This window comes from Eleginops maclovinus, chromosome 1 (genome assembly GCF_036324505.1).
Source record: "Eleginops maclovinus isolate JMC-PN-2008 ecotype Puerto Natales chromosome 1, JC_Emac_rtc_rv5, whole genome shotgun sequence".
Taxonomy (NCBI): domain Eukaryota; kingdom Metazoa; phylum Chordata; class Actinopteri; order Perciformes; family Eleginopidae; genus Eleginops; species Eleginops maclovinus.
Window position 1 is genome coordinate 8,731,335 of NC_086349.1, and position 144,179 is coordinate 8,875,513.

The window sequence follows — 144,179 nt, forward strand, 5'->3', positions numbered from 1 at the left end:
TCAAGTAGGTTAAAACAACAAGCTTTCCACACCCTAGTCCTTGTTTATGCCAGTGGTTCTGATACTGAGGCTTACAAAGCTCTACAATAACTTTGGGTTGACTTTCGTTATCATTTGCTAAAAACTGTTTTAATATGTATGAATGCCTTTTGTAAAAAAAAACCTGTGATTTGTTATATGTTTTGGACCTAAAGTAAGTGTGCATTGAATGTCAGAAAAACAACCACTACATTAAGCCAGCAACAGTGTAATTTGCAAACCAAAGCAGACTGTGCCACACATTTGACTATGGAAGTGTTCTTCCTTGTAGTTTGCTTAATTCAAAACACATCTACTACAAGTATATTCAACATTAACGAGAGTTTAGAGTGTACTATTGATTCTTTTTTTATATCAAGAAATAATTGCTAATTTATTAAAGATATTTCAAAAAAGATAAAAGGTATCCACAACATTTCCTCTATACTGATAGTTTGATGATAAATCCTTTCAAAACCTTTACACTCACCAGTCAGTTTGGTCAAAATTGGCTGGCAATGGAAGTTTTTGTTGACAATAAATGTGTCATACTTTATGGTGTATAAACTGATGTCCCTGTGCTCTATGCTTAGAAATCAATGGGGATTTTCCTCTGGTGCTTCGTGTTTATGGGTGGGCCATCACTGCAGCACAGAGATGACTTGATCATTATTATCACCAGTAGTCTAGGTAGAGTGCTCTGAGGAGGGGTTAATGCTCAGTGGGTTAAGTCGTTACTTGGAGACGTGGAACACTTTAGGGTCCACTGGGACAACAAAGTGTGTATGGGCTTGGTCCGATGGGGGAAAACACAAGCATCATCAGCTATGGTTGGGATGAAGGACGCTCCTGAGAGAGAGACAATGTTCTGTGTACTGTAGCCCTATAGCATTAAAGGATGTGTACTGTTTGTGCCAGATCTGTTTTGCTTTTGTCTCTCGACATCCACATTTTGCAGATAAAATAATGGATATATCCACTCTATAAAATCATGCATCATTACAATTGTTAGGGGATCATGGGGAATTCTGTAGGCCTAAAAATTGTAGGATGAAACCAATTGCTTTCCAATAGTTATCTTCTTTGAGATGGTTAGCTCTGTATCCCATGATAATGTACCTAAGATATACTTTTCACAGTTTGAATATAAGTCTAAATCACTCCCATTTTTAGGCATTCATTGAGTTATAGTTGATATTGATACTTCTAAATAATTGCTGCTGATTGTCTGTAACTGAAACGCTAAATATGTGATTTTATGCCACTAGGAGTCTGTAAATCAAAGCAAAAACCAAATGGAGTCAGGTGGCGCCATGAAGTAGCCATGAAGTAGCAACTGATGCACAAGAGTGGTGCACCAGTCAGTCATAGAGGGCAAGAGTACTTCATTCTGACTTATTAATTAGTGGAACCAAGAATATGTTGATTTGAAATTCAGCATTACTCCAATGCAGTTCAGGTGTCGCTAACGTTTGCTAAGCTAGTTCCTCTGATAAGACCCAGAAGTCCGATGATTTAAATCCTTCGTTCAGTTTAAATAGTTAAAAACAAACAACATTTAAGGAAAGTTTAATGTGAAAAGATGGCATAAAACTGGATAAAATGTCAATGTATTACAGCTTCTGGCAGACAACCACAACACGTGTAAAAGGAATATGACGCCATTACAGGTTACCAAAAGTGACTGAGCCAATTTGATGAAATGATCTATAATTTTGAAAAGTGTTAAAAATATTTAAGATCATATAAGGACACAACTCAAGGTCTAGTTTTTTTTTAGAAAGTCAATGCGGGAATATTACAAAAATGACCTTAAAAAGAACAACCACTTGTAGACACACTCAGGCTGAGTTGGAAACACTGCCCCTCTGCGAGTGCTTGTGTTCTGGGTGTGAGTTTCCACCGGGACTCATCGGCCCGGGTTAATGCTGCTGAGATTTAGTTGCCCCTGGATACACTCCTGCCTGTCTGCTGCATACATGTGTTGTGAAGCTTCTTCAGCGGAGCTTCAGACCACCCGGGGGAGAAAGATTAATTTCGGCGTTCAGCCTTGTGATAAGAAGGGTGGAAAAAGAGCGGTCCACACCTCAATGCACTTTTAATATCAATGATCACCAAAAAGTGGAATAAGGACAGTTTAACATTTGCTTATACTCTTCTGTAAGTTTTTTATCACAAAATTAACTCATTATATGACGATGACAAACATAGTAACATTTTATGTTTTAATATAGTAACTGTTTAAAATAATGGAATTACTTACTCTAGGGCTACACATACAAGTTGAATAATTGATGAATCGATCAACAGAAAATGAATCTGCAACTATTTTAATAATCTTTAAAATAAATGTAATGGAAACATTGTAGAAAATGCAGCTTTTAGTCTCTGAAATGTGGACATTTCTTTATTTTATATATTTAAAATCAATATATTTTGGTTTTGACTAACACAACAAGACACTTAAATGGATTTGAGAAACTGGGGTTGACATTTTTCCCTTTTTCTGACATTTATTGAGCGAAAAAGTATTAAAAAGATATTCACAAGATTTATTTACATTGGAAATAATTGCTTGCTGCAGCCCTGTTTAAAATGGGCATAGAAAGTCAACTTTTTCTCCTCTAATACATTATAATGTTGCATTGGCTTACTGAATGCTTTGCGCTCACATGCAGACAGATACACAGTAAGTAGCACTATCTCACAGCATTAGCGAGAGCTCAGAGTAGAAATCAGATTAGAAAAAGAGGCAAAATGGCAACGCAAATATTGCCTAATATGATCTCATACAGTTCATAAAACGAGTGACATTACACAAGGCTAAGCCCATAATGACCTTGCTTTTTATAGGCAGGTTGGGGTGCAGTAATCTGATTTAGTGTAATCTCCTACAATCTCTGATAAATGCTTACAGCATGTATCTCTGAGAGGTCAGATCCTATTGGTCCGCTTTGAGCCATTACTGACATCTGCTGTTCACATGGACAGGGCCTGGTTCACATGGAGATGACTCGAGTTAGCACTCATCTTTAGAAGATGTTAAATATTTAAATGTGACTGAGCAATGCGATAAAATAAGCAAAAGGAGAAAGATTTTCCGTTGGTGCTGTGGTCAGTTCTGGGTTATTCCTCATATCAGATATTCAATGTTTTGTGAATGTCCAATGTGACATGTTTCACTGCATGTGTGTGGCAAGCCCCTTCTTCATGTTTTATCTTTAGAAAGGCTTAAATACACACGAAGGAGCAGACTATTCATTTCAAATCCATATCTAATGTATTCATTTTTCAATTTCTGATCTTTTCACACGATTTGTTGTCGCACCATGAAGTCAAATTTGAATAAAAAAAGATATAGATAATATACAGTGCATAGAAAACCCGCCATGGAAATAAGAGACATTAAATGCTTTCCCTGAATATCTTTTCAACATAAAATACAAACTATAAAACGATTCGTTTCAGTATTTTCAAATTGTGCAGAGGGTCAAATACTCAGCACCACCTTGTATGTTTTGTTTTTGAGGGCCCCATATATTTAGATGTATATTTCTTTTAACCCTTAAATAGTTTCTGCATCCTCATACGTCATTTGACAGGCTGTGTCCATGTGCTATGTGGGTGTAATATTTGTTTAAAAAGGGTGTAAATGTTGTAACATAAGTGTAATGGGGTTTAATAACAGTGTAATATGGGTGTAATAAAGGAGTAATATGGGTGTAGTTTGGGTGTAATAACGGAGTAATAGTAATATTAGTGTAGTATGGGTGTAAAATGGGTCTAATATGGGTGTATTAATGTGTAATATGGTTATAAAATAGCAATCAAATATTTTTCCGAAATATTTATATGTGCTTGCCCATTTAAGGGTTAAGAATTGTCAATGTATTCCACAGTTGAAACATCATTTTCCACAGGATTAGGAATGAGCAGTGTGCAGATATTTGCACCTTTTTTGTGTTTCTAGTTATTCTTCAGTCCTAGCATAGACTCCTGTTCATAAACTCTAATAGTGGTGGACTATGCCCTGAGTGGTAAGTAATCCGCCCCTAACTTTCTTTCAGTATTTCAAATAGGCCTACACTACAGCACTTCCAATGCCATAACATTCCTGGAATTCCAAAAACGGCTGGAGGGGGCCAGTGGGGACGGCAAGGATTTCTCAGTGGCCAGTAATGGTTAGTGCAACATTCTAGTGCAGTGCTGGGCCCGGTCCACAGGCGTCAGGATGGGAGTGACAGGCTGAAGTGATGCAGTGTTAGTTAAACCCTTAAATACTGCTGCTAAGACACCTTTTTCACTGGGAACTGTAATGGTTTAAAACCCTGTTCACTACCTGTTTCACCGTGCAAGATTCTGGGGCAAAATACCAAATATTTAATTGAATTTATTCATTTTTAAAGCATGAAATGATCTTATTCTTATTGTGAAATTATAATAACATGCTCATTGGTTGGAATATACATGGTAACCACTGCTATTATTGATATTGTTGTTATTGGCACAGCATTACAGTTTCCAGCTCCAACTCCTGCTATTATACCAATACGTATGTTCATAGGTGATAAATAAAATGTCATATTATGCATGGTTTTTTATACAAAATCACTGTTTTATATTATTTATCTATATAATCCTGGGTCATATTATGCAGACTGCGCCACGTTTTGGCCTCAGTGTGAACCCTGCCTGCTGAATTTGATGGCTCTAGTACCAGCAGTGCTACAGTATGTACTGTATACAACTGCTGGCTTACATCAGCTGACACGCCCTGAACCATGATATAACACAGCTGCCCAGCCGGCAGCGACGTGCCTGCACCCCCTGGTGGTGGGATTAGATATTGCAGCCAGGTGCTTCAGTAAATCATGAAAGCTTTATAAAGTCAAATTACAGAGTCAAATTTTTATTAACTCTATTCAAGTAATGAATACTCTATTCATTTTTTAATGCTGGCAACATTAATATACAGTATATCAAATCACTGTGTGTGTGTTGTGTCAGTGTGTTTGTGTGTACGTGTAGATTTAGCTCTGGCCAGCATCCAGGTACTTTAAAGGTCAGTCAGCAGCGGAGGAGAGCATCGCCATCAAGGTGACTCTATAAACATTCGTCTCGTCCCCCTTCAAGGTAAGAGTCACACATGTCTGCACCACCTCGTAGGGCTGAAACACACACACACACACCACACACACACACACACACACACACACACACACACACACACACACACACACACACACACACACACACACACACACACACACACACACACACACACACACACACACACACACACACACACACGAAGTTAGATGAAGGTGCTTATACAACTTTATAGAATTATTTCTATATTTAAAATTGTATTCATTGTTTTTCACCAGGATTCTAAATCCAAAGCCTAAACCATTCATGCTGAGTAATTCAGCATTCAATTCATATTGATACTAACACACCGCTGTACATACACAGTTTTACTTTAACTTCTTATCTTGATAAAACATTTAAAAAAATCTTTAACTGGACAGTTTACCTATTTTATTAAAAACTGATTTTAATCATTTTTATGAAGATTATTATTTATTTATTGAAATAACCTTTTTATTTTATTTTGGAGTAAAATGGAGCAACTCATATATAATGTAATTTCCCCACAGGGATAGTGAAAGTATTCTGGTTAAATCCTTTCAAGAGTGCAAATAGCTGAGATAAGCCGAAACACACAAGCTTTATTTCAGGAACGTCCTTTCTAAAGTCTTAATTTAAGATAGGAAGAGTCCGAGATGGGATTCTTTTCCAATTTAGTTTTAAAACTTACTTTGGGAATCCTATCTTATCTCAGTTAATAAATCCTAAACACCCAAACAATCTTCTCTTAACTTTGATATGCTACGTAGCAACCAAACGTTCTTTTTGTGTGTCTCGCAGAGCTAAAAAACCTTGTAACTGTTATTGTCAACATAAAACATACTGAAACACAAATATATACAAAAAACTGAGACAACAACTGTTCTTAAAGTTTGTATCTGTTATGACTTTTATCCTCAGGTCCTTACCCTCATTTCAATAGTTACCAAAATGATAGGATCTGCAACTTAGATTTGTAATAAAGCCCTAGAATAATAAAACTCTGACATGGATAGTGACTTTCTTACCCACGTTACTGTCATGTAAATTTGGCACTCGGTAATTAACAGTAAACAGAATAACAGGACATTTTGTGTTTGCTGTAAATAAAGACTTCTAAGACACATCTCCAAATGAATACTGATTCATGCAAACATTTTGTCGAGCACCCTTCTCTGTAAAGTTGTTTTCCCCTATGAAAATGGTAATATCGTCCTCACCTTGTATCCGCTGAGGGGACTCCATGAGATGGTGACGGTGCGTTTGTGGCCCGTCTCCACGGTGCCTTTGCTGGGCTCCACAGTGAAGCCGAGCTGCTGCAGGGACGCCACGTTCTCCCAGTGAAACTCACCACTCTGGAGGGAAACAGAGAAGAGTAAGTCATCCAAACACACACACACACACACACACACACACACACACACACACACACACACACACACACACACACACACACACACACACACACACACACACACACACACACACACACACACACACACACACACAAAGCTTCTGGATATTTCTTGGATCTTCACGCGACAACACTTTATGAATAAAAGTGTCTGTCTTATTATGCCAATAAACTTTTTAAACATGACAGAAGTTATATATATGTTTTTATTTTACTCTTTGGTTTTGAAAGTCCTGTGAGCGTAATACAATACCACAAAGGGATTGAAATGCTTTACAGGGTAGCTTTTTAATTAAAGTATTAACTAACATTATAACAAGCATAGTGACACCCTTATGATGCGCCGCAGCACACATGGAGAAAGGTTTGGTAGCATCAGTACCTTCTTGCTGGGTTGGGCAGAGCGGATGCAGCCCACCTGCAGCTCCCTCACAGCGGGGGTGATGGCTCCCCTGCTGTAGCCGGCCTTCAGGGTCACCAGAACAGGGATGGGGGGCTTCTCCATCACCTCTGACTCTGCTACAAGGACAGGACCACAGGAGCAGTTTGAACATCGTTGACCTATTTACAAACAGTCATTCACTTCTACCACTGTGGGCTGAAGTTGTGTACAGATATTCTACATCCCCCGGAGCATAGACTTTCCATATTGTGCCATTATTAAGTGCCTCAGTTCTACTATTTAAATTTTGTTATTCCACAAATCTGTTTACTTCCATTCATTTATTTATTTAATTCATAATTTCTTGCATCCCTAAGTATACAGCATTTGTACAGAAAGCTGTTTTCAAATGCATGCTACTTAAATTCAGATTTTTGGGCTACAGTCCTCAACAAATCTCTATTTTAAAAAGGGAGGACATCCTCTCTCGAATCCCACTATGATGGTTCCTCTGCAGTTTGATTGAGAAACAGTGGAAATCAAAATGCAAATCATTACTGTTTTTTGAAGTTGCCGCTTAATTACAGTTTTTGGAGAGAGATACAAGGCCATGTTCTTTCATACACGTACCTCAGGAATGGCTGAAAGTAGATACATTTTTAAATATATCAAATGAAATGATGGAAAGTACATTGTACAAAATGAAGCAGACGCTGAATTATTAAGTGTCAAGCTGGGAAAACTGGCTTGACTCTTTAAAGCCTCATAGCTCAGAGTGTATGATTACACATCTATGATTATATAGGATAAAATAAAACCTAGTTGTTAATATTTGTTAATGTTTTTATTTTTCCTCTCAAATCTTAGAATAGGGCCTTTCATATTTCCAATATATAAATGTATACACACTGTAAAACTCTAAATATTGCCAAGTATTTTGTCTAATATCAAGTCAGAATGTCTTAACACTTGATATTAGACATAATAACTCAAGAAGTAACAATGCAGTAAGATATAGGGTGTCTTTAATTCAAAGACAGCCTTAGGTATTTCCAAGAAATGGATCTTCTTTTTTCAAGAGATAAATCGTACTTGATTTTAGAAAACACATTTCTATTGGAAAATCCACAACGAACATCATGAAACAGAACACTTTTGAGCATTTCTGGCTTATTTTGTAACACAATATTTCCTGGTTCTGGTAAATTATAGTTCCAAATAAGTTTTCCTAGCTAATTACAAGATCTCATCTATCTAAATATGCCATCTTATCTCAAGAAATCTTACAGAGCTAATGTTCACTTGTTGTATTGGCAGAATTTTGTACTTTTAACAGGCAAAAAACCCTTGTTTTTATTATTATTTTACTTGATTTTGGACCAATTTATCCATTTATTTAATGTTGTAGAAGAGATGAAGGTGGAGGATACCTGTGAGCGGAGGGTGGCAGGCGATCAGTGGAGGGAGGAGGGATTCAATAGGCACCGTCAGAGGGTCTCCTCCACACAGATACATGTTGTGTGAAGAGGCTGCCCCCCTCAGATCCAACACACACACTACACTCTGAGAGACAGAAACAATACAGGATTAAGGTTGTTATATCCTGAAGCGATTAAAGAGGAGATTCTGCGTAAGAACATCATTTTATTAGTTTCTTTACATGGCATATTTAAATAACAAAGCAATTTAAAGTCATTTACAAAAAAACATTAAAGGCATTAAGAAACAAATGATAAAATGACATTTAAATACTTTAATAACAGTCAAAAAAAGAATTAAAAATCAGATAATACTTTATTTATGAAAACTGAATAAGATTAAATTGAAAACACAGTATTAAAGTAAAAATGTGCACATTGTACTATAAAATAAATGTGTATAAACAATAAATATGTAAAAATATGTAAATTACAACATATTCAATAGTTTAATAATAATAGTAATAATAATGAAAATAATGCTGGAACTAAAATATTGCTCAAATGTGCAATGTTATACAATAATAAATCTGGAATAAAAATATATAATAATATAACGATAATAAGTGGTGTGAGTATTGCACATGTTAAACTGCTTAAGTATTAACTGTCAGCATAGTTAAAGTTAAAATCAAGCTCGTATAGAATATGACAGGTATAAAAACATGAATGAAAGTTTAAATGCAGTGTAAGATACTTATGGTTATTTGATTTAATAAAAGGCAGCCGCAAACAGAAAAGCCAGGATCTCTTTTAGAAGAAGTGGCAGTTTTTTGCTAGTTTATGGGAGCATAAAAACTATTTAACTGACAAGTGCTTAAGGTCAAGTATTGAGTTCTGTAGGTGGGAGTCTTTATGCACGTGGTGTTCTGCTCACCTTATTCCTGAGCTCTATGATCATCTGGTCAGAGTAGCAGACTGATGGATGGTCCGGCTGGAAGCTGACGGTGATGTCCTGACTCTGTCCTGGAGCAATGCTGCCCTTTGCTGGCAGAACGCTAAACACACTCAGCCCGCTGTGGTTCTGAGTCCCTGCACAGGAGTAATAGTAATACGCCTTATAAAGTTACGACTGCTACTAGTGCTGCTTTTAAAATAAACCCTCATGTTTTTTGTATTGTTTCACCAAAGCAGAAAGCACATTTTGCTGCGAGAACGCCAAATGCTGGAGTTGGTTTCATGAAGTCAATCACTGCCACTACTTTGGAGCTGTCCAGTGATAGATCAACAATTATTTATGAGTGCAGTATTCTATCCATTCTACGGAAATATTGATTTTCAGGAAAGTGTACTGACAAAGTGGAATAGCCTAGTGGATGTTAACATTTTAAAATAAGAAATATCTGTTGAGGATCAAATGTGTCTGTCAGTGAGACAACGTGTTCTAAATGTTGGCATTCGATGTTTCCTTTCTCATTTGTTCAGGTTTTTCATACCTACCTTTTATTTTACAGCTCTATCAGTCAAAGTTGAATGTCTGCAGTGTTAAGGACATCTTACCCACAGTTGGCTGCAACTGAGAGCATATGTAGCCCACCAGCAGAGAGGCTACATCATCAGCTCCACCCGGAGGCCTGGAGGGACAGAGGCTGGCCAGCTGCACCCTGAAACCCACTGCCAATGCCGAGCTGTTCTCCATCTACGGGATAAACAGGAATTAAGGTCAGTTCCAAAGCTACAGCCATTTCACATATCTCCATTATGTTTTATAAAAAAGCTGTTTTTAAAAAATGTTTGTGAATAAAATGAATTAATTGATTTTTTTTCTCCTGCTCCGCCTATCTAAAAAGGTGAAAAAATGTATCAGATTATCAGTTCTCTAAGACGTTAAGTATGATTTTTTCGGTTAAGGCGAACATTAGCCACACATTGAGTTAGGTAACCATCCGCCCACCTGGAACTCCTCTCCTTTGCGGCCATTGTGGTTCTTTGACTAATGGTTAGCCCCAAATTGTCAAAGGGAGACTAACACTGTGCTTTTGTTGGCTGGGTGGGTCCTAAAACCCTGCAATGAGTCAGCATTTGAGAACTTATCTGGAAGTCAATGGGTTTAATAAACCATTGACTGTGATTGGATGTGGACAGCCTTAATTATTTGTTGAACTGTGCCAAAACCCGTACAAAATGTCTGTTGTTTGATCAAAACAGTGATACGTTTAGCCACTTCCAGGCGGTTTTACATTTGATTGTATTTGACTGTTACATATTCAAAAGCAATGAGGTGTTAATTATATTTTTCTTTTTGCCGTTAGCACTGTGTTGGCTGACCTTCAGGACGTGCGAGGTGCTCTCCTTCTCTAGCACATAGCCAAGGTCCAGGAGGCCTCCAGGGTGTGAGCAGGTGACAGCGGGGAGCACCCCCTCCCCACGAAGAGTCATCTCCAAGACCATCTTCTGGCAACGCACCTCCAGCGTCTCACAGAACTGCAGAAGGGAGGAAGGTTTTACTCAAAATGTATGATGTTGTTGTTAAATAGTCTTGGAAAATGGAACATTACAACAGATAAAACTAATGAGGAAAAACAAGTTATGTGGGAACAAGTTTGGGAAACAGCCAGCAGCCTTTGGTCAATTCAAATCCATGGTCAAGGGAGAGCATATCAAACCAGTTTAAGCTAACCAGTTCTGGCTTCCTGCCTCCTTTGGGATTCATTTAAAAAGTTATTTTCATTGGTTTTAAAGGCTCTTGAAAGTTTAGGAAAGGCCTACATTGCTAAATCTTTGTTGTTTCATAATCATTACGGCCACTTAGATCCCCTGCTGCTAGATTTAAAAGAAACAAACAAATAAGGAAAAAGGCACTTTAGCATTTTTTAACGATGGATTTTCAGACGAGATAGAATATCTGTGAACATTTTGAACATTTGTAAAACGTTTTTCTATTATTGCTTTAACTTTCATTCTTCCTTTGTATTTTAGCAAAACATTTTAAATGTTCTTTTGCCATTTTTTGTTTAATTTCTATGTTTAAAATATTCCTTTTGCTTGGTTTTATTGCAACATTTTTTTTCCCCTTCACTTTATTGTAAAGTATTTTGAACTACACATCCGGTATAAATAATGTTCTTTTGAAATATGAATTCTAAACACTTAACAAACCTTTTTGTCCAGAGATGGACTAAAGGCCAGCAACAGAGTGTGTTTTGCCCCAGGTCTGATGCCTCTGAGAGCATTCACAATGGAAAAAGGGCCGTGCACATCCAGCACTGACGACTTCAGCTTGGAAACAGTCAAAGAAAACAGTGGAAAACCGTTTGCATTATTTATAGCACAATTTGAGTATCTCGTTTAACAAAAATAGTATAATGCCAGTTTAGGCTTAAGAAATACCAGCTCCATTGGAATATTTAGTCTAGAAATACAAAGAGATGCCTTATCTATAGTAAATATATTTAGGATTTTGACTTTTTACCTCTATTTATTGTAATATTTAGGTGAAGGCAGCTTTGGCAATGAGTAATTATGTATTAGGGTAGTTCACCAGAAAGGGCATGTGTTTTTTTTTACCAGGGAATCCAAGGAAAGTTAGCAGGGTAAAACTGGTTAAACGGTTTTCATTTTACTTTTGGATTTTTGAAATAAAATGCACAAAGGACATTCTTGCCTGGACGTTGGACAATTCCCTGCATAATATTCTATCTAGCTATCTGGGGCCTTAGCATAAATGTGAATATTGAGTTGTGTTATTCTGACACTACAGTTTACATCAAGTGGGATTTTTTCACTATCGGATCTTTGCATTAGCGATTTCAAACATGACTCCTCCTTCTGTAGTAACGTGTAAAATGTTTTGTTTGATCAGGATACATCCAAAGTTTCATTCGAAGTGTTCAGGACTGTAAACCACTTGAACACCTTTTCCCCTAAAGACAGAAGACACAAATAAAACACAAGGATAAGTATGAAAACAGAAAAAGTTTTGAATGGTAAATGTGTGCACATTTTAAATCCCTCACCCACTGCCACCTGATGGCAGTCTATGATTTTGTTTCCATTGTCTGATATGACCACCAGAGGGGGCTTTACAGTGGCACACCGCAGCTGCAGGAACAGCGTGTTGAAGGGGCTGTGGAGTAGAAGACATGACAAGCTGTGAAATAAAGAAGATGTGTAACAGACCCCACACTCTGTTTTTTGTTTCAGTCAGGAGAATGACGTATGAGGGGCCGTTAGGGACATTATTCAGAAATACCGTTCACATACACATGTGAAACACACACACACACACACACACACACACACACACACACACACACACACACACACACACACACACACACACACACACACACACACTCGAAATGGGATTTCAGTATGTTGTGTGAGAGCGATTTGCTCAGCCGCCTGCACAAAGCTTAACGGAGGCAGCAGCGTTGTTAAATAATACAGCTTCCCTAAGGAGAGAGAGAGACTGTGCACCCCGATATCATCCACAACACTGCTTTGGCACATGGACAGTAGTGGGCCGTCGCGTGACGGGAAGAGGGACGATATCTCACCGTCCTAGGTGTCCCCACTTGCAGTTCCAACAGTTGGTTGCGGCCCGGTTGTGGCCACGTTTGATAGTGTTCTAATATTCTCCACTGAGGCCAGGATATTATTTAACAACGCTGCTGTCTCTGTTAAGCTTTGTGCCGGCCGCTGAGCAGACATGATGGAACAAGCAAACGGACAGACAAAAATATTGTTTTCGCGGTTCTTCGCTGTTTTTTTAAAAAGCCTTCCATTTCAACTGAAACCCCTCTCACACAACATACAACATACTGAAACCCCTCTCACACAACATACAACATACTGAAACCCCTCTCACACAACATACAACATACTGAAACCCCTCTCACACAACATACTGAAACCCCTCACACAACATACTGAAACCCCTCTCACACAATATACTGAAATCGTATTTCATGTGTGTGTGTGAGTGCGTTTCATATTTGTATATGAAAGCGTTACACATGTAAATGTGAATCACTTTGGATTTCTTATGTGTTTATGAGAGAATTTGACATATGTTTGTAAATGATTTTGGTTTCAGTTGTGTGTGTGAGAGTGTTTCACATGTGTATGTGAAAGGTATTTCTGAATAATGTCTCTAACGGCCCCTCATAATGACGGACAATTATGCTAATAATTCAATCTGTGCTCATACGGGGCAGGGTGTACTTTTATTAGTCTTTTTATTAGAGATGTGTCTGTTGTCTGTGTTTGTTTTCAGAGTGTGTCAGGATGGATCCCTTGTCTGTGTATCTGCAAACTAAATCTACCTATGGGTACAAATAAAGAACCTGAACCTGAACCATGTTAAAACACTCTAAATTTCACCACTAAATCCAATATAAATAGTTTTTCCTGTTGTGTTTATGACTTGGAAATTAACATTTTTATATACCAGGGTAATATTTCTGTAAAAAAAAGTATATTTTCCTCCTTTATATGTTAACAAACATACATAGGAACAACACTAGCACAAAAAAACACAAAAAAATCATGACAGTAGGGGTATTTATCTCTTGCTCGCAGGCAAGAGCTCTTTGACAGTTATACAGCAATCCTTCTATTATCATAGGGTGCTTTTTCTTTCTTTCCCCTTTTTTTAAGCCTGTGTCTTTTTGTCCCATTTCTTATTCATTTAGCTGGTTTTATGCGTTCTTATGTTGGTTGCCGTATAGTATGTTACTTTGGACTAGGTTGAGATAAGTTACTTAAGTCAAACAGCAGACCTTATTTGCTGCATGAATCAAATCTAAGGCATATAACTGTAGTGCAAGTAAAGAAAAGGAGTTGGTGGATTAAGTGAGAAGTCTCACATTTAGGATCTGAACTGTACTCAATGAAAAACACTCGGTACTCTATTTGTTCCTCAAATGGAAAAAAGGTATATAAAGATATTGCGAAAGGACAGTTTTTGCACACAACACGACTACATTCTGACATGACAGGGTCCACAGTGCATAGCCGTGTAGAAGCTGACTCAGCATTACCTCCACCCCGGCATGGCCTGTGGATCTTCCTCTGGAGGATCTCCGTCCGACACAAAGCAGGGGACGGTGTGCTCGCTGTTGCGCTGAGTGACAGAGAACAGCAGAGACGCCCTGGCCTCCTCATAACGCTCTGACCTGGGAGGAACAAACTCTTTATTTCATCAAAGTCTGTCAGTTCTGTGGAGATAATAATATATATGGTGTGAGCACTGCGAATCAAAAGAGAATGGAATACTGATGAAAGCGGTGGAAGAAGAAGGAACGATTTGTGCTCAGTGTTGTTTTGAATTGGGTTCAGCCTTCTTTCCTCCAAAGAGGCTTTCAAGGAGATGTATCCCAAATAATGTATTCTCTTTTGGTAGTACAACTCTTTGACATTTGATTTATAAATATTTAATAATGAAGATTTGCTTTGTTGGTGTTGGGGAGATATTTTCCTCTGCCAATAACTTTGACCCAGTTTCTTCTACCCTCGCTGAGCACAGGCCTGCAACCTTGGGCTGCTGCGCTCTCAGTGTTTTGTCTCCTTATTTCCTGCCCGTTTGCATCAGCTGATAGAGGTTATAGTGCTTTCATGTTTTATCTGTTATGCAGTATGTTGATTATTCTGTCAGGACCAGCTAAATACATGGGACCGGGTGAGAAATCTTCAGAATTGGTCGGGCAACCGCTGTGTCAACTTGTGGCTGCAGCACATGTCTTGTAAATTCTCCAGGCGTAACTTCATAATAAACCTTTGAGTTCCCACTCTCCCCGTGTCTCACTGAGTTTCATCTCCATCGCTCCCGAAGTTTCCATCACAGCTGGCATTTATGTCCAGAAAATGGGGGTTTTCAAAATAATATGTTCGGTCACCAACCCGTGCTAATACGCTACAGCGGTCCAAACAATTTCATTAGGAGAAACACAATGTAAATATAAGAACACAAATGTGGCAAATCGCAAGCCATAAAAAAAACACCTTCACTGACTTCACGAAATATGTGGAGCATTTACTAAAAGCGCTGCATAAAATAAACACTGTAAGAAGCTCAAAACACAAAGGAAAAGGGGACACTAAAACGTGATGCATACATTTGGGATTGGAGCGCTTGTTGACATTAGGGCATTATAAATGTGGCCAACAATCACTGTCAATGTTGGCACACTTAGTTTGTATCATTATTGTAAATGTTTTGTAAGTTTATTTGAAACGACTAGGTTAGCGAGCTAGCTTACAGCAGAAATGCTATAAAAGCGTAAGGAATCGTGCACTCCTAATATTGAAACAAGCCAATTGAAGGGACATTTTAGTTCAGTATCCGGGGACAGTTGGACAACTTTATAATCCCCAAACGTCAACAAGCACTCCGGTCCCATCTTTGTGCACCACTTTCTTTTGTTTCTGTGCTTTGTTTTTTAAACTGCAACGCGTTTCTCCTGATGGAAGTGTTTTGGGACGTTGTAACGCGTTTGCCTGTCAGCCACCATACATCTGTGATACAAAGCAAGCAAGATTGATGACATTAAGGGAATAAAAACATGTCTTTGTAGAAATGAAAAACCATACCCAGGCTGTAGGTCGGCAGGTTCTGGTGATTCAGTCAGTAGTTCTGTCTTTGGCGTGTCTGACACCTTACTGTTCTTTGGAATCACCTGGGCCTTCTTCCCTTTACCGGTCTCTACTGGGAGCTCCTTTTTAGCCTTGAAACACACAAACACCAAGTAATTCATGGGTTCACACTGAGGACAGCTTCTACATTCGGTGTAAACACCAGCTTGTTCAGGAAAGTGAAAAATTGAGTAAGCTGGGTGAGAAGTGCTCACATGTAAAGCCCCTGACCCCACACCAGCAGAAGGTGACTGGAGCAGGTGTGTGTGTGTGTGTGTGTGTGTGTGTGTGTGTGTGTGTGTGTGTGTGTGTGTGTGTGTGTGTGTGTGTGTGATTGTACCTCCTGTTCAGCATGTCTGCTCCTCTCCAGCTCCTTCTCACGGAGCAGCTTGGCTCGGTTGAGGAGACGCAGTGCCTCCTCCCTGATGTCTTCGTCTAACAGGCTGGGTCTGAACGTCACCTGGATCAGGCATCTCTATGAGAGGAGAGATACTAATACAATAAGAATGTCTCACATTTAGAATACAGCTTCTGGATAGAGCTTTAAAATGTGATTCAGAGACCAGTTTTTATTTTTATTTCAAGCCTGTTCTTCTTATAACTAAATTGAGATTTAAATTAGTTTTGGGGAGTCTCCTGTTGTGAGATTTCTCTAGCGTGAAACGAGAAAGATAATCCCTGTTTTCCAATTGCAGACTATTTACTGGATTTCTCCCACTGTGCCTGTTATTAGGTTGAAAAAAATGGAAAGAAAAAACAAAATAGAATTCAATTATTTCAAACACCACATTCTCCCACTCTACTGATGGAAACTTCTGAACTGTCACAACCCAAAACAATAAACTGAAATCTTAAAGGGGCCATGTTACGCTCATTTTCCAGTTCATATTTTTTTTTCTGCCTCTACTGTGACATGCTTTAATGTTCAAAAAGCTCTTTATTTTTCTCTCGCCTGTGCTGCAGCTCCTCTTTTCACCCTCTGTCTGAAACCAGAGCCCAGTCTGCTCTGATTGGTTAGCTGGCCCGCTCTGTTGTGATTAGTCAACTACTTAGAGATGTCCCGCCTCTTATCCTATCACGTGTTGGAGCACTGGCCAATAGAAGTGTTACATAATGGTGTCATCATCTTACTGAGGTAAACAAAGGACTTTTATAGAGGCGTTTTAGGCACAGGGGGAGTTTGACGGAGAGAAACTCCCTCTAGAGGGACATTTTAGCCTTTGCAGACCATTTACATGCACAAAAACCCTACACAACACACTACTGGGAAGGGAATATCCCAAAAAGCATAACAGGGCAACTTTAAAAAGCGGTTGTGTAGATTTGCTCAGTGTTTTCCAACACCTCTTCACTGGGACTGACATCAAACTTCTTGAGAAAGAGTTTCAAACAAAGAGGTCAAAATGAAACATTAAAGTATAGTTTACATTTCGTGTTAATTTTAAAACAAATATTCTTTATTTTCCAAAACCCCTACACTGAAATGGCTCCAGGTAATAGGAAAGTCATTGATATTGCAGCACAAATAAAACCACTTCCATCTGATGTCCACTAGAGTGCAACATCACACTATACAGGAATCTGTGGGGAGACAATGGCAGCGGTTTGTCTCCCTGTAGTTCTGTAAGCTGAACTGAATATGTTCCTCTAATATCCTGTGTGTTGAAAAATCTCATAACATAAAGTGAAATGTTTTTGATAGTCCCAGGTTCTGTGTCTTTACATAGTATAATTAGACATTACATTCAAAAGCTCAACTCCAACCATTTACTACGACATCTAGATTACATTTAGAGTTCAAACTAGTTATGAGATAAGCATCTTATATAGACTAAACTTTGATTGTGGTTTTGTGACACGGTTACATTAAGGTTTTGGAAGCTAAGATCTTCTTGATCTAAGGATATCAGGAATTCAAATTAATAATAGTGCTATAATATTTTTCAGCTGTCCCTAAAAGTGCTAAAAACATGATAGTTTGAAGATGTTTTCATGGTCCATATTAAAGAGTCATTTCAGCAATTTAGTATTGCTCTTCCATGAAGTCAGAGGAATGACAAGACATGTTAAAAGACTTGCAATTTAACAATTATTTATAAAATATAAATATTTAAATGTATTTCATATTGGAGATTTTATTTTTTGTTTTAAAAAATGTATTTATTTATTTTGTATTGGACATTTTACTTTAACTTCTTATCTTTATATAATATAAATATCTTTATTTTATTTTGGACATTTTGATTTAACTTCTCATGCTCATATAAATAAATGGATTTTACCTTACCTTTTATAGCACATTCAAACTATAACCGATTGTGTTTATATATTCTTTTATTTTATGTTTTAATCTTTAATCTGTTATTCTAAAATGACCAAATTCAATGAAACCCAATTTCCCCCGGATTAAATAAAGTATTTAAATTGCATGTAAATTGGTGGAGTGCCCCTTTAATATCAATGTAAACAATGAAGGTGTGTTACCCCACCTCTCCAGGTAGCAGGCGGCCCGCAATGGGAATGATGCTGATGTCTGAATGCTCGGGCAGGCAGAAGGAGAACAGTCTCGGTGGACCAGTCTTGGTTACACCTGGCTGTTTGTGCTGGTGATTGGCGGTTTGACGGTAGGTCAGGTACAGCACGGCAGTGGAGTGGTCACCTACTGCCGTGGCCCGAAACAGCACCAGAGAGTGGGAGAGCTTCAACGGAGGGCGGACTCCAACGGCCCGGCAAGACAGAGGGAAATCACTGGTGATAGAAAAAATAAAAGATATAGTTAAATAAATACTGAATAAGGTGAACTGAATCACATCCATCAACCAATGCCGTCATTACAATCATTGGTCTATAAAGCATCGGATCCATATATGAGATGAAATCAATCAGAATACTTTATTTATCCCAATAAAATATGAAATAAACAAAAGATGAATAAACCATCTTTTTGTAACATATATTATTATATAGACAGAAGAAGGTAAAGTAAAATGTCCAATAAAAGATCCAATAAAATAAAAATATTCTTACAAACAAAAGTTGAATCTAAAATTGTGCAATAAAAGTTCAAATAAAATCAATTCTATAAACATGAGAAGTTATGATAAAGATCAAATGTCCAATAAAATATAAAATACAAATAAATAGAATACACATATTTCTTGTAACATAAGAAGTTAAAATAAAATGTCAAAAAAAGATCAAATAAAAATAAATATAGTACAAATATTTCTATAAAGATAAGCATTGTAAGTACAAATCTGCACATTGTACTAACATATAACATGCATATTAAAATTTACTCAGTGGAGCATAACACAATGTTAGATTTAAATGTAACCTGTTTATTCCTGATTTGCAGTGCAGCTGGAAGTTGTACACCTTGGCCTTGTTGGCACTGAAAATCAGATCGACCTCCAGAGTCTCTTGTGGGAAAACAGTGCCGAAGCCATCGTTAGGCTGGACCTCCATAAACTGCAGTGCAAGGAAGAGCAAACAACAGACATTTACTGTAAGGATCTTCACTTTCTTTTGTAAATTAAACCCCAATTTGTATCCTATTTAGGTAGGCCATCATTTTGCAATATCCTTTCAATGTGTTTACATTTTTAGTGCACCGATTAATTTTGTCTTTTAACTTCCTGTTTGCATTGGAAGCAGAAATGTGTCCAGTTGTGTTGTGTGTACTTCTTCTGCCTACACTTTAGCAAATATCTGGGCAGTTTATACTACAGCATAGAGTTGTAATAACTGCCAGAGCTGGATTAAATTAAAAACAAAAACAGGCAGCTATTTTTTATTGCATCTCTAGTTAGATCAGTGCCATTAACACAGCAATAAAAGCAGAAGTCTAGGGAAAAAAAGAAAATTAACTTCCTAAAAATGGGTCGGTAGCATAACGATTGTTATTATTTTTTGGTAGTTGCTGAGTATTTAATGCCCAGGAAATCCGGTGTAATTGAATCCCATTAATAACAACCTACTGTTTACTATTCACTCGTTTAAATGAATCAAACTGTACTCGGTTATAGTTCAATGGAGCTGCTGCTTCACATTAAAAATATCCAACTGGTGTATTTCTTTTATTTGTGCATCTACCAAAGCAGCTTTTCATCAAGCGCTTGCTGTAGTGCTGAACTGCATTAGCTGTTTCCACGGTAACCACAGAGGTTGCCAAATCAACCAGGACGGAAAGGATTGCTAAAGGATTGCAACTTTAAGGGTTGAACAAAAAGAGCAAATCTAAAAAATAATAAATAAATAGGAGAGCTGTGAAAGCAAGAGCAAAGCTGACAGCAACTATTTATTGAATAACTAAATCAAAAATTAAAAGATTCAGCTAAACACCTCACATCCTCAAGTAATCAGTGGGAGTCTCAATCAGTTCACAGCTAAAAATGGTTGGTTGATTGGTTAATGCTTTATCGGTTTTTAACACAATCAGTTGTGTCAGCACTGTCAGATCAAGTCTTTTGTCTTTTAGTGTATGAAGTCACTTTGTAATGTTTTAGAAACATGTTATTCTTATTAGACTTCATTGTGTTTATATATTAAAACACAACCTGAACTACATGGAATATTTGTGTTTGACTAAGAATACTGATTATATATACTTCATACTAAAAATAAATGTAGTACATTAAGGAATTTCAAAATTGGGTTTTTCAAAATGGTGTGAATTCACACTTATCTGTGAAATAACTGTATTTCTTATGAATTTATTTCTTATAAAGACCAATATGACATACTTGATTAAATTAAACCTTTAGCTGTCAATATATATATTTAAATGAGCAATAAATATAACAACATATGACCCAATGCTCGTTCTGTCCCTCATCTCAAGAATCAGTGAATAAAGTAAAAATGAGATTCACTGAGTTTCTTATGGTATGGATCCAAGTGTCTGTACATCACAATGAAAGGCATAATAAACACAAGCCTATCACAGTACTACAAACTGAAATGAGAGAAGCGCTTGTGCCCTGTGCCGTACCTCTGGAATGCCCAAAAAGCCAAAGTCCTGGGGCAGCAGGGATGTGTTGGTGAGGCGGACGGTGCTCTTTACCGACTGGTAAATGGTGCAGAAGCCAAAGTCCACCTCGGAGCGATCAAAGTGCAGCTCTGAGGAGGTGACCACGGCCTGCACTGTGAAATGGACCGGCTTCACCTGAACACACACACATAAAGCAACTTTATAGATCTTGGTGTATTTTTGTATATAGAGGACTCAGTGTCCTCTATACACGTTACAACACTGCATTACATTCTCTAAACTGCATTCTAATATCATAATAATGTTAATATGTTAATATTTGTAATGATGGTTTGGATTATGTAACTCAAATGGTTTCTAGTTGCTGTTCGGAAAAACTGCTCTGCACTGGTATCACATTTTAAATCTTAATTACATGCGTTAATATCGGATTGAAGAAAAAAGCAGTGACGAGAACAAAGACTGCAACAACATGAACTTGGGACGAGCATGGCAACATAGCCACAATCCTCTTTAGCTCCATGCCGCGCTACATCCTAAGCCCACCCACTTTGAACAGTGGAGTATGATTTGCGCATGATTTGATTCAAATCCCACTTGTCACTGTACACTGCTCAAATATCTGTTACACTGGGACTGGGAAAAATGTCTCCCAGTGCAACAGGATGGCCAATCCCCAAGGAAGTAAGTCCGGCATTTAAGCAAATCTTTGTAGTGGATAAACGGTGGTACTTAAACTTCCACGTCAGTCGCCTGATGTCATTGGCTCCTAAAAGTTAACTAATGCGCTAAAGGCTGAATCCACAGTTATTTGACTGAGCTGAGACCAATTGGACGGAGTAGATGGGAGGCGAGGCTCGAGGGGAAACAATTTTGTATCTTCATTCAGACCATTTTTTGCTTAATACATCCACAATTCTGGCTCAGTCTGTGCTTGTACAATAGCTCCTCGAAACAAAATAAGACTAATCCCCCAGATTCATTAAGTTAAATCAATATCTGGATGGACTGACAGTGCAGGTACGAAGGATCCAATCATTTGTTTGTTTCGGTCTTTTTATGGGACTTCTTGGCAATATGAAAAAATATTGTATTATCAGCCTTTCCTTTAACAATTCTTTGTTATGTATGAGTAGTACTTCTAGTACGAGCTGTGTTTTTTTTTCTCAAGATTACGTCTTCCTGGATCATGTCAACAGATGAACTTGTTCATAGGTTTTTGCATCATTGCTGCCCTGGCTGCTCTGGTGTCTGGTGACCATACGACAGCGAGTGTGTTTGTGTTGGTCTAAATCCAGGGGCTCAGGGTCTAGGGGCGAGGGCAACAGCTTTGGTGCTCTACAGGAGCATCCTGGCCTAGTCTTTGGCTCTGCTTCCCCCCCACAATCCTCTCCTATCAGGAAGACTTGGAATATGGGCTGGATTGGGGGGGGGGGGGGCTGGCAATTTGGCATGAAGACCAGCCAGATTTAGATGAACTGAGAAAGAGTACTGGCATTGATGCAACACGAATGTTTAAGCAGCTGCTCCGTGTTTTGGAATAAAAGCTGCTGACGAGCTGAAGGAATTCAGTCGCAAGGAGATATTTCTTTTATGCTTCAAGGGCTTCTGAGTTTTCATATTTCAAAATGCAAGTTGGTTTTGAAAAAAGGATGTGTGAAGAAATGTTTGCCTCTTGAGGGAAATTATTTATGTAGTTTGACAGTCTTGAAAACGGTCTCCTTGATAATGTTTGGTGCAGAACAATGCTATATTTAACAACCAATTTATGATGTGGACCCCACTAAAAATATATTGCAATAAGTTTATAGCATTAAGACACACCTACTATAAGTGATTATTGAAAACCAATTCGGAATAAACTGTTTTCATATTGAGCATCTAAATGTCTTAGTTCTCACTGAGTGCTTAAAAAAAAAAATCCTCATTGATTTTCAGAAATCCTATTAAAGAAAATTAGAGGAAAATAGCAGAAACGAAGAGCAGTCTGTACTTCACGTATAAAAACCCAGGCCTTGATCAAATATTATCAAGCCCTAGGAAAGTGAATGTCTTAAGGTTTCAAAAAATGATGTTATGTGCGTAGCTAACAGCCATTGGCAGCTGCAAGGAAGCATTTAAGGGGCCCTATACTCTCCCTCTGTCTGAATCCAAAGTCTGCTCTGATTGGTTAGCTGACCAGCTTTTTTTGTGATTTCTCGGCAATAAAGTTGATATAATTTAAATTGATGACCAAGACAGATGCCTATATCAGTCTGACATTCGTCCATCTGCTGCCTCCTGTGCCTCAGTGTGTTGAGGAACAAGATATCGTCAAGAAAAATCATTTGCATGTTTTTCTGAGAAGTGTTTTTCCTGTTTACTTTAGCATGATGGATGGCGCTGAATTATACAACAGCCTCAGGTGCTGTTGATTAGGGGGAAAAAGCCAGAGCAGAGATGTGAATCACAGCTTTTTAGTTTCATTTGGCATTAAGACACGGTGCAATAGTTTTGACAAAATGTGCCACATTTTTGGGGGGGAATTTATTGAAAAGAATGCAATAAGTAGTAATTTGCCATAATCTTATTGTATTTCCTTTTTTATAGATAAAAACAAAACGTTTTACAATAGTTTTTTAATTGAGTCACAAACACCAATTTTCCTCGAAATAAATAAAGCAATATTTAGCTGTTCTTACTTTTTTGTAAATGCTTTGATTTCCTCTAAATATGATTTATTCAGATGTTATAACAGTTTTTAAAAAAGTCTTTATAATAGTTTTACAATTACTCCTATTTTACAACTTATTTCCTCTTACTGTGATTATGTATGAACCAACATACACCAAAATAAATAAATTCCTTGCATATGTAAACCTACTTAGCAATAAACTGATTTCTGATTCTATACTGTTATTCTATCAAAACACTGTATGTCGTACTTAATATATGAAGTCACTTTGTAATGTTTTTGTTTATTCTGTAAGCAACTGTAAGCGTTACTAAAAGGCATGAAATTGAACAAAAGTCACCCCACCACAAATTGCCAGATAATATGTACGCCATGGAATAAGAAGGAAAGACACACTGTTCCTTTTTGAGCTTTTAGAGACACTTTCAGTGAAACCATACGGGGTAACCTTTATGCTCGGCTTATTAGCACCCATGGAGTAACTGGGCCTTGGGGGTATGAGATAATTTTAGCTTGTTACCAGCAAAATGGGTTGCAACCTTCAGCCGCTTTGCCTCTTTCAGAAAAAAAGTAGGACACAAGCCTTTATTTTTGCACAATAAGAAAGCTGCTTTAGATAAAAGAGAGGTTAACTGCTGTGTGTTTTATGGGACAAACCTGGCCAGCTACTTGCACTGTTAGCGGAACCTCCAAGACTCCTGTATCTTCGTCAAAAAGCTCCTTGGCATCTTTGGCTAAGGAGATCCTGTGAGAGAGTGATACAACAAGCAAGTACACCGTGAGATGCATGCTGTTATGCACAAAATGTCATCATGAACAGAATAAAGCAAAGACACCAGTAGAGCGGTGCAGTGACGATGTATTTTTGTAGGCCGACCCAGAAGTTAGCATTGCAAGGGTTCCCTCAACAAAAGCAATTTTCTGTTGGCTTTTTGAACATTGACAGTTTTGTTCATCAGGATAATCTTGACATATTTACACCACTTTAGTCATTTTTTATACGAAATGCAATTACCCAAGTAAACTGCGTAAAACTGACTACATGACGGCCGCATGACTTCACGTCAAGATCTCTAAGCTGAAGTCGGACTTGTGTTTGGTTTTAACGTAAGAGGGCCTATGGACTAACGGAATGGATGAGCTAATTGGGTTAGCTAGGAGTCAGACGGAATATCTGGAACGTAGTTTATTGGTATTTACGAAAACATGGCTGCATTCGGATATATCTGACGGCATTATTTCCATCAATGGCTTCCAGACAGTTTCGACAGCCTTTCCATCAACAGGGTTCCCATCGACAACATTTCCATCAATGATGTTTCTAACATTTGCTTTGATGGCTTCCAGACTATTTGTGAAGACAAGGATTGCACTGAGAGCTTCACCGTGTCTTCCTCAGATGATCTCTGTGCTGTTGAGGACGTCCTGCCTTGATCCTGTGCCTAAGACGCTGCGTCCCAGTAGCTAGATGGAATTTTATCGCACATTTTTACTCCAACTTATGATTGTTTACATATCTAATTATTGTATTCTAATATGGTGCAACCCAACTTAATTTCCCCCTTGGATTATTAAAGTATGTTATGTTGTAGAACAAACACGAGAATCTAACATGAGCTTTTATTAACCGCAGACTTTATTTCAGGCATCTAACTAAAAACCCGTAAAAGAAAACCTGCTGACCTGGAGACAAGGGAACGGGAAGTGGTATTATGCTAACTAATTTTTGGATTGAAGGACTCATTCCTGCACCACCCCCTTAAGGGTTTAATAATAAACACACAATTGGGATTTTAAAAGGTTCTCCTTATTCATCAGTACATCTGTGAAAAGCCACGAGCCGCTGTGAAGCTTCTCAAAGAAAGACAAAGATTCAGACCCTGAAGACCCATTACTTTACTTAAACCCACGACTGTGGGATCGGCTCGCCAGGGAAAGCAGGGAAGAGATGCAGAGCGTGCCTCCACACTACTGTAGGTTGTAGCCATGGTGATGGGAGATGTAAGTATGATTCAAAGAGGCCCAGCAGTCAGGCTTATGTTAAACTCCAGTCCTTCTACATAACATATTCTATATATACACTGTGTATATGTAAGTGTGTAGAGTTCATTAGCATGTAAACAGTGGTCGAATGTCAAATGCAGTTGGTGGTTCAGATCCTCCCCCGCCTCTCGCTTCCTCTATTCTATTTTTTTTCCCATTTCCCGCTTTCCCTTTTCTGTTTTTCTCCTATTAACTGTCTTCCCTGTCTCTGGCTTTTTAATGCTGGAGAGCTAATGCCGTAAATGTCAGTGGTTTTAAGGCTCTCCAGATGTCAGCTTGTTTTTTTTTCTTTTCCAAGTAATACAACCGAGCCTCGCCTCCGACAAATGTGTGTGCTTCAGGTTCGAGGACAGGCTTTTATTTATTTTTTCCAGATTTCCTCCTATCTCAGCTGCAGCTGCTGTAAACGTTCCCTACTACACCCTTCATGACTGAACGCTAGGAAGAGGTCGCTTCCTTGCAGAATTGAATCCCCTTCATTTACAAAGGGGACTAATGAAAATAAGTATTTCTCCTCCCCTTCATTGACCAACAGGGGGTGTATTTAAGGAAGCACTCTTGTTCTGCCCGTAAATAGACTCACTGCTGGAGAGTCACTCTTGAATTAGCTTGGCAGGGCAGAGTGGAAAAGTGCAGCGGGAAGTCGCCAGGTCCATATGCCCGGGAGTATTTTGCGGACGGAGGGGGTTTTAGATTTGACACTGTTCTGTACAGATTTACTTTTCCTATTTGTTGCCAGATTATCCCCCCAGCCTCATCCACAAGTAATTATCCTCCATAGTCTTTAATGATACTACTGATATCAGATGAGAACACGGTTAAGTGGAAATAGTTTGTGGGTACTGGGTACTATTAAGAACGCTAGAGTGGGAATTTCCGAAGGATTTGACCTAATATTAAAATATCTGGTTAGAACTTTATCTACGTGTCCATTACAAAAAAACGAGAACAAACAAATTATAATTATCACCTAGAATCCATAAAGCTGAACATTTGAACATTTCACTTAAGGAAACTGGGTACTTTTTCCTGATGGTGATGCATACAACATAGTTGAAATATAAATTCCCCTTCAATGTAGACGCCTGCTCTGATTCCACTTCACCATTTCAAAAAAAGTGATGATGAACGGATTACAAAACAGATTAAGAGGGTTTAGGGATTGTCCACTATGCAGAAATGCATGGGTAAAACATACAATAAATGACTGTAAAATCATTCAAAAGTCCTAACCAAACAGGTTATTATGTTATTTGTTTCCTGGAACTCATGGATTAATTAAAGTTTCTATTTGTTGGTGTGATGATGAACTATTAGTGAAACCATAGACGGAGCTGTTTGTTGTAATCTGTAGTAAATCATCCATGTAATCTCCCTTTTATCAGACGGGATAGGACACATTGCCATAGCTCTTAAGGGATTACACCTAAAACCCGTTCAATCCATCGTATTCAAAAGATGTTGTCATCAGTTTTAAATTTACTTTACAATAAATTCTCTACGTGCAGAGAAAACTCTTTCCCTCGACCTACTTGGATCATTTTAGAAAACGTTTTTAATAACTAAAGCATGTCTTTTTCTTTATTTTTTGGCCACAGATTCAGGTTTAAGTAAGCCAGGTCACATGGCAATACAGGTTTAACTCAACAACATAAACGTGGTGATGTGACGTGGTGTCTGTTTGGAATTCTGCTTTTCCCAGTTGGAGAGACAACTAATCAATCGGAGCATTGTAGCCGGGATTAAGAATAGGAACATCATATTTCTATATAGCTCTCAGCCCAGCTCCAGCCATGAAAAAAATGGCAGAAAAACCATCGATATAACCGTAAAGGCTGTTGTAAGTTGTTTGAAGTAGGGTTTTTGAAGTAGTAGTTAGTGTATGTATATAGTAATTGGCGATGGGCAAGCCCCCAGTTTGGATGAACAGACAGGAAATACCGTCACGGAAGCGAAGCAGTGTACGGCTGAGGACAAGGGGCAGTAAATAATTAAGCTAACCTAAAAAAATATCTAAGAAAACTAAATATCTGTGTCAAGAACACTATATTTAGAATAGTTGCCCTGTTTTACCATGCAGTCAGCCAACCCTATCATATAGGTGACTAAAGCCACCAGACTTGACAAAAGAAATGATTGAAGGAAATATGTATTTTTACCTTTCAGAACACAGGAGATAGTGGAAACAGCAGCAACCAGAAATTATTTTGGCTTTCGGAGCTAAAATAACAGTGGTTGTTAAATTTAAAGTGATGAAAATATTTGAAGAAAAATAGCTTTCACTGACATCAACTTTTCAAGGTTGGCCATGTTATCAATGATGAAAATATGGTTTGCTTCTGCCCCCATTAAATGTAGTGCAGTGGTTTTCTTTGGGGTTGTAACTCCTGTCGGTTTATCCCAAATAGGGGCGTAACTACTTTGTAATGTAACTATGGAGAAGTATGTCATACAACCCCACCTGAAACTCTTCAAAATATCCCTTTAAAACTCCATATTTTGTCAGTTATGCTGAAAAACACTGGGACAACCAATGCAACTTCTATATCGTATGTGAATGACCAAGTAACAAAATAACCCCTTCTCCCAAACAGTAAATGGTTACTTGAACACAAGTTAATGTTTTCTGTGTCCATCTGAATTCCTCTTGGCTGAACAGGATCACAAACAGTGTATGGAACAATGCTTTGGATATGTGAGAGGAACATGTGGGTTGCATGGTGACAAATAAAAGTGGAGGAAGACAGGCAGAGAGAGATGAAGCAAAGGAAAGACGTTGACGTATGTGGGCAGATTGAGCACAATCCTCCAGAGCAGGAAGCGAGAATGTGCTGCTCACCCTCTCCCTTAAGCCCGAGGAGGGGAGGCAAGAAGCAAGCACCTGAGTAAAGAATGAAAGCTATGAGTCATTTGGAATCCAGATTTAACTGTGTATGAGTATGTGTGGAGGAGACAGTGAGTGAAGGCAATGCTGCTAATGAGGATTTGGAAATCCAATCAGGCTCTGGGTAGGAAAACATTGGCAGTGCCATTTTTAATGACACACCACCACTGAATAAAACAAAGGCCAACCTGCCAAAAATCTGACAGATTAGAAGGCGAGATCCATCCATGACGGAGGCAAAATAACAACCACCAACAAAAAATTCACAAATAGGAACACAATGTCAGACTGAATTACAGGAGTGGAAGAATAATACAAACATTTTACTTCACTAAAAGTTGTAAAACCACATCGTTAAAATACTGCAAATGTCCTGCATTTAAAATGCTACTTAAAATAAAGTAAGTAAGTATAATCAGCTAAATCTACTTCAAATATTAAACATAGGAGTAAGCAAACAAACAAATCACAAAAAACACCCTAAAATCTTAAAGGGGCCCTGTTATGGTTTTTGAGGTTTTCCCTTTCCTGTAGTGTGTTATATAGGTGCATGTAAATGGTCTGCAAAGGCTCAAATCCAAAAACTCCCTCCAGAGGGAGTTTCTTGCACACACACTCCCCCCCTTGCCTCTATTGGACTACTTTGTTTACTTCGGGAACATAAAGACATCATTATGTAACACTCGCGCTTCTATTGTCAGAGGTCAGTTGACAAATCACAACAGAGCTGGTCAGCTAACCAATCAGAGCAGACTGGGCTCTGGTTTCAGACAGAGGGTGAAAAGAGATTCTGCAGGCACAGGCAGTATGAGAAAAATAAAGAGCTTTTTGAACATTAAAGCATGGAGACATGTCACAGTAGAGACACACAATATAAATATGAACCTGAAAAGATCATAAAAGTTCATAAAAGTTTTAAACACTTTCAAAAACAAATTAGAAATGTTTTTAGGTGCCAATTAACTATCTCTTTAAGTATTAAATCAACTTTATCACACATTTGAAAAAACATCATTTTTTGTTTAAACTTTTGTGTTTCTTTTGCAAAAATATTCACATAAAATACCAAGTAACTACAGAGGTAAGAAAAATGTAGAGAAGTAAAAAGTAAAATGTTTCTCTTGGAATTGTAGTTGAGCAGAAATAGCATGAAAAGAAAATACTCCCATACTCAAGTAGAAGTACCTTTAATTATTAGTATTATTGAAGTACAGTACTTGTAGTAAATGTACTTGGTTTTCACCACTGCTAAACAATAATGTGAAATTCAGGCTTCTGTCAATCCTACTTGTTCGCAATATCAATCTGTTCCACAATCTCAGCAATTAACTCAGTAATTGCTGAGATAAAAACTCGGATAAACTGGATTTATCCTTTGAAGCTGGCTCTGGTGTCCCAGGTTACGTAATCAGAATCAGGTTCCAGCATATAAGCAGCGGTGGATGCACAGAGGGACGAGAGGAAGAGTTTGAGAGTAACTGAGAGAGGCAGAATGGATGCAGAGTGAGAGGGGAAGTTATAGGAGGAGTGCAGAGAAAGGCAATGAGAGTGAAGAATAGTCAAGCAGGGAGGTGAGAGGCCAAGAAAAAGAGAGTGGGAGAAGACAGCGCAGGAGCAGAGAGATAGAGACACAGTAGAGAGTGTGATACAGCACAAGTAGGGAGGGGGTGGTAGCTGTGGTTGCAGCGTTAGTGCTTGTGAACGCTCAGCAGCAGAGTAAAGCTGTACTCTAAGCCGAGCATTAAAACCTCTGCTGATTCACTAAAGCAGATTACTGACATATTCCCACTTTTCCCTCCTGCTCCCTTGCTGAACGATGACCGCTGCACAGCCTTCATTTATTTTCTTATTGAGGAAAACCCTCCTCCTGTTAATATCTATTTTTTAGCATCAACTATCAATACACAAAGAACTGCGAAGGAAAAAAGAAAAGGAGGGTGGGCAGAAGAGTGCCCACGCTGAGTTTTTACATACTGCACGCCTCTCATATTTGCCCTGGGGGTCTCCTGTCCGCTCTCCTGGCATTTAAACTGCAGTTCAACTCCTGCGTCTCCAGCTAAATATAGAGCTGGTATTGTTGTAGGAAGAATTACCATGTCCTCCAAAGTCATTACAAACCATTACGCTCAGAGTGAAGGTGTGTGGAAGCAAGTCTTTCAAACCTGCTGGCTGTTGACGGGCTATAGATTGTACCTCCGTTAGACACCAAAGCTCGTTTCTATCAAAAAGGGAAGCTATCATATAAGGTTTCTAGTAACATATGCTACCAGGCAATACTGTCAAAATTAGACGTTTATTTGGACCAGAAATATTTAAGGCTAATTGGTGTAAAGAGGTATTTGCTAAATGTGGTCAACAAACACCTCTATGACTTTTCTACAGTATGTACTGAATGCACAATCGATCAGAGGAGGGAGAAGTACTCAGATCTTGCACTAAAGTAAAAGTAGAAGTACCACAGTGAAACAGATTGCACTTTCACAGAAGGGTGATAGAATCTTAACATGCTTAAGGTCTAAAATAAGATTATGAATGCTCCAATGGTTCCATTATCATATCATCCTCTGCGTGTCCTTCCTTACCTCGGCAGGAACTTGAGTTGGGCGTTGAACCTCGATTGAGCTTGGATGAAACCCGTCTTTGGAAGGATCTCCATGTGTTTCCTCATATCCGGGCACACCTCAAAGGTCAGCTTCAAGGCAGTGCTGGCTCTGTAATGCAATAGATATGGCTTCATTAGCTTAGTGCTAACACAGCAAGTGCATACCTGTAAGAAAGAGGGGTTATCGTGGGCCGTTTGTACTGTTACTGAATAATAATGCAGTAGTAACGCTCAGGCAATAACGCACAGGATATATTGCACAGGAACTGCTGTTGACTGTTGTTTATTGTGGCATAAAAGACAACATAACAGCAGCGTTGACGTAAGCCATCCATTTTATGAGACAGCAACAAAGACAAAAGAACAACTGCCAGGTGCAATGCCCTGTGGATCTTTACCTTTTACCCCCCAGGGACTGAAGAACGGACCGAGAAACTAGTTTTTGTTTGAGTGACAGACAAATTGCCTTTTATGGATTGATGTACCCCCCAGTCCAAATCATTTAGGTCACCCAATTTTCCAGGAGCACCAACAGATGTTTGTGCCTGTGGCTACAAGCCTCAGTTATAGCTGAAGCTAGTTTTATAAATGGCTCTTCACCTTGGGAATTCTCCAACACATCCAACCACAGCCCACACGTTTACACCTTCTGAAAACGATGACAGTACAAACACACGGGAAAAAATCTGTTTGCTGGAGGTGAAATGCGTTTAACATTTTGTTATGTCTGCTTTCATCCTCAGAGATACAAAGGTGAGCGAAGAGTGAGCTGTGGCGAAATCGACTAAAGGGACCCCTGATTATTCGATTCCCCCTCTCAAACGAAATGCCCCACTTTGAGCAGAGAGGTCAACCAGATGGTTGTGTCCCCGAGGCAAGGACTCTCAGGGACACTTGGGGGGTATTAAGTCGATATCTTTATTCAGGCCAAATGATAACCTTCAAGTCACTCTCGGAAGAGTATTCATGGGAACATAATCATTTAGGGCAATTATAATTTTAATTAACAGGGGCATTTAGCTGATCCTATCTTTTTTTTACTGGCTGCCTGTGACCATCTTATTTCTGAAGCAATGTTTAACGATTTAAAGGTCACTAAACAGAATTTCACTGCCTTGGGGTTAAACTCGTGATGATTATATAATCAGCACATTATACAAATACAGAACATTTGTTTTGTTTGGTTGTTGCTTTAAATATTAAAATAGAAACTGTTTTCAAGGAAAGCATTTCTTAAATGTAAAAGGTGAGATTCACCTCCAAGAGGATTTCCTTAATACTTTATCTTTCTCACTCACTCGTTCAACAGAGAAACAAAGCCTCTCGACTTCCTTCTGTTTTTGGCCAATGTCTCTATGGTTTCCCCACTCTGATGTTGGTGTTGGAATTCTTTCACTATCGTCCTGAGCCATGTTATTTTGGGCCTCCCTTTCCTTTGCTTGCCGCCTGGGGTGCAGTGTAAAGCGCCTCTTGGAATTACTTTGAAGTGGATTTTGAGCACCTGTCCAATCCAGACCCACCTGCGTCTTTCAGTATAGAGCGTATGTCACCTTTATGGGTTATTTTGAGACGGTTATTATTGGAGATTGCCTTTGGCCAGAACATATGCAAGATCCTACATTGGCATGATGGTTGAAAGGTGGATATACAGTACTGTGTTGATGGAAAAAAGTTTTGGGTAGATTCATAGTTTGGTTTTGGTGGTGTATTGCTTGGATTTCCAAATGGGTAAAACTTAAGACTGTTGTCCATGCTTCATTGATTTGGTTTAGAATATAAAGGATCCATGTCTTTGTTTTATTTCCATTTTAATGAGAGTTCATTTTTGGGTTTTAAGCTGTCACAATTGGGTGTTATTCTCTGTGTGTGCCATAGGGAGTCACTGTCCGATTTCCTAAGGCACAGTTATTCAAGGTGTGTGTCACAGGATTGGGTGTGTCTGACCCCGGAAGGGAAAATCTATAAACACAGTAAAGCGTGTCAGCCAAGTCATCCCCAGGAGTTAAACCACCACATGGAAGCTTTAGTATTGGGCAAAAGCTCCTACAGTCTTTCATATCTATTTTAGTTGGTTGTTTCATATGTAGTGCTGCGTACTGGTACGCCGAACCGGTACTGGACTTGTAAAAAGTTTTGGTTCAAGTCCGGTTAAAACCGGAACGTCGGGAACCGGTACTTGGAGTCGCAAAAAAACTAGCACTTACGTATATTCTCCTTTTTATTCTAAACCATCTAAAACCTTCCATAGATCGAGAAATTTGCGCTGAGAAAAGACGAAAAGTGAAGGGTTAGAATAAAATAAGTTCACTTTAGTTACTCACACAAGCCATGGGTTCAGGTCCGGACTTATAAGTCTGAACCTCTGGACTAGAGTCCGGACCTGAACCTGAATGTGAGTCCAGGTACGCAGCACTATTCATATGGAATCCCAGGTCTTCTGCAGATTTTTGTGTTTCTATTGGACGACAGGTAGATCTCTGTAGATAAATATCTCTGAAATGCTTTGTATGTTTTTCTCCTGTTTCTTTTCGGCTCTTATTAGTGTCCCTGCTTGTCATGGATTTGTTAATTGGTTCTAAATTGTGTTCCGCATATCACATTGGTGATTTTGTAGGATGTTCCTTGATAATATAACAAAGCTGCTTTTTCAGTTGCGTATCATGAAGGTAGGCTAACTCCTTACCGTCCTTTTTACCAGTTTGTTGTTGTATTGGTATTAAGCCTGTAGGTCTTGTTTGAACCTGGATGTTTTGGTTCTGTAATTTCGGTTTCTTATATAGTCTCCAATGTTTCATTTCTGATCCATTCCATGCATTGTTTATTTGTTTGCGCCCAACAGCTTTCTCGATAGTTTTGTCCTAGATTGCAACTATGTTTGCTCAATGTTTGATGATCCCGGTCTCATGCTCTTCATCATTTCCCCTCGCATTATTCGAGGGGGTTTGATATCCATTCTGGGCTTGTATTGTGATTTTTCTTCTTGGTAGATGGGTCTTTCAGCATGCATCAAATCTTGGAGGTCTTCCTGTTGGTTGCCTCAGCTTTAGTTTGATGCTGTGTCAGAGTGGTAGTGACTGGAGACTCCTCTTTAAACTTTGGCATCTCGTAAGAAGCATCTCCACTTGCCGTTGATCATCAAATGGTCTTATGTTCTTGTCTACTCATTTGGTGAGAACCATGTCACCCATGTGAGTTTGTGGAGGATCTTGTGGGGAAACAGAGTGCCTCCAATAATCGTGTTGTTACATAGACAGAACGCAGATAATCTCCTGCTCACTCTACGTGTACTCACTCTCAGCTTCATTGCAAACCAAGCCTTCACGGAAACACTTATATGGAACCATCCCAATAATGCAACACTGTCTGCTTATTAAAGTATCATGTTTTCCAAAGTAAACAGTTGGAACAGAAAGATATATATCTATTATCCATAAAATAAAAATAAAAACAACAACTCTGACATCAAATACTAACACACATTCTTCTTGCCAAACAACACACTGTAGGAGACTGGTTTGACGAAGGCACAGTAGGCATATAAGAAATACAGAGAGAAATCAAGGACAGAAGGCTTTGTGAAGAAAAAAAAAGCAGCTTGTTTTTTTTGTGTGTGTGTCCTGAGTTTGGGCAGGAATGCTGAACTCCCAGCAGGTACCAAGGGAAGAGTGTTTGAAAATCGAGCATACAAAAAATAAAAGCCTTACTGTTCCCAAATATGAAAAACTCTGCCAAATGTGTGCACTATATTCCAATGATTTGCTGGCAAACCATACTCCAACACAAGACTCCAAAAACTATTTTCATTTGCAGGAGTAATCTTTAAATCCCTGGCTTTAAAGGTTCCCTATTACGCTATATTTTAAGAACATGTCTGTGAAGAAAGATCACCCATTGTAGCATGCCTCATACCCCTCTATGTCAGCCCTGTTCCTGAAGTGCTGATTCTATGACTGTCGCTTTAAATTTGAGCTGACCTGAAGCTGGCCACGCCCCTTTGGTGCGCATGCAGCTCTCTGTCTGAAGCAAGAAGTTTCTAACAGAGAAACTCAGCTAAATGCTGCCGTGATTAAACCCCATATTATGTTCAAAACCACGTCAAGCATTATTTCTGAAACACTTATTTTCTCAGTGATTACCATTAGAACCGTGGGATTATAAGTATTATATAGTCCCTCCTGCAGACATCCTGCTGAATACACAGACACAAAGCTGCCTACTCGAGGGGATTCAGCTCACGACTGTATATGGGGCACGATAGGTTGGGACGTGTCACGTGGGTGGGACGTTGCCAGGAGTTCCATGTAAAGCCAGCCCACATTACGGTTATAATGTCATATCGGCAGCAACTCTGGATCAGCTCGTTTGTACCCCCGTTTTTAGAGATGTGTGTAAGGAGGAAAGAGAGAGGGTTGTAATTTCTGACACTTTGTGAGTCTACTTACACACTGGGGACACATATTTATGTATAAAAGACAGAAAAAAGTGCATTTTGCATAATAGGGGACCTTTAAGAAAACAAAAATATTTCAAAGACTCTTTGTGCTGTTAAAAAATATAAATCTGTCATAAAAAAAGGAGGACTTGCGCTATCTCATCATCTACTCGAAGTGACAAATTGTACGATAAAAGCAACCGCTGTTTTATTGTTTCCCGAAAAAGGCTGCCAAGCTATTTTGTGTTCAAATTACAGTGTTGGAGGCAGAGTGGCATGTTGCATGGTTTGCTGGAGCAAGCGTCAGCATTTTTTTATTTAAAGGCTGTCTGCCGTTCACACTGATGCCGTCTTCGTCATCTTGTCACATTTGCTGTTGTGCCAGCGCACCAGATGGCAGTTGTCACAAATCCTCCACCCTCACACATGCACTCCCTCCCCCCATGTGACGTGACACAATGACAGGCTAGGTGGTGGACGACACATCTGCAAATGTCTCTGCCCCCGCTGAATGTTTAACCTCGTGGGAGAATTATACTGTATCGCGCCCATAATCACGAAGGGATTCCTGTTATCCCGTGCTATTTTGTGGACCAAAGAGGATTGTGGGGATGTGAGATTACCGCTCGGTCCATTGCGTCATCCTTTGCTGTGAAAAGAATATTTATAAGCTAATGCATCGGTATTTTATTGAGGCCGAATATCTCAAAACTTGGCTCTGAGCGTGGCTAAGAGAGTTTTATGTTGGAACATCTAAAAAGTAAGCTGGACCCTTCTGTTTCAAGGGATTTCCATGAGCCGGTTTTCTCTGAAAATGATTGCTTTGGCAAAGAATGAGGGAGTTTTTAGTATTGCATTCAGCACATAAGCCAACATGCTACATCAGCAGTCCATGCCACTTTCCAAACCCTAATAATTCAGCATGACAACAAACAAAATGAGAATATGACATGCAACACTCAGTTCTGCAGTCATCTCATTGGGCTGAGGGGTTTCTTATTGTCTCTTTCAGAGATAGCTGGAATGTTTTAAAGTGGGGTTTTATAGAGTACATGGTACAGTAGAAGAATGTCAGTGTGCCATCTACAAATGGCAAGGAAATAAAGCGGTTTTAAATCTGATGTAGACTGGGGAAGTCACAAAAAACAATTTAGACAAATAAAAGTATAACACCGAAAAAACAGTATCACTACAGTGCATGTTATATTTAGAACATTTGCACTGCTTCATCTCGCTGATTTCTGATCATCACTTACACTGATGTAAAAATGAACATCGTGAAAGAGGTGATTGTGATTAGTTTTTACAAAAACTATCCGGAAACCAGGGAACACCTTAAACTTTCAAATTTCTTAACGGAATATAAAATGTATACAATATATGTTTGTCAACAACTTTTATTTCATGACTAAGAGGAGAAGAAGACCAGGCAGCTTTAAAATAAAATCCACCCAGAGGTTGCATGGTGAGTAAAGTAATGGAACTCAAATATCACTTCATATAGTTTCTTGGCACACTTTGTTTGCCCTTGATCCATTACTGTCTCCAACTGTGAGTAATGATTACTTAAAGTGACGCTGATATGATAACTAATGACGTCTCGCTTCCCTTAATTTGATGCGTTGCCTCTCGTTAGACAGGGCAGATGTGTAAATGGATGTAAACCAATTGGGGATCAACACGGGACAGAAAACACGTTGTGTTCAATCAAAGGGGCGGAGGGACTGTTCCAAATGACTCCGGTGCATTCCTCCATTAAATTACATTTATTGTATTATAGTGTTATGGATAACATAGGAATCGAGCTAACAAGGTACGCAGGTACATTTTAAACTTCACTGTAGGGATTTCCTGTTTTATTTCACCAACTAAGTAGATAAAAAACCTTTTCAATTTCTAGGTACTGTTTGTGTAGATGAAAATAACTGATTCATCAGAATTAAATCCTGGGTTATGATTGGGAGCCGAGCAGCAAACAGAAAGAACACAAGTGCAACTGTGCAGGTTGCGCTGTAACAATTCTGTATCAATGGGGTTCATACATAGAAAATCTGTCAGCCATCACAGTCTGTGGGACCCACCTGCTTTGGACCACGATGCTGTCTTGATAGAGGCGGTCAAACATGCAGATCTTCAGGTCAATGCTGGGCTGGACCACCCAGACCGGGATGCTGACCGCCACTCCCCTCACCTGGATGGGTATCTGTAAGTAATCATTTGGTTTACACAGAATAACAGTCTCTCGTTGGCTGTATACATTTTTAAACGTCTACCCTCATCTTGTTTTTAATTACTAAATTAAATAGTCTCTTACTGGTTTGGTGCGGAAGTCAGAGAATTTGATGTGGAAGTCCAGTTTGCTCTCTCCGGGAATGGTTGGAGTAAATATGACCTCCAGTTTGATGCTTTCAAAAGGACCAATGTCCCCTCCTTGTACCTAGAAGGAGGGTACATCAAACATTATATATTCAGGATTTTTCCCCCCAAAATATAGTATTAGGGCGCTAACGTCATTTCCGGTCAAAATTACGACCCGCCCACGTTCTGGTGAAAATAATCCGAAGAGGAAAATAATAGTTTCTTCATGTCTTAAAGCTGCTGAGTCATATATTGCACCTCAAACAACAAACCACTCGTCCACAGACAAACCAACCGGACATCCATCCCCTATTTATTTCGGAGCACCGTAAAAATAAAGTTGTTTATGCCGTCTGACGCTCCATTTTTAAAAAAAATACTGTTTTCTGGCATCACATTTTACGGGGAAAATCGAGGTTCCAAGAGCTTTTACCTGGTTGAATTCTGAATCTAGTAAAACTGTTCTATTCCACAACACAAAACCATTTCAATCAATATAGGGAAGCTGAAATCTCTCAGTTATATTACTTTAAATAGCATTCACTCATAATACAGTGAAAAGTGTATTTTCTTGCTCAGCTACAAGACATAAAGGTGGTCAGAGAAATAATAAAAACAAAGGAGTAAGCCATTCGTACAGCAACCGGCTCAATATTGTGTGACAACAATAGCATGATGGATAATCTGCCATATCAGACACAAGCCTTCAACCACACAGTGTGAAAGTATCAGTCAAAATGACAATAATCGAGCCACAGGCATGCAGACATGCCGCACACACACAGCCATAACAGGCACAGAGGGAGAGGCGGCGCACCATTAGCCCCCCACCAGAGAGACGTAATGAACCCTGAACAACTGCACAACTTCACATGGGCCACAAGGCACACAAGATGGAGAGGCAGAAAGTTTTCCACAGACAAAAATAAGAATTTGTCTCAGAAATAGATCAGGTATCTCTCTGGTCTAGTTACACAGATAAATTCAATAACTCCAAATATCACCATTTATCATACATGCAGCGAGCAACAGGGAAGGTTCTATCGATCAAGCAGTCATGAAACAGCCAACCGACACTTGTAGTCTGCATCTTAACGAGATTGACAGGTGAATAAAATGGACTGTAGCACCATGAATTGTGAACACATGTTTCAGCATGATAATTGGAAAGTCTGGGTGGGATCCCCCCTATAGGTTGTCACTTACTCTTTGAATATGCTAATTGTTTCATTGTAAATGTATATGGCTAATAGCATTAATCTCACAATTGACAATGCATATTATCAAATTCAAATATGTGACACAGTGATACACTGTTCACTTGGCAGGGAAATTAAGGGCTTTGCTAAGTGCTTTGAAATTTAGGCTTCACATTTTTTCGGATTACAGATTTTTTCGGATAGTTCTAAAGTCATGCTAGCAGTTCTGTGAGGCCTTCCTTTGCGGTGCTTTGTGCTGAATGCTAGCGTCTAACATTATCACTGTGACAACGCTAACATGCTTATGTTCAGCAGGTATGATCTGTACCATAATGACCGTCTTACTAATATTTGGTAATAAGCACCAAAATGAAACATAACAAAGGCTGATGTGAATGCCATACCATTTTTCAGGATTTTAAGTTATAACATATTTATTGTGGTTGAAAAAAAGTCATGGAATCATCAACATAATTGTGACTGTGAAAGATAAATTCATGTTTGAAATACTTACATTTCCTAAATGTATGTCACCAAAGTCTGAGTTGCTCTGGTCCATCTGGGCCTCCACATCAGTGGAGACACAAGTCTTAAGAATAGCTTCTGGACCTGCAGCTGAAGCCTCTGACTCTGCCACACACACACACACACACACACACACACACACACACACACACACACACACACACACACACACACACACACACACACACACACACACACACACACACACACACACACACACACACACACACACACACACACACACACACACACAGCTGAATGGTCAACACTCCAAAAACAACAACACTGTGAACCCGATAGATCTATGGTTTATAAGCCAGAATTAGACCTCATGGTGGCACTAAGGGAAAGCTCATGAGGGCCACCAAAAGCAGAAGCCTCCTTCCTACTGGCAGTATGAGGTAACACTTAAAAAAAGTGTGTCATCAGTGCAAGGGGCAAGCAGGTACAGCAGCAAATCTGAATTTGGACAGTTTGGTCTAGAAAAAGAATAAACCTTGTCTTGGGAGCATGAATAATTTGATGCCAATCTGGCCATTAGTTCAAGGGATATTGGTGGCATTAAAAGCAAATACAGGCAAAATATTCAGTGCCGTCAGCAGCCTTAAAATTCTGCCTGGATCAAACAGCCTTTCGCAACAATGAATATAGAAAAATAGACTCAGTATTTTCCAAACCAGCAGAACAGAGAAGAAAGACTGAGCAGCTTATCAAAGCATCAGCGGAGGAAACTGCTGAGGGCAGCGATGAAGATTTCTGATCTGAGGGAACATTAAAGAGAACATGCTTCCTTATCATCAGCTGTGAGAGCAAGGTGAATCCTCTGCGAGTTCTCTGAGTGTGCGCTCTTTTTTTGTTCTCACAAGGACCGAATGTCCTAACAGGAATAGAGAGATGAGAGAAATCACCCACAACAGTTCTTAGTTCCTGTGTTTCAGAGGCCGTCGTTCACAAATGTTCTTCATATACACATGCGAATATCATTAGTATGCTGCTATATTTTCATAAAAATAACAGCAAACACTCATACTGATTCACTGTCAGTGTATTTGTCTTCCTACAGCACAGCTTCTTGTAACTAAAGCATGATTATGGCTCTGTTTAGCATTTAAAACACTTTGCTGAGGCCAGGGAAAGATAGTGGGTGTTGGTTAAATATTGAAAAGGTCACTACATCGTACTGCATGCTTATAGTTGGCATTGATTTTCTTCAATACCCTGATAAATATTATAAACCAACACCAGGAGTCTACAGCCATTTGAAATGCTCTGAGGAGAAGGTCTGGCTTAAGAGCATCACACTTGGGGCCAACCTAATCTGTTTGACCCTTTAGGGACCTTAGCTTGGAGGAAAAGTGAAGTCTGAAATTGGGTTTGCCAGAAATAATCATCATGGTACGATAGCAGGTGTTCATCACTGTTAAAAAGCAGTACAACCTCAACCAATTACACCCGTTTAAAAAAAAAAAATGATATAAATACATTTATATAGTTACATCAGAGAGCAAATACCCTTGAGTTTGCTAACGTTAGCTAGCTATACGTTATAATCAAGCTAACATTAACGTTAGCTGCAAGGACTTTTTTGTATCTGTACTTGTTGTGCTAAAGTTTGTTTGCAAATTTTAGCTCAATTTAGCAAGGTAAGTACGAGTTAATTTATGCTTATTTTTTACCTTTTACCTTACTTTTTGCCTAACGCAGTTACATTTATAAGGACATACTAAGGTTGTCATGTTTACCTTGATGTTACTTGTGAATGTTGTGTGGAATGGACGTGATACATATGCGTAGCGGAGATTTGCATTACCAGTTAGCATCACATGGATTGGGTTTAGAGTGACAGGTTTTGGTTTCAGTTTTAAATCCACGTAGAACTTGAATTGAGGGTACACAAATTAGCATTAAATAATATTTGGGCCGTGCAAAAAACCTGACAAGGGGGAAAGAGACAGGTAGGTTGGAGCAAAGGTTGGATTCAAACCAGTACCATAAATGTATAACAGCTTTACCTGGATGCTCAGAAAGCTCCTGACTCTCTTCCTTTTCTTGGAGTTTGCCAGTCCCAATGGATACAGCGCTGCTCTGGTTGTCAGATGTTGTGTTTGGGCTGCTTGTTTCCTGTCAGCAAACAACAACTCATACATCAGACTTTATACTGTCCATGAAGTTAAGTCATACAGTATGTCTGTCTTTGGCGTTGACTACACATTCATTGTCTATGCTGTATCTGTTATACTTTGTAGCTTTAAATTGTATCCATAGCGACAGAAAAAGCTCTTGAGTATCAGATCCAAAGTCTGACCTGGCAGGTGTTGTCAGAGAGCTTGGATGCCATCTGTACCGGGGTAGTGTCTGGACTGAAAGCGGAGGTGTCCAGGCTGAAGAGAGTGGCCAGAGCCCCGTTGTTGGTCAAGGTGATAGTCCATGAAACAGTTTGGCCGACTACGTGCGAACCAAAGTCAATGAACTGGTTGTCAACCTCCATCTAGAGAGAGGATACATTCACATACAGAAATTAATTTTTTAAGTACAGAGTTAAATACATACATATCAGAAGACTTCACTCGATTGTCATATTTGTTCCATAATTATTTTTCTTAATTTTCCTTATATCACTATAAGGTCAATAAATACAATGTGGTATACATATTAAAATAAGATTGGCAGTTATTTTGAATGTACAGTCCTTTTCTCTAGGAGTGCTCCACAGCATGTTACTCACATCACATTTCTTTATGGTGCATCTGATGGGCACAGAGAAAGGACCCACTGCTGAAGCAAACCGGACCTCTCCTTCCAGATCCTCGCTGGTCTGAGGTGATCACATAATGGGACAATGAGTTGCTTCATAACACCGTTGACTTTGAATTCAGAATAAGCTTTAATGTTTGATAAATCTGCAGACATTTGATTCTAAAAGTTGAATAACAAAGAGCAGATAGTTCTTTTGACTTGAAAGAGAAGAAAGCTGTATGTACACATTTCCATTATTTCCACTTTTCACAAGGTCACATGTATGTACTGTTTTTGGATTTAACTATAATTTTAGATCTTATTTTAAATAATATAAAGGCGCTGCAGGGAATATCTCAGGCCTCTGTTAATCTTGTTGCCATGCACAGCTCATAAAAGAAAAAAAAACAGATCAGTCTAAGAGTATATACAAAGCCACAGGATTAAGCCAAGATTCCATTGTGTAACTCTTACACTGTTCATCTGATGTGAAAACACTCAAATTAAAAGCTAGCACCTTAATGTCGTAGGCATGACTACATTTTAAATCCAATGTGTTAAATAACAGTCAAGACAAAATGTGCCATCGATTGCACTGAAAGGAAATACATTTGAGTTAATTCAATAAATGTAGAAATGTCAAGTAAAGTATTATGAAAGTCTGAATTGGTTTCATTCCAATTGGACAAAATGTTGTTTTTGGTAGATTTCACAAATATAAAAAGGGTTATAAACACTAAAGATATCTAAGTCTTCAGTTTCTTATCTATCAAATGTGCTGTATATGTTTTAAAGGAGGGGTTGTTACTAACCGTAGGTTGAAAAACAGCCTGCATGTCACAGGACATCCCAGTGGATAAAGAACCAGGTGGATCAAAGCTGAAAGTCAAATCATATTTAAAAAATCTGCATTTTTTTACAGTTAAAATGAAGAAATCCTTAAAACCCTAACCCTAAAAGCAGTCTTTGCATGGCTTCACACATGTATATAACATTAATAACAAAACAAAGACTCCACAGATTGTGCGTGCATCTTCAGAAGGATATACATTCAGCAGAATAGCAGCAGCAGCTTCAGATAAAATGCTAAATCTCCTGAGAGTGGATAAGCTGAAGAGTCGAGGTCAACAGTCAACCTGATGCTCAGTTTGCAAGGTGCACAAGACAAAGAGGAGAAAAAAAAGCTATTGTTCCTTAGGAAAACACTGCAGTGTAGAACAGAATGATTAGGGATCTTTTTATATTATTATCGCACTGTTACCAAAAGTTTATTTACAGTCAAGAAAAGAAACAGGAGCACTGTGAGCTATTTCAATGCAACATGTGTATCTCACAGCACATGTTTACACCAACTCTATCACTGCCCGAGGAGCTTCACAACTTAACGCCCTTAGAAAGAAACAATAGGAGAGCCGATCGATATGAAAATATAGCAGGCAGCCAGCCAGAGGAGCACAGAGGATTCAAGTCAGAAAAAATGCAACTATGAGCATAATTAGGAAGAAACTACAGTTAGAAAACATAAACGAGACCAAGCCTTTGTTTTAAGGTCTTCAAAATAGTTTCATCTTACCAATTTGGACATTTGAATGCATGCAGTGGATTCTTTTATGTGTAAGTGATGAGATACATTTTCTGCCAAGTTGACATTTTTGCCTGCAGGTAGTTCAAAACAAAAACTGGAAAGGTTCATATTAATTTTTCTTATGTCAACTTTTCAAACTCTGGGAGCAAAGAGAATAAATTCTACATTCTTAATTCTAACATAAATACAGGACAGCATGCCGCAGCAGGTGAATGAAGTCAAAGTAAATTAAATTTGTCCTTCTACAAAGTCGACACATATGCAAATATATCCTTGTTGCATGTTTTGGATTTGCGTACTTATTCACTGATATAACCAAGATAAAGGCATTTAAGTTTTGTGTATCTTTCTGTGATTACAATTCCTCCTTTATTACAACATTTGCAGGAATTTGTGTCCCAAATGACAGAGCTTTAAACTGATTGGTCCACCAATTGGTTACACTGTATGAACAAGAGACAAAGTAAGCTAACCTTAGTAAAACAGCGAGTTGTAAGCAGGATCACACTAGCACCTAACATGACCAAAATCATGTTTGCATGCTTTTTAATGGGCTGCAGCTGACGTTAGCAGGGCACTGGTGGATGTTTGTTCCGTCACTTATGGTCATGTTTCTTAGTATGATGAGGAGATCATTTAGCAGGAAAGCTTATGGGTTGTGGGAAGTTGTTTAAATTCTGTGGATCTTGTGTTTTTTAGCAGGTTAGCCGTATCCTCTGCCTACAATATAACCAAACTTTTACAGAACTAAACAATGTAAGAAATGTGGCTGTAGAAGAACCGCACATTTAAAGACATTGAAACTGCAAGGGGACATGATTGGGTGGCTTTTTCTGAATCATGGTTTGAAAAGCAGTGGACGTCTTCAAACTCAATTTGAGAAAGAGAAAAGGGGATTTATGCTTCATTGTCGGACAGAAAAGTTGAGACAATTAGCAATTACTACCAGTGGGCAATGGCTCAATATTTTTGGTTTGAAGTTGTTGGTCCAGCTGTCATTTTGGCTGCTTGAAGCTGCCATCCAGCTCACCACTGTGATCTGGAAGCGTATGAAAGTATTCCAACTAGCATGGTGAATCTGTTGCTAATTATAAATGTCACATTGAACTTTCATCTGATTTTTTTTTTCTTTAATGCTAATTTCCATCTTTATTGGTACCATTCATCTTTCATGGCTTCAGGACAGCTGGTATGAAACTACACGTGAAGATAAAAAATAGAACAGTTCACTTGGGATTAAATGCTAAGTGAGGCAGTGTTTCAGAAAGCCCTATATAACGTGCTGCAAATGAGGCCATACTGCACACCATATCTTTTGCAGTCAACTGAAGTGATGAAGCTGGGACCGTGGCGGTACAGTATTACTAACTAGCTGTGTGTTCTATTTTAAATTCTGGCCCATTGTTTTTTCCTACAGTAAATCAATAAGCATTCTCAGATCATTATTCTGTTCAGCAGAGCTCAAACCCCCTCACGCTCATAACCATGTCTGAAGGCGATCCACAGTAAAGCATCAAGTCTCTGACCATGTTTGTGAATATAACCTGAATTCTGTTTCTGTTCTTCTCATTTAACAGACATGAGAGCTTGATACCTTCACTTCTGGTGGCTAGAACATAATGCTTGTTCCTGCATGGTAATGGTATTCGCCCTACCAAAAACCACAAGTAGTCCTCGGTTGTTGGTACATTGGCATACTATAAGAAATAAAGTTCCACTGCAATTTTGACTCATGTTCACACTAAATAATTCATTTTTGGACTCATTTTTTCCTTCGCAAAGGTTGTGGAGACTAAATGATACTACCTCGGTTAGGGGGTTAGGGTTAGAGGATTAGGGTTAGAGTTAAACTGTAGACCACAGTTTGGTCAGAGAATAGGTAGACGCAGGACACTCTGAACAAATCGTGATTTCTAAATAGCCTATCTATTATCAATAGCGATTCTAATTGTCTTCATTACTCAACAAAAAGTGGAAAAAAATGACTTGTTTTGTTGCCCTTGAAAAGATTCAACCATTGTTGATAAATGATTTTACAGCAGTTTCATTGGCAGTTCTGTGCCGTTTTATGACCCAGTAATGAAAAGATACAGTAGATTCCTTCCTTCAAAATAATGGACAATGCAGATACAGTAGCTTTGTCCCAATCGAGCGGCTGCATCCTCCTGGGGCCGGATTCGCAGACAGCATACGTGATTTCCGCCGAAAGAAGGCTGTACCAATTTTGAAAAAAGACAAGACTCCTCCGAAAGCGGTCGACGAATCCGGCGTTCTTTTCCCGGATTTGGGGGACACATCTGATGTATGCTCCGCGGTCTACCATATCCCAGAGTTTTTTTTTTAAAGTAAATGGCATCAACCGTACCGGTACCGCAGCAGCAACGGCTGAATTTGTTTTTAAATGTAAGTATAGGGTTTTAACACACCCAAATAGTAAACAACATAAAAAATGAACAGCAAAATTAACACCTCTGGTACTAGGTGACGGGGGCAGCAAAAGGTAGGGGTGGGAACTGCTGGTGACGTAAGAGGAAATGCTCCGTAGAACGTCTCATTTCGTCGTCCGCTGAGGACCCAGCCTACCTGTCAATGGCTGGGTTCTCCGCCGACAGAGTAGGCTGGGTCTTCAGGAGGATGAGGACACAGCGACAGTAGGCCCTTAATGAAAGCTTTGTTGACAGTTTAAAAAAGGTTTGTCAATGTTATAAGGATTCCTCTTTATTAGGTTATCACAATGAATTCTAGAACCTCAAACAGCAATACAGTATATACCCATTTCTATTTGATTTAGTTTAATTCAGTAAAACATACTTATACTATTACTTCACACAGTGTACAATAAACACTGGCTGAAAAATATCCAAAGCAAGATAACCAATATGATCACATAAACAAAATCCAATCTTGATATACTTTTTAATAATCCTCCTTCCACTCAACACCCAGCATTTAGAAATCCTGAAAACCTGAGCTGTCGATAAAGTTCATATTCTCTCCCACTGAAGCTCTAATAAAAGTAAAACAAACATTCTCAATAAAACTGTAGTTCACTACTGCTGCTGAGCAACATTTGGTGGTGGAGAAGAAAGATTGCATAACTTTGGCTCAAAATGTCTTGTGTTGATGCATACTTTAAACTTTCTTTGTCTTGGTATTTTGTATTTCTATTGGTTTCCACACACTTTATAAATCAGTACAGAAACTGCCTGCCATCTGGTGGGTTCAGGATCTGCTGTAACAAATTATATAAGTCAAAAGTGACTAAAATGTCAGGGTTTTGGGAGAAGGCCATCTAACAGCATGCTGTTTGACGAGGGCTAGCAATGGTCAAACAATACCATGTAAGGCTGAATAAGTGAAACACCTAATTAGGGCTATTTGGCTTTTGAATTTCATTTCTCATTTGAAAGAACATTATTTTTGATGCATTATATTTATATGACTATTTTACTTAAGTACCTAGTCACACTATATGTACTCCTTTCACTTATATCAGGGAATAACAAGTAAATTAGATTGGAATGGCACATTCCTGCAATATTACATAATAACCCTTCTTGTCAGGCTTCAAATAATGAGTTTTTGTCCCGATTGCAGAAGCCTGGAGAAATTAGCTTGCTGTGAGGAGCTCCTGGCGTGTTATAATTCTAAACAGTAAAGTCTGCTCCTAAAGAGCTTACAGTAGGGGCTGCATTAGCACCAGTTATTGCCGAATTAAGAAAGAAAAGCAAAGAATGGCACTGAGGAATGTAACAAACCATCTGGTGGGGAAACTAAAAAAGCTTTGTCATGAAGACATTTTCTTTGTATCTGGTAGTAGTGATGAATCTCATATAATAAACATAACAGCAGGGAGCTCCTGTTGTAAGTATATGTATTAATTTTAAAAAACATTTTACTTTCAAGATATTATCCTGAAATATCTGAAGAGAGATTGAGTGTACTGTCAGAGATGGGGCTATAATGAACACTATAACACAGTGTGTGTGTGCATTCACCCGTTATTCAAGAAAGTGCATGTTTGCTACATGTGAGTTAAGATCACATAACTAGAAAGTGATGTGTTCAGACAAGTGGTCCAGCGCTAATGCTGGAGAAGAACGGCATCAGTAGTTTCCGGCTGACCCCGCTGTAGCCTGGGAGACTCTTCGCTCAGTCAGGCAGAAAGAAGAGAGAAGAAGAAACCACATCGAGTCACGGGGGAACTGACGGGAAAGTGATACACAGCGAGTGACCTGAAGAACAATGCATCTCTTCCCGGGCCTGTGGGCTGCTGGCAGGCAGAGAGAAACAAGGAGGAGAAGGCAGAGACGTAGACTGACTCATTTGGTCTCATAAGAGTAGCTGTGATCGTGTGGAGCCAAGCTGGTGTCCATATGTGGGAGGACAGGCTCTGCTTTCACGTCCTCCCCATCTTCTTTTTAAATGACAACAAGTGGTGGTATTGAGTGGGGATGCATCAGCAGATGTTGCCATGTGGTAGTTAAGCTGTCAAAAATATAGTATGTAGGAGCTGTAACATTTCAACCCAACACCTGTAGCTCTCGTCACAAAACCTGTATAAAAAAACTCATTACAACATCCTTTACTTTAGTTTTTTTGGCTGATAATCCATAAATAAAAATCAGATTTGAAAACGGCTACATAGAAGAGAGCCTATTAAGCTTTTAGCAGTTTTCTCTTTCCTGTAGTGTGTTATGTATCTATTTGTGTGCATGTAAATGGTCTGCAAAGGCTAAAATCACAAAGCATAAAATCCCCCCTTCCAGAAAGGCCTCCATTGGACTTGTTTGTTTACTTCAGTAACACAGTGACATCACTACACAACACTCACACTTTTATTGGCTAGTTTGTATTGTACGTGATAGGCTAAAGTACGGGATAGTTCCGACACATCTGTAAGCAGTTGACCAATCACAAGAAAGCTGGTCAGCTAACCAATGAGGGCAGACCGGGTTCCCGTTTCAGACAGACGGTGAAAAGATGGTAGTATGAGAACACTAAATGTAGAATCAACCTCTATGTGGCATTTGGAGTGAGGAGAGCAACGTGAGATTATAGATTCACTTTCAAAAGACGAAAAGAAAGTTAGTCACAATGTAGAGAGTTAGGTCCAAGTTACTGTATGTGTAGCTAAGTTTGACTCATAGACTATAAGCAGTGAAGAACAGCATAACTCAATCTAAATTTGAAATGGAATTGGGTGAAAGTCTCTGTTGCTTTGTATTGCCTTTTAAAGGGGAACTTCGGAAGTTCTATTGCATATGAACACAGGCGCCAAATCTGATCTATAGCCTCAAGTGATGTCATCTGAAGCATGTAGTTGCATACCATTGTCCTAGTGATTGTAGTTGTCATGATTTTGGCACCACTTATTGCCCCATCAGAATCAGAACTCCTCTATTAGTCCCACAGTGGGAACATTTACATTTGTTACAGCAATAGTGGCATAGACGCAAAAGTGGCATAGCAATAGTGACATAGCAGTGCACCGATGGTCCACAGTGTGTGTTTAGTGACAATGTAAAAATCTTACTTGATAGTGATAAAATCCTTCAGGTGGTCGGACACCCCAAGCAGCTTACAGTGGTTGGTGATGTAGCTGATGTTAGTCAGAACGATTTTCTTCTTATACGTTTTGCCCAATTCAAAGTCCTGAAACAGAACATTTAGTCAGCCTCAACATAATTGTTAATAGGAAACATTCACATGAAACACAAGACATTGGAGGACATACATTCTACAGAAGCAGTGGTGTGGTACCTTGAAGAGGAGGACTTCTGGTTTACTGATGAATGGAGGGCCTTTCAATTCTTTCCCATGAACCTTTTTAGGAGGAAGGTTGAGCTTTCCACTGGCTGTTGCAGGTTCTTCCTGCTTTACTTCTGTCTGCACCAATGTTGTTCTCTCATTCAGGAGCTTCTGTAACCACACAGGGAAGCAACAGCTAGTGAAGTCATTTTAAATAACAAAAAAATGTAACTCAAATTCTCACATCTTAACGTAATGAATTAAAATTCACCCAAAATATATATAAAACGTATAGGAAAAGAAAGAAGGAGGAAATGTTTTTCATAGCATGTCTTTTGATTATTTTCTCAAACATGTTGCTTCGATTCCTTCCTGACTTTTTTTTTTAAACGTTCTGCTCTGAGCGCTGGGGATTATAGTATGCCTGAATAATAACTGTATGTAATAGTCATGTGCAAACAAGATGAAACCTCATTAACATAGGATTATGAAATCCTTTTATGAGATTATTACAATGTACTTCCTCTCGGCTTAGTCTGCTGTAACATAGACATGTAGCTTTATCTTCGTCAATTTGAGCTTAACGTTGCTATGATATCAGTCTGCTCCATCTTGAGGTAAACAGGTGATACTAGCTTAATATGGATTGGTACAGTCATACATGTTGTAGATAGGAAACAGGAATCTGCATTACAGGAATATTAGGGATATGTTTAATTCTGGAAAAGTGATTGGCAGAACGCTCTGGATAGTGTTTTATGGTTTTGGAATTTATCAAAAATCCAATTAAAAAAACGAATCAATGGGGCTGAAAAAAAATTGTAGTTGTGTATTTTAACAAACTTCTAGGAGAAATACTTGCATTTATTTTTTTGGTAGGAATTTGATTTTCAACAGTAAAAAAAATATCCATCTTAACTCATATTGTAACTACAGTTAATTGAATATTTGAAGAAATGGCATACAACATATATCAATTTCTTTAACGTCCTGTCATCATAGTTTCTGATATGAAAACAATACCTTTTTACACCCTTATTTTTTTGTAATGTTTTTTTACACCATTTAGGTTGCCTTAAGGGTAATGTTGACCAAAATGAAAACAGCAATACAAAAACCATGCCGATATTCTTAGATTTTAAGTTATGATTTCAATCAGAAAATGTTTTTTAATCTGTATTTAGAGAGTTTTTGTAAGCAAGGTTCTAGCAACACATTTTAAACAAGAAAAAAAGTTAAATACTGGAATAACATGAGTCTTCTAACAATAAAAATACTTAAAAAGAAACAAACAAGTTAAATGATGTTTTAAAAAGCCATTTTTCACATACAGTAGCAAGGCTTATTCTGAGGATGTAATGTAAAGAACTTTGCACAAGTGACATGACATTACATCATCATTCTCCCCCTCATAGATCATCTTATTAACTGTGTTACGTTGATTTGCTGGTCTTCCGCACTGGCCATTAATGTGTAGAAAAGGAGCCTTCAAGAGGGAATGAGTCTGATCTGCATTTGAGGAGGACAGATCGCTTCCACTTCACTTGTCTCTGGCTCAGAGCTGGGAGCTGTAGCCCTGTGTTCTCCAAGGCCTCAAACGCACCGGCGCAATGAGAAGTGATGCCTGTCGCCCCACATTCAAGTGTGTATTTATGTGTTTGTTGTGGGGGGGGGGAGTCAGGATGGGAGAGAACTCACCTCGCTGGCAGCAAACTTCTGCTACCAAAAGATACCAAGGAGAAACCTCAGGAATCAGATTTGGTGCTGTCAATGCATTGCAGCACTCACATTCATTTTATATCAATTACTATATAACTTTGCAATTCAAAAATATTTTTAGAAAATTAAGCTAAAGTCAACTAACATATGCTGGAAAAGTAAAAACAAAAAAATCAATACCAGCTTTGGATTTCCAAAAAAGCTGTGCTAGTTGCCTCCAGGTGCTAAATGTACTGTATGCTAATGTGTTAGCATTAATGAGGACACAGAACTATAAGATTCAGAGATCAATTGATCACGGTAAAATAATCGCCAATTATTTCGATAATGAGTTAATTGTTTGTAATATTTCAGCCTGTGAAGTATTGAGATGTCTGATTTTATCTTTAAAAAAAAAAACATTTACAAGTGAACATCCATGGGTTATGGACTGACAAAAAGATGTTTAAAACATCACTTTGGATTTTGAGAAACCAGGAGGGACTTTTTTTTACTATTTGCTTTTTATAGATTAAATGATATAGCTAGAAAATAATATGCAGTTTAACCCATAATAAAAGTAATTGTAGTTGCAGCCGTACAGAGATCAGCTTTGCTGGAAGGCTGCAGAGCTTCCACTTCTGGATTTCACCCCTTAATGTCCCACGTAGGGGCTAGTTCTGCAGAAACAAGAACAATCCATCGCTGGTTTCTTATCAGCAAACACTGACCGCTGTCTCTGTTGGAACACACTAACAAGCCAGAGGTACAGTTGGGTACTGGGAATTGAACTTGACCCTTATTAAATCAGTGAACAAGAAGTCAGTGGAATCCTCTTTTCTGTTAACTTCTAACATGCTACACAACTATTTCAAATCATGGAAGTATTGGCTTTAAATAGAATTATTCATGATACATGCGCCAGTGTGCAGGTAGTGAATTCAGCTGTGGAAATAAATGCAATAAGCACATCCACAGAAAAAAAGATGTGACTGCTTTGAATGGGAGATGATTTATGAGTGTTTAAATATAGCTGCTTGCAGGGATTTGCTTTTGTTCAGCAGTGGTTGCTTTTTTAGCGTACCTTGTAGTTCTGGTCCCAAAGGCCAGAGAACTCCGGCTCAGCCAGGCTGTCAGAAAGGATCGGGTGGTCCTCCTCCTGGTTGGTGGGTTCCTCTTGGTCGTCAACGTCAGAAGAGGCTGATGACGAGCTGCTGAAGTCTCTAAACTGCTGCAAAAAACACACATCGGGTCATGATTGATGAAAATGCACTTGGTCAAAGTGGTGCAGTGATGACGTTTTTTTTCTAGGGCGATCCGGAGTTAGCATCGCAAGAGGTCCCTCGACAAAAAGCAATGAGATTTTGTAGAACCTGCAGAAAATTAGATCACACATTTATGGTGCCTCCTTGTTTTGTTTAGCAGGACGATATCCACCACTCATGATATATGGAATTGCCAAGGGGTAAAATAGCTAACATGAGGCTAAAAATGCAGAAGATGAAGACCACGGCAAAATCAGCATCGCTAAGCTAAAGGCGGCTAACACTTAGCAGTCTCATTTAGTTAGCAAACACCATTTTTGTGACACAAAGAAGCTTCAGATATAAACAAATTTGGTGTTTACAATGTCATGGCAATATATGTGATTTTAAAGATGAGGGAACCGGAAGTGTCAAAATGCTCATTTCCTTTTTACGACTCATTGCTGCATCACACTATGAGCCACTCACGATGGTATCTCTCTCCTCTGTGGCCGTTGGGGGGTTACGGTCCAGGTTGTACAGCAGCTTCTCTTTGGCCCTCCCCAGAGCCGGAAACTTGTCAGTGGTTGAGGGTTTAGGCATCGGTGGCTGGGATCTCTTCCTGCTCTTCTCCGGCTGACCCTCCTGGAGGATCTTCGCCACAATCTCCACTCTCCTTGACTTCTCCCTCTTATCAAATTCCCTGAGAAAGAAGGCAAATCAACAGTGGTACGATTTTAAATTCACTCAAGTGAGCTATTTTCTCGGTATTTCCAATTAATCCTACTTTTGAGTTCTATTACAAAACATTTAGGAGGCAAACATTGTACTCCATTACATTTATTTATTCCTCATAGTAACTATTTCCAAAGAATATAATAAGACATAACGAAAATGATCATGAAGATGAATTTGACAATAAACAAAAGATAAATCGTGAATCCACAGCTTAGCGTTAATTTAAACTTTCACATTTAAATATTTAGGAATGATCTTGGATACCAATTCAATTTTTTAAAGCCATTTCAAAAACTAAAAAAATAAATTACATCTGTTTCTGCAGATACAATTAGCCAATAGTTCCATCTGGCATAAGTCTCTGCTCTTTTGAGATTAATGTATTTGTATGCATCCTCCTTGTTTGATTAAGACAAAAAATAAATAAAATAAAAGGAATAAAATACATAAATAATAATAACAACAATAATACTACTCCTAATAAAAAAACTACTAATAATAAATTACATACTAAAATCTGCTCCACATTGACAAATCACAACATTTAAATGATAGTGATAAATAATAATATTGTATAACACTGTAAAAAGCCATACTGCGTAATGAGATGAGATGCTATGCTTGTAATATAGTATTTTAAGACCATCTACTTCTAATTAAGTAAAGCCTCTCTTTCTCCACCTCTGCAAATCAACAACACTGCATGATACTGAAACGCGGCCATGAGCGAGAGAAAACACCCACACGCTGCTGCACGGCGTGGGAGTGGAGGACATGCGTGTGGGAGAGGAACGGGAGAGGAGAGGAGAGGACATACTCTTGTTTTCGTTTTATCTCCTCTAGCTGTTTCTGCTGGTACATATGCTGGATACTGTTGATTCCCTGGGCATGCAGGGACTCTCTCAGCTGTTTCTGTCGCTGCTCTTCCTTCTGAGCCTTTGCTCTGGCTCTGCTTTGACTGACCCGTAAGCTCTCCTAAAGAAAAAACATTAGATTAAGGAAGCTTTAGTGGACCACGTCATATTTGAAGGGGCTGATGATTTGAACTAGGAAAGATGCTCCAAAATGATGAAATGTTCCTGTTGAAATGGGAAATAAAACATGATGATGACAGCATTGCACGATTGTGATGATGAGCATATAAGTGCTCGAGACACGAAGTCCAGAGCAGCATTACTGCATTTACAATGAGGGGGGGGGTAGTAATGAGAATAAAATGAAAATGTGGCTTCTGTTTCATCTCTCCCTCAGAATGTACAAGGATAATGTGGTCAGGATGGATGGAATATATAAGTCCTAATCTCTTAAAATATTTGACGCTTCTTAATGTAGTTGACCAAAAGTCACAGCCTTGTTTAAGACTCGCATAATCACAGGCATTAATTGCAACTTCAAGTCATAATATTTTTGCACACATATTGGTATTTTCTGCTCATAAATAAATGTCACTGTAGCAGCAGGAATGAAAGATCCAAGTTGTCGTGGTTACTCTACTTCTTTAAAGGGGAACACTCACACTGTGAGCAGAGCTACTGTACTGCATAAGGGCTGAATAATTATTCAAAATTAAATCTAAATGCAAAAGTTTCTCTCCCACACACTCCCCCACTGGACTCCTTTGTTTACTTCTATAACATAGTGACATCACTATGTAACACTCATGCTTCTATTTGCTAGTGCTGAGACACATTGTACGAGAGGTGCTGCAGCACAGGCAGTATGAGAAAAATAAAGAGCTTTTTGAACATGAAAGCATGGAGACATGTCACAGTAGAGACACAAAATACCAATATGAACCGGTCCATTTGCATAATAGGGCCCTTTTAATACAGGCCAAATATGTGTAAATATTATTCTGATATTGTTGTGGTGCATAGATGCTCCTTGGCTACAAATTATATTCAACTGACTCAATAAAATATAATTGCTTGGTACTCATCCTCCTCCAAAAGATCATACGATTAACATTTTACTTTTTGTTGTGGTGCTACACTGCATGTGGTTTCAGGAAAACTGGACATATACATCTGTGTGGCATAATTTATTGCATTATCCAAACAAAATCTTCATTTAAGATGCAGTTTTGCCTTTATTTTCTACAAGGAATGCAGACATACTTTAGATTTTCCTCTAAGACATCCATTACAGATATATTAAAATGCTAATAATTTAAATGAGCACTATATTCAGTTAATAAGTGCACACAAATTAAGTAATTCAAGTGCACTCACGACTAATTGATGCTCACAAAGTTGTTTAAAAAAACCCAATGGCACCTGTCGAACTGTATAAAATGTGTTAGCTTAATGCCTCACCATACATTAAAACGCACATATACACTAATAACTTATTTATCGCTCTTTAATGCTTTATTTGTGAATAATGCATTACTATTTACGGTTTCTCTTTACTTATGCTCATTGGAATGATCTTCTATAGCACTATTAATATGGAAGATAAAGGACATTTTAATAATACATAGCGCTGCAGCTTGTGTTCTTTACGACTCCTAAAACAACAAACATAATGCTACAGGATTTATGAGAGGGTGCTGGGGCTCACTTGTGTGGCTGCTATGTTGGATTTCAGTGATTTGACAGCCTGCATCCGCTTTTCCAGTAGCTCCTTGTTCTGCTGCTCCTTCTCAGCTTCTTGCTGTTGCATCCTGAATGAAACAGAGACAATAACAGAGCATGTTGAAGATCAAAAATAGTATAGTAGAGAGACAAGGAAAGCAGCTAATACTTATTGAGATTGAACCTTCCAGGAGCTGAGCCACATCAAGGTTAATCATCATGGAATGAGGAATGCTTTATTCTCTATCACCATAACCCTCTGAGTATTATGTGACAGGACCATACACTTTAGTTCACTGGTGGTACATGCCGATTGGTCCCTGTGTCCCCTGTGCTGTGGAGGACACCCTGCCTTGTTCCTGTGTCTAAGATCTGTGGCTACAAGGACTTTTATTGCATATATAAACAAATATTATTGATTTTACTTTAATAGTATGCAACTTAACAAAAAACCTAATTTCCCCCTGGGATTAATAAAGTAATTTGATTGATTGATTGATTGATTGATTGATTGAATATAAAACCAAACAAACAACATCTATTTACATGTACAGATACAAATCTTACTATGATAAATCAGAATTTATAATTCAAACAACTACAATGGTGCTCTATTGTAAAAAAAGAAGGAATAAAATACCGTGCACCGGGCATTTGCTACTTATAATTGGGATCAGTTTGTTGCTTGATATGTTCTTTAAAGAGGTATTTTTGACAATTTAAATAAGTAAGTAGTAATAATGACCGCCTCGTTGCGCCTCGTTGCACAAACAAACTAGCGGCTTGACTCCCAATATGAATTGAAATGTGCTTCCACTAACAAAATAAAACTCTGTTACACTGTGCACCGCACCAAAACCTTCATTTCATATGAAGGCAGCTCTGATTGATGATTTCTCACTAACTAAATCAATGATATATATTTATTTTTAATCTTTAACCATATTATTGAAATGTTTAATATTGTTAGGAAATGTGCTTTATACATAAAGCTGCCGTAACTTGCCCTCATTAAATATACGATAGTCTATCTTGCATCGGCAACAAGGACACTTTAGTTTTAGGGGACCGGTCAAAATCATATAAGCCAACTGTCACATAGACTGGTATAAACCAGAAACCAACCTACTTTTAATACAGTATTTTTGGAGGGAAATTTCTCCACTAACTTGAAACACTTTTCCCTCCTCAGATCTTTCAGCTAAAACTTTTCCCTGTCAATTTGAGTCCTTTGAAGCATCCTATCAGGCCTGCTGCTTGTAATATATTTTGCCAGTATGAGTGAATGATCAATAGGATGTGTCAACTCTCCAATGAGTCCTCTGAGATATGCTCTTGTTCCACCCTGAGCTCAGTTTATTGACTTAAAGGCTGATTACCTTTTAATGGTCTCTTTCAAGTACTTGGCAGCTACCTTGCGGCTGGCCCGGCCCTCTTTGATTTTCCTCTGACATTCAGCCTCCTCTTTCTTCAGCATGGAGGCCTGTTTACTATCAGAACACAATCACAGAGACATGCATAAGATATCAGTCTCAATATGGATGTTCAAGGTCGATATAGCTGATTCCCCATAGAGGCTTCTCATAAAAAGATTCAATAAAGAATGTCGTGGTGCAATTTCACAACTTTCATAAGGGAGTGATACTTTGAAGTGCCCAAATTATTCATTTTTAATCATCTCCCATAGGTATATAAATGTCATTTCGCTGTGGGACATCTTCTACTCACTTGATTGTATACTGAGATGAATTTTTTGTTTGCACGACACACGGAAATGCTAGAGCCTGAATGCAAAATATGTTTGTTTTCCCTACTCCCTGAGATGCTGCATCCTTAGCTGCTGGTTCTGGCTGGCTTTCCTCTCGTGCTGTAGCCGTGTCGCCGCCTTCTGCTTCTTCAGGTCCTGGAAGGCCCGCTCCTCCTCCTGCACCTCCTGCCGGAGAGAGGAGAACTTGCCAAGCTCCACCTCCACCACGCTCAGCTCCAGTCTAAGGAGAAAAGATGTAGAGAAAAAAAAGGAGAGGAAGAAACTTATAAATGCTGACTGATGATGAAAGTTTCCTAACTCTATCTCTCCTGTATACAGTCCCTTTTTGTGGCTGAAATAACTACGTGTATGCAGAGTTTTGAAGCACAATGCCAATTTGATTTGGTTGTTTAAATTGAATGATGAATAAAAATAGATCAAACAACTGAATTAATTAGTTAAGGGAAGGATCATTTAAAAATCCTACAAAGCAGCATTCAGACAATTAGAGGATTTCATTTTCAGAGCAGTTCCTTTATACGGCGTTATAGGTTTCACAAAAACTGCCAAGGAAAGTTAAACACGACAATGGAAAAGCAAACTGCACAGAAAGTCAAGTAACCAGGGATTTCTAATTAAAAAGAGGATAAGTTGGGAATAAACACGAGGGGTGTTTTGTTTCAGCTAGCATTGAGATGCTAAAGCACAACCCCCGTAGTCTGGTTTGAGACGTAAGTAAGAGTTTAAAGGTTTCACAGATGGGTAAATATTGTGTAGAGGTTTATGTTACTAATATTGTAAAACCAATGATTCTTTTGTCAGTTTTTAAAAAATTATTATGTTATAACACTGTTTTTAAAAAAAAGTATTATTTGATTTTTTTGTCATCAAAAAACAGGTTACAGATGAGGTTCTCATCTAACAAATTGTAGGCTATTATTTGAATTATCAATACCTTTGCATATGAACCAAAAGGGAAGAACTTAACTTGATGCTTCTTTTAATATCTATATGTGTGAAGTCTTAAATGCACTCTGTCCCCAGAGTCAGACATAAACAAGGAGAAGCAGCGTTCAGTTATTATGCTCCAAATATCTGGAGCAAACTACCAGAACCCTGCAGGTCCGCTGCAACTCTTACTACTTTTAAATCCAGGCTGAAAACATTTCTTTTTGGCGCTGCTTTTAATTGAACTGTTCTTATCTAACATTGCACTGTGACTTTTATTCTGCATTAAAACTTTTATTCATGTATATTATACCTGTTGTGTTTATATTATTACCTTTGCTTTTAAATGACTGTTTGTAAATGCCATTTTATGATGTGTTTCTGCTGCACTATTTCTAAATGCTCTTAATGTCTTTCATTTTTGTAAAGCACTTTGAATTGCCTTGTGTTGAAAGGTGCTATATAAATAAACTTGCCCTGCCTTGCAGCTACTTCAATTGATGTGAGTTGCATTGCTTTGTGAGTATTCTGTGTTGAGATGGTGCATGTGTTTATAATACATGTTTTCTTTGACTATAGAAGAGTCAATTTACAGTTTTTGCTTTCTTAGTTAATTACAAGGCCCGTTAAATTATATGAAGGGGGCAGGGATTATCATTGATGCCTATTAAACCAAGACCATACTGTCAAACCACTTCCTTCTCGGACTCACTCTTGTTGCTTGAGCTCCGTGTTGATGTGGCCCTCCAGCTCCTCCTCACTCTGCAGCTTTTGACACAAAAGCCTATGCTGGGCTCGGGTATGAAACACTGCAACGCTGCAGAACGAAATACACAGAATAAAAGGAGGTTCTGCAAAATGAAAAAGTAGAGACGAGTAGCTGATTGCTCAACTCAGCTGATTGCTCAACTCACCTGTTATCTGCGGCTTTCTGTTCCTCAATCTTTATATCCAAGTTTTCCCTCTGCTCCAACAAACTTTCAATGTTCTGACGGCAGAGTTTAAGCTTCTCTCTGTAAAAAAGACAGGAAGAAACAAAGACAAGTGCAAGTGTTGACATAGAGCAACATTCCAAAGCAAATCAGAAAGAACATTTCAAAGCTGTGTTCAGAGCATCACACTGAAGGATTTTTAAAATGTTCTTAAAATTCTTTTTTTCAGTGTACAGACAACTAAAAAACAGTCCCAATCATAACCCAATCACAGTCAGAGACTCATAACAAGATCAGCCAAATCATTTACAGACACAGTGGCCTGTTTCCTTGAAACCTTGAAACCTTGCTTCAAAGTCATTTAGAGTGTCTGTTTAAAGAAACCAGCTCTCTGAGTTTCAGCTCATCTTGCAGCTGGTTCCAAGCCACAGGTAAAGCATGACTAAACACCCTCTTCTCCAGTTCAGTACGGACTTTTGGAACAGCAAGAAGAAACAAATCCTCGGAGCAGAGTCGATAAGATCTTTTGCAATTCATTTAGATCCTCCGGCACCAATAATAGCCTTATATATAAGGATGAGCCAGTGTTTCAGTCTACACGTGGTCAGGGAAGACCATCCAACATGAGCATATAGGTTGCATGGGTGCGTCAAGGTTGTGTGGTTTGTAATGAATCTCAATGCACCGCAGTAGACGGTATCCAGCGAGGGAAGGCACTGAGACAATGATTTCATATACACCACATCCCCATAGTCTAGCACAGACAGAAAGATTGCAGACACTAGACTGTTTTTGGCCTAGTCTTATTTTCAGCCATTGCCATTGGAAGGTAATCTAATGAAGATTTTGAAAAGCTCAGAGTGGACACACACACTTCAACAGCTTTGAAATAGCCAATGTTCTTTGTGCAGTTTAATGGCTTGCAACCGAACAATCTTTGTATCAGGAAAAAAAGAATCACTGCACATGGTACAGTACAAGCTGCAGATTGGTTAAAAGCCAGGTGTGCTTAGGTTCCATTAAACTCATGTTTGATCAGAGTGCAGCTCCACTCTGACCTCTGATGTTTTGTGCCAAAGGAAAATGACAGCCATTTCAGCTGGAGAATGTACACACAGTTCATCGGGTGCTTAATGGCTCGCGGTGCAGACAAATAAAAAGAGGGGAAAATAAGCGGGAAGAGAGAGGACATTATGGGAAATGTTCTCTCTGCGGCTGAAATGATTTCGTGAGAATAGCTGAATCAATTGGTTCAGAAATAATTGTCCCTGTGTGAAGAGGGCGAGAGGGGAAAGACCCGGGAAAGTGGTAAAACACGGGGGGGGGAAACTGAAAGGATTGTTGGAAATTGTTATCCTTAGCAATGCAAGGACCACTATATAGTGTATATGTATGTTTTTGTGAAGCTAAATGGTCTGCAAAGGCTAAAATCCCAGTCTCCTTTTTTACAATTGTAACATAGTGACATCACTATGTAACACTTGTGCTTCTATTGGCTAGCACTCCAAAACATTGTACATGATAAGCCGGGCAGGACATGTCTAAGTGGTTGACCAATCACAACAGAGCAGGTCAACTAACCAATCAGGGTAGACTGGGCTCTGGTTTCAGACAGAGGGTGAAAAGAGGTGCTGCAGCACAGGACGTATGAGAAAAATGAAGTCCTTTTAAAATATTAAAGCATTTAAATGTGTCACAGGATAGGCACAAAATATAAATCTGTACCTGAAAATTAGCATAAAAGGGCCCCTTTAAGTATAACATTTTGTTGTGTGTTTAATGGCCAAGGTTTAGGCAAAGGTTGGTTTTCAGTGTTCGACAGAAGATGTATGGACTTATAGTATTTTGAAATACATTGCGATCGCTTTTTTTTTCAAGAGTCTTAAAAAGCACATGGCTCTCTTATCTAGGCTACATTGCTACTTTTACTATAAAGGTCAGTTGATTGCCAGGCTCAGACCTGGCATTCTGCACGTCGTGCTCCTTCTGTCGGTGGAAGCAGTCCAGCTGGTCCAGGTTTCGTCTCAGCTTGAACATCCTTGCTGTCTCGGCATAACTCCTCTTCTCACCGCTGACGGCCGCAACCGCAAGGTCACCATCACCATCGTCCTCTCTTCAGGCAGATGGAAAATTACATTAAGGAAAGGTGGCGTGTTTAATGGAATATATGACTATGCATTATGTACACACATGTGTTGATAGATACCACTGTTGGCTTGATTTGTTTGTATTGAGGTTTTAAAAGTGGAACACTTTGAATGAAATAGACAAATTACCACCTTCAAATTCAGATATAGCAACATTTTTTTTACATTTATTCAATTGATTTTGTTAAAAAAGAGCTGTTGTGAACAACATTTCATAATAAAGTATTGGTGTTTATGTATGTGCCACTATTGTAAAACAAATACTTGCCAATGAACCCAATTCTGATGAATATATTCTCTTTAAATGTCATATTAAGAATCACCTTTAGTCATAGTGACTTTATATTTGAAGTACAAAGAATGAGATTTATGATTAACAAAATGCACATGTGTATTAACTGTCAAAATATGATATCATACACTCACTCGGACAACTCTTCTAACCACTCGAAATCCGGAGGAAGGGCTGGCTCTTCATCTTTAAAGGTCTCCTGGCCTGGACCATCTTCTGAAAATGAAAATATACTATGCTAAATTAGGATATCCCAGTCTCCTAAAAACAACGGAAGTAAACAAAAATACATTGCTTTTATAAGAATGTGCGTATGAGGAAAAGTCATCTTTTAGTGGCTGAACGTACCGTAGAGACTACAATCTGCATTTTGCAAACAATGGAGCAACAGGAGCTGTCACTCACCGTCATTGTCTTCATCAGTGCTGTCTGACACTCCATCCTCAAATGGACTTTCCCTGTCTTCCTCAACGTCCATTTCACCTGTGTTCTGAATGATACAGCATAATGTCAGACACATCTTAACATATCCTGGAAAATTGATTGAAGGTTATATAAGACCTCTTGCATTTGCCAGTAATTCTATGTGGCATTGCTAACTGACTTATTTGAAGACACAGCGTTAATTCATCACTTTAATGTTAAGCTAGCGTTAGCTCATACCGTCCCAATTTAAAACGTTAATATTTCATTTTTAAATGTTACATGTTTGATTATATGTCTGCCGATTCGAAGATTGCCTCTCAATGAACTACAGCAGGTAATAACTCGTATTTTACAGGTGATCAACGATGCCAGTTAGGACGTAAACATTCAGTTACCCGAACTCTGAACTGACTTTGGAGTGTCGTATCTCGATAGGGGCTGTCTCCACTTAAAAGCTAGTGTCAACAAGTTTAACCTTTAGTTAATTAATTTAACAAATATAAGCTGTTACCTTGTTTTGGCTTGACTTTCCTTCTCTAGGCAATATTTCTTCTCAAAGTTACTCTATCTAACTGCGAAAGTTAACCCGTCATGTTTGTTAGTGTTTCCGTGGAGACGGGCAGGGCGGGGTCTTGATGCCCCACGAGGACGTTAGCTGTCAACTGACCTACCGACTGAAAGATGCTGGTGGCTAAACAGCTACAAGATATGCTAATAACTGAAATGATAAAATCGTTTATGTGGTTACTTATGGTCAATGATAGATCCATAGAGATTAAAGGTTAAAAAAAAAAAAATTGGCTAGAATTAAGTTGTGCATCAGTACACTGGTAGTAGTGTTACACTTGAAAACACCTTGTGACTGTGCTCAGGGACACAATATATGTATTTTTTACCTCAAATATTTTGTTTTATTTATAAATGGCATTATGTTACAATATGTTAATGTTTGAACCATTGGTTTCTAACTTTTGCTGTTTTAATTGCAGAACTTATTAAAGTAATATTTAATGAATGACACAATATTTTTCTTGAACAGTGAAATGTTCTAATTGCTGTAGCTTTCAATATTATTTCCTTCACCAACACAGCTTTATTTCTTCAGAGTGATATCTGTCAGTCAACACTCTGCAGAAAATATCTTAGCTGGTTCAGAGACAATGGCACATCTGTGAGTTTTGCAAAATCTTGTGTCAAGAATGCAAGATATTGTTTCTGATTTACACTCCAAAAATATATATTGATTAGTTTGTCAGTATTGCACAATGGACTTTAAAGATTCTATGTTATTCAACATAATAAAGCTTTATCTTAAACCTTCACAATGATGAAGAGGAATCAGATGAGAGAAAGGAGAGAAGTGTGTCCTATCACTGTATTACATATTAAAATGTTGTGATACTGGAATATTTTGTATCACCATGGGAGACTGAATAAATAGTGTGGATAGAGGCAGGTTTTGTTGGAGAGATAAAGGTAGAGCATAGTAACAGTGAGGAAAACAAAGACTCCAGCTGACATAATCAGCAGGAAGAGACCAGCGTGAGCAGGGAGACATGGAGAAAGAGAATACATGAGAGTGAGAGGACTGAAAGGAATAAGAGATCATTGAGGGAGTATAAAATCCTGTGCAGTACTTTGTTGCATGTACTGCAGCCTGGTGTGTTCATATCAAAAGACAGTGGAAATTCAAGCGGAGGGACCGATGGGAGAAACGTTGGTTTGAATCCACAGCCACTGAATCCCAAGTGAGCCAGCATAAACCAGGGCAGGTCCCTCATAAAAATAGGTTACTTTTAATAAGGAAAAAATAAAACCTGGAATATTTTTCACAGGATCATACATTTCCCTATCAATCAATATGATTTTCAATCACACTGAAAGAAGATTATAATGCCTACTGGGATTATAAACTCCGGGACTCATATAATGCCTATATAATACAATAAATCCCACAGATTTTCATAGAATATTTCCTGTGGAGTGGGATTTGCTTATACTTTGTTTTGTTTTTGCCTCTGTTGGTGTTAAAAATGGATTGATCACAAATAAGTTACCTGAATGTACTCACAGATTCATCTCAGTGCAAAATTGGTTGGCATTCCACACCTTCAATACTTATTGAGCCACATTTATTTCCTAACTGAGTGAAATTTGGTGGTGGGCAGCTATTGTTTATACCTTTGAGGCTGCATCATGCCTGATTGTTGGATTAATATACTTTGTATTATGGTTTAGGTTCTAGTATATAATGTTTCTTTAAATATTGTTGGTGTAATTATATGTCGTTACTTCTTTACTTAATGATTGAAAGTATAGGCAGATTGAGATGTGTAAAGACAACCAATGAAGGATCCATCATACGGTTCACCCATAGTGTGGACCTCATATTCTTGATAATGTTTTTTATTATCAGTATTAGTCATATTCCTCTGAACAAATCGCCACTGGGTTTTTGTTGAGAATTACATAAACAGTGTTACAATCCCTATGTGGGTTAAGAGAAACATTCAGATGTGACTTTGAGCATGAATAAAGGTGCTAAATAACGGAGTAGTTTCTCCTTATTTTGCTGACCAAAGGTGGGCGGCTCCAGGGTCCCATTGGAAATTGTTCAATTAAACAATAAATGACCACCACCTTTCATATCGGAGATCAAATACATTATACTACTCATAGTATACTAATGAACGGAAAGTCCCCCAGAGGAACTTCAGGATCTGAGTGGCCCCAACCCACTTAATTCCTGTTTCAACCAGTGAAACACCACATTATTTCAGACATGTAATATCCTAATGCATGTGGACCAAACGTGTCAAACATTACATAATAAACGGAAGTCCTATATTCATGATGACATCCCCCGCCTTCTCTGTCCAGATTGAATCTGAGGCCAAGCATCGGAGGGAATTGAAAGATTAGTGAGTCTCTCTCTCTCTGTCTCTCTTTCTCTCTCTCTCCATGTATCTCTCTCTCACACACACTCTCTCTCAATCTCTCTCTCTCTGCTGGAGGACAGACGGCAGCGGAAGCGTTGGATCTGCTGTTTGTTGCGGTCTGACCGGGTATCCTCTCCTCTCCCTCGGTGCGCTCTGCTCCTGTGCGCTCCCGGACGAGAAGGAATTTTGTGGAGCATCATGATGGGGTCATCTTCATCCTCATCTTCAGCAGCATCAGCACAACACTTTACTTTCTTCTCTGCTGCGCTGGATCACGAGGAGCACGCGCTAAAATAAAACTCTGTGGCTTTGTTTGTCCTCTTCGATTTCTATTCCGGGAAACTTTTAATTTTTTTACCCCCTCAATTATTTATCACAAAGCGTGCGGAATGAAGATCGAAACTTTCATGCTGGCGAGTATTGCTGTGCTGTTCGTTGGCGGGGATCTTTTCACTTGGTGAGATCACGTTTTGCTTTTTCACTTCTTGCAGGTGTCCTTTTATGTCGCCCGTAAGTGGAATGATAAAAAAAAAAAAAAATTGGATAAACCTTAAATTTAGCCTAATCAGAATATAAGAATGACATATCGATGACATTATTAAAATAGCCAAATCTGAGGTATATCACGAGGCAATACACTTACTAACGTTACCTTTATATAAATAAATAATACATCTATAAATAAAGCTAAAATATCTTTTGATACCCTCGCTGTTTCCCATGACTTTATCTTATTAATAAGAATGTACAGTACGATTAAAGCTTAGTACAGTTGATACGTGGCTTTACCCTTGTCTACTTTTCCACCTGCTGTCTGCTTCTCCTCTGCTTCACCTCTGGGCACATGGTGACACTAATGCATATGCATAGAAAGAGGTTATTTTTGTTGTGTGTTTATTACTGGAGGTGAATGCAAGGTGAGGTGAGTTGGTGCATTTTTGTGATTCAAGAGTCCTGTTCGATCAGGGTCAAATAATATAAATATATGTTAGGCCTAAGTGTGAATGTGAATAGGCTACTTAGAAAGAGAAGCCCTTCTGCTATAAACAACACAGAAGCCCTGTTTGGAGATTTGAAGAACAGATGGAGTGCTGCCATCACACTCCACCTCCTGTTTGGTGCTAAAATTAGTCTTTAAAAATGAATCGATCAAATTCAACTGTTAACCAAAAGAGTGATGAGATTCACTTCAATTTGGTTTCTAAGAAAACCTTAAAGTGTCACATTTAAATGTATCCAACCATGACATCTGGCTGTCAGTATTATGAATGACCTTACTCAGCTTTTTTGCTTGTCTCAGCTGTGCAAAGCAGGTGCGTCCAAGCCAGATACACAGTTTTAGTTCTTTAAACTATATGTTTTCAATAGAGGCCTACAGTACAGTCAAACTGCCCTTTTGTCCATGAGCTTAAACTGTTAGGTAGGCCGGCATCCACTGCTGAGCCCCAATTTCCCCAAAGCCTATCTGGCAAATTTCTCCACTGGAAAGGTCAAAGGGTGAAGATACTAAAGCATTGGGTTAAATTTGAGCAAATCACTTCTATTGTTTCTCTTGGCTGTCCACCAGCAGAGGGAGTAATAGCTATAGTAATTGGATTTCCCTGCCTCTAGTCACGGCTGGTATTATTATTATTATTTGGTGCCAGTACAATGCAGAGTGTAGGCTTTTTCTTGCACCTCATTATGTGTCAGTTATCTCCCTCACATAGTCATGTTCACACACACACACTGCTGTTGCCTTTGGTGGTTGAAAGTTGCTAACTGCTTGCCTCCCTGCTCTCTGAAACAAAATAACTCCAGTTATTTCTTTTTTTTAGCACCTCATTTATGCATTTCACAAAAAAAGTTGCCTGGACAAGTTATCTTGCTACTTTTGGTGGGACGAAAAGTTTGTTTTGCTCCAGTTGAAGTGTCACTTACCCTTCCCTTCCCCAGACACAATCTGCAAATCGATTGTGTAATATCTGCAGTAGGGACATAAGGGCTTTAAAATACTGTAACCTAGTAAAGGACAAGTAGAAAACAACACAGACAAGTGCTAGGAATATAGAACAACCAACACATTGTAGATTGGATTGGTCTTGGTTCCAAAAATAAAGAAGACTCTCAATGGTTGTCTTAACCTAAGTTAGTACTACAATAATAGGGGTCTACTGTTAATTGGTGTCAGTTTATGTTTTGAATGGGTTTTGGGTCAAAGATGAAAACCTGGCAGCAACAAATATCCATCTCTAAGGTTTGGAATGTTATATATTTGTCCCATTGTCAACAAATCCAATGAAAGAACCAAAACCCCTCAGTTTTTTGGCGTTATTTGAAAACGACAACATTTGAGCTGTTTACATGGCTGCCTTGCATTCACTGAGTACAGTTTTTCACCAGTGGCCTCACTCTTTCATACTGCCACCTTCTGGAAAAGGTAGATATTGCTATATTTGCACATAAAAAAAGCCCAGTTGGTTCAAAGTATTTAATAATGCTTAAAAGTTTTAAAAAAGGATGTTCAAAAATATTTATTTTAATCTCCGATGAGAAATGTGGGATTTCTTTTGGGGGGGGGTTGTTTCTACACCAGCCTTGCAAAATGCTGGTAATGTGGTTTGTGTCTGTTGCACAAACATGACCGTAAATAGGCGAGGTGGTTTAAGTGATAAAAACTATTTTCAAACCCCAATTGAGGCTCTGATTTGGATTGCGATGTATGCATAATTTAAAGAATGGTCAAAAAACCCTAAAAATATCGGCATCTCCCGATTTTCTTCTTGGTAAAATGCTATAATCGCAAAAAGGGCTGATTCGAATGTCCAAACTGAATTGTATAAGTGAGTGACCAACCAAGTCTCTACAATCTGTATACAAATACGATGATTTGGCTCTTTCAAATTGCTGGCACCAATCATAACAAATGAGTTGGGATTGGTAGGACATGTATCAAAATTCAACTTCTTATATTCCGAATGCTCCATATCCATTTTCAAAGAACGCTCCTAAAACCTCAGTAATAACAATTAGCATATCCCAGATGTCTTCATTCGAAAATTAGGCACAATTGGAAATATCAAACATAATATCATATCATATCATTGTTAATGGCAAACAATTGTTGCTGCAGACCGTTTGGTATGTTTGGCACTACAGAACTAATGATATTACATGGAAAAACTGAAACCTTACTGTAAAGGATTAGTTGAAAACAATAAAATTAAGTTGAACAAAATATTTTTTATTTACACTAAATATTATTGCTTTCAACTAACCTAATGCAGTTATGTGAAATCTGCTGACATAATATAAGTTTAATTTTTTTCAGTATACTGCATGCTTTGTTCCATAATGGTGCAGTCAATTAAATGTCATCAGTGCACCTATATGCCTTTGCTGCTTTTGAATTTCAAATTTTAGGCTGCGAAAAAGTCCTTGTGATCAAATGAGTCATGTCTTGTTTAAAAAAATTAAACAAGAAAAAAAAGCCCCACTTATGTTGACTACTTATCTCTAGATGAGCTAACATCTCGTTTAGCTGGCTGACATTAGAAGAATTCTATGCATGTGACATATTTCTAATCAACATGCATTTGTCAAATGATCACAATCTATCTAACAAAAAAAAACGAGGCAGGGTATCAATTCCACTAAAGGTGGTTGGTTTCTGGGGCTCCAGGCAAAATATAGTAAAATTGAAATGAAACTAGAAATGTATCATGCGTAGTGCTGTGTGGGTAAGTGTGTAAGAATGCATACGCAGTACATAGAGAGTGGGAGGAATTGGGGTCAATGGGAGCCCTGCATAACAGCTGTAGTTGTTGAATGCTAACATTTTCACCATGTTTTATCATCCTGTCCATTAAAATGTACTCATTTATGTTACACCAAACGTGTTTCAGCTATTCAGAAAGACATGGGGAACATTTAAGAGTGCATTTTCCCCAAATGTACATATTAAAGTTTAGTGTACTGTACATGTGGAAGCAATATGTGTTGCAGCAGCGTTTAATCCCCAACATTCCATGATTTTTCTAGTCCGTCACGCTTGTCCCTGAACTCGAGTGACACAGGTCTCCTGACCAATCTGTGTGAGAGGCTGAGTCAGCGTTTAAATCCCTCCTACTGTCCGGAGAGTACATTTCCCAATAACACCTTGATTTGATCATGCTCCTCTGGCAGCAATGGCTCTATAAGCCCCACTCTGCTCCTGCAGCAGGGACATTTCAGTGCTTCCACTTAGCCTCCTACTCCATTTGAGGTGACACACACATATAAAACACTAAAGAGAAATGCTGTATCCCATTATTCTGTAAACAATTTGTTGCATACACATAGACATTTTGACAAATGTCAGATTTTGACAAAACTTTAATGTTGACTCTCATACAGTGAGTACTTATAATGCAAACATTTTGAATGTTATTTTTTCGTAACTACACATTGGGTTTTAGCAGCTTTGGGGTGAATTTACTCGAAACTGTTGAAGCTTGAGAGATATTTTATATGCTGATTCCAACATTAATTTAAAGATGGTAATTCATGTAACACACTTAACTTACGTCCAAAATGAAGTTACGCAACCAATATTGTTGTTTTAACCTTGGTAATTCCAAGTTATTTAGTTCCGTAACCCTAACCTGTAGTTTTTTTTTCCATTTCCAATGTTAACTACATGTTGACACACGTTATTTCACAACGTCCCCTGTACTTTTTCGGATTCTTCCTAAGTCCTGTGCACCTGTACATCCACCCACCACCACGATCGCTTTTGTAAATGTATTCCGCGTTGAAATGGTTATTCTAAAAACATATTTAGCAACAACACCAAAAAAATCTGTGATATATATTTTATTTCTTGATTGTTGGGGGTCAAATGGGTCCAGTTAGTTACTTGAGCATCATTTATTTTATTCGAATCAGCTCAAATTTGAGAACTACCTTTTTCCTATAGCACAAATAAATATATTATTCGTCTTACAAATATTTGGATACGTACTTCATAATGACAAGGTTGTGCAGAAAATATGCATGTAGGTATAACGGATAGACTCCAAATTTTAAATAATATCTGTTTAAAATTGGGACTGTATTCCTTCCAAACTCTGGTGTCCTTAAATGTGTGCTTTTATTAACAACTTTAGAAATGTAAAATTCAATAAAAATATAAAGTTAAAGATACATTTAAAAAATATATATATTCTCACTTTTTGGACTACATATTTAAATGATGAATATGTCAAACACTAGAGTACTAATGTAATCCATAAAAAAGACGTGCTTGCTGAATGAAAACCACGCACGCACGCACACACACACACACACACACACACACACACACACACACACACACACACACACACACACACACACACACACACACACACACACACACACACACACACACACACACACACACACACACTTGTCTTTTATTATGATTTTTCCAAATGGATTGTGCAACGCTGCTCTCCTCACATCAATGGCAATAAAACAAATGGCACAGTGAGGATCAGGGGACAGGCTCTCAGGTAACTAGCAGTGTAGGTATATAAAACTAATTAGGCTTGTTAGTGCACACTGCACATTACGTTCACAAAAGAGACACAATCAATTTCAGAGAGGCTGCTGTTCCTTGTCTTTCCTCTCCTCTGTCTCCTCTCCCCATCTGTTTAATGTTAGCTCATGAACAGACGGGTGCAGATCCAGGCCTCGGGAGGGACGTTTAATGAAAGTGAAATACAAAAGGAAATGGAGCGTCTGGAAATAACACACACTCTACTGTTTGTCATGGATGGAGGGGTGAGGAAATAGAAAGGTGCAAATGTTTTGTGAATCTCCACAGACACCCTTTTTATTTATTTTTTAGCAGCAAACAGGAACATTTTGTTTCCTCTCTGAGAGCTGCATGTGTTTCCTTTTGGATTATTTTGGTCTTAACAAAATGCAAAAAATCTGGAGCATTTTTCTCAAAATGAATTTATTGCTGGAGTCAGATACAATCTTTACATAGCTATACTCAATGATAGTTATAATTTATTACATTTTAAATAAATGTCCAATTTGCTTGTTAGAAGCAGTTACTGATTAAATAAAAATCAAGATGCAAGATTCATTAAGTAAATAAAAGCTTTCACATTCAAGTCTATTAGAAAATCAGTAACCCACTTCTGATGTGTCTTAAACTACAATGAGATAAAATATGAGCAAAAAATAACAGAGGGCATTGACAGAAAGTCAAAATGAATCCAACAAAAAAGGTCTCATGCTTCTCTTCTTTGACATAAAGAGGAATAAAACAAAATGTCTGTAATTTATTGCTATTAATACATCATGTCATACTGGAATCATTAGAAGACAGGCTTTTAAAAGATAAAACAGGAAAGATTTGTAATGCACCTAATAAAAAAAACCTCAACACAAAGCTGACTCAGTCACCATGGAAACATGAAACAGCATGCTCCTAGAAATGAACATGAAGTTACATAAATCGACCAATACTGTAGGATTTGTATTGCAAAAGTGACCTGTGTGACCTTGGTGTGTTAACACATTTTTCGAAGGGAAAACTCACTATTTCCATATTTAGAAAGTACCAATTAGTGCAGAAATCCAGGAGTCACACAGTGATTAATTAATTCAGTCAGTGCTCCCATTTATTTCACACATGACAGTGATTGCCGTACTAAAAATAAATCTGCCTGCAAAATGGATTAGCGAGGAAAATGTTAATGACATGGCAGAAATACATTTTCTTCCTGGCTTTTTTTGAAACCATCTGTATAGCAGATGATTGTTTCATGTTTTGCTGTGGAGGTCATTTTTCCGTAGTTGTGGATGTAATGCTTCACTCTCTAGGAAGTGGACTTTCTCCAAATGTCAGGCTTATTTGAAAGGCCACTGAGAGGCGTTTCATTTGTGTTCGATTATCAAATGTTCGATCAGGGCCCCTGTATTTCCATGTCAATTTCAGCACCAGTCTTTGTGACTCTAAATGTCAGTGAAACCTTTCATTTTATCACTTCTTCTTTTTTTTAAAGAGTCGGCTCTTTGTACTCTGACCCAATTTAAACTTGCATACAGGAAGGATCACACTGTGCTATATGTTATATCTGCATGTCATCTGTTTACAGGCTCTGTTTCAGAATGCAAAACTGCCACCTGGTGGTATCTGAGATGAGCTGCTTTTATATCCCACACAGTGCCAGTGTCTGTCAGTCTGGGCTCCTTAAGCAGTCCTCCAAGGTCTCTGGGGAGTTTGAGGCAATATTTTAAAGATGTTGCTATTATTTCCCTCGTGAGGTTAGAGGAAAGAGAAAACCCACAGCGTGAATTGAGGTGTCATGGTCCAAAACTAAAGACAGTGATGTAATAAGCTGCTTACTCAATAGACCTAATACATTTGAATATGTAGTCTATCAGAAAAAACTAAACTAAAGGACATTTTTTTCATACCATGGACAATGTGTTGTATCAGTCAAATCCATGATATACATTTATGGTTTAATAAAGTAACCACCTATGTGAGATATTTTATCCTAAATTAGTTGATGCTTCATTTGCATATTTAGATCACGACATGTCTTAATGTAAGTGATGAAATGGGGAAGTCGTATGGTGATATCCATTAGTTCAATTGTTTAACCCAGCTGTTGTGTCTTGTAAAATGTATGGAATACGTGTCTTTTCTCAAAGGTATTTTTTTCTTTTCTTTTCGTACTCCAGTTCAGCACCAGCCTCTCCAGTATCATTCCTTTATATTTTCTAAAGATGTTCAAAGAGGGTTGTTTTTATTTATAATTCATTGCCTGATAAATGGAAAATATTATTCTTTAAGCATGAAAAAAATTGATGGTTTTAAAGCAGTTTTCAGCATTTTCTGATTTAAAGGTTAATTCAAAGATATTTCTATACATTACATGTGATTTATAAGAAGCTTATATCCAAAGCGACTTAATACGGTGGTTAGTCCCCACAGGAGCAATTTGGGGTGAAGTGCCTTGCCTAGGGAAACAACGACATGTTGACTGCAGTGGGACTCTCCCTTGATCCTTAGATCAGCGCACTACACCAGTGTGCCACAGCTTCCCTATACATGTAGTTTCCTCTGTAAAAATCTTGGACACTAATATGTCAACCAAATGAAATATATTGTTCTGGAAATATATGCATTAAAGCACAAAATCAAATGCCTCATTTGTGTATTTAAACATCACATTTCAGAAAACTTGTGAGAAAAGTTAGTTAAATATGTAACCGTATTAAAATAAAAAAGTCTTGGGGCAGAGCATACATACTTGCAGACAAATGCACCCTATGGAGACAAGAAGACTATGCCAACCAGCCTTTAACCAATGTGGCTTTTGCATGCTAGTATAGATGTAGTTGGTAAGTTGTTATGAAATGACCAGCCACATTTGCTCATGTTCATGCTGAAGAAATCTTCTTTGGATTTGTGTAGGATCACATATACTGTATGATACTGTATTTACTGTGACTCATAAATGTTTTACATTAAAGTACTTAGTGACATTCACTATATACATTTGAACAGGAATAAAACTGAGGTGGCATGAAGAAGAACAAAGGGCCTGCTTTATCCCACTTTAATCAGTTTAAATATTAATGTGGACACATTTATCTTTATTGTAGTTGTACGTTTAAGAGACTCTATGCAATTCATCCAATAATTCATAATTTAAAGGATTGGAGCGATTGAGGAAAATCACAATTCTACAATTAAATTCATGAATGAATAAGTTTGCAATAATTCCTTATAACATAAAGATCCCTATATGTTTTAAAAAACAGTCCAACAGTTAAAGTGACTATGTTTTGGAGATCATGAAGTGAAAAACCTATAGTATGCTATCAGTTAGCTGATAACTTGGACAGATATTTCCTTCATGAGTAGATGGAGACAAAGACAGAGCTGGGGAATGAATAACGGACTAATATTTTTCCAGAGAACAGGAACAAAGCTCCAAATAAATGTTTATGTTACCGGATTTGTAGATAGGCACTTAACTCTTTTGTCCTAACAACTTCACAAGTTGATAATATGTCTGTGGTGTGTTTTCAGCTTGTTCTGCAGCACCCAAGTGGCCAAAAAGGGTGACACTATCTCTGAAGCCCATGTCTTTTATACATAAAAAAACTAGGCGGTAAAATCTTCATGTAGCGCAGTGTTTAATTTTAGTTTTAAGCACTTGTACATTTCCCTAATGCTTTTGACATAATCAACATGATAAAGCATTACATAAAGTCAAGTATCATAATTCTTCATAATTTTCAGTCCTTCAATGACATTTTACTTACTGTATGATCACATATAGTGATTTATAACAAGCTTGCAATGTGTTGTATCTGCTATAAGTAATTCAAGTATTACTTGAATTACTTAAAGCATGTACTTGCCACTTATGTAAGATGTAATCACATTACATTGCATAATGATGGTGATCATTATGCGTTTAAAAAGATTATATTGCGACAATAAGAATTATAATAGACTACCTTACAATATAATGAAGTTTTATATCACTTGACCTTTTAAGTCATTATAAAATGATTTTCAGTCACGATGATGCTGTTCTAAAGCATTAGGCACAGTGTTTGGTGTGCTCGTAAAAATTATTCATTTTTTAACAAGAACCATGCATAAAAAAATGAGGATTGATGATGTACACTAGATTTAGCTATAAGCTTCATGGCTGTAAATGGAGAGAAAGACATGCTGTGTCAGTGGTACTTTTAAGTCTGAGTTTTTGTTAATAAAATGATACAGTGCATATTATAACAATGTTAATAATTCATTATAGACACTGGTTTAACAAAATGTGCTACCTGATGAGGTCATGCAGGTGCAGGAAAAGTTTAACTACTGTGACTTCTAACACTTTTTGTCTTTCAGCAGCTAACACTCTATCACATTTCAAGGCTTGTTTTCCCCTGTGTCTGTTCCTGAATGTATCTGAGGCTCTCCTGTGGACACACGAGTGGCCGAACGACCGCTGAAGCCTCCTGTGTTTGCTGTCTGTCTCTTTTAGGGCCATGCTGAGTGACATTGGGGACTATGTAGGTTCAGACATTGAAATATCCTGGTTACCTAATCTGGATGAATTAATGAAGGGCTATGCCAGAAATTTTCGCCCTGGGATAGGAGGTGAGTATGAGATCTACTGCTTGTGGCGTTGGGTTGCATTTCACCCCCTCACATTTACAGCCATCCTTAGCATCCCCCCACCACAAGCTACAGCAACGAAGACATTTCATTTTCTAATTCCTTTCACCTGAGAGGTGCCTTTGTTATTTTTTCTCGTTAGAACAAAGCCGTATTTACCTCATGTTAATACCTGCTTTGGAAAAACATCTATTCGTAGAGATGCTTTGCTTAGGGGATTATGTAGGACGATGCCCTTCAAGGACGGTTGGTGCAAACAATGAGCACCGCCGACTGACTTTGCTAAGAATGGCTGCAAGATGTGAAATATCCAATGACCACAGCGATAGATTTCTCAATCTCACAGCTTAACTCAGCTGAGCAAAAGGTGAAAATGTGGAGAACCACACGCCGCCCTGAGCTCCACACAGATCATCATTACACAGCATCATGTGGTGACTGCATTACTATTGGTGTGACATTATAATGGGCTGAGAGCTGTTTGTGAACACTAAGGAATCATGTGTGTTATTGGGAGAGATTACCGTCATTCAACTCACATCCTTTTAGTATGGGTATATTTGTGTTATTAGACAATAAATATCACACTCACACAGATATACTGAATATAAAAAGGATTTATCGGCATGTTTTGCAACCGGAAATAAGATAAGATTCACAAATATGACTCCACATGATGTGATTCTTCATGGAGCAAAAATGCCTATATTTATTTGGTTAAGGAAGTACAAACAATATTAGATATTACAATTATTGTTTTGGGAGAAATAAAAAAGAAATAAATGGTTTTATAGACGTTTTATTTATTTTACCAACCTTCTTCTGCAACCAAAAATATAACAATTTTCATTTGGGTAAAAGGAATATTTATGAAACAAATCATTGGTTTTCACGTTTACAAAATTATTTATAAATGTTATTGCTTTTTGAAAACATTTCTAAATTACCATTACTTACATTATAACAATTCAATGTACAGCTCCCAAACAAACAATAAGACCTTGGTCAGTGCTTAGAGGTGAACTGAATGGACTGCAAGAAAAACAATTATAACTTGTATAATATTACATTTGACCTCTCTTGGCCAGCGTATCAGTAGCATAATTTCTAGAGTTTAAAACATGTTTAAGGCACATCTGTGAATCTCATTGTATTTGTGTTATATTCATGTTTTTTTTCTTCAAAATGTATGACTAAAAACTAAAGAAGCATTAACATAAATATAACAGCATCACTATGGTAGGATTGGTAAAAGCAACATGTATTATTCAACTACATATACATTTGTATAGTATATATATTGCAAATGTATTATTAACGTGTGTAGAGCCTCTGGAGGATAACACATGCTTGTTACCGCATCATGTAACACCCTCTAAACTTGCTCCTGGTGACCTTGGCATGAAATTACCATGCCATTGTAAATCACCGCACACTATAAATCGGTAAATCACCGATCCAGTGTATGGCCAATAGAGAATGATTTGCTAGAATTTGTTATGGGAAGGTGTTGAATGGTGGGGAATGGAAATATATGATTCCTTAATGTTCAGTATAAATAGCCTTTCGGTTCTGCATCAGTGCGCTCCCCTGTAGTTTCTGCCCTCTAGCATCCGATCACAGAGACACACTCCATGCTAATCATATGGCAAACTGTTGAGTGGAAATGCAACAGTGTGTGTGTGTGTGTGTGTGTGTGTGTGTGTGTGTGTGTGTGTGTGTGTGTGTGTGTGTGTGTGTGTGTGTGTGTGTGTGTGTGTGTGTGTGTGTGTATGTATGTTGGCAGCAACTCACTTAGTGTGAGCCCATAAAAGCCCAGTGCTGTTTATGAATGCCCATAGTGTGATGTGCCACTTAGCATGGTTAAACTGGATAATACTTAATCTCCATGCACTGTAGGAGTGTTTGAGACGTGGGAGGATGGTAGGTGGGAGGGAATGAGATGGGTGATGCAGCTAGGATGGAAGGGATTGTGGGTGTGTGTGTGTGTGTGTGTGTGTGTGTGTGTGTGTGTGTGTGTGTGTGTGTGTGTGTGTGTGTGTATGTGTGTGTGTGTGTGTGTGTGTGTGTGTGTGTGTGTGTGTGTGTGTGTGTGTGTTTGGGGGTAGGGTTGGCTTTCTTTTCTGACTTTTCCCCCTCGCAGGTCCACCAGTCAACGTGGCCATGGCCATCGAAGTGGCCAGTATTGACCACATCTCCGAAGCCAACATGGTAGAGTATACAGTCACTTTCACACTTTCTTCCACACTGAGATTGTCTATCATCTCATAAATTCACTATTGCGGCAAAGATCAAAGATTCGCTATTTGCATAATCCTGATTTATCCCACTGGAGGGTTTGGAAGTACTCAGAGTGAGCATGTGTGACACGTTGGCTGAGTTGTTAGATAATTTCATACTTTCAGGGATTCTGTGTGGTGAGAACCAAATCTAGTGTGGGGATGGGGGGGATTCACACAATAGGATGCATATCAGGTTGAATACAATACTAGGATCTATATTTTTGTCACTTAATAACTGTGTTTTCATTCATTCTATTGAAGTTAATTACTATCAACTATTGATTATTTCAAACAGTATCAGTACGTTGGATTTTAGCAAAGGACTAATCTCAGTTACGCAGTGTACACACGGTTCCGTTGCGTTGATGCTTGCCGTTGGGTGTGTCTGGCGCTTAGGGTTAACGCGACCAACAACCAATCACATTAATCTCCCGCCCCAGACACACATAAACGCGGTTTTATTGGCCAGTGCTTATACTGGCATATTTGCATACGCGGGATTTGATTGGCTGGCGCTTCAGTCGTCGCTTGAAAAGTTTAACTTTTATCAACTTTCACCGCGAGCAACGGAGCCAAAGCGAAGCAACGGAACCACAATGCAGTTCGGCAACGCTTGACGTCACCCAATTCAAAGTGCATGGGAAGTTGCGTCAACGCAACGGAACCGTGTGGACGGGCCGTAATAGCAGTTGCAAATTTGCCAATCTCCTTCTAAATCACAACTTGTTCCCATAAAAACACTTTTCAATAAGTAAGATCTGACACATTTTTGTCACTTGACTTTAGCTGTTATTTGTTCTTCCCACTATTTAAAACCAACAAAAACTGAATTGAGTGTTGATTAACATGAAATTGCAGTAATTAAAGGGGTTCTCCAACAATTTAACTTTACAGTCTCAAAGGAATAATCAAAATTGAGGCTGGAAAGACCAGACTTTTAATGGGTTAACTTCCAAAAACACAGAATACTACAGATCCAAAATGCATTTTTTCAAAGAGTTGACAAAGGTAGGACTGCTCACAACTTGTAAATGATGTATCAGGTCTGTAGTTCTTCTATAATTAGAGACTTTACTCAATCTAATATTAAACCACACCATTTGCATTGGGTTTTGTTTTCAAAAATAGTTTCCTTCTTTTAATACTGAAACCTTAGTATTAGAAAGTATTTCTTCAGATGCCGATGACTCAGTCTATATGTTTGTGTCTGTGTGTTTGAATGTGTATTGTTCATGCCAGGATTACACCATGACCGTGTTCCTGCGGCAGAGCTGGCACGACGACCGCCTGTCCTACAATCACACCAACAAGACGCTGGGTTTGGACAGTCGATTCGTGGACAAGCTGTGGCTACCCGACACCTTCATCGTCAACGCCAAATCTGCTTGGTTCCACGATGTGACCGTGGAGAACAAGCTGATCCGCCTGCAACCCAACGGAGTCATTCTATACAGCAGCCGGTATGAGCATACTGATTATTGTCTTCGCTTCTCAGACTCAGACAGTCAGACAACACACCAAGCGGGGCTAAAGGACTGTATCTAGCACCATGATGTGGATCTTTGTATTTGTATGTAAGGAAGTCTGTGCTTGTCATTTCTTTTTCTTCAAAGCCTTCAAAACCTTAGACATTTGAGAGCAAAGGTATTTCTTATTTGCTGTTTTTGAGATAGAAAATCCGTCATGATCCATACCATGATCTGAAAGTAAACTATTTTCTCTGTGGTAACTTCAGAAGCCTTAAGAAAAATTGTGATATGTTCTGATGTGCTTGCACAAAGAGACGTGGGTTGAGGGGAAATATGGAAAGGTGAAGGTAAAATGGATCAAGGTGAATCTTCACAGAAGCTAAAGTGGTACTGTCAATATGTTGGCAGAATCCACAAATAAACAAAACCATTCCACAGCTATAAATATAAAAACACTCCGACATAAATGACAAACTATAGGCTCTTTGTCACTGCTTTTACAAAAATCAGGAAAAAAAATTATATGTTTTTTTATCTGCCGTCTCTTGGCAGAATGACATGGTTTGTCAGTGCCTTCCAAAACTGCTATAAATAACAAAACGTTTTCTTTTCCTGTTAAGTGAACATTTTCACACAAGCTGCTATAATCAATACTTTTATCCCAACATTGGATTAAATGAGTTATGTAGGGGTGACCCTGAATAGTCAGCTATCAGTTGATCTAAGGAGCTTTATCAAAAGCCAATCTCACAGTTAAATCATTGTAGTAGAAGATAAAGTTCTGCTCCTGAAACAAAGGATCATTACATTTGGGCTATATGGGGGAGTTGAATGTATGAATTACATACAATTGCTTGGTTTCTCTCAATAAATCATGATATAAAACATACAGACGCAGAGGAATCTCAGTGATAGCCTCAGAAATGCTAAATAACAACATGAGGCTACAAACCTCATCAAAACTACAAGCAAACTAACAAACCGTGTTCTGTCCAATGAGAACAAAAACTGCAAAAACATGATTCAACAATCAGTCAACAATAGCCAAGACTTGACCAATCTGATTGGATAACAGACAACCCTATAACAAGCAATTGCCCACCTCTTGAGTTTCCCCTTTTGCAATATTTGAAATTTTGAAATTTGTTCTGGTTTTACGTTCACTCTTAGCGGGTGGCTGTTTTCAGTAGGGGCATAGTTAGTGTTTGGCCTTTATTAAGTAAGGTAGATTTCCAGATATCGGAATTTATTTATCAAAAACACGACTTTGAGTGAATGCTATTGTTTCTCTGTGTATGCAACATTTATTAGTACTTCCTGTTTTAATAAATATGCACAATTGACGTGATATGTTCGTATTGTAGCAATAGATCATTTTCACTCATTTTCAAATTCGCCAAAGAAAAACATCAAATGCAGCTCAAAGTATTTGGTCATTGTGTATCTTTCTCTTTTTCCTCATCATCTACGGTAACAAGAGGATAACGGGGTACTAGAAAGATGCCAGGTCTGACAAGAAGTAAAACCATGTGAATGATAACCAGGAGTTCTTAGTAAAACATGTTGCTCAGTAGATTTGTAAAGAACCAACAATAAATGTTGATTAACTGGGCTGTTTTGTTCCTAGAATCACATCAACGGTGGCGTGTGATATGGACCTGACCAAGTATCCTATGGATGAACAGGAGTGTATGCTGGACCTGGAAAGCTGTAAGTGGTAACATCTTTTCCCTCCTTTACACATTCACGAAAAACCATGCTACCAGGATTCCTTTTGACGTGTTCATGCCAAAGTGAAGTGACACCAAAGAAAGGTTACAATGTTACAAGCTTTCTCCATTACTTCTACAACCCTCACACAACTGCATCTTTGGACGGAGGGAATGTCTTGACATCTGTTTTTTCTTTCTAGATGGCTACTCCTCAGAGGACATTGTGTACCACTGGTCTGACAGTCAGAAACACATCCACGGCCTGGACAAACTCGAGCTCTCCCAGTTCACTATCACAGATTATCGGTTTGTCACTGAGATGATGAACTTCAAATCTGGTGAGCATCCATCATGTTTTCCTTCTCGTAGAGCTGGTTTAAAAGCCCTCTGCATGTGAGTGAATGTTCTGTGAATTATGCACGATTTTGAGATTTGGACTTGGATTGGATTTTGTTTTAGAAGATTTCTCGATTCTTTGTGAAGATATTCTTTAGTTAAATTCAATTACTTCTGTGGTTATATTCTATGCATAGAAGGAATGTATGAAGCCAGGCTTGCAGCTGAGGTTTAGGAGATGATAGGAGTTGCTGCTGGGAAAATGTAGCTTGCAATATTTCCTAATGCCTCTTATCTTGCCGTTCTTCCACTAGTGTCTGTACCCCTTGGTCTGTGAAAAACAATTCGATATTCGCCTAACGGGTAATAGGCCTCTTCATTAAAGCCATTAAACACAGTGTCTGTTTTCTGCCTTCACAGCGGGACGATTTCCAAGGCTCAGCCTTCGCTTCGAACTCAGGCGTAACCGAGGCGTCTACATCATCCAGTCATATATGCCTTCCATATTGCTGGTTGCCATGTCATGGGTGTCCTTTTGGATCAGCCAAACAGCAGTCCCTGCTCGTGTGTCCTTGGGTTGGTATTTGTTTAATTTTGTTTACTATTAACATTACATTTTAAAAAGTGGAACTTTCAGAATTGCTGTTTATTCATCTGTAGAAACATGTAGAGCTTCAGACCGTTCATTAATAAGAGTTAACTTAAAAAGGTCATATTATGCCGGCTCATATTTGTATTTTGTGCTTCTACTGTGACATGTTTACATGATTTAATATTCAAAAAGTGCTTTATTTTCCTAAATTCATGCCAAACTGACAGTTAGATAATGAGAGTTCTTGTGTAAAAGATGATTTTTTCTCCTGAAAATGGCACTAGCTCATTAAATGTCCCAGGTGGAAAAAGTTAATCCTGTAAGTAGCACAATATCCTGAATAATATTCATGGCAATAGGCCCATGAGATATTGATTTTTAATGTGTTGAAGTGGATATTTTAAATTGAAACCTGGCCAGAATTATTGTTTAAGTGTCACAAAGGCTGCAAGCAACAAAACCATTAGCCGCCAAATGCTATTCCCTTCTAGTATCGTGAACATAATGTATTTTCTTCTTGAAAGAGATGAAGATCAATAATGAAATGTAGCAGAAGACAAAATATTGGCTCTCTGTTCACAAGTTGTGTGGTCCGCAATGATACTATTTGAGCTGCTTTCTACAGCTGTACCTAGGCAGTGTTGCAAGCATGTCAAACAAAAAACAGCATCCTAACCTGTTTGCTTTCCACAGGGATCACGACTGTTCTCACCATGACCACCCTGATGGTAAGCGCCCGCTCCTCCCTTCCTAGAGCGTCGGCCATCAAGGCATTGGACGTTTACTTCTGGATCTGTTACGTGTTTGTGTTTGCGGCCCTCATCGAGTACGCCTTCGCTCACTACAACGCTGACTACAGACTCAAAGAGAAGGCAAAGGTGAAGGCCAACAAGCTAAGCTCCGAGGTGAGGAAATCATTCCCTTCATGTACTGCCATCAGCAAGTAACAAGCTTCGGAACGGGGGGGGGGGGGGGGGGGGGGGGGGGGGGGGTTGTAGTGAGTAATGAGCGCGCCTTTCATACATAGACCTGGGCCACGCTTCCTACTCCTGTGTATCCATCCCACTGACCTTCAACAAGACAATGAATCTCTATAGAGCATAATGGGAAAATGGAAGACTTCCCTTCAGGGACTAATAGTGATTCTCATCATACTGTCTGTTCGCTTTGCTGTTGATATAAATCACGCTGAGATACACAATCGGTATATGATGTGTTGACTCTGACTTTGTACAGTATATTGAATGTCCAAATGGAATAAAATAAATAACGCAAGACAGAGTATAACAGAAAGAGCTGAGTGAAGTGAGAGACATTCAGTCGCACAGTGACGGGATCAAAAATGTGTGGGGAACCAGCATGCATTGTCAAAGTGAGTAAAGCTGCAATGACTGTAAAAAGTTACCAATGTTGGCACAGTGTCCCAAAATCTAAAAAGATCTATCTGTTTAACATGTTTAAGAACATTGTTTTTTAAAAATGACTCTAAGACATCCTAATCTGTTGTGTGTCAGGAGTTGCTCTTTGCAATCCTTTATTGTATTGTTTCATTCTCATAATATCTAAAGTGGACGAGGCTTGAGTTTTATTTGAATCAAATGTAAAAAATCATGTTGTAATGTGTAAAAAAGCCCAAGTATTTCTATGATAAAAATAGAAGGAATGTAAACAGATGGTGCTAAACATTCAAGGTGTAATCAAGAAGTGTTTCACTGTATCTATTGGGATTTTTTATGCAGAAATTGAGTAGGGTGCAGTATTCTAATGGCGAAACACGCATTATTGTAATCTTAACTCCATCTCGTCTTTTTCCTTTAAACTAAACTGACTATGGTTGAAATAGTAATTCTTGCATGATTTGACTACATTTCCTGCTGAATGAAAGCTGCCTGTAAAGCCTCAGAAAGTGCTGACATGCCTCTCTCTCTCTTTGCCTCACTACAGTCCATTGTGAAGAACGGCAAACAGGCCATGGTTCTTTTTTCCCTGTCGGTCACCGGCATGAACCAGGGCGTGATGATTTCCAACCGTCACGGGCGGCCCCAACGCTCCAGCAGTGAAATCCCCGGGGAGGGCGGCAGCGAGGAGTCTGAGCCCAGGAGGAGAAGATCCAGGCAGACAGAGGAGAGCACGGAGGAGAACAAGTGCTGTTCCAAGTGCGTCTGCAAGCCCATTGATGCCGACACCATCGACATCTACGCCAGGGCCGTGTTCCCTTTCACTTTCGCCGTGGTGAATGTGATCTATTGGGTGGCATACACCATGTGAAGAGCATGGCTGCAGGTCCGTGCCAATGGCTGCCATCCAGGGCTGTATATAAGAAACTGCTGGAGTCTCGTCGCTTCAATGCTGGCAGACTGGTGCAGCAGAAATATACTGCAGGCCTCAGTTAAAAAAGTTTTAAAAAATGAGACAAACCTCAGAGAAAATGAAGTGTCGCAGTCTCTGAATATGGAAATACGGTAATTAATGGAAGTAGTTAAGAGTATAACAAGTGTAAGCAGGACTATATTTAAATAGAAATACAGAAATGTGCTGTTTAAAGGCAAAGGACTGTCTTGCCTGTACAGTTACAGTTTAGCCAATTTCCTCATCCTGTTCTAAGAACGTAACACAGGACTAAATATCTACCTGCAGTACTGACCACAAGCTCACATCTTGCCAATACCAAAAAGCTTAACTAACTCAAAGCATCAATCTGGAGTGAACCGCCTGTTATCCAGGAAAAAAAAGAAGCAAAAGCGCCGCCCAAACTAAAGGATAACAAGATGAGGTGTACTACTATCCTGCATGGCTGATAACTCACTCACCCTCTTCCCGCGCCATCGCCACCCCCTCTCTTCCTCACCCTTCTTTGGTCCTCCACCCATTTTGTTTCCCACTCATTTTTGGTTCAGGACACCGTCTGCGGTAGCTTATCTCCTTCTGCCAGTTCTGCCTGTTTCCTCAACATTAAAGGACTTCCCTCACTACAGTACCTGTGTGTTTGTGTCTCTCTCCCCTGGCTTCAAACGGTAACTTTAATGTTAAAATACAAATGCTGAAATCCCCTCTGGCGGTTGCAAATTTGTTAACGCAAAGTATTAGGAAAACATTTCAAAAAGAAGGTGGTCAAAAGGCTCTAATTCAAAGTATTGTGCATTATTGAATTGTTGAACTGTCAGAGGTCAAGAATTGTGGCCCATGAATAATTGTGTACTTTTGTGAGTCCTTTTTTGTGAACTCAAAATTGATTTTCAGGAAGGTTAGGCATGAGAGAGCATTAATGCTTACCCTTTGAAAGAATGACCCAGTTCTTAATAGATTCAGCAACAAAGCATTACCTATGATAATCTTTTTAACCTCAGGTGTCTTGTCTAAGCACATTCTAATTTTATCTTTTGGAGTTAAGCAAATTGTATTAGAACATAAATAACAAAATGTTGTATTATCCATCTAAAGTTACTTGTGCTGTTTATTGATTAATAAACCAAATTGCTTAAATAACAACAATAATCTGTTATCAGAAAATAAAATACTAGCATATAATTGTAATTCAGGGGGAGTTAAAACAATACATATGCAGTGTTTTAATTAGGAACATTATACAAACATAGAGTTTTTTTGAGAATTTTACTCTTATTTCAACAAAGACGCTGTTATGGAGAAGTGCAAAGATGACCTCTGTTTAATGTGTGCTACACAGGGAATATTATCTCACTGTGAGCACTATCTTTTCCTACAATGGTGACAATGTCCACTATCTCCAACTCTGTGCATCTTCAAGAAACCTGCGCTTGGTTGGCCTAACTTATTTCAGTCCATTTTCGTTGGAGTAGTTGCCTACTGCTTACTGATTTCCTGTGGTCTCCAGTTAATTTAATGTAATGTAGCATGTGCTGATTCCTCTGCTTTCTTAGCCTCTTCCATGCCATGCGATTCAGGGTAAACCTTGAGTCAACTTTGAGTCAAACTTGGTGTTGTGATTAATTTGCGTAAATTTTGAATGCGTCAAGGTTTCCAGATTAATCATCAGTGTTGATGTGTTAACGTTGGCCGCCCTTGACTTAGACAAAAATAAGGTTGTTTTGCTATTTTATTTGGGTTACAGTTTGGTTTGACGGGGAACCATAAAGCAGCCAAAATGTAAAATTATTCATCCTCTTGAGGAGCATGAAGATACATTTCAGAGCAAACTGTCCCCTATATTGCGATATTGTTTTTTTTTGTAAAGGAGGAATTTTTGCCTGAGGGTAACCAAAAACATTAAAATCAAAATAAATAAATATTTTTAAAAAATGTAATCTTTAGTTATCACAATAGCTTTTAGTTTACTTGGTCAAGGAAAAATCACAACTTTATTAATGATTTATTCCTCCAATATATCTGCTTGGCAACTACAGCTTAATAAGGTATGGTTCCCCAGGTGCAGTACACTATGGCAGCCCACTGCTCCGATCTCTGAGATGGATGAAGATGATTGGTTGACATAAATAGTTGATATGAACCCCAGTCTCCAGCATGATTTAGATATTAAATCTGGCCTGCCATAAATCACTGTTCACTTTCTGTTTTTTAGGTTACTCCGACTGCTCCCAGGCAGCAAACAAATGTTTGATGGACTGTATTTATACGTATAGCGTTATCCAGTGGTTACTTCCCCTCAAAGTGCTTTACATACTACAAGTCATCATTAATAATTATAATAATAATAGATTCAATTTATATAGAGCCTTTCAAGGGAACAAAGGCCGCTTTCCATTATCATTAACCCATTCACAACCTCTTCATACAGAGCAATGTACCATTTAGTTAAGTAAGCACATTCACACAACATTCCACCAGGAACAACATAGGGTTAAGTCACCTGCCCAAGGATACATCAACATGTACAAGGGCTGGGATTGAACCCACAACCTTCCAATAAACGACAGCACTGCTTCACAGCCACAGTCACCCCTAGGATAAGCTATATAAACTGTAAAACACTGTACAATAACAGCTGATAGACAAAACTAGCATTTATAAATGGTTAACAAATGATACTAATACATTTAACAAGTTGTTTGGTTGCCCCCAGGTGGCAGTAATACCATCATATGGGCCATCAGAACAATGTTTACACTGATCAATAATACAAAAAATCTGGCCACTCATCCGTCATTGTTTCACTTGTTCATGGATAGATACTCCTGGACAGCATCGACCTACACAGCATCCTCAACGCAACAGCATTTATACCCGCACTCTCCTGTAGTGCTTGCTCAGGGGGCCATCAGCATCTCGATTGTTGCTCCATGTTTTTGTGAGTACCAGGGAGCGAGGCTGTTATCAGGGCAGGCAGCGTAGAGGCAGAGCAGGCATGGGTGGGGAGCAGGGCAGGGCTGGGTGCTCTCTGAACAGGGAGCGCAACAGGACGGCTTCTCCCAGGGAGATAGCTTTGTTCTGGGCCAGGAGAGGTGACATCATGACGGATGGCGATGAAGATGTGGGCGCAGGGGGCAGGAAACCTTATCTTCCACAATGGCACCGAAGGAACCTAGACACACAAATGTACGCTTTTGGAACACACTAACGCTCACTGATACTCCACTCCAGTGGACTTAAACAACATTGAACACACACAGGAAAACACACTCTTCTGACATACCTACACATCTAGTGGGTCTAAGGGGTGGCTGTCATGTATAAGGCAAAATCAGACAGACACACTTCTGCCAACTGTGTGTGACTGTTATGGTATGGTGATTTTCTTCGAGAGAACTTTTTGGAAACACACTTGAAGAAACTGATCCCAACAAAGGACTCCTGCTCATATCTGTAGGTTCGTACTGCATGCAACTACACCACACATAATGCATGAATTCTGTTTAAGACATAAAAAGTAATTTGTTGGCTCACAATCCAAACTATAAGATATTTAGGCAAACTTTGAAAGGGGTTATGTATAATAGACTTAATTATTTATAATAACAAGTACTAATGCCTTTAAGCTAAGGTATAAGCAATCTAATACTACACATTTTGGGTTGCCATTTAAAAAAAAAAAACCTGGTCAGTGAGACTCTTCCGATGTAAATATGGTGAACAGAGCGTTCACCATATTTGGTGAACGCTCTGTAGTGGGTGGCAAACCTGTCTTATGGAAATTACATTTGATTAAAGCTAATTTGTTGAAAAAACGTCATCATTCTTAGTGGGTTAAGTTTTGTTGGACAGAAACATGATTAGTTATCATTACAAATGAACCTAAACATGGCACTAATTTTGATCATGATTGTGTCAATACAATTTTAAATCTTGCAATATAATTTGCACTTGTTGGGAAATAAATTGCTTTGACAAAACATGAACCTACAATAAGCCAAAGATAATATTACTGTAGGAATAGATCTTTAACAATCTGGCAACCAAAACATAACTTTTATTAATGGTCTGTATCTGATCTTTAGATCTTAAATACATTTTATTTACCACTAAAAAATATATTATACATTATTTAAACATCATATCCCTTCAACATGGTGATACCAACACTTAATAATGGAGGAATATGACTTGCAATGTTTGTTCCTTATACAATCCTAAACTGGGTTGTATAAGTATACCAGTAGGGAGCCACCTTCAAGGCATAAACCATCACAATAATCAACAGGGGGTCCAGAGTCAGATGTAGGCAACTCATGCAAAGCCTCCTGGAGCCTTTTCATTTTCAATGCAGATCTGTTTTTCTAACTCTTGCTTACTAATCACTGCTTGCTCTGAATTCCCAAGAAGCTCAGAAGCTTTTATCCTAAGCTGACTAATTGACAGTGAGGACTGTTTGTACACTGAGATTGTGCAATAGTTATTGATGATAAAAACTAAACTGGGGGAATGATTTCTATTGATGCAGGCGCTTACAGAAGAGTGTTAACCTTTTTAGTGGTTGGATTGGTTTTTGGCTGGCTGACACTTTATTCTGTGTGAGTTTATTCCTTAAAATTATTGCAAAATGCAATTAAAAATAAAGTGGCCTTTGGAACTTGTCAATAATTATGTTGGCAAAAGCCTTTATTGTTTGACATTAAGTGTGTTACACTAAAACTATATTCAGTTCGAAAGAACATACAGGCCTTTATTGTTGCAACTTTTGAGACATTAATAACAGTTTTGTAAACATTTAGCCAAAATGCTGATTAGGCCTCAACTTTCATTAGTTTTACAATAATGATGTGTTGAATAGCAAATATGGCACACAAATATGATTTTCATATTATTGTTTGCCCCATCTGACCCCCACCTGGATTCAATTACAACTGCATGACACCAAAAACCCTATTTATTTTTACCTTTTCATCATGCAATGGCTGCAAACACGTATGCACATGTATGAACATATTCACACATATACACAACCTCACAACATGCACAACCTCACAGACCCTTGACCTTTTGGCAAAATGGAACAGGAACTCTATCTTTAGACCAATTGGGCCTCCCACAATAGTCTACAATAAACGGTTGAGAGTTTGGCATTATCATAATCAAAAATTTGACCTCTATGCGAAACAAAAGGCATTGAAAAGAAGGGTTTCCCAACCCTTTTATGTTAGCCAACCTGATCACCAGCCAAACACACATTTCTATTATTTGAAGTAAGTGACAGTGGGTCTTATGAATCTGAATCCAACAAAATAAAACTATTTTCTGTACAGGTTTTCTGTGGTGCACCATGTGTCGTCTCCTGAACGTCCTGCTGGCTCTGCTGAGTCGCTTTCTGTTTGTGGTGCACGGGGTGGTGACAGTGTGGCGTGTGGTGGCTGTTAAAGGGGAGCCATTCTACTGGCTGCTGCTGACAGGCGTGGCTCTGCTGGGTGTGGAAATGGCTGTCACTCTGAAGTGCACGCAAAATGCAGAGTGGAAATGGTAACAATGAGGTCACTCCATCAGTGTTAATATTTGTGTGTTATCTAATTTTTGTTGAGTGATAAATAAAGTACTATGGATTGTAATTGTGGGGATTGGGCTGAAATGTGTGACTTTCATAATGGACCTTTATGCAAGAAATCATTGCGATTGGCAATGCTTACATACTTATATTTAGTGTCATACATAAAGTTGATGGACTCCCAAAAGACACACAAACAAAAATGTTATTAATCAAGGCCAAGGTATATTGACTTTAAATCCTTGTACCAAGAAGTTTGAAGAATCACTTAGCATTTTGACCGCTGCCATCCTGCCAAACAGCAATGCCACAAGAGTGCGGAACAAACTAAAGCTAAACCAAAAAGGTTACAATTAACTTTTATCAACTGAAGATCAGTGTTAAATATATAACATGAATAGGTAGTAAATCAATTGATTAGTAGAGTCATTTTCTCATAGACCTTTATATAATAAACTTTGGCCTCACTTTTTTAAAACTGGAGATTAGCTCCTTGTATGGACCAAGTGCTGGAAACGCTGGTTCCTACATTTCCCATAATGCAACAACCACTCTTCTTAAGACCATCCATAGCTGGTCAATGTGACCAAGTCAAACTAGATAGAATCATCAGAGCTCAATTTCTCTGACATTTTAAAGAAGCTGTAGAGTTTTACAGCCTAATGTGTTAAATCGTACGAGTGAGGTTAAAACCTTTAAACAACAAAAATGAATGTATTAATTTAATAGCTGTTTAAACATTCCCTCTCCTGCTTCTTTGTGGATAAACAAAAGTGTGTATTGTGGACTGAAAAGGCTTTTACAAAACCTGCTTTTAATATTTTTAAAGAGGTAACATGAGGATTGAGGTGTTGTAGACAGACTTTGTAAACCTGCTTCACGAGGGGGAGTACATAACTTCAGAACTGGCAACTGTGTGAACACTTTACAACCCATCTGGTCGGGCTGTTGAGAGGCAGCTTGTGTACGGCCTGTAATATTATCTGCCACTAAATGATCTGTGATCCTCTGCAGCTCTTTCTCTCTTTCACTGTCTATCAAAAACAAATATCTGCTATGTTATTGCTCTGTCTTTCCCAGAGCTGAGCCTGCTATCACTTCTCTGTCACTTCCTCTGCTAGCCAGACAGTCATAGAGGAAACATGTCTGCGGCTGGCTCAAATTTTCACTTCTGACCAGCTAGAAAAAAACAATTTGGATTTAGTAAACATAAACTGACACCGACGCGAGCTAGTCTCCAAAGGATATGAGCATTTAGTGTCACACCTTATTCAACATAATGCTGCGACTCATTCAAAAGCTCTCTGGCACATACACAGTGAACATCCTCAGATGCAAGCTTTCTTCAGGCCTCTCTCTTCCTCCCTGAGTCTTACTTTGAAGTTCTCCCCTCATGGAGAAGGCTTTGCACTGTCAAGAGGGATTTGCATATATGATGAGAATAATTGCCTGTCTAAAATTCGATGCTTCTTTTGGGAAAAAAAGGGACTCTTTCTTCTTTTTAAAAAAAAGCTTGTCACTAAAAATAACCTATCCCTACCGCCCTCACCACCACCACCACCCTTTGCTCTCCTTTGGCGGTCCTCTTTTAGGTTCTCCCCCATGGTTTTCCTGTACCTCAGTACTGTCATTCCTTCCATTTGGTTCCTGGAGCTGAGCCTGCTGCAGTCCAAGCTGCCTGTCAACAATTCCTCAGGCCCTGAGCTTCACTTGCTGGCTCGCATCCCGATCACAGCGGTAGGTATCCCAACACAAAACTGCACTCCCCACCTCACCCTCCACGCAGCTACATTAAAGCAACACCTGATATCAGATAAGATTCAAATCTTGCAACGGGGATGGATAAACTATTAGTTGCAGGAAATATGTAATAGAGACATTCAAATGAAGTCCAGATAGACTTCTGCTTGAAAAAACTCTCTGATGTCTCTCCTCCCGGGCTGGTTTTAGTGCGATTTCTTTCATGTAGGATTTGGGAACTTTTTTGCCCCCTGGCTGTGCTCCAGGCTGGGTGGCAGCTTTTGAAACTTGAAGACGTGGTATTTCGGAAATATTGTTAAATGTCAAGGGGGGCTGTCAAGATAAACTTAATGAACCCTGACATAATGAGGAGCTGACACAATCATGGGGATTATATTGAGAATTGGGAGGAGAGCCGTTCTTGAGAGGATGATTGCTATTTGTTTCCTTAATTGCACACACAATTTTATCACACATCAAGCTATTACATTATAATATCTTTATGGTATGTGTAAATGATCCCGAAAAAGATGCATATTAGCTTTGTAACACAATCTTGAGGAAAAGGAATAGTTGAACACCTAGAACACATGCACACAAGTTGTTATTTTGCACGTAGCCATTTTTATGTGTTTTGGACTTTACTTCAAACTGAAATTTAGGCCTCTCAAAACAAACAAAGTTATTCAGTGTTTACGCATAGACATGGAGTTTTATGCTTCAATAATGAGGAAACATTTTGTGCAAGGTTGGACATACAGTAACCAAAATAGTGCTAATGCTATCCTTGCTTACAGGTTGCTATCCTTGCTAACAGGACTTTTTACTCACGTGACACATATTTGCATTTGCATTTGACCTAAGAACATGATGCTGTTTCCTTTCCCTAGGGCATCGTGGAGCTGGACCCGGAGAACTGGGTGGCTGGCCTGGAGCAGACCATGCTCATCGTGTTGGTTCTGGGTCGCTGGCTGATGCCCAAGGGAGACATGTCCCGTGACCAGCTCTCCCAGCTCCTCATGGTCTATGTGGGCCTGGGCGCCGACATCCTGGATATCTTCGACACCTTCAAAGAACCCGAGGTCAAAACCAACCGAGCCGTTGTCATCATGGGACTGGGCCTCTTTTCTTGGGCGCTCATGCAGTTTCCTCTGGTGCTCACCCAGACACAACTCCCAAAGGGGGAGTCTCCAAAGAGATTCTGCGCTGGTGCTCCATCGTGGTTTGCCTCCTGCTGCTCCAGTGAAGTGTGGAGTTTGCTTCTCACTGTTGGACTCCAAGATGGCCCATTTCTGATTTACCGGCTTTACCTCATGGTCCAAGAGCAGGTACTCAACCAACTGATGATCTTCTTTACCTGCAAGAACATCCTCATCGTCCTCTTAGAACTTTACAGAATCTTTGTGGTGCAGTGCGAGCAGCTGGTTGGGGAATCGGAGTTGGAAAGGTGTGCCGCTTTGGTGCGCCTTTGTCGAATCCAGAAGGGTAAGGAGGAAGAAGCAGGTGGAGAGGAGCAGAGCTGTCATACAGACACACAGAGAGGCAAAGAGAGGGAGGAAGATCTGAGTTTTGTCCAGGTATAGAAAGCTCAAAATGCCATGAGGCATGACTTTGGCCCTCGGGGGGTAGGGGGCGAAGTTGCCTTTCACACACCAAGAGAAAAAGTTGAACCCATCTGCCATCTCTTCCATCTCAGCCTCACTCAGAGACAGTCTTGGCTCTCTGGAGGTTCAGTGACTAGAAATAGACCACCCGAGAACAGAATAAGTCCCCACAGAAAAGATCAGATGAATTTATGCAATCCCCTTTGATAAATACCTTTCCAAAAAGTGGTGTTTCAGTCAGGAGGTTTCCAGGGAGAAGAGCACCAGCTCTACAAATTTAACACAAACTGTCAATCTGCGTATATAAAGAAACGACAGCTGAATCCAAATCTACACGCTTTGTGCTTTCCAGTTTGTTTTGATCAACTTGCATTCATATGATTTCATTGTGTTGTTTATATGCATTTTTAACTAAATGCTGCAATGATGATGGCTCTGATGGTTGATGATATCGATCGCATAGTGATGATGTGTTTTGCCTAATTAATAATCATTTTCTATTAAAGATTTTCATATTATAATTGCGGTTTTTGATGTTCTTTTTTTCCATGATCACCATGAGATGGCAGTGTTGCCAAGTCAACTAAAGCACAATGTTTACTTGACTGGAACATGCTTGCCAGTTAAATAGAAAAAAACAACCTGTGAGACAGCAACACAGTAGCACATTTGCAGTGTGGAACTTCATCATTTGCGGCTTTAAGGCATGACAATCTCTTCTATGAATTTCTTTGTTAGACATGATAATACATGAAGGAATAGGAGATAAATGGATTTTAAAGTATAAGTCATCTTTATGCAGTTGATATAAATGAATACTCTGATGAAGTCAATGTAGAGACACCTCAAACAGTATAACAAGTAGGAGGAGAATGAAGAGGTTTGCATTTTTTCAAGGTTCATTTTCCTCTTGAGCACAATCCGCCCATAGAGGCCTGTTTGAGAGCTCAGTGCATTTTTATTATGTCTGAAAAAGCACACTCGTGATTATGTGGGAGTTGTTCAAGTTCAACATGATTTGCTCTCACTTTCTCTCTTTTGAGAGATGGAAAGGTGCTTTTGAGATATTCCTCCACAGTCCATAAAAGCGAAACAGAGCCCACAAGGATGGAGGAAAATGTTTGAGCTGAGGCTCGGGGTCTCAAGGTTTTATGTCACTTCACAGGAGGGACAAACAGCCGCTGCCGCCGCCGCCGCCGCCACCTCCACGACACACTCACCCCCTCGCCACGATCCAGAGAATACCTCTCCTGTCAAACAAGTTCTGGGATGAGACCCTCGTGCATTTATAGATGACCCTCTCATCTGTGTCTGCAGCACTGACAGAGGGTGGCAATTCCATCAGAGGCCTTCTTTTCTCGTTGTCTTGTATCTCTGTCGATCAAAAAGTCCCTCAACAAACTAACCCTTTGTTTTCAATAAACTATTAATGTAAGAAAGGCAGAAACATAAAGAGCCAGAGAGGAGAAAAGGAGCATTTTACTCCCTCTGTTGTACTGATTGTGCTTTTTTATGAGAATGCATACAATATGAGCAAGCTTTCCTAAATCGACAACTGTAGGCTTCCTCCAGAGGATTTGCTGGAGAGCACTACTTTATTTCCTTTGTTTCATCCTTCTGGCGGCACTTGGGTCTAAATAATTGATGGTGGAGCCAACTTTTAAGAAGGCTGAAAAATTAATGGAGAGTCCCCATTGAGATGTTGATTCTCCCAGCAACTCAATACCATCTTTGCTCCTAGAGCGCAAGAGAATGCCCAATTAACAAGTCAAGTCGACTGACATCACGCAAAGCCCACGCAGGGGCGGAGATTCTTCTGAGCACCTGGTTTTGGGAGAATCCAGTATTGGCGTGACACCACGATGTGGGCAATATAATAGGGTGATGAAAGAGCCGCTTGCTTGTGAAGAGAGTCCTTTTCCTCTTCAGATTAACTGCATGCTTTAACAAGATTGTGTGGGCATGTGGGAGGATGGGGATGTCAGCTGATCCAAGGGCTGCCCTACATAGATAGAGAGAGAGGAAGAGAGCGTGGAAACTCAAAGCCTGCAACTCCACTGCACATGGATAAAAAAATAAAATCAACCCTCACAAGCCCTTGGCTGAAAAATATCTGCTCACATGGAAAAGAGTGAGGCTGCCTCCAGGTGATGCTGGAAAGCTCTTACATATACATGTACATCTCTGATTAGAGCAATTCATTAGGCAAAGTAGAGTCCCTGAGTCTGATATAATTTCCTACTAAATATTTCAAACCCACTTATATGATCATGTTTCCGAGGACAAAGTGGAATGACTGATCACTGACAACATATAGTTTGATTGGAGTGATGAAAGCCTTAGTCATACTCATACTCATGTTACTTAAACAATAGCTCTTACATTTCTTTAGTGACAGTATGGTGCACAAACAAAAGAGCTGCTCTTCAGCTGAGATATGGATAGTTTAATGCTACTTGTTGCACATTCATTGTTGCTATGGAAGACAATAAAAAACTAAATGCAACATCTTTTTGCTATGTTTTGTGCTGGCAGGTGTATGTTAATCCACAAGGCGTCCCCTGTTGGTTTGAAGACAACTGTTTTAATTTGGAACCAGAAGTGATAATATTTGGATATGAAAGAGAGAAGTTAGAGAGGAGGAAGGCCTAGCTTGGTTAGCGAGGTGCTTCCAAAATGTACTAAGCTGTGTTAGGATTGGGTTGCTAATTTTAGCTAGCTAAAATTGAGCATGAGCTAAGGTGAAGGCCATAGTTTAAAAAAATATGTACTCACAAAACAAATCTTTATGATGAATATCATTCCTCTCAGCTAATGTGTAATTCCAAATAACTTACACTGATTATATAATAGTACAATATTAAATATCAAGTTTAACCTCTCGGCTTCAAATTATGTGTCTTGAAAATAAAGAAGTGATTGCTTGCCACATTTTGACATATTTATCACTTATCATGTTTTTCAAGTGGGGTAAACATTGTATTCATATTTCATACGGAACGTGAAGGCTGCAGATGTCGAAACGAGAGAGAGAAAGACAATGAGAGAAATCCACTCAACCTGAGCAGGTGCATTCTTCATGACAGCGTGGAGTGTTTTCACCACATGCCACTATTTCCCTATTTTGTGTCAACTAATCAGGAAGTCCAAACACACCAAGGTGCGCCTCATCAGCCTCACATCCAGCAGATAAACCCGTCAACATGCCACAGAAATGTCACAGCCAGAGAGGTGGAGTGAAAAACAAAAGCAAACTTGTAATGCACTTCACAACTTTCTGACAGGCAGCTGAGGATCTGGCTCATACTGCCTCATGTAACACCCATGGAAATCAAAATAATGAGCTTTACTTCACTGGTTGTGGATCAGGGCTGTCTTGTTATCACCTAGCATATGCTTTTTGATATGGGGTGTAATATAGAGGTGCTATTAAGGCTTACAGTTTCCATTCAGTTTGACCTGAAGCCACTTAACTTTTTCAATGACGAACACAACTGCTTTTCAGTGAGATCCTGAGTCTATCCTGAAGAGATCCACTTGAAAGTACAGTTCCTGTTCCTTATCTCATCGCAATCAGATTTCACCAATGGAGATTAGAGATAAAGGTCTACTGAAACAGGAACAAGAACCATCTTGCAATTGTATAAACAGAACATCACATACTGTTAGATTATTGGCTCTGTGCTTCAAAGGAAGGGTTGAATTCAACAGTTTATGTGGAGATCACTGAGGCAGATCCGCCAAGTCCTTCCAACTAAAAAATCAGGAAGCAATTTGTTTTCTTGTCTGTTTTTCTGTGGTCTCTTTTGCTAGCATTAGGAAAGTGTTTATACATGGAATTCTTAATCACTGTTCGTATTTAGGCATAGAAAGTAATGCAATTACTTTTATATGTAACCAATCTATTTGTGAGCCAGACCAGGTGAGTTGTGCCTAAGTCTAAATACGAAGATATGTAGGTTGGAGGGTGGATTTGAATGAGGGGACTGTTGGCGTGTCCTGTGTGAAACCAGAAGGCAACGTTGACTTATGTAAAAAAAATATATATATGCACAGAAGAGGCTTGGCCTTTGCTCATGTTGCTACACATTTATTAGGTAAATAACTTCTCTTATGATATCATACAAAGAGCTATATGGGGTTACTTTAAATGAATAACTAGTAATTAACATTAGGAAAAGACCAGGTGGATAGTTTAGGAATCATCTGAACAGTTTTGCTCAGTTCAACTTCCTGCTAGTTTCTGATCCAAACACAAACCAAAGTTGAAAAAGACCATTACCTCCCCAGGTGTCTGATAACTTTGACTTGTTGTCTCTCAGCCTCTTTTCATTTTTTCATTCATTTCAATTTTCTCCAGTGTTAATTGCCTCCATAACCAATTTTATGCAAAAAGCAAAAGTCTGCAATGAATATGAAATCCCTTTTTAAACAGAGCGTTATGAATTCCTACCCGCATGGCAGTTTTGGAGATAACTGCTCTGACAGTTAACAGTTTAGTCAGTCAATCTCAGGCCACAGAGGATGTATTATTGAAATATTAATTGGCCTCTTCCTTTGCCATCCGCCAGTTCCCTTGAGCTGGGAGTGCTGCCACTTTACCAACTTCCAATCTATAACATAGCCACGGGTCATAAAGGCCGAGGTCAAGTCGGGACACCAGTTCTAATGAGGAAATACTGTCTACCATTTGACTGGATGACATAATTAGGACAACATTCGATGAACAAACACATTTTTGAATTTAGCTCAAATGTTCCTGAGCCATATGGCTTGTGATAACCTCACAGTGTGATGCCGATGTCCTAACTCTGATGCTACTTCTTTCTCAGTATTCATTGCTAAAAGACCGGTACCTTCATGTAAATTTCACTGTGAGTACAACGTGCATAATACAAAGCTGTGGTTCTTAGTTGAAAAAAAAAAAAAAATAATGAAAATGGAGGATTTATTCTTATCTAGTTCACTGTCACTGCTATTATTTTGCCTTGTTTTATGAACACTTTCAGCATTCAGAATTGAAGTAGCAACTGAACGACTGAAAAGACACTTGGGAGGGTTTGGGAGGAGATGCTATAGAGTCTGGATTTTGATTTACCCTTAAAATAAAATCTTAAAGAGGGAAAAATGTGAGCTGCAAGCTGCATGCTCGACTCTGACAAGCTGAGAAATTGTGGAATAAACAGCTACTCCCCGAACACGATCTACTTTAAGCCTTAAAGACCCTATCTTTATTTTATTTTTCTTATTGGTTTTAGGGAAAAAATGTAAACACACAATTCACATCTATAAATTAATACATTTTCTAGGACGTGAATTATTTTAATGTGACAAAGGTGGAAATCAATCAGGAATCGGAGAAACAACCGATCTAAGATATTTTCTTTTTTTTAAAGAAGGAAAACATTTTAATGATAAACTTTCTGCGATGTTGTACTTTAGGAATACTCTGATAAGAAAGAGGGAATAAATCTTCTGTACCAACTAACCTCTGTATCAGGTTAAATTTGATCAGAACAATGCTGGAGTGTAGGCGACGTCTCCGGCTTACTCACACTAATTAGAATGATAAAGCTGCAATCTTTCCCACCCTAACAGGTGCAACAAATCCAAAAGGAGTCAGAGTGACGTCAATCAAACAGTTTGTACGCATCTACTCAAACCTGACGAAAAGTCTTATTTGCCAGTATAACTGGAATCCTCTGTTGACAATTAAATTATATTTTAATTCAGTGGCCTAAAAACTTGTGTTCATGAATGGTTTGTCTCTGGTGTAAGAATTTGGACGTAGTATCTTCATTACTTACTGGATTGATTTTGAATCCAAAATCAATATAGAATTACCCCAATAATTGGAATTACATTTCCGTACATTGCATCTAGCTGATGCTTTTGTCGTAATCTACTAACAATAAGTAAGGAATTACATTGCAAGATTCCCACACCAGGGAATTTAACACCATTATATTAATATACTGATTCTAGACTGATTATAATTTTGTTTGATTGACATTGGGTTTATGTTAACCAATCTCGGGTTGATAATTGCCTTTACCAATCATGAGTTTGCATCTGTCTTGCCACATCACGTTAGACATGGAAGGATAATTATATGCCATTTGATAGCCTTTCTCACCTGCTGCCATCAAGTTTAAAAGTATTTTTTTCGTTAAGCAATCTGGAGTCGTCAAAGACAAAACACGTCAGTTTCTACAAACAGGGGCTGTTTGTCTTTTAGAATGGAAGAAAAAATGTACAACGAGACACACATTAGATATTACATGTAGCTTCTGAGAACTAAACCTTGGAGAGGTAAAAAATGTTCTTTCAATTCAGGCAGTGTTCTTGGAAACAGCATTGAGTGGGGACAAGTGTTAGTGTGATGAATGTTCCTGGAAGTAACTCAACTTTATGAAATGGTGGTCTAGCCTTAATGGTAGCTCTAAACACCAGTCGGGGCTTGAAAGTGTTGGGTATAAAGCACTCAGTACGGAACATTTACAATATATAACCATTTTTGATACCTTCCTGCCTCTGACATATTTGTGAAAGCGTAGACATCTTGAGAAAAAAATACCAAGAAACTTTATATGGTCTTTCATGGAAGGTGAGACACAGACATAATCCTTTGTTTGAACATGTAATGTGTCCAGAAAAAGAGGGCTTAACAGTGAGGAAAAGCTTTCACTTTGCTTTATGTGTGTCTTCATTGAACTGACAGGCTTAGCTGAGGAAAATGCCCCTGGCTTTAATGGCACCAATAGGCTATAATGTTGGGGTTCTAGGTGTGTGTGCAATTTTGTGTGTGTATTACCTCTTAGTTCTTATAAAGAGAAAAGAAAGAAAGAAAAGGAGTGCTGTATTCACTCGCAGATTGAACCACACTGTAATGACCCGAGTGAGTCAATATAATCAATGGACGCATTTGATAGAGTCTGTTCTTTTTTAATGGCTAGACCAATGAGCTGTGTTACAGACATGCTAAAAACACAACATCTTCTTTCTCCTAAGCTCTTCCCATTTTCAGACCTTCGTTACAAAGACAATTCTATGAAACCACACTTCTGCTTGGATTCCAATTTGCTGAACATCGGTGGTATACATGTGAGTGTGTATAAGTGTGGATATTATGGCAGCGGTCCATTGGGTTCCCCAGAATGAAGAGTGAGGCTTTCATGGGGCAATTCATGAAGATTGAAGCACCAAATGGCTTTGTTGAACGGACAGAAAATAGCTGTTGTCATTTTGGTCTTGAAGAAAGTAATCTGCTGTCAGGGTAGACACATTGAAGGGCTTTCTTAAAGGCCCCTCTCCAAACTTAAAGAACTCTTGAATGTTTTCAACACATTTTTAATCAATATTACGAAAAGACTCATGCTGAGAGAAAATAATATCCTTGTATCCCAAGGATAAGAACACCAGCACCATGTTTAACCACAACTGTGTTTAGAGAGCTTGAAAACAATTTCGCGCATTTATAGCTCTCTCTGTGATTATCTGCCATTGATTGCGTGGTAGATTTTGTTGTGTGGGGGCTCTTTCTTTTGGTTGGGTTTACATAATTACATTATGTAGGACATGGGCAGCCAGAAGCACTTTTTTCTCTTTGGAACACTTCAGAGAGTGAATGGTGCAGATCTATTTCAGGAAGTGGGTTAGTGGTGAAGGGAAGAGGCTCGAATGAGAGAATAAACACATATTTTACACATTAGGGTATTTGTTATTGCACCATGCAGCCCCTGGTGTCCATGAGTCTGTAGATATAACATATCAGGCACATCTCAGCCTAGATGGGACTAATGCATTGAGTGAACCATTTGTGTGCTGCTGGTATGTATGTGTCACGTATTATTGTCAGTTTGTAAACAGCTTTGACTAACAATATCTCCGTCTTTGGATTCTTTTGACAGAATGACATTTAAGCAGACCTCCACCAAGGCCAATGCTTCATTCACTTGCTCCAAAGAAGATGTGTTGTGTTTTATTGCATTAACCATTAAATCAACATTTTGCCAGCTGCTTGAATGGTGAAATGTGCCATTGTGTCAACACCAGATGAATGCACAAATGCCCAAGTAAAAAAAAAAAAAAGTAAAATGTTTAATTGTCAGTGGCGTGTTCTGACTCTAACTATCCTAAACGTAATGGAGTTTTCCTTCACTCAAACTTCACCCTTTCACAAAGTTTTATAAAAATGTGGACAGCAGTGTTTTGGTTATTATCCTGAAAGAGATCAGTTTACGGGATTACAACTTTATTAATCAATATAGAGATACTTTCACAAACAAAGATATGGTATCCCGTTCGATATGGAAACAATACACGTACCAGCAACTACACTAATATTGAATCTCATAAACTCCATACAAACATACATGTGAAGCACTTTATACCCCACCAAGTAGATAAACTTCAAAGTATTTTTGAATGAATATGTATTTTGTCATATATAACAATACGACTAGTACTTACTAATTTTGCATCCCTGAATAACAGTCATTTTACCATAGTAATTGGTGAAGCTAGTCCAATGTTTCCCAGATTGGGGACTAGCCTTCCCCTGATGGGATTAAATATTCGGTTGAATATTTTCCTTTTTCTCATCACAGTATCATTTTGAAAACAATTAAGTAATGTACGCCCATGAACATTATTCCTAACAGACAGGGTTGCAACTACAAACTGCTTTTGTTTCAACATTCAGTACTTCCTACAAATGTAGTGGTAAAAAAACTTGTCCTGAATTGAAATGCAGTAGAAGTATAATGTAGCAAAACATGGAGTTACTAAGGTAAAATATAAGAAATCAAAATTGAACTTAAGTACAGCTCTTAAATATGTTAAATTTATGTATTTTTACCCATGTGTAAATTGTGTGGAATGGGTTATTCCAACCGACTAATTAGCAAACTACAGCTTCACCATAAACATCCAGAAGTCACAGTGAGGTTGCGATTTTTGCTCGTCTCATGCTCATATGGAGACTTAAAAAAACCCTGATCACTTACCATTTAGGCATTTAAAAAAAAACTTTGGACAGAACCTCAGCCTAACTGTTTCCCCTTGCTTTAAGGCTTCATACTAAGCTAGGCCAAACCCTCCAGAACCCAGCTACTTACAGTAATGAGATTTATATCTATCTTTTTATACCCTATTTCTGGACTAGAAGCAAATATCCATATCTCAGAAAATGTATTTCCCAAAATGTTAAGATTTCTTTCAAGTACAACTTCTTTTATTCACGTCTAAAAAACATACTGTGCAGTTTAATAAAGCAAAGTAAGCATCAAAATGAACTAAAAGGATGTTGAGATTGAAGTCCTTGTTATGTAGAACCCAAATAATCTGTCTGCATTAATTCAGTCTTAGCATTCTTTATGAGCTGCTAAAGTATTATTGGACTTGTCCTTGAAACCCACTTACTGTGGATTGATAAAGCATGTTCTTTGTTATGTACCACTCAAAGAGCTTTCAATTCAATTGTACTACAGACTAAGACCTGATTTCCATTTCCACTGCATGATAACAGCCTCGCCTCACTCTTTCCGAGCGACAGACAAGGATAAAAGCTAAATCAAAGCCAGTCAAAAACAATTTGACAAGCTAATGCGTATACGCCCTGATTTCTATAACATGACATGGCATGCAGCTATACACAAATACCAATGTTAACCATTTGTTCAGTGGTGAGTGGTGACGACTTCTGCAATGGTTAACGCATACTAATACCTAAATTATAATTGATAGACTTGCTTTGATGTACCGGGGAGCAGGTACAAAACAAAACCTTTGAAGGCAGACCCCCCCCCGGGTATGCTTTCCAGGCACAGAGAACAGAAACAGAGGAAAGGAGTGGAAGCTACAGACTCAGTAATGTGGCTCACCTCCTATCTATCTATGCTCAGAATCTAACTCTCCTCACAAACCCCCTCCCCCAACAACCAGGCCTCATATGTCACTGTCAATACTAGCCTCTATGTACTGCAACGAGAGACTTTGTTCAAACAGATTACTTGCCATTGGATAACAAGGAAAGAGGTTCCGAGTGCATGTGGCACAGCACAATGTATTCAGCATGGAAAAGACACATCTAATCTTCACTTGGAAAGGAAATTGTTTCCTTATACATGCTGTGATATTCGCCCCAAGGCTAAATAAAGCACAGCTTAATACAGAACAGAATCCTGTCACTGATCCTTCGTTTTTGAATAAATAATTGTATTTGTCTATGCCTTGGGGATGTGAGGAAGACAGGACGATGGAGATGAGGGGGATGCGAATCAATAGAATCGGAAACATAAAGATTATACAGCAAAATCATTAACAGTGCTATTTTGGTCCTGGTCAGACTTTCAATCAGTAATAGACACATACGCATAGACGGACAAAAGTAATAAGCAGGGATTATTTCGTTGTTTTAACTCAGCACATTGGATTTGCAGTGAAACAATTGCTTTTGGGGTTTTCCCTTTCCTGTATTGTGCTTTTTGTGCATTTAAATGGTCTGCAAAGGCTAAAATCCCAAAGTTCCCTCTGGAGGGAGTATCTCTCTTGGGCGGTGGTGGCGAAGACCGTATGGACTTGGCTTGGGAACCGGAAGGTCACCAGTTCAAGTCCCCGAAAGACCAAGGGCCACCGAAGTGTCCCTGAGCAAGGCACCATTCCCTACACTGCTCCCTGGTTTGCGTACATATGGCAGCCCACCACTCCTAACACTAGGATGTGTCAAATGCAGAATGTCAATTTCCCCTCTGGGATGATTAAGGGTTCCTTCTTCTTCTTTCTTCTCTCCCACCAACCACCAGCTAACCTATCAGAGCAGACTGGGCTCTGGTTTCAGACAGAGTGTGAAAAGAGGTGCTGCGGCACAGACAGTATGTGAAAAATAAACCACGTTTGAACATTGAAGCATGGAAACAAAATGCAGTTATGCAAAAATCAGCATAATAGGGCCCCTTTTAAGAAAATGTCATTGCTGAAACTCATAATGGTCATCTCAAATCTAAGTAGTAAACACTCTTTGAGGGTAGGTAAACATGGATCAAACCTCAATTACCTGTGAAGTATACATGCAGTACATATATACATTGATTACTCTTTGACCATGTTTCCATTTTCCTGGCTCTATTTCCCATGTTTCCAAGAAGTGTCAAAATGAAAGCTGGCAAACTCCCACCAATTATTTATATCAAAACATTCCTGTCATGAACTTGAAAAAGATTGACTTGGAAAAGAAACACCTGAATGCAGCAGAGTTTTTGGACTGCAATACTTGAAGACATTTGTTTCTACAGCCTTTGAGTCCTCGCTTTATGTCATGTAGACTCTAGAAACTGGAACCAGTGTACCTGCTGATAACTGCATAACCAGGTGCATGACTGTTTGCCAACTGCTATTCAATTGAAAAAGAGTTTAAAAATTAAAGATTTTTTTCCTATTGTTCTGGTGTTTCTGTGTTACCGGGAAACCATTTACACAACATTCTGAAAGAGAATGTTCCAGTTTTTAAATGCAGATACATACAGGATGACATCAGGCAAGGAGTAGGGTCAGCTATGATGAGTCCATCAGATGCTATTTCAGATTTGAGATAAACCTACAGAATAAAGTTGAACTAATTCTCCATGTGGACAAACAGCTGTTTATGCCATTATTCTTGTTCTTTATATATCTATTATATGCTATTTGAATTGAAAAAGGACAATGCAGAAGTGGCTTAAACCTTCACTACGCATAAATGACTCAGTTTGGGTGTTATCCGCTTTTGGTCCTACAACTTTAATAATTTCCTGGTGATTCTCAGTGACATTTAATCTCAACTCAGTACAGTATGTCTTGTGAGGGTTTGGTTGTATCTTGCCAAATCCTCTGTAGTGTCACTTCTATTTCTAAAATAAACTATATGGCGCTGTCCACAATGCCAAACTTAAGGCTTGAAAATGGAAGTCCCCAAACCAATGTGTGACTTTATAGTGGCTATGCCCCTCCTTACTGTATATACAGTCAATGGCTGAAGCTCCCCAAAAAAATCCATAAGGAAGAGGGGAACAGCAGCTTCAGGTGCCAATTCTCTGTAGTTTAATCACTGCAAGACAACCGTACCATATTATCAAATTGTTTTGGCTCTACCAATATTCATCATGGCTGCTTTAACAAAACTGAAATATAATCCTTTAAATGTATGTAATAGGAGACAAGCCCATTTGGTCCTGTCCAAAGCAGCTGCTTTCATTCGAAGGCTTATTTAAATTAAAACCACACAAGAAGCAGAGAAGAAAGCAAACTAAATACAAATAGTAACACACAAAAGGGTGTGAAGGATAATGATTGGCTGACTGCCACAAGCTTTTATACAGAAATCAGACTGTTCAGGTGAGCTGAATCTCCCTAACCACCTGACCCCACCCTCCGGGATCCAGCAGGAAGGGGCCAAAAAGCCCAGTCCGGAGAGGACTGCAATCCATCATCGGTCCAAAAGTGTATATTAAAAATAAACTATATAAGCAGTCTGTGTTTGCATCAGCCTCATGTGGCCACCATTGTGGGAGTTGATTGACAGCCCATCAGTGTAAGAGGGAAAAGAAGGAAAAATGTAAGTGATACTTTGGTTTCAGCGCACTATAAAGCATCTGCTTTCACATGTATTTGCTTACTTTGTTTAGCCTTCGTTAAGCTGCTGTAAATTTGAGCATGAGGGTATGATTCTCTGGGAGCAGATCTAATTTTCTCGGCAAGTAATCCCTGAGCCATTGGGAGTAAGTGATCCACAACCTTGTCTACTCCTCACAAATATATTATGGCCATTTTGTGTCAAATTCTTACTTATTGCCTCTTTAAAACGAAAATACCAATTAAACCTCTAATGTGAAAACAGCAGCAGTGCAGTTTCCGTGTATGATGGAAAGCAAATATTACCTGGGTAGCACGACACTTAAGGGGCAATAAGGCTTTCGATAACCCGGTCCGACGACGGAGGAGTTTTTTGTTTTTAAAGCGCGAGGCACACCGAAGTTTGATGCAAGATTTGTTTCTGATGCACTTCTCACAACTCAGGATTTTGTGTCGCGCCATTGCACATGGTCGGGCCCCGTCCCCGGATGATCTAGTGTAACACTTAAAAGTCGCCCGACCGGTTTTATAACCACATTAATCATTGTTGCTCTAGTACGCTCGGCGAGCCCCCTCAGACTCTTGTGAAGGGGAAGATCTCAGCAGGACTTTTCGTAAATTAAGACCCAAGCAGGCCAATGGCCAGTTCAAAGCACTGCCTCGCATGATTTCTCTCTGTCACCTTGCTATAAAGTTTTGTCTTGCAAAGTGACATAAGATTATTTTACCATCCGTCATGTTAAACTGACAGGGGATTAAAGGTTATTGTACTTGCTTGGATTTTGCTAGAATTTGTACCATAAAACAGAACAAAGGTCCACAGGTAGAGGCAATCTTTGTACACTATTTGTAGCATAGCCGTCGTCTTTGGTCTTTATAGCTGATATGTATATCTCATGTCTGCCATGTTTCCTGAGGAAGCAGGCATACGAGACTCAGGAGAGATATCAGTGTCTCCATATGACTGACATCACAGCAGGGAGGAGTCCCATGAGATGTCAGACTTGTTTTTCTGTTGCTGTTTTTGCAGAAGAACTATCCTTTGGTTTAGTTCACAGTGTTCCATTACTCTTTTTTTTTCAAAGGCATACATCTGATTTTTTTGAAGTGTGGCTTTATGAGGTACACATAGTCAGTTTATTACCTGCAATACATAAGTCAGTACATTCCCATTTGGAAAAGACAGACAGAGTAAGGAACGGAGACAAAGAATAGCATGTACTGCAAAACGTATGTTACCACATAAAAGAAAAGCCGCTCAAAAAAGCAACCAATATGACTTTTAAGCATAAGCTATATTTGGAATATTTTCACCGCTTTACCATGCCCAGAGACAGCTTTAACATTGTGGAACAAAAGCTGAACAATCCATCTCCCTTAAAGCCACCAGATTCCATTGACAAAAACAGAGATTTTACCAAACTCTAACCCTTTCCAAACATGAATTTAATGCTCTATTTTTGCTACAATTAGTAAGTTTGTTTTAGTAATGATGTAACTTGTATGAATCTAAACTAACTAAGGTCACATAACAACAAAAACAAATTAATAGATTGAGTCAGTGTTTGACCAGCACTGTAAAACAACTGTTTTTGTCAATGGAATCTGGTGGCTTCATAACAGCATCTGAAGGCAATGTAAAATATTCAAAAAATAACATAAACTAATTTTAATATATAGTTGGTTAGAAGAAATAAATGTATTGTAGACATTGGTATACACACAAACTGAAAGATTGACAATAAAGTTGACTTTGATGAGTTATTTTGCCCAATCACTAGCAATTCTGTTATTTATTCCCCGCTAAAACTAAAAGGAAAATTAACTGCATTCCTTATCAGAAAAAAAAAGCAAACAAATAAATAGACAACTGTAAAAAACATTTGACTGCAGTTTACATTCTTTTAATGTTGATTTCTTTCAACCATGATCACCATCTTCACTTAATTATAGAGTTGGTTATGGCTGATTTGATTTATGCAACAATTGCGGGGATAAATGACTCAAATCTGAAGCATTTTCAAAAGTACACAAATTGGCCCAGAGGGGTATTGCTTTTTATTGTGTGGGACATGTAGTAGTTATGGTTATTGCTAGTCTTTTTCTACCATTCTCTCCCACTATTCTCTTTTGCTTTTTATCTTCTCCTCTCAAGATTTCAGCCTTTTCAGCCTGAAAATAACCAGATACACAATTACCCGCCTGCACTGACTGTGAGTGCTTCTGTTTGTTGTTCCCACAATGCGTTAAGTGTGAAGTGAATCCCCTGCCTATCTCCAACAAGATTTCCCCATAACCAGAAAAAACAAGTGGCACTCATTGTGCTCTGTGTGGAGTCTAACCCTCACTCGCCTGAATGGCACCTCATTTACTCAGCCTAATGGAAGGAGGTGGGCCCTTGGGTGAAGGGAACCACGCAGTCGCACTGAGTGAGTGACAGGCCCCCTACATTGTTAGAGACAGTCCCCTGGCCTCGACTTTGTTGTACACCAGACGCCTGCTCAAACGAGGTGGAATTAAAAAGAATCAGAAGAAACAGCTTCTTAGTTGAGTTATATAAATGTTCACACTTTTTTTGTTGTCAGCAGGAAGCTCTTTAAAGTGGGTCAAAGAGTAGGTTAAATGAAACCAATCTACTGGGAAATGTAAGCCAAATGTTCAAAACGAGTTAAGCATCCATCATTTTGGAAGAGAGGAAACAAAAGACTTAACTGTAGTATTTAAAAGCAGCTATAATGGATAAAAAAAATAAAAATAAATGTATCAAATGGACTGTTTTGGACAATGTGTGTGGTTAACAGCTTACAGAATTAAGCTAGCTGCTGATGAAAATTGTGATAGTGAGAAGATGCCCCTCCAAAACACAAGCAACCTGAAAAAGTTAACTTCTCTCGATCTACACTTCACTGATTTTGCTTTCCTAGTTTGGAATTTCTTCAAAACATCTGTGACTCCGCAGTGAATGGACAATAAGAGTGAACGTCGTCATGGTGCAATTTATCTAATCTACTTTGAGTTTGTTATCACACAGAAAAACTTTGACCTGTAGACAGAGAGAACAGATTGCCTTCTACAACAAAGTTGAACTGTTGCCAATTAGAGAGGGAAAGATGCCACAAAGAAGCAAACACAGAGCAATCTGCTGCTGAGCCAAAGGGCTGCAACAAAACGCATCGACGCACACGCTGACACAGAGATGGACGGGTATACAGGTATTTGCACACAAACATACACACACATACAAAGTTGTTTTCTGTTTGAAAATATAAAAAAAACTTTGATAATGTTGATCTTTTTCAGTGGATTGGAGTTCTGTAACGTTATTGGCGGAGCGGTTCATCCGTTTTTAAAGATCTTTCCTTTTTTTTGCTTTTGAGAAACCAGTATCCTACCTTTAATTGTAGAGAATTAATTTAAATAGGGAGACAGAGCGGATGGTCCTAGGCCGGATTAAAACCCTGGTCCTCCACTTACATTACATTTATTAAATATATGCATTATTAAAATAAATGTAGCATCATCATATCAACATATCACCACCTACAAATAATATATATAGTTATAGCCTGTTGTTGGTTTATTCCATAGCTAAAAAAAACCTAACTTATTACACTTTGACATCTGAAACTGACATTTGCATTTAAAAACAACCTCACATATCTTCGCTTTTAACGAATCAATCATGTTTGCATGCTACCATAGCAGTAAATCGTTGTGAATACTGCTCTTAATAAGGGTGTTAGCATGCAATCAAATGCAATTTGTGAAGTTGTCAAAGGAAACCCTCAAACAAACTCCTTGTATGATAGGCCGCATCAGTCATTTTACAAACGCTCTGTCTAAACAGGCCGCCCTGCTGAAGAGTTAAAAAGCTTTTCTGACTTTTTCATGCTTTATGTTAAAATTACCTCTCGCTTTCATCCCCCCTGTGTGATTTCAATTCTGTGGCGTTCCTTGCTCGCATGCTGCGCAAACACACTCACACACAATTTATGTATTTATTCATTTCCTCCGCAGCTTGTTCAAAGCGATGTACACATCACCCTCTCTTGACGCGTGAAGCTTGCATTTTTTAATTATTCATCCTGCAATATCTAAAGCAGATATATTCCAGCACTTTTCTGCTGACAACCTGGGCTCAAAACAGAGTAAAGCGGAGGACAATTTGAGTGCACAAACAACTCCTAAAGGGAAGTAATATCATTCCAGCAGCCCCGGTCTCTTCACTCATCATCATGATTCGGAGCTCACTTTGACAAGGTGGAATAAATCACTTTGCTACGAGATGAACTCACTTTGACTACCAAAACATCCCAAAATGCAGCAGTCTTCTCAAGAGTTTGTGTGTGATACCTTTGTTTTTACACAAAACACAGCAAAGATACGCCTCCACAGTCCTCTGTGCATTGTTTTTTTATTTATTTATTTTTTACCATTTTATAGGCTTAATGTGAACGTGTACGGCCCGCTGCAGCTGAAATTAGAAACTGAGGTTAAAGCCTCTCTAGGCTGAGTCATATATAGGCTACTGTGCTGAAACACTTTAATGCCCCCTTGGTCACTAATGGTCTGTAGTCTTTTAGTTCACAGCCATTACTTTCCATTTGCCTGCAGTTATTGAGCCCAACTGATAATACAAGACATGTTTTGAGCAACAAAGGCTTATAGAGGGAATGACACTTTGGTATATTCCACGAGTGACATAAGAGTGACTTAAGGGGAGCTGCCCGGAGCTCACAAAGGGGGCTCTGGGAAGTCTGTTTAAATGTCTTACTAATAAGCAAAAACCCAGTTAGCGTTGTAAGGAACAACTAAGAGAAAATATATATTTGACTGGGCATTGTTTAACAATTAAAGTAGCCTACTTTTCTGTGACTCCTAGTGGTTGCAATGTTCATGACGTCTTAAGATATGTAACATATAAGATGCCTTTCATATGAATCGTTTTTTAAACTATTCATATAAAAGTTGGTAAAATGGCAATTGGAACGTATGCCACGAGAACGATCTCCCAGGAAAATCAAGTTTTGATTCAAAGAGGCCCTTTTATGCTCCTTTTCAGGTTCATATTTGTATTTCAGGTTTGTGTGAGATAAACTCCCTCTGGAGGGAACTTGTACCTGCATAAAAACATATATAACACAGTACAGGCAAGATAAAACCCCAAAAAGCATAACAGGGCCTTTTTAAGTCACAAAGAAAGTGCAGGAATTATTGTGCATGAAAATAGGAAGGTATTAAAGTTTTGTTTTTTACTATCGTTGCATATCCCATATACACTACTATCTAGCTACTATCGCTACTATAGTGTGTCCTTTACAGTTTTGTCAACACTTTATATGAAGGCGGAAAGCAGAAGCTATAAAATCCGTATAAGTTGCAAAATGACATTTTTGTCAAACTTACTTGTATTGTTGGTTTACTGCCTGCATTCAGTGCCTTGACAAGGCCTTGACTGTGATAACTCTGAGCAGCACTGTAAATATTATATATTTGAGTATAGTTTCAGCTTTAACTCTGATCATCTGAATAAGTTGTGAAATGTGTCACTTCTTTAGAAATAAAGTACCCAAGAAGGTGGGAAGAGTCACTTAATCACTGACCTTGTGTTGTTGGTAGTGGTTAGTATGGTGGCCGACAACTGACAACACATTCACACCATTTAGAAAACATTCACCAACGCTTCAAATACAAGATATAATTGTATCGTTTTTGGAAGTGCAGTGCGTTTCTCCTTAAGGTTAGTTTATTTGTATAGCACAAGACACAAAGGCAATTCAAAGTGCTTTACATAAGCAAAAGCTAAAAGACAATTCATAAAACAGATAAAAGATTGGTTGCAGCAAAAAGTGCTTAAGTGCAATGATAAGGCACAGTTATAGGATCTCAGGATAGGGAGCATTTCATAATTTCATTCTTATGGAAATGCTTTCAGCCGTTGTCACACCTTTGCACCTGTTGCCCTCCGTAGGCTCTGAGGAAAATATTGCGGTGGTCATTGCACCAACATTTTACCACTTTAACACGAGGTAGATCAATTGTAACTTTCATCATCTAAACAGCTTTTAATCTCTCTGTAAGCATGACTGAATGAAAATGTGCTGACATAAAATAGCAGTCCTACAGGACAACTCATACAGTGTCTAACATGCAATTGGTTTGACCCCTGGAGAGCATGAAGGTCCACAATAGATCTAAAGTTTGTTGTCGTGTACGGTTACTCAAAGAGCAACCTGCTACTGGAACAAGATGTGATTTTAGTTCAGTAATATTGACATTGTTTATGATCATCATCATCCGCCTTATGATGGAAACTCCTTTTACTTCTGCGATGTCAGCATTTCAATTCAGTAATGTTGAAAGTGAATGTGATAAAACACGTTCATCAACTGCAGTCAGTGACAGTGAAGGATGCCTTTATTATGCTGTTGTAGTCACTGAGAATATATTTCTCTCTCTACTACTGAAATACCAGATGGATTGTTGAACCTCTGCCGCACAGCAGAGCTAGGTGAATTCCTGCAATCAAAGTAGGTGTGATAGCTAAAGTGTATGCTGACAGTAGAGGGTAAGGAGGGCCTCATATTTTTTCCTTAGGGCCTCATAAACACTGTGTTTGCCCCCGGCTTTGCTGCAAATCTCTGCTTTGGACACCTTGCACTTTTGGAAGAGTGCCCCGAGCGCCCAGAGTTAAAACAAATTCCACTTGTTGTTTTTGTTTTTCTTTGCTCTGTTCACCAGTTGTGTTAATGCAGAGATGGGCCTTCTGGGGGGAAATACTGCAGCTCTGAGGCAAATAAAAAACTGTTTTGTAACTGTTCTCCTTTTTTATATAACACTTAATAGTCAAAATGGAGGCGACCCAGTAAAATAAACAACAGCTGGCCGTGTGACTGACAGTAGATTGTCAGCTAGTCTCTAGTCGCCTGGCAACAGAGAAACAAAACCACAGCTTGATGTTGGGTTTTCTATGCGTAGCCTCTGTCCACAGATATAAAACCAGCTTTTCTTCATTTCTGTGCTATTAACACAAAGGCAGTACATGTTGTTCAATCTTCCAGGTCTCCTAGCAGCCGATCCACGAGCTCCTGCTCTGTTTACACTGCAGCTGTCAATGGGAGAGGTGCCTACATCCTGGACAATTAATTACAGCGGAATCTACCAGACCCTTAGTGATTACCTTTAACGGTAATTATGTTTAATCACACTAATACCATCATTATTTAATTATGACGAGAGTCTTTATTAGTTAAAAATGAATACATTACACGTTATTCCGCGTTACAATACTCTATTGTTATTTGTTTAATTCATTATCGTGTTCTTACACCAGATTAGAGCCATATCCAATGTCTGGCGAGTGCATTAATTGTCTCATTTGGGGAGTCATTGGAATCAATGTTGTTCCATCTTTCCAGTGGATTATAAGTGGTATAATTAGAAGTATTAGGTACTTAATGCATAAGCCTTGCATGAAATATTATTAAAGTGCAATGGTAGCATCTAAATTGGAAGAGAGCCACTTTAAATGCCACAGAATACATATTGTCATACTGTAAATCCATAAATTCAGCTGGTGAGCGTGACATTTGTGTCATTTGTGACATTACTTTAACAAAATTGCGATCTAATATTTTGAAAATTGAGTCAAGCTTAATATGTGGTATAAGAGGTATGGCTCTCAAGACAAATTATAAGTAAAACCACCAAAGTTTCCTTTTTTCTCAGCTTAGAAATATTTCCTATTCACATTCTATTGAGTTCTTTAATCAATAATGTATGCTTATGTCTGATTGTCTCATCAGGGCAGGACGGTTGTTATAGCTTTCTGTTTAAACAGCCCAAGTTACAGTCAATGTAGAAACTGCAGCTGTGGCAGACTTATCTGACCTATGACTGATCATTTGTAAGATTCTCAATATTTAAGCTGTTGCTAAAATGTATGGCCTCTGCTATTGTTGCTTTGTACAATAGGAGTAGACAGCCAAATAAGCTTGTAATGACATTTTCTGAGCCGTGTAGTTGCCAAAAAAACATACTTTAACTGAAATAATGTGAGAAGAAGGATCATTGTTTGATAGATTTCTATGCAATATGACTTCTTTTTGCAACCTGTCTTTTAACCTTTGTTGGCTATTGAAAGAAATGCAACTTTAAGGCATATTCACATTGGCTTTTACTTAAGACATAGAAGTGGCCCCTTGGGTAAAACAGTATTCCACTGATTTGCCATTGCACACTTTAAGATATAAAGTTTATAAAATAAGGATCAAAATCTAGCACCTACTTCACCTGCACCTTAATTAGCTTGACTGTAACGCAGGCTACAGGGTCTGGTAAACTCAACTTAACTTTCTGACTCTGCACTCCCACCATTTTTTCATTTTCAAACTTTTTTCAACTTTTACTTCAACCTTAACTAGGCAGTGACAAGACTTTAGGGAATTTAGTAGATTTTGAGCAGAGCTATAAACCTTTATCCACATATGCAGTTGTACAGTACTTCCAAAACTGTGAAGTAACACATCTGTAAAGTGGCTCATAGCTTACTTCTACAAAGTGGCAAGTTGCACCACAATGTACAGATGCCTTAAAACTCTGAGAATGATGGGTATTTTTCAGAAGCAAATACACATTTTTCTTCTGGATAGACATGATTTAAAGGCGGTTCATCACCCCATTCTCAAGGTTTTTCTCTCCTTCTGTGTTACATTCCTGTGTCAATTGATTTCTGAGACTTCTGATGTCCTCTAAAACGCCACACCCCAGCGATCCGCTCCGAAGCTCTCATATTGTTTTGCAGCCCGAGGAACAGATGTTGAGAAATTATGGAACTAGTGTGATTGCTCTGAGGATGAACAAAACAAAATGATGCTGGGAGAAGTCAGCATTTTTCCAGCATATTGTACCCTGGAGCTAAAAGAAACAGAACACCACAGAAGACTGTACATTGTTTCCATTATTTTTTATGACTCAAACACATTTAGAAGTATGTACTGAGTCATTCAACACTGAGAGGATTATATTGTCCCTTGCTGCCATCGGCTGAGCAACAGTGATCCCTGCAGCAATCAGTTCAGGATGCTTTAGCACCAGCCCCCCCCCCCCTAAAAAAAAGAAAAGAAAGTTGAGACATTTTCTGCTTGTATCACACTGTATCAGACCTGCCTTGCTGGGATGGTAATCCTTTAAGGCTTTACAGTAGGTACAGTATGTCGCACAAACCTTTTGCGGCATTATCCAGTGTCTGATATTGGCATTGGTGAAAGAAGTACTTGGATTATTTACTTACAGAAAAGCAGCAATACTGCAGTTTAAAGATGTTACAAAGTAAAGTTACAAAGTATTTGGATTAAAGAATACTTTAACTACCAAAAGTAAAAGTTGCGTTATGCAACATGGCAATTTAAAGCACAATATATTTTGAATGTATTTGACTAATTTTATTTAAATGATTGGTGGTATTGTATTGTGTTCATCACTTCAGTTTTGCACTTGGTAAAAGTGGGATTCATTTGACTTACTACACTACTGGGTAGCTTAACCTATAATAATATATAATAATGTGTTTTGGTTTATATTTTGTATTAATAAGCTAAATCTGAAAAGTAACTAATAACTCAAATTAAGTATAACTACCTCAATTTTTTTACCACTGAATATTGACTGGATATATTTTTTACCATTCAATAAAAGAGAAACTGATGTGTAAAGATTGACTCTAAAGTGTCAGAAAAGGCATTAGTTGAAAAAATGCTGGCATATAACAACTAAAGCTATTCTCTCACCAGAGAGTGGCACAGTAAAATGAATCTCCACATGTAAGAAAGTATTCATACAAATTGTGCATCAGTATAGAAATATAGATTACTTCAGTGACTCACTCAGATGTGTCATGCTGGGAATCTAATGTCAGATCACGCCAACCGCTATATATTCTCAACAAACCAATGGTGATGGAACTTAACTACATTAACTACGGTAATTAAGTATTCATTTGACGTAACTGTACTTTACTTGAGTACTTCAATTTTGTGTTACTTTATGCTTTCACTCCACTACATTTCAGAAGCAAACTAAGTACTTTTTAGTCCGCTACAATTATTACTTAAAGTTACTAGTTACTTTTTACATATAACAACACACGCTGATATGATTCGATAGACTGCTTTACTAATTATCAACTGTGCATTTTCTGAATAAATAGCTACACATTGACAAACTAAACATTAAAATGATATGACATGTACTGTATTTGTTGAAATAAAATAAAGAAACACTAAATATTCTTTAATAAAATATGCCTGTGAAAAGAGACAATTTACATAATTAGTATGCTTACTTTTGATGTCCATTGAGCAGAAAACATACTTGTAGTTTTTGTACTTTAATTACATTTTGATGCTAATCATTTTGTACTTTTAAGAAAATGTTCTGATTACCTTTTGCACCTCTGCAATCCCATGTTGTTTATTGTTGTGGTTATACATTTATTGCAGTAACATTATTTTGAGATTTGTCACGACACAAAACACTTCTTGAAGATATAGTCTTCAATCCAAAACGTACACAAATAAATACTCATTTGTGGGCACTTTTTTAAGTGTTACTCTTGCCTTCTTTTGAACACCATGAATTGCCCGTAGTTCTGACACTTGGCAGATAAAGCATGGCGGTATTAATTATCAATATCATTTCCTCTACTTTTGTATTTAGCATAACAACTTGTTTATTCATTTGTTTTTAAATAAACCCCAGAAGTGTGGGTGGAATATGAAGGGCTGAGGGCAGAAAGCTGTGCGTTTGTTATTCCATATTATTTAGGTTTTTTTAAAAACATTCACCATTTCCTTGATAAAGAACATATAGTTTTATTGCATTTAGCTTCACTTTCAATGCTTTTTCTTTAATGTGCTATGTCTTAGCTTCACCTTTCTACTTCATCTCCTGAGCTGTCTCCAGACTTTTCACCATACACACACCAAGTACAGGCTTAATGTTGTATGGAATTCCACAGGGCACTGTATAGTTCTGGATCTGTTGTATTTCAGGCTGCAGAAACAACAGCTGGCATATTTATTTGACCGAGATGACAAATTCTAACTGCTCACAGAAACTGCTACCTCAGCTGTCAACTAAAAATGACTGTGGCAGATACATCACTAGCGTCTTCCCAAAACAGATTACGGGGAACATGAGCATGATATCAGACTGAATGATGGCTGAATGACAAATGCCCATGGAGCTTTGATAAATGCTTGAACCCTTTTTCTGACAGCAGATATACAAATTTGAGATTGCTGCAGCATTGCTTTTGAGATATAAATTCTCAAATGCTAATTTTTATCATGGTTTTATCACATGGTGCTTGTGAGAGACAGAAGTGAATGGCATGAAGAGACAGGTCGATTTATCAAATAAAATAAGGGTTAACAATTAACCCAATAATGTGAGAAACGGTTTATAAAATACACAACAACATTCTGGGCCCTTTAAATAAAGTCATGGAAAGAGAAATAAACTGTGATAACTTGAATAGTCCTTTTATGCTTTTGGGCGTTTTCCCTTTCCTGTAGTGAACTATAGGTTTTAGTGCATGCTTTTGACAACATCTCCTACCCACTACTCATGAAACACCCGGCTGACATTGGGATCACTGGTATTAGTCTTTCATGGTTGTCATCCTACCTCACAGACAGAGAACAATATGTTCGACTCAGTACCCAGCGGTCAAGCTTTACCACTGTCTCACATGGTGTCCCTCAGGGGTAAGTACAGGGTCATGTTTATTTACCTCCTCACGCTTTGCAATATCCTCCGTCATCATTGTATCCATTTCTATTGCTATGCCGATGATACACAGGTCTACATTCCCACCAAACCCAACACTGCTCTCCCCCCACCTCTCTCATCATCTGCCTCCAGGACATCGGGAGGTGGGTGAGCAGGAACTTTTTAAAACTCAATGGCAGCAAACAAAGGCCCTGATCATTGACACCAAATCCACCCTCTCCAAAGCTCCACCCTTCCCTGCTTCCAACTTCATCATTGATGGTTTCTCCGTTTCCTCCTCCAGCCAAGTTTAGAGCCATGGTGTCATCCTGGACAGTTCCCCCTCATTTCCACCTCACATAAATAACATCACCAAGACTGCTCTTTTCCACATGCACAATATGTCCTGACTCCGCCCATCCCTGTCTCAATCAAACCCTGAAGTCCTGGTTCACACATTCGTCACATCCCATATCAACTACTGTAATGCCATCCTCTCCGGTATTCCCAACAAACTCATCAATAAACTGCAAATCATACAGAACTCTGCTGCCCGGATCATCACCCGCACCAAATCCTTTGAACACATCACCCCCATCCTCATCCAACTGCATTAACTTCCTGTTCAATCCTGGATCAACTTCAGAAACCTCCTGTTCACCTACAAAGCCCTTAACAACCTGGCCTCCACCTATCTGACTGACCTCCTTCAGGACTATACCCCCTCTCGCTCATCCTCTGCTGGTCTGCTTACCGTTCCCACCCCAGGCCTCGTCACCATGGGTGCTCAGGCTTTTGGCGACACTGCTCCTCGACTCTGGAACTCCGCCCACCACACATCCGACAGTCTTACACGATCACCACATTCAAATCCCAACTAAAAACCCACCTGTTCACATTCGCCTTCAAACTGTGTCGCTCACCATCATCTGAATAACATGTCCCTATCATTTGTGTCCTCTGTGATTGTCTCCTCCATGTTTGCCTGTTTGGTGTTTTAATCATGTTCTGAGCTTATATCCTCTTAGAGTATTTATTAAATTGCACGGTGTGTGTGGGTTAGGTGTCATGAACGGCGCCTTAAATAAAAGGTATTGTTATTAACATCCCATGAGGGAGAAATACAGCACTTTTTGAACATTAATGCATGTAAACAGTGGAGGCACAAAAAACAAATATGAACTTGAGAATGAGCCTAATATGACATCTTTAACATACACTGACTGAAATGATAGAAATAGTGAACAACCTTTAAGTACGTGTATGATGATGACACAATAGCTATGTGTCTGCGATCAATGGAAACGTAATTTGTCTTGGAGAAAGGAGATGTTAATAGCAAACATCTTTCCTGTGAGGGTCATACATTGAGAGGAAGACAGTTAAGTCTACTCTGTATTTTTTAACAAGCACTTAATGAGAAAGACACAGTGGCTTGCTTTCATCAGCTGGCACAACTGCCTACAGACCGATCAATCTTGATCAATTGAGGACTGTAACGGACAAATTCATCTTAGGTAATGAAGACACTTAACAATGTTTTTCTGATGTTGAAGTGTCCCAAGAATCGCTGAAAAAACACTGCTTGTCTGGTAACTTGTCTAATTGCTGCAGGGTACCACCTCTGTGTTGGATTTCCTTTATTAGTTTTCCGAGCCCAAACGAGGCTCATTAGCTGGCTTGCTCTAATTAGAGGACATATATCAGAACACTCTAGGGTTTTCATGCTGCATACTGGGAAAAATGAAATGCCATGAATCAATCTAGCCTCTTGTTTAGTGTTTTGGACAGTGGAAACAAACAAAATGCTGATTGAGTCAGTGATGCTTAAATGAAGTTGGATGCGGACAGACAAAGAGGTGAAACCAGTGAGGCGTTCCAGAGATGCTTTTGTGGAAAAAGTTCTCTAAGGTCTACTGAATTTTTCCTGCATCAACACTGGAATAAATTTGATTTATCCAAGTTAATTATCCAGCTGAATGGAATTTAAATATTTCCTAACATTTAGAACATTACCCTCAAAACAAAATGTTTTCCGGCAATTATGGGGAAATGCTTTATATAGCTGTGTGATTTAAATTGCTTAAGAAGAGTTGGGAGAATTCTCAGCTCATGTTGGCTGCAGGATCCTGGAGAGATTCCAGCTCAATAAGGACAGAGAAAAGAAATCAGCAGTGTATAGAAACTATTGTGTGCTTTCAAATTATGACAACCTCACATTTGGCACAGGGCTCCATACTGAGCTCAACATGCCGTTTCTGTTTTCAAAATGACACTCCTTTAGTGCCACCCAGCATATCAGACATTAATGAATTTTAACAGCTTTCATGTCACTTTCAAAAATGATTCCATTACCCCCGAGGGGTATTTTGTGATTTTTTTGTCTTTTGCAATAAAGCTTGTTTTAATCCAGCGGACTAAAAAGCCTCTAGAGTTCCTCATATGTTTTAATTAGCACCCCAATTTCTTTATAGATTTCTGATAAATATTTCTAGCTATTTGAATATTCATTTTGATGTTTTACATCAAACCCTTTTTGCCACAGAGAGTTAACATGTCAGATGTCATTCATTCATGGCCTGCTTGGGTTGCATTTTTGAAACTCATGTTAGAATCTCATCCATCCAATTTCAAAATCAGCAGGAACAGGACAGCTCAAAGGGGGCAAAGAAGATTTAAGTTAAATCCAGGCACAGTTGGAGCTGCGGCACTCACTGCTCTTACAAAAATGGCTACCTTCCGATTACTTTCATGCAACAGTTTTTTCCATTATCTTTTGGCCTATTCCATGAGTACAATACTGTGAGGTTCATATACTGCAGTTAAGTAGATGGGTGTTAGCATTGGCCTTTAGCACCAGTGTACCTTTTTAATTGGTCTGTTCCATCTCGCCTAACCCTAACCCTAACCCTATTGACATGACAAAATAGTTTGTCACTGCCTTCCAAACAAATTACAATTCCAACAAATAGATTTGGTAAGGCTTAGGAGAGATATGAAAACATGTGGGACTTATAGGCTTTGAATGTATTTGTCGATTGAGGCCTTTATTTGTTATTTTGGGAAACGATGGTTGGAAATGAGAGTCAATCCTTCTACTTAGAACACACATTATGGTGCCAATCTCTTGTTTTGTTTGCTTAATGTTAGTTCATGTAACTTGAAGTTCTTCCTCAAACCAATGAAAGATCTAAATAATAAGCATTCAAGCATACATGTGACCAAAATTATTCTTACGTTTTTGCTACAATGCAAATATGTTAACTTAAAAATCCCATGTTATAGTATTTCAAGTTTTAGTTTGTCTGACTGTAAAACAACTGTGCATCCATCCATCACACCTCTAATTTCTATTATATTTTCATAGAAACAAAGAAGCCCTTAACTCAGTGTCACTAGCCACTGAATGGTGTTGGGGGAGAGGAAAAAGCCCTCTGAGCCTTGCAACCTCAAATACACTGAAGCTATTGAACAGGCACGAGGGGCTGTATTGACTTTGATCTGAATTGAACGACTTTCATGGTCAATTTTACACGGGCAGCTAGCTCTGCGCATCAATTCACCCTGAGAGGAAATGAGATTCCTTCTTCACTTGAGGAGCTATCGCAGTGTGAAGACCAGATACATGCCCTCTCAGTCTCACATGACATTACATTGTCTTTTCAAGACCACGTGCGCGCGACACACACACACACACACACACACACACACACACACACACACACACACACACACACACACACACACACACACACACACACACACACACACACACACACACACACACACACACACACACACACACACACACACACACACGGAAAACTTCAGAGCATTAGAGCATGGAAAACTTCAATGATAATTCTAAAATCCATATCATATCATGACCAAAAAGTAAATTAAAGATTTTGTTCAGAAGATATTTTTTGGTAAGGTTGTATTTAACGTATTTACATTTTTACACCTAAGGTCTCAGGTAAGTGCTTACTGCCAACTTTTATCCAACACCACAACAAACAGGGTTGATCAGAAGAATACAAATCAAAATGCAATAGAGAATAAACCCAGATGTTTTAAGACAATGCAATTTTGTGTACAGTCTGTACTGTAATGAAGTGAAACTAACGGCAACCTAGGAGATCTGTGATGTGACGTTACTATGTATTTCAGCCACATAGTGTTGCTTCCGGGGGTCATATTATATCTTTATGGGCTACACAAAGTTTGCACAATAAAATGTTTTGCAGTTGTTTCATGCTTTCTGATTCCTACACCACATAAGACTCATGAAAGCTGCCTCAGGTGCTTTTTTGTGGGGCCAAAACACCAATTTCCAACATTGAAAAAAAGAAATACTGTGATATACCGTGATACCGTTATAATCTGGAAAAATACCGTGATATGAGTTTTTTTTCATACCGTCCAGCCCTAGCCACGGGTAGAAACTACATTTTAGACATAAAACAAAAAGGTCTGTAAATACGTCTTTTAGTTACATAAGGGCAAAATGTGTGAATCCAACAAATGTAAAATGTATGATAAGTTTTGGTTTCGAACCAGCATAAAACTTTTTCATTCCAGCGGGACCACATCACCTTTGAAGATGAAATCCCTGCTGCCGAGAAAAAAGGTAAAACAATATTTTTTTCCCCTTAAAGTCAGCATAGTGACGAAATCATAAAGTGCAAAGAGTGTTGATGTTTCAAAACTCGAAGGTAGGATATCAATAAATAAAAAAAACGCACAGTATGCCTCAAAATACAGAAGATTGAAAGAATACATAATAAAAGTCTTTAAATAGCCGTATTAAATGGAGTTCCTCTCTACTCTTTGGAAAATTGTGAGCAGAAATGGAACATATCCACATTGATGCAAAAATACACAAAAGCCTATTTAATGGTAGTCCAAGGATACATACATTTACAACTATTGTTCTTCAAAATGGTCCTTCATGTAATGCTTTAAATAAAAAAGATTTTCTCTGAAATCGTGCAAATTTATTTTCTTTTAAGTAACCGTAACATCCTCCGCACCCACCCACCCACCCACACACACACACACACACCCCCACACCCCCACCCACCCACCCACCCACACACACACACACACACACACACACACACACACACACACACACACACACACACACACACACACACACACACACACACACACACACACACACACACACACACACACACACACACACACACACACACACACACACACACACACACACACACACACACACACACACTATATACTGTTCCACTTTAAAGGCTGTGTCATCTTGCAGCTCTTCCAGGAGCCATGTGATGTAGAGTATCTTTCCCAGTGGTTCTCTTGCTAAAGAACTTTGGCAACTGGGAGATGCAGCGGGGGTGAAGTGTAAGAAAAAAATTAATTAAAAATGCAGGAGAACATCAGCATGCTCTTTTCTCAAAGCAGGCACTCTTCTGGTAAGTGTCATTTAAAGTGCATTTTCAAATATATCTCTGCTGAACTAATTTGATGTTAAAAGCTGACCACACTTGCTTCCGTCTGTGAGGTGCTGCCAGTGTTTCAAGGAGTTGAAGCGCAGAAACATCTTAATAATATGACATACTTTATTTCCAGGAATACCAATGAAGTTAATGTTAGTCTCTGGGGGTAGCTGTGAATTACCTAATCATCAGACAAGAATAAACATTTTAGAAGACATCTTTCGCGATTCATGACATTGACTCTTTTCCCCCGTATTGTCAATAGCAATACCAGCACGATCCAAAAATAACGTTATTGACTCAAAAATGAATGTGCACAGTCTTTAAATGTTTATCAGTGACATAACTCAAGTCTTAAAGGGGCCATGTTATGCTCAATTTCAGAATTTACATTTGTATTTTCTTCTACTGTGATATGTCTCCATGCTTTAATGTTCAAAAAGCTCTTATTTTTTCTCATACTGTCTGTGCTGCAGCACCTCTTTTCACCCTCTGTCGGAAACCAGAACCCAGTCTGCACTGATTGGTTAGCTGGCCTGCTCTGTTGTGATTGGTCAACCCCTAAGAGATGTCCCTCCTTTTAACCTCTCATGTACAATGTTTTGGAACGCTAGCCAATAGAAGTGCAAGTGTTAAGTAATGATGTGTAAGGCATGATAGGGCCACTTTATAGACACAGTGAAAGGAAGATAAAAGATGAAGCTTTTCTCTTTTCTCTTATCTCAATCAGAATTACTTTGATTAATTGCGGGGGTCATATTATATCTTTATGTGCTACACAAAGTTTGCACAATAAAATGTTTTGCAGTTGTTTCATGCTTTCTGATTCCTACACCACATAAGACTCATGAAAGCTGCCTCAGGTGCTTTTTTGTGGGGCCAAAACGCAAATTTCCAACATTGAAAAAAAGAAATACTGTGATATACTGTGATACCGTTATAATCTGGAAAAATACCGTGATATGAGTTTTTTTTCATACCGTCCAGCCCTAGCCACGGGTAGAAACTACATTTTAGACATAAAACAAAAAGGTCTGTAAAGACGTCTTTTAGTTACATAAGGGCAAAATGTGTGAATCCAACAAATGTAAAATGTATGATAAGTTTTGGTTTCGAACCAGCATAAAACTTTTTCATTCCAGCGGGACCACATCACCTTTGAAGATGAAATCCCTGCTGCCGAGAAAAAAGGTAAAACAATATTTTTTTCCCCTTAAAGTCAGCATAGTGACGAAATCATAAAGTGCAAAGAGTGTTGATGTTTCAAAACTCGAAGGTAGGATATCAATAAATTAAAAAAAACGCACAGTATGCCTCAAAATACAGAAGATTGAAAGAATACATAATAAAAGCTGGCCTGCTCTGTTGTGATTGGTCAACCCCTAAGAGATGTCCCTCCTTTTAACCTCTCATGTACAATGTTTTGGAACGCTAGCCAATAGAAGTGCAAGTGTTAAGTAATGATGTGTAAGGCATGATAGGGCCACTTTATAGACACAGTGAAAGGAAGATAAAAGATGAAGCTTTTCTCTTTTCTCTTATCTCAATCAGAATTACTTTGATTAATTGCAATTATTAAATTGAATCAAGTAATAGATAGCTGACTTGTTTCAGTTAATAAGATCTGAAATTAGTCCTTTCGTTGGACTTAAAAAATTGTAAAGGATCAATGTTAAAAAACACATTTCTTGTATACAAATACAACCTCAAAGTTGCCATGGGCTGTGGGGACGAGAACATTTTGCTTGAGGAACAAAAAGTAAAAGTTCTTCTTTTTTTTAAATTTGTCCCCTTTGGGGCTCCGTACATTTACATGCAGTTCATTAACGGTTCAGAATCAGCCCTGAGTGTCTCCATATGAACTGTGATCCATTTACCTACTGCTGTATGTAACCGACTGAAGTCTATTTGAGCAGCAGTGAGATGCAAAAATAAAAAGGTCCTTGTGTCAATTAAAGGAAAACAAGAACTATTTAAAAAAGTATGGGGCCCTTTCCTTAACTATCTGGAACATGCAGATCTACAGAGCACTTTGGGTCAGCAATTTGGAGATGAGTAATGTTCCTCTGCTGGGAGAAGGATGGAAGCCTTTTATATCTGCCTACATGTTTGTATATTTCCTTACATAGTCTACCCACATGTTTGTGTAGTTAATTTTATTACTTATGTTGTGTATGTGACTTTAATGTACTTTTTTTTATGTCTTCTGGATGTTTATGTATTGTCTATACATGCTAAAAAACAATTAAAAAAAGTGTAAATAATAATAAAAAAAGGTCCTTGTGAGGTAAATATTAACACAGATTCAATTAGGGATTTGAACAAATGAAGTGTTTTTGCTGACTTTTGTTGTTTTTTTTAATAGTTTTAGCATTTTCACAGCAGCAGCACTAAAACCAACCATCCAATGGATCAAACCTCCTTTGACAACAAGCACCATGAAAATCACACCATCCACTGAGACGAGTGTGGGTAATGATATTGTTGTTAGATAATGGACAGAGCGAGGCCTTATTATTCCTCTCTCTAAAGCTTTGAATTCAATCACTGCAAATTTGATTATCAACAAACCGCTCCTGTCTCGGAGATTAAGTTATGTTTAATATTTCATCAACTCTGCCAAAAGACAGTGAGGGCAGTATCGCCCAGGGAGTCGGATCAATGAGTGATGTGTCACTTGCTGAGGATCAAGCCCTCCAGTTGGGTCATGTGGCGTTGTTTGCTGTTCTCTTCTGGTTTTCAATATTTAAACAGCGGCAGTCTGATGTTGTCCACATAAACATGCAAAAACAGAATAAGACCCTGGCTGTTACAGTACTCTAAATCTAATCCTGATGGATTTGTTCCCTTTTCTTGCGTATGTAAGCCTCACAGACCATAAAATCAGAGACTTCATTGCTAGGCAACTAGTCTCTCTGCACAGAGATGGGGAGGGTGTTCTGTGTTTACTGTCAGAGATCTGCTGCTAGTGGGAGTGCAGCCTCTCCAAAAGAGAATTGATAAAAAATACATAAAACGGAACCCAGTCGTTTGTGCAGACTTAAAACAATCCCGAGTAATTGCTGATTTCCAGAGGAACATGTATGAGTTGTTCCTCTATTAAAAGCATGTCCTGGCTCGTGTCGTTCAGCGCCCCTTCCTCAACGTGGCATATCAAAGTCTCAGGGCGAGAAACGCTCTCCGGATTACCGTGCTGTAAATGTACTGGGCAGAGTACAGAGGGAGCTCTCTGGAGAATGGGAATGATGAGGTAATCATTCACCCTGATCTGAATTAATAAGGCCTCATTAGGCAGTCAGAGACACACTGCAGCGCAGAAAAGAACCACAGTGCGGATTCACCCCATCATCTCCTCCACTTGGATTTGGCCTCTGCAGCCTGGAGGCTCACAGCGTGTTTGTTAGAGAATTCTATATCTCGTTCACACTTAGTGCATTAGTCGGATCTGAAATGCATGAGAATTGTTCGCTGCATAGATTGAGGACACAGCCTTGTGCTAGTTGCTCTTCTATAATAGTTGAGCTATCAGGTGTTCTGTGAAGGGAGCTGTGGATCATTATACTCAATTTACTTGGCTTTTCAATAAGGTTTGTCACCGATTTCATCACATATTCCAGCATATCTCTTTCTTGTCCAAATGCTCTAACGCTTTATTTTCAGTCTGCCAATGCAAGTGATGTGTTCTGGGTCAGCATGAGATGGCCTAAAGCCCCAAAATGCCCAAAAGGCAACTTGTGACTACTCTCATTCCCTTCAACTGTCAGCAGCTTTTTTTAGGATTTGCACCCCCCGTGAAGTGAACCTAAATGTGAAGACAGCCCCATTGGAAAACACTCAGTGGATTGATTAAATGGCCAAAGACCTCACCACAATCTAGATTTCATTACCCGGGAATAAAAACGTTGCATCAGGCCCTGAGTTTTTGTCTCCCTGCCAGTCTGTTTTGAAATTCAATAGATTGTAGTGGCAGATCTCCGAGGAATGGCAGAGAGAATTGTTTCATGGAGTGGAAGCCTGTGGTTTTGGTTTTATTCCCAGGGAGTACTTGCCCGAGCAGACTGAAGGGCACTTTGGTTCAGAAAGCACCCCACCTCGCCTCAGTCTAAGCAGATGTGACAGGTAGCCATGAAAAAAAAAAAAAAAAACAACAGAAAAAAACAGAAATGCAACAAAGACACAACACTGAAATTACAGACATGAAAACCTCTGCTTGTCCCAGCTTTTCCCTCTTTCTCTCTGTCCTTTCTGAACATGGTATTGCATTTGAAGCCCAACCAACCAGAAAGACCAGTAATAGGAACCGTTCCAGTTTGATTCATCTTGTTTATTTCCATTCACCTGAACCTCCAAAATAAAAATGGACTTACGGTAACAGTTGAAGATCAAGTTCAAAAGGTAAAAATGAAATTCCATTAAATATATGCAAGCAAAAAAGGGAACAATGTGACACAGATGCATTACAAAAATAAAGAGTAAATTATTGTCGACTTAGTCATTAGCCTACTTTGGCTGTTTGGACCAAATTAGTGTCGAGTAAGAATAAAGTAAGAAATGAAGGCCAGACACTTAGCCACATGACTGAAATAAGTGTTAACATTTTAACTTTTGAACAAGCTATAAAAAGCAGTGAGGCCGAATGTCCGCATACTGACAGATTTATTAGCTATCAATGCAATGCCACATCACAGGCCCAACATAAAGGACAAATGTGCCCAGGTTCTGTACCTTTTTTACTGGGGCAGATCTACTGCTGTGAGAAGAAGACAGAAAGCCCAGAGGAGAGGTCATTTATAGGACAGAACCACACTGTCTGTCAGAGCAAGTTTTGCTTTGCTGAACACAGACGGAACAGAGCCACCGAGAGGCCAAAAGTTTATCTCTTTAAGATCCAACGGCATATCGGTTGGTGCAAATATGTCCAAATGAAGACAGGAAACAAGTCTAGCTACATTTGTGACCACTTTGAATCAATATAGACCTCTGTAATCATGTTTTTCTCCTATACCGCAGTGAAGATATTAGTGTTTAGTGGAAGTAATAACATATTGATCCACAAGATAGCATAGAACAAGTTTTTAGTCTTTATCCGCTTCCTTGGTGCAATATACCTACAGTATATTGACTAAATTCATATTGTGTTACCGCTCCTTCAGGTCATTTGAAGAAATACGGGAATTTGGAAGTAGATTACACATGAATGAACCAACAAATAGCTCTATTGATCTAGCGCTTACCAATCCTTAAAGGAATAGTTTGACATTTTGCGATAGGTCAAAAGAGAATTATGTTGCACAGCAGCTAGATTGTTGAGATATTAACTATTTAACTTACTGAAGGAAGAGCAACAGTCCACACAGAAGGCATTTATAAATTGTAAATATGTTTTCACGCTGGCTAAAATCTTGGAGCTGAGAGCAGATAGGTGCTGTGTAATAAGCCAGAGGGTGTATTTAACAGATAAAGGGCTTTTCGCATGTGCTGTCCTCTTGTTACTTGTGAGACACTTTTATCCCAAGCGACTTAGATACACTCATTACTGTGGACAATCCCCACAGGAGCAATTTGGGGTGAAGTGTCTTGCCCAAGGACACAATGACATGCTGACTGCAGTGGGGATTGAACCTGTGCTCCCCTGATCCGACTGTGTGGGTCTGGAGGGGCTGTCGTCCTACTCTGAACGCTGTTTATTATCACCGCCTGCAGCTTTAATGCTCAGCTGCTTTTGGCTTTTTGAGAAGGCTCAAGTACAGTTCATACTAGGAATGTCTGACCTACCAACACAACACAGCTGTTAATTAATGTTTCTACACTTGTTTCTCTGAACACCTCTGTGCGGGCCAGTCAAGTTCTTCCACACCAAACTTACCCAACCATGCTTTTATGGACCTTGCTTTGTGCACTGGGGCCCAGTCATGCTGGAACAGAAAAGAGCCTTCCCTAAACTGTTTCCACAAAGTTGGAAGCATAGAATTGTCCAAAATGACTTGGTAAACTGAAGCATTAAGAATCCCTTTCACTGGAACTAAGGGGCCCGGCCAACCCCAGAAAAACAACCCCATAACATTATCCATCCTCCACCAAACTTAACAGTTGGCACAATGCAGTCAGGCGGGTAACGTGCCTAAACCCAGACTCGTCCATCAGACTGCCAGATAGAGAAGCGTAATTGGACACTCCACAGAACACGTTTGCACTGGTCAAGAGTCTAGTGGCGGCATCCTTTACACCACTCCATCCGACTCTAGGCATTGTGATTGGTGATGTAAGGCTTGCATGCAGCTGCTCGGCCATGAAAACCCATGCCATGACGCTCCTGGCGCACAGTTCTGGTGCTGCTATTAATGGTTTGGAACCCTTCAGTTTTTGAGTCAGCAGAGCTTTTTTTTACGCACTGTGTGCATCAGCACTCGGCGACCCCCTCTGTAACTTGCTGTGGTCTGCCACTTCATGGCTGAGTTGCTGTGGTTTCTAAACGATTCCACTTTGCAATAATACCATTTACAGTTTATTGTGGAATATCTCCGAGAGAAGAAATTTCACAAACTGACTTGTTGCAACAGTGGCCTCCTATTACAATAGCACAAATTCAGGGAGCTCTTTAGAACGACCCATTCTTTCACACGTTTGCAAAGGCAGACTGCATGGCTAGGTGCTTGATTTTATACACCTGAATTCAAGGATTAGGAGGCGTGTCTCAATACTTCTGTCTACTGTATCTGTGTGGGGATCTCCTTCTCAATATTAAGTGAATGTAACAAAAGGAGTCCCACTAGGTTCTGTGTTGAGACCACTATTATTTTGCATTCACATGCTGCCTCTCAGACAAATTAGGAAATATGGGTTTGATAACATCCCTATGGCAACTCATACATGCATGATTATATTAACAAGGCTGCAATATATTACGCACTTTTCCAACATCTCTGCCTGTTCTGCTGTTAAGTGACATTGAAGGGGAAGGGAGATGTGAATGTGAAGTTGGATAATATAAAAACAAAGGATGTGTATAAATGGTTAAGAGGGGATGAGATTAGAAGGCCTGCATCAGAGAGTGTGTGGACGAGAGTAGTGAATGGTTTGACTGGCAGGAGGATGTGGAGAAATGTGAATGTGAAGTGGAACAGTATTGAATGTGAGCACTTTGACTTTATGTTGTGTTATGACACAATAGGGTGTTTAATAACCTGGTCATTAGTTTGATCCCATGGTTAAGAGAGAATGTGATGTATGTAAGGACCAGGTTGAAACCTGTATGCATGAGTTTGTTGAATGCAGAGAGCTTGTTGAGTATTTTGGAAGGATGAAAGAGTTAGTTAGTAGATGTTGGAATGAATGGTATGCAAGAGAAATGGAATGGAAGGAGTTGTGGTTGTTTGGTGCGATTGTGAAGAGGGATGAATGCAATGTGTCTCTGCTAAATTATGTTCTGAGCCACGCAAGATATGCCGTAAAACTAAGGAGGAACAGTGCCCATTATGAGGGAAGGTTGAAAAACGTCTGGAGCATATTTATAAGGACCATGAAACGGGACATAGAAATGCTCCATAAGAATATGGATAAAGACTGTTTTAAGGAGGACTTTGTAATGGGAAGCTCCTTTTTATCCATGAAAGAAGACGTTTTAATTTTCAACTTTTCGAAATGACTATGGTTTGTGTTGGAAAAAAAAAAAGCACTCATTTCAAACAAAAGAAAAGACATCGGTTTGTTTGTGAGGAAATGTTATGCTTTATTGTGTTGTTTTTTTTCTTGATTATGTTTTGTTTATTTTTTGATTTTGATGACAAGTTTGGTTTTTGGTGGAGGAAGAATGATTTGTTGTGATGAAATGGTGGTACATAATTGTTATGTAAAATGATGGACAAATGAAAACACAATCAAAAAAAAAAAAAAAAAATGTAAAGATGTAAATATAATTTAAATATGCAATTTTTATAAATAAAAGATAAAAAAAAAAAAAGTGACATTGAGCAATGGATGCATTTGTGGAACTCCAACATTTTAGTTAGAGAAATGTACTAAAAGTACTAAATGAAGAATTAAGTACAATAACTTGTTTTTGTCCATTTAAGAATAATGTATACAGAATTGGATCTGTAAAGCTATATGAGTAATTAAAGGTATCAATCAAGTGTAGTGGATTAGAAGTAGAAAGTAGCAGAAATTGTCAAGTAAACTGTAAGTACCTGAAAATTGTAATTAAATACAAACCTGAGTAACTGTTTTTCTACCACCACCTGTAAGGATTTGCTATGTTTTTCTGATCTTTAATCAGTTATTTCCTATAATGTGCAACTAATCTCTAGGTTTCAGCCAGCAGACTTTGGAACAGTTACAGTTCCTGCTCTGAGAACCTAGGGGGGTGCAGGTGAACAAGATATTCCAGCAGTCAAGTGGATTATATGATCAAACCATTGATGGTGATTGCATAAATCTAGTTAGACTGGGGGAGTACATTTTTGCAATGTTTTTCAGCTGAAATGAGCAGGACTTGCAGAATATATATCTTATAGTTTATCAGTTTCAGACAATAGAAGAGTTTATGTTTGTCCCATCAAATGGTGTCTCTGATTGTCTTATTAAGAATGTACTCCTGTCTTAAGTGTAGTTCAATGCAGTTCACTATTGAACCTGATATTAACTAATTAATTATTAATATTACAGATAGCATTGAAGAGTTACCACTTTACTTTTATTGTTCTGTCAACGTAATGCTCCCACACTGGCACACTTGCTCTTTCTCACTCTCTTTTTCTCCTTTCGTCTCTCATTTAGGGAGTAAGCTAATTAACATCGGTTGACCAAAACCGAGTATTGTCTTACAACATGTTAAATACCCGCTAATACTCTTGAGGATTGTGAGGGAGAATCCAATGATGGCTAGCAAGTTGACTTCAAAACACAAACATACTGGTCATGTAAAGAGTCAAATGATGACCATTTAATTGCAAACCCACCCACAGAAAAACCCATCCATGCTGCTCCTTAAGTAACCACAAATAAGTATGCATAATGCACTAGCAACCATGGCATACAACATTAACCACAAAAGGTCACAGCGAGACAAGGCATGTGGAAGTGCATCGATATAGAAGCATTCGTCAGGCCTCTCCTGGGAATTCACACTTAAACACAAAACTTCATATGTGACAAGGGACCTCAACAGCATGAACTCCCCCTTCAGAGCTGATGTGTCTCTGGTGATACACTACGCCCACAGCTTGTCAGCAGAATGTGGGGAAGCAGCAGGCCCTATTGGTTCCTGCAATTTGCCCTAATAGTGTTACATACCTCACTCAGTGAAACAGTCACTTTGATTTACCTGAGCAGCACAGGCAGCTGAGAGGACATTGAGATTCCAGCAGATAGGTGCCGTGTACAACAGTGATAAATAATCCAGAGGGTGTGTTTAACAGATAAATGGCTTTTTGCTTGAGTGCTGTCCTCTAGTGTAGACTGTGTGGGTCTGGAGGGGCTGTCGTCGTATTCTGAACACTGTTTATTCTCACCGCATGCAGCTTTAATGCTCAGCTGCTTTTTGTTTTTGAGACTGTTCGAATGCATACTGACTTACCAACACAACCTCTGGTAACAAATGTTTTTACGATTGTCCTGAAAGCGTAGTTTTTGATTGTTGAAATACAGAGATATCCAAGTGTTAAGTCTTGCTTCCATTTCAAAAAAAGTTTGTTTTGCCCAAAACATTCTTCTCCCTTGGGTTGCCTTCTCAATTTCACACCAGGCAAGACATGACACCAATTATGTTTTTATTTCCTTATTGATTGCGTTTGAAACAGCTTTCAGGAATAAAAAGTGGGCTCTTGCCTCTTCCAGGATCAGAAATTACATTTTCTTGGTTGCATGTCATATTTTGGGTAATAAAGCATGAATTCTTTAAGGAAGATGTCAGGTTACTTGTCACTTATCAAAGGGAATCTTCCACCTTAATAATCCACTCAGGGAAAATGTTTAACACAGCACTGGAAAAACATTTTACAGTTAGTGGGTAAGTAATTGACGCATTTTAATTAAAACAACCAATAATTAGATTTGCTAACGGCACTTTGACATTTTCATGCTAATGCTTACAACGACATAGTCAAAAATACAACATTTTATAGATAATGTGTTACGATGGTCATCATCTCAGTGAGTTAGCATTTCTACAGTTGCTTACTAGCACTAACACAAAGCAGAGCTGAGTTCAATAATAGTGTCATTACATGTTTATGTATTTCTTCTTCAGCCACTAAAAGAGTTGGCTGTATAGAATGGTTGCTACAGATTGATGGTAATTCTACAGGAGATAAATAAAAAATCAAACCATTGTTAGAATTCCTCCTAAGGGGAACAGTATAAACACACATTTTCGGCACTAGTGAACAAGTTAAGGGAGGCAGTATAACATTACAATTACAATGTGTTGTCTTTCTGCTGTCCTGATGTCGATGGGGAGCTCCTTCCACTGTTTTGTAACCAGTATAGCAACCAGCAGTGCTATTGTTTAGGAGTGTTTGGGATCCACTCGCTGCGAGGGAATAGCAAGTTGATTGGCAGATGCAGAGAAAAGTAGGATGCGTTTTTAAAATGAATGCCTATAGGACATTTAATGCCCCCCCCCTCCCCCAACAGCTGTTGAGTAATTTCAGTCTTGACAAAAAAGATGGACTGAATAAAAGTGGGAAAACCTATTCCTAGATTAGCTAAAAAACACCTCGAAATGACTTCGGCATTTCTCTATTGCAATGTCTTGTTACATTTTGGCTGTTCCTGAAGCATTAAGGAGAAGTTGATGAATCTCTATACAATCTAAATTCAGGCGCCACAGTTGGTATCCAAGCTGCCAATTAATTAACTGATGTGACCTTTCTCTGGAGAGATGGCTAATGAAGGCTGTCACACTTTAAAATGTTGTGCATCCAACCATTATGTATAAAACAGAAGTAACATAAGATAGGAGGAACCCTTGAGGATACAAAAAGCATGCCCTCTGTATGATTTATTGGGATTTCTCCAAGCTGAGGAGCTTTAATGTAGTTTACAATTAAAAGTTCAGCATGATTACCTTTTCATCAATGTTTAGACAGAGTTGGCCTGTATTCACCAGTATGACGTACGCTTGTTTTCACCTGTATACCTTTGCATCCTTTTACACTGCCACTGACTAAAGAGTGTAGGTACAGTAAGCACATAGTTATTTTAAGTGTAGGCTTGGATCCAAAAAACGTTTCCTCCCAAACAAGAATAGAGAGGAGGCCAAAATATGTTGCTGTTTTGCTTTTGTATCCACAGTGCAGAATGTGGTTCCGTTGCACCGGACAGCTAAAGGATAACAGTTTAGATGTTTTGCTCTCTGCGACAAAATCCTGTGCGACTAAATGGTCTGCCATTACAGTACAGTTCTGAGAGCAAACAGGGTCAGCCAGGTGTTAAGTAGCGGGTCACAGTACATATTACACACATTCATGGTGACTGGGATATATGTTTTGACTCTTTCTAATCCTGAAGGTCTATAGCAGTGTGTTAGTTCTGCATTAAAGACGCCTTATTATACTGCATGTCAATGATCTGCAAGGGTTAAAAATTCCCAAATTTCCCTCCAGAGGGAGTTTCTCTCCCACACATGCGTGTGAGACTTTAACAATGTAACAAAAGGGACTCCAAGGACGAACAAACCTCACGAGTGCAAGCACAAACAGGAAAGGATGTGCTCTAAAGAAATGAAAGAAACACTTGAAGGAGCACGATTGCAATCATTATCATATAAGACTGTATATTGTATTAATTATACCATATTCTTTCAGAATTAGGGCACTGTAGTTTTTAGCAAGCTTTAATCCAAACAGGAAAGAACAGTGCATCTGTGGATGACAAAAATTTGACGCACAAGTGAGTATTTAAAGCAGCAGCACAGTGTAGAAGGGATTAACTTAAACTATCCTTTAAGGGTAAAACACTCCAGATACCATTTTTGCTTTCACTCTGAAATTGTTTCTGAAAGGACATTGGGACTCATGCAGAAAATGTTTGTGCTCTTTTTCCCCTTGAGATTGCTTGTATGAGCATCTAAGTCTGATTTATCAAACCCCTGCACAAGCAGCAGATGAATTCAAACTGCTCATAAGGAAGTGTTTGTGAGATTAGCACAATCTATACCCTCAAATGTCTATATAATGTAAACCTCTCCACACCTTTTTCCATTCACAAATGTTTTTTAAAATGATAAAAAATACAAACTTCAAAGCCTTGTTTGTGCTTCCCAACACAACTTAGATACACTCAATACTGTGGGCAGTCACCACAGGAGCAATTTGGGGTGAAGTGTTTTGCCCAGGGACACAACGACATGCTGACTGCAGCGGGGATGGAACCAGTGCTCCCCTGATCCAAAGATCAGCCCATTAACCCACTGAGCCATAGCCTCAAGCCCTCAAGCCACAAAGTTAGATTCAAAAAAGAGTAAAGCCAAAAGTCCATGATTTAAAAAAGGAGACATTGAAGGGGATGTGACAGGCACAGAGATGGATCATATAGTATTATAAAGGGTGGTACTAATGTTAAACTGCCGGGTCCAACAGATGATTTCCTCCTGGACAGAGTGAGAGACTTTCTTGAAAACTAATACATCGTAAAACTGGTTGAATCATCATATACCAATAAAAACAATTTATGTAAAGAAATGATAAAAATACAAATATTTTCAAATCTGGGAAAGCCATGATAATGGTTCACATTATGGTATTCATTTATGCATCATGTTTATATTAAGCATCAGTTGTTATAAATGATTGTAAATATGTGCCTCATTATTCCAAATACTGAGAGTAAGTCATTCATGCATTTAGTGGGGAAAAAAATAGAAAACATACTATTCTTTGGGACTCACATATTTGAAAACTTGAGTTGTATAAAGATATTTGTGTTCTCCTGACAAGTTTGGCTGTCTTCGTACTACCTAAGTACAACTTTTTTTATATGGCTCTGGGCAAGATACAGTGCCCTCCAGAATTATTGGCACCCTTGTAGTAAAAATAAGCAAAACAAGATGCAAAAACTGTCTTTATTGTTTTCCTCATTATATTTCATTCAAAATATTAACAAAAATCGAACCTTTTCACTTAAATAAAATTATTAAAATAAAATAAAATGTTGACTTTAAATAAATATTTTTCTCCAAAACATGTGTGCCACAATTATTGGCCCCCCTAGAAAATCACTTGATTAAGATCTAACTGAAGTATATTTCCAGTCATAACTTACATTTTAGGTTCACCTGTTTGATTAGGAACTCTTAAGAGGTCAACCATGACTTCCTGTTTCACTGGGGTATAAATATCAGGTGACACAGGCCAAAATTCCCTTTGTCATTCATCACTATGGGAAAGACCAGAGAATACAGTGATGATCTGAGAAAAAAAAGTTGTTGAGCTGCACAAATTAGGAAATGGATATAAGAAAATCTCAAAACAGTTGAACATGCCCATTTCCACTATCAGGGCATAATTAAGAAGCATCAAGCAACAGGAGAGGTTAAGAATCATCCTGGAAGAGGACGAGTGTGTATATTGACACCACACACCGTGAGGAGGCTCGACTGGCAAAAGTATCTCCAAGGGTCACCGCTGGAGAATTGCAGAGGTCAGTTGAGTCTTTGGGTCTGAAAGTCTCCACAATGACCATCAGACGCCACCTACATCAGCACAAGTTGTTTGGGAGGGTTGCCAGGAAAAAAACATTGCTTTCAGTTAACAACAAACTAAAGCATCCACAGTTTGCCAAACGTAACTGAGACTTCGACTGGGACAGGGTTATATGGTCAGATGAGCCCAAAATAGATCTTTTTGACAACAAACGTCAAAGGTGGGTTTGGCGTAGACAGAATGATAGCCATACAGAAAAGCACCTCATACCCACTGTGAAGTATGGTGGTGGATCTTTGATGTTGTGGGTCTGTTTTTCTTCCTGGACATCTTGTTAGGGTTCATGGTATCATGGACTCTATCAAATACCAGCAGATATCAAATGAATACCTGACAGCTTCTGCTCGGAAGCTTAAGATGGGCCATGGTTGGACCTTCCAGCAGGACAACGATCCGAAGCATACCTCAAAATCTATTCAAACATGGTTTACTGACCACAGAATAAAGACTTTGCCATGGCCACCACAGTCCCAAGACCTACATCCCATTGAAAATGTGTGGGAGGAGCTGAGGAGGAGAGTTCACAAGCATCAACCTCGGAACTGAACGATCTGGAGATATTCTGTATGGAAGAATGGTCACAGATCCCATGCCTTGTGTTCACCAACTTCATCAGGCATTAAAGGAGGACACTCAGAGCTGTAATCCTGGCTAAGAGGCTGCACAAAATATAGGTGGGGTGCCAATAATTGTGGCACACATGTTTGGGGGAAAAATATGTATTTAAAGTCAGCTTTATTATTATTTAAAATCATTTTACTTCAGTAAAAAGATTAGATTTGAGTTAATTATTTGAATGAAATATAACGAGGAAAAACAATAAAGACATTTTTTTCAACTTTTTTTGCTCATTTTTACCAAAGGGGTGCCAATAATTCTGGAGGGCACTGTACCAAATAAGTGTACAATCCAATATGTTGGATCTTTTTTTCTTCTGATCCAAATTTTCACGGTCAAATACAATCAGAGGGCCACCTAGGCAATTAGCTCCTTCTGCCTGCCTGTAATTCTCTCACTCAGGTTGCGATTAATGGTGAAATGATGTTCAGTGTACCTGCATAATAAAAGTCACCCTGTCATTAATTAGCATGCAGGGGTGATCAATCCAAACCACTGTCATTGTTTAATGAATGATTGTTGGTTGGCCTATTGCAAAACACTATATTTTGGATTAGCCTGGACAACCACTTATTGATTGATTAACAGCAGTGCTTGACCTTGTTAAGCGCTCACAGAGTGTGAGGGTAATTGCACTTACTAAAATCTAGATTCATCCATGCAGTCATCATGTAACCAACCACCTGTTAACATCAAAATTACCATTTTACCGCAGCACTGCACCTCAGACAACCTTTATAAAATATACATACATAACAATGTATAATATAAAACAATAACTACATAAGAGTACTACAATGTTTGTTTAACATGTCTGAGAGAAGTTTACCATAGTTAAAAAGTATACCTGTTGCATTTTTACTACCCGTGTTTGATGGCTTTTTCCATGGCCATGGAATGTGAATTTGTGAGCATTTACTTCCTTCCTGCTAACAAGAAAGAATAAATGCACAACTCCAATGGGAATAAATAGGAAAAGATAAAAAAATAAGCCAATGACAGCACTGTGGGCTAACTCTGAGGGTTCCTTTCTCTCAGTTGGATCGTTTTATCTCTAAAAAAATTAATCTGTGAAAGAAACAAACCCCCAAAAACACAAAAAGCTCAATAAATCAACACAGCTCCGACATTTTCAGTGATACAGCTCTAGGTTGCACATTGCAAACATCCCAAGATAAAGCTTGTGTGATGTCTGGCTGTAGGCAGGCATTCCTCATGTTTGATTGCTGTTCCGTTCCTTTTTTGCAGCAGTAAACAGCTGATAAGATGAACACTATTTGTCAAGATTGACCACTTATCGTTCTTAGCCATAACAACGTTGGAAATATCTCGAACGAGGAGGCAAAACAATAATTTGCTGAGGCCTTGAAACAAGGCCAAACCCGATGATGGAGAAGGCATGTTGCTCTCTGGAGCGGCTTTATTAATATGTAAAGCTCATGTAAATGCAGGATCCTTCACTTGTCACTTGAGGGGGAGCAAGAGCACCAGCAGAGTGGCGTTATGCATCTGCCGTAGCTCCTCTTGTTCCGTCAGGGCTTTAGAAGAGAGACAGAATCTTTTTTTTCCTGTTATCAACTGGCAGTGATATTATTTATTCCCCTCATTCAATTGTCACCCACCCACACACTGAAGGATAAGTCCCATGCATATCGAGCACAAAAGGGTAGGCTTTGGTCCAACTTTCAACTTAAATGATCGGTGAGTTAATTCTCAGGACCCGTAATTAACTTGACACCAAATTGTTTTCTAATTTGCATGAGGGAACTTTGCCTCCAGTAATGCAACAGATGAATAATGTCTTCCATTCAGTAGCCTCTAGCTGCACTTTGGGATTAGGTATAGCACTGGCGGAACCCAGGCGTCGATTATAAAACATATGTTTTCCCCGCATTTTGTCACCCAAACAACACGTGTCATTACATTATGCTCAGTTGAAGCGCTCCCTTGGTTATGGAGTAGCCTTGTCCTCATTGAAAAGCAAATGGAGTGTTTGGTTGATCATGTCCCCCAACTTCAAGTACAGTACCACAATTAAGTCAATACATACAAATAATCACGATAATCATACAAAATATCTCAATGTGAGGTTATGGTTTTTGGGGGTTTCTTCTTTCCTGAAATGTGTTATACATACATTTTTTGTGCATGTGAATGGTCTAAAATTCCAAAGATTGGACTACTTTGTTTACTTCCATAACACAATGATATCACAATGTAAAACTCGGGCTTCAATTGGCTAGCGCTCTGACTTATTGTTTGTGATATGCTTAGAGGTGGGACATCTCTAAGCGGTTGACCATTCACATCATAGCCGGAAAGCTAACCAATCAGAGCAGACTCAGCTCTGGTTTCAGACAAAGGGTGAAAAGAGGTGCTGCAGCACAGGGAGTATGACAAATAAAGACCTTTCTGAACATTAAAGCATGAGAACATGTCACAGTAGAGGCACAAAATAACCATATGAAACCTGAAGATGTGCATAATATGTACTCTACTCTAATATGTGCAACTTCTATCTAGTATCCAGAATGGACACTAAAAGGTGTTTAAACATCTTTTGTTATGTAACCAACTAAACCCAACCTCAGTAATGTCAAAAGGGTACGGAGGACCCTGGGAGGAGGCGGGCTTTAAAAGGTCAATAGCTGACTAGTTAATTGTGTGTAATGGCACTTTCTACCTATTTTTCAGGAGTCGCTTTGGTGAGAAAACTCATATCGTAACCAATAGAAACAGTGGCAAGAGTTATGAAAATAAAACCCAAAGAGATTCCTTCACATAGTTTATTCGGTAGCAAACCACCAGGCACAATGCCAATGTGAAGTAGATTTTTTGAGTTTTCTAATAAATGAAACTAATAGAATGTCAATAATGGAGATGGTCAGGGTGCGATTTGTAGGGGGGGATGGTGAGGATTTCCCCCCCTCTGGTTTTCCTATCCCTACCTCTGCTAAATTATTTTTATCTCAGGTGGGGACAAGGATTTCCCCCCCTTGATAGCGATGAATGCAACTTAACTGCTAGCCTACTTAAACTCTTGAAATCTAACGATCTTCAGTGTCTTTACATCAGAGTAGGCTATTCAGCAGCCTTCTGGCAGACGGTGCATATTTCTGAACGTCATCGAAAACAAAAACATTGTAACATTTTTGTGCGGGAACTTCGCAGGAAAAACAGCGCTGAACCAAACATGAAACGCGTTCAGAGCAGCATATCATCTTACTTTACAGGACCCATTTGCAGAATTGTGGATAGAAGAGGGCCGAAATGCTGCAGACAATGCCCCGATAGGAAAAACGAAAAAGCCACCACAAATTTGTCACCAGAGCCGACTGTTTACTTTGTCTAGTTTTCCAGACCTGTCCCTGAGTGTTGACAGCACGTTGTGCTATTTAGTGAATTATTTTGAGTGTTTGTTTTAAGTTAATTGGAGGGTCTTTTCATGGAGAGCATTGATGCTGTTCTATGGTGCTTTCTGCCTGTTAGTGCGTACGCATGTTTTTGTGACGTTGAATAGAAACATGTATGGGTTATTAAAAGTTTTGCCATGTTGTGATGGGGACTAATCCACGGACCCGAAAAAAGGGCCTGTCTACTTTTTGCGTTTTTTTCTCCCTAGTTATGCAAGTTAAAAGTCCAATGTTCTTGTCTATGAATAAATTAAAAAAAACATCCCCCCCTCTGTTTTTTTTTGTCAAATCGCACCCTGGAGATGGTAATAGAACATATCCAGGAGCTACCTCTCTGCAATTTATTACTGCAATTAATTACTGTAACCATTGTGACTGACCAACACTTGCTGTAACAATGGCAACGATTTAATCGTGATCCTAATAAAGCAAAACCCCCACTCACCATATGTTTTACTGGTGGAATAGTCCTTCAGACAGCCAATATGTTATCAAACGCCTACACAGAAACAACTTGACGAGGTTAAACTAAGACTGTGAGACTATGCCAAGGAGGGTGGACATTCATTAAAACATATACTGGTTGAGTAATAGATCAATTTCTGTTTGGTTTTCTACCAACTTGAGCCATATACAGTGGGGCAAAAAAGTATTTAGTCAGCCACCAATTGTGCAAGTTCTCCCATTTAAAAAGATGAGAGAGGCCTGTAATTTTTATCATAGGTATACCTCAACTATGAGAGACAGAATGAGAAAAAAAATCCAGGAAATCACATTGTAGGATTTTTAAAGAATTAATTTTCAAATTATTGTGGAAAATAAGTATTTGGTCAATAACAAAAGTTCATCTCAATACTTTGTTATATACCCTTTGTTGACAATGACAGAGTTCAAAGGTTTTCTGTAAGTCTTCACAAGGTTTCCACACTGTTGCTGGTATTTTGGCCCATTCCTCCATGCAGATCTCCTCTAAAGCAGTGATGTTTTGGGGCTGTCGCTGGGCAACACAGACTTTCAACTCCCTCCAAAGATTTTCTATGGGGTTGAGATCTGGAGACTGGCTAGGCCAATCCAGGACCCTGAAATGCTTCTTACGAAGCCACTCCTTCGTTGCCCTGGCGGTGTGTTTGGGATCATTGTCATGCTGAAAGACCCAGCCACGCTTCATCTTCAGTGCCCTTGCTGATGGAAGGAGGTTTTCACTCAAAATCTCACGATACATGGCCCCATTCATTCTTTCCTTTCCACGGATCAGTCGTCCTGGTCCCTTTGCAGAAAAACAGCCCCAAAGCATGATGTTTCCACCCCCATGCTTCACAGTAGGTATGGTGTTCTTTGGATGCAACTCTGCATTCTTTCTCCTCCAAACACGACGAGTTGAGTTTTTACCAAAAAGTTCTATTTTGGTTTCATCTGACCATATGACATTCTCCCAATCCTCTTCTGGATCATCCAAATGCCCTCTAGCAAACTTCAGACGGGCCTGGACATGTACTGGCTTAAGCAGGGGGACACGTCTGGAACTGCAGGATTTAAGTCCCTGGCGGCGTAGTGTGTTACTGATGGTAGCCTCTGTTACTTTGGTCCCAGCTCTCTGCAGGTCATTCACTAGGTCCCCCCGTGTGGTTCTGGGATTTTTGCTCACCGTTCTTGTGATCATTTTGACCCCACGGGGTGAGATCTTGCGTGGAGCCCCAGATCGAGGGAGATAAGCAGTGGTCTTTTATGTCTTCCATTTTCTAATAATTGCTCCCACAGTTGATTTCTTCACACCAAGCTGCTTACCTATTGCAGATTCAGTTTTCCCAGCCTGGTGCAGGTCTACAATTTTGTCTCTGGTCTCCTTTGACAGCTCTTTGGTCTTGGCCATAGTGGAGTTTGGAGTATGACTGTTTGAGGTTGTGGACAGGTGTCTTTTATACTGATAACGAGTTTAAAAGCTGCCATTAATACAGGTAACGAGTGGAGGACAGAGGAGCCTCTTAAAGAACAAGTTACAGGTCTGTGAGAGCCAGAAATCTTGCTTGTTTTGTAGGTGACCAAATACTTATTTTACCGAGGAATTTACCAATTAATTCATTAAAAATCCTACAATGTGATTTCCTGGATTTTCTTTTCTCACTTTGTCTCTCATAGTTGAGGTATACCTATGATAAAAATTACAGGCCTCTCTCATCTTTTTAAATGGGAGAACTTGCACAATTGGTGGCTGACTAAATACTTTTTTGCCCCACTGTAGCTGCACAGTTTCCTTCCTTTCACAGACTGAGTTTAGCTGCTACATGCATTATATATTTAACTTCACCCCAAGCTGCTTCACATTTGAATAAACCCAGAGTTTTTCATGTACACTGTGCATGACAATTACATTTTCTTTTTATTCTGACACAAAAGAATTTCAGTCTGATTGGCACAATCAGAGTAAAACTGGAAGTCTGGCGTGAAAAAGTTTTCAGATGTATCAGTTTGAAGATTCAGCAACAGTGATTACCTGCCCCTGAGTAACATTTAAAAATGAACTCAAAACTTGACTATGAATCACTTAATTACTTGAAAGGACTTTAAAGGTAAAATGAAAATGGGTCTCCGGAGAAGTTGATGCCATTAGGAGTTGCGCAAAATCATGGCTGAATGGCTTCAGTCCTTCATAATGTCAAAGTTTCATTCTTGCATAAGGGTTTGCAGAGTCATTCTCTAATCTTAATGCCATAATGGTTACAGTGAGAAATGGGTAGTTAAATACAGATGATAGAGGTACTGTGATAAATCCTGCGCCACAATTCAGCTGGGAAACTTTCACCTCTATATAACCTGCCCCTGAGTGGGGAACATTGATTTGCTATAAAAGGAATCGCATACTCTATCCAATTCTTTTTCCGCTTGCCAGACTGCAACATGTGTAAAAGATTCCTTTTTCAGGTTCACTGGACACATTCACGGATACTTGACAGAGTCAGTAGGATATCCTTGTCTTGGACATGAAGAGAGTCATAGTGTATGTGCTTGACCTTGCCACTAGCAGACCAAGAAGTATAAGGCAGTCTTTTTGATTTCCCAGCACTTTCATCCAGGCCAAGAAATCTTCACATCATACTCTTGAATGTTGTTATGGATTTAGTCCTATCATGCTCATTTCAGGTCAAATGTGCATTTGGTGTCTTTACTGTGACATGTTTAAATGCTTTGAGGTTAAAAAAGATCTTTATTTTTCTCATTCTGTGGTGCATCATCTCTTTTCACCCTCTGTCTGAAACCAGAGCCCAGTCTGCTCTGATTGGTTTGCTGGCCAGCTCTGTTTTGACAGTCAAC

The 144,179-nt window shown here is 38.8% G+C and overlaps 3 protein-coding genes across 3 annotated transcripts; 2 read left to right on the plus strand and 1 right to left on the minus strand.

Moving 5' to 3' along the window:
* Positions 1–4,879: 4,879 nt before the first annotated feature.
* On the minus strand, positions 4,880–63,137 carry cfap74 (cilia and flagella associated protein 74). Its single transcript, XM_063888765.1, has 39 exons — positions 63,039–63,137; positions 62,507–62,591; positions 62,236–62,317; positions 61,623–61,775; positions 59,645–59,743; positions 59,443–59,547; positions 57,850–58,023; positions 57,415–57,525; positions 56,022–56,124; positions 54,277–54,434; positions 53,211–53,424; positions 52,562–52,708; positions 49,792–49,950; positions 49,565–49,683; positions 43,256–43,322; positions 42,433–42,522; positions 42,013–42,195; positions 41,720–41,828; positions 39,697–39,812; positions 37,940–38,062; positions 37,707–37,828; positions 31,174–31,302; positions 24,322–24,409; positions 20,991–21,164; positions 19,335–19,468; positions 18,487–18,745; positions 16,338–16,472; positions 15,956–16,089; positions 14,407–14,541; positions 12,379–12,488; positions 12,230–12,285; positions 11,522–11,641; positions 10,691–10,846; positions 9,923–10,061; positions 9,300–9,454; positions 8,375–8,507; positions 6,945–7,081; positions 6,369–6,503; positions 4,880–5,186 (listed from the first exon to the last, which is right to left on the minus strand). Exons 2-39 carry the CDS (start codon positions 62,577–62,579, stop codon positions 5,082–5,084), a joined length of 4,941 nt encoding a protein of 1,646 aa, XP_063744835.1. The 5' UTR covers positions 62,580–62,591; positions 63,039–63,137; the 3' UTR covers positions 4,880–5,081.
* A 2,381-nt stretch (positions 63,138–65,518) lies between these two features.
* gabrd (gamma-aminobutyric acid type A receptor subunit delta) lies at positions 65,519–84,996 on the plus strand. The gene is made up of 9 exons (XM_063894765.1): positions 65,519–65,923; positions 75,498–75,613; positions 77,775–77,842; positions 79,153–79,373; positions 81,010–81,092; positions 81,295–81,432; positions 81,851–82,006; positions 82,716–82,927; positions 83,967–84,996. The coding sequence occupies exons 1-9, from the start codon at positions 65,856–65,858 to the stop codon at positions 84,288–84,290; spliced, it is 1,386 nt and encodes a 461-aa protein (XP_063750835.1). The 5' UTR covers positions 65,519–65,855; the 3' UTR covers positions 84,291–84,996.
* Positions 84,997–89,715: 4,719 nt separating this feature from the next.
* LOC134865012 (transmembrane protein 26) lies at positions 89,716–94,548 on the plus strand. The gene is made up of 4 exons (XM_063884431.1): positions 89,716–89,909; positions 91,524–91,668; positions 92,562–93,248; positions 94,441–94,548. The coding sequence occupies exons 1-4, from the start codon at positions 89,716–89,718 to the stop codon at positions 94,546–94,548; spliced, it is 1,134 nt and encodes a 377-aa protein (XP_063740501.1).
* Positions 94,549–144,179: the final 49,631 nt, after the last annotated feature.

What these genes read in the sequence shown, in the direction of transcription:
- gabrd (XM_063894765.1), top strand. Translation starts at nt 65,856, where the DNA reads ATGAAGATCGAAACTTTCATGCTGGCGAGTATTGCTGTGCTGTTCGTT. An exon ending in GGCGGGGATCTTTTCACTTG is followed by an intron (nt 65,924 to 75,497) that starts GTGAGATCACGT and finishes TGTCTCTTTTAG; the next exon opens with GGCCATGCTGAGTGACATTG. An exon ending in TTTTCGCCCTGGGATAGGAG is followed by an intron (nt 75,614 to 77,774) that starts GTGAGTATGAGA and finishes TCCCCCTCGCAG; the next exon opens with GTCCACCAGTCAACGTGGCC.
- cfap74 (XM_063888765.1), bottom strand. Translation starts at nt 62,579, where the DNA reads ATGGACGTTGAGGAAGACAGGGAAAGTCCATTTGAGGATGGAGTGTCA. An exon ending in TTTGGGACCAGAACTACAAG is followed by an intron (nt 49,951 to 52,561) that starts GTACGCTAAAAA and finishes GTGTGGTTACAG; the next exon opens with AAGCTCCTGAATGAGAGAAC. An exon ending in CTGACTTCCGCACCAAACCA is followed by an intron (nt 37,829 to 37,939) that starts GTAAGAGACTAT and finishes GATTACTTACAG; the next exon opens with ATACCCATCCAGGTGAGGGG.
- LOC134865012 (XM_063884431.1), top strand. Translation starts at nt 89,716, where the DNA reads ATGTGTCGTCTCCTGAACGTCCTGCTGGCTCTGCTGAGTCGCTTTCTG. An exon ending in CTCGCATCCCGATCACAGCG is followed by an intron (nt 91,669 to 92,561) that starts GTAGGTATCCCA and finishes TCCTTTCCCTAG; the next exon opens with GGCATCGTGGAGCTGGACCC. An exon ending in AAGATCTGAGTTTTGTCCAG is followed by an intron (nt 93,249 to 94,440) that starts GTATAGAAAGCT and finishes GTCACTTCACAG; the next exon opens with GAGGGACAAACAGCCGCTGC.